The sequence below is a fragment of the Salvelinus namaycush genome, chromosome 3, assembly GCF_016432855.1.
Source record: "Salvelinus namaycush isolate Seneca chromosome 3, SaNama_1.0, whole genome shotgun sequence".
NCBI classification, from domain to species: domain Eukaryota; kingdom Metazoa; phylum Chordata; class Actinopteri; order Salmoniformes; family Salmonidae; genus Salvelinus; species Salvelinus namaycush.
This window is the reverse complement of record NC_052309.1, coordinates 49015606-49159784: the sequence shown is the minus strand read 5'-3', so window position 1 is coordinate 49159784 and position 144179 is coordinate 49015606. Positions and strand designations below refer to the sequence as shown.

At 43.1% G+C, this 144179-nt stretch overlaps 1 protein-coding gene and 1 long non-coding RNA gene across 2 annotated transcripts; one reads left to right on the top strand and one right to left on the bottom strand.

Annotated features, from left to right (window-relative positions):
* The first annotated feature begins 56668 nt into the window (after window positions 1-56668).
* On the top strand, window positions 56669-143518 carry LOC120032074 (SH3 and PX domain-containing protein 2B-like). Its single transcript, XM_038978023.1, has 14 exons — window positions 56669-57071; window positions 65113-65193; window positions 81455-81530; window positions 104437-104513; window positions 112668-112759; window positions 115593-115618; window positions 117627-117662; window positions 120113-120244; window positions 120671-120772; window positions 129809-129926; window positions 130098-130312; window positions 138326-138372; window positions 138534-138659; window positions 138847-143518. The coding sequence occupies exons 1-14, from the start codon at window positions 57000-57002 to the stop codon at window positions 140503-140505; spliced, it is 2859 nt and encodes a 952-aa protein (XP_038833951.1). The 5' UTR covers window positions 56669-56999; the 3' UTR covers window positions 140506-143518.
* LOC120032085 lies at window positions 61775-63492 on the bottom strand. The gene is made up of 2 exons (XR_005473785.1): window positions 63151-63492; window positions 61775-62165 (listed from the first exon to the last, which is right to left on the bottom strand). It is a non-coding gene; the product is annotated as an uncharacterized LOC120032085 (long non-coding RNA).
* Window positions 143519-144179: the final 661 nt, after the last annotated feature.

The following is a 144179-nucleotide window of genomic DNA, read 5'->3' as shown; positions in this document are numbered from 1 at the left end:
CCGGGCATGATGACTCCTTGCTGTCCCCAGTCCGCCTGGCCTTGCTGCTATTCCAGTTTCAACTGTTCTGCCTGCGGTTATGGAACCGCCACCTGTCCCAGACCTGTTGTTTTTCAACTCTTAATGATCGGCTATGAAAAGCCAACTGAAAATTATTCATGATTATTATTTGACCATGCTTGTCACTTATGAACATTTTTGAACATCTTGGCATAGTTCTGTTATAATCTCCACCCGGCACAGCCAGAAGAGGACTGGCCACCCCTCATAGCCTGGTTCCTCTCTAGGTTTCTTCCTAGGTTTTGGCCTTTCTAGGGAGTTTTTCCTAGCCACCGTGCTTCTACACCTGCATTGCTTGCTGTTTGGGGTTTTAGGCTGGGTTTCTGTACAGCACTTCGAGATATTAGCTGATGTACGAAGGGCTATATAAAATAAACTTGATTGATTGATTGAATTATGCTGTGGTTAGAGCGTTGGACTAGTAACCGGAAGGTTGTAAGATCGAATCCCCGAGCTGACAAGGTAAAAAATCTGTCGTTCTGCCCCTGAACAAGGTAGGTAACCCACTGTTCCTAGGCTGTCATTTGAAAATAAGAATTTGTTCTTAACTCACTTGCCTAGTTAAAGGTAAAATAAAAAGATTAAAAATCTTGACCATTCCCAGCTTGAAAGCCTGTGTAATCAGAATGCCATTTCACATTTCTAGTTACAGCCTAACGTTAGATAGCTAACTAGCTAACATTGAACTTATTTGGTTAACTTTAGCTAGCTTTGACAATCGGTTTGGGTTGACAGTACTCTATGGATTGGGCTTATGGTTCACTATTTAGCTATCTACACGTCTAAACAAAAGACCCCAAGTTAATGCTTGCTGTTAGCTAGATAAGGTTAGCTGAAGTTAGATGGCTGGCTAGCGAGCTAACATTACGTGTATGAACTGTGTGTAGTGGCTAGCAAGCTAACATTACGTGTATGAACTGTGTGTAGTGATATCTCAGAATTCCATTTCTCATCTATTGTATCATAACGCAAAAAGATTTGTATCGGGAACTTGTCTATCAGCATCAGTAGAACATGCCTGAGTCTCCTCCACCAGTCATACAAGGAGAATGTTCTAATGCCTCCCATTAAAAAGAGTGCTTGCTTGGGCCAGCTCAGGTTACACTTGAAGCATGAGGACTTGCAGCGAGTGGTGAACTTCATCAACAACTACGCAGAGGATAATGCAACAGTATTACCTGGATGCCACCCAGGACACAAACACTTTGGTGAAAGCTGATGCCATCCCATGTGGCAAAAGCAGCAGTGTGGCATCTCTACAAGGAATCGATGACAACACTTGGTATGTAAAGCATAAACACGTTTTGATTATTTAATTGACCTCCAACGTTATTGGCACTTTTTATTGATCTCGCATTATTTCTGTCTCTGGGGGCCTGTACTGAACCAGCAAACAGTCTGGACCTTCATTTCCTGATCACAGGCCACACCAAGTTTGCCCCCGACTGGTGCTTCGGCCTCATCAAGCAATGCTTCAGAAAGACCAGAGTGAACACTTTGTCAGAGATTGCTGGTGTTTTGAAGGACAGCACTGTGACAGGGATCAACATCCCACAGCTGGTTGGACTGGAGGATGGTACGGTGCTGGTGGAAAGCTATGGCTAGCAACAACACCTGACTCAGTACTTCAGGCCGCTGCCACAGATCAAGCAGTACCAGCACTTCAGGTGAAAATCATTTTCATTGCATTGTATGAGGTTATTCTTCTTATCTAAACTTGGGAGGTGAATTGATGTTGTGCAAGGTTGTAATATCTTCTGATTTTTTTGTTGTTGTTATTCCCTGTTTAAACAGATTCAATGCTCTGTAGCCTGGGGTTGTTGTCGCCAAAGAGCGTTCGGACTGTCAGGAACAGGTTTCAGCTGCTGTGCAACGCTGACATCCTTCCTCCCATAGATGGTCTGCCTGAACAAGCACCACCTGGACTGGACACAGCTATACAAACGTATCGTTTTGAGAAGATCAGGGAGCTTTGTGACAAAGAGGCTATGGACATCACATGCCCTGCACCAAAGTCAAGGGCAGGACAGAAACAGGCTCTCTGAATATAGATTCCCTTGTTCATGTGTGGTTCGGACGGACCAGTCATCAGCACTATCTGCAGTGCCTCATTTTAAATGACTCCCTCCTAACACACACGCCACTATGCTACAATTTTTTTTATCCTGCTGCTCAGCCACTTTACCCTTGATTGTATGCATTTAACTACCTCGTCTGTCACTGATATCATTATTGATATTGTTCTTGTACATACTGTATATTATTTTATTTATATTGACATTATTTCTGATATTGTTACTATGCAAGTAACCATTTGGCTGTACCGTTTACACCTTCTGTAGAGACCATCCACTTAGCAAGACTTAGCAAAATATTGATATGTAAAATGAATATTGATATGTGTGGTCATAACATGTTTTTGTGACATACCACAACAATATAAAGTGACTATCGAGTGTCCACCACATAAATATATGGTGCATGCATCTGTTTATGTACTGTACTTGTGCACCTCACTCAGGTTTCAAGGCCTTAACTTATGTATGGAATACTATGTGATAAGTGCGTGTGTAACGGTATATAAAGTATGCTAATGTCCTGGTGTGAAGTCATTTGGGCAGTGGGGTAAAGTACCTCAGTAAAAATACTTTAAAGTACAAAAGTTTTTTGTGGGGTGGGGTGTATCTGTACATTACTTTACTATTTATATTTTTGTCAACTTTTACTTCACTACGTTCAGAAAGAAAATAATGTACTTTTTACTCCATACATTTTCCCTGACACCCAAAAAGTACTCGTTACATTTTGACAGGAAAATTGTCCAATTCACACATTTATCAAGAGAACATCCCTGGTCAGCCCTACTGCATCGGATCTTGCAGACTCACTAAACACAAATGCTTTGTTTGTAAATGATGTCTGAGTGTTGGAGTGTGCCCCTGGCTATCTTCAATAAAAAAATACAAAAATAGCAATTGTGCCATCTGGTTTAATATAAGGAATTTTTTATTATATTATACTTTTACTCAAGTATGACAATTTAGTACTTTTTCCACCACTGGATGTGGCTGGGGATTATAGCATTTATTTCACATGACCCATCAATTTAGACAACTGTGTCTGGGTAAGCGTCATCCAATATTTATAAAATATTTATTTCTGGACACTTTGTTTACCTGGAATTGTTCCTTATTCTAGGCTACTACCACTTTCAGTCTGAATCTTTACTACACTACTCACTGTTTAGCACATGACCTCACATGTGAATCTTTAAAGAGATGGGTGGGGCTGGATTAAGAGGGTGTGAACAATGCTGATTGGGTGCAGACAAAGGAGATCTCTCCAGTAGGTACCAAAACATTTAAAGGCCCTTTTCTCAAAAGTGAGTTTACAAGTTTATCAACTTTCAAAGCAGAATTACGTTCCCATTGTTCCTCAAAAATGCAGTGTGTGATATACCATTTTGTAGCTCTGAGTCTCTACTTTTATCCAATGTTTTACCCAACAAAAAATGTTGCTACATAAGACCGATTTTGAGCCGGTCAGTCACATATGGTTTGCCTTTTTGGTGCCTGTTGTTAATCTTATTGTGATTGTCTTGTATATATTAGGGATTTATTGTTTTATATATTACGGGTATGTGAGACAAGGGAGATGTACCTGTCCATAGTTGTGTATTAGGAAAGGGAATTGTACAAATGATCTCATGTTATGAAACAAACAATTTTGTCTGTCATTGACTGTTGCCACTACAATTGCCGCCCAACCTTGTTGCATTCCCCATTCCCCCTTCCCTCTTCAAAAGGACCACAATGGAAATCAGCTTTTAAGCTATATTGTGTTATCCTTGATGATTTTCTTAAATTGTATGTGGAGGTGTCACCGGCTAGACGGCCTTATATATGTATTTTTTTTTAATTGTCGAAAAAATTCAATCAATCAATCAAGGGAGATGACAAGTGCCTGAATTAGGACCTGCTCCGCTTCCTGTGTGAGGAAAGGTATTATTCTACGGATGTTGTAGAGCATGAACCTGCAGGAGCGACTCACTGCTTTGATGTTTGCAGAGAACGACAAGGTGTTGTATCCAGGATTACGCCAAGATTCTTTGCACTCGAGGTGGGGGACACCGTGGAGTTCTCAACTGTGATGGAGAGGTTTTGGAGCGGGCAGGCCTTTCCCGGGAGGAAGACCAGTTCCGTTTTGTAAAGGTTGAGCTTGAGGTGGTGAGACTACATCCAAGCCGAGATGTCTGCCAGACACGCAGAGACGACTGTTGCCACCTGGGTGTCAGAAGGGGGAAAGGAGAAGAGTAGGAGACACAGACACATGCATACACACACACACACACACACACACGATAGCATACGCACTATACACACATGTATAGTTGAAGTGAGAAGTTTACATACACTTAAGTCGGAGTCATTAAAACTCGTTTTTCAACCCCTCACACATTTCTAGTTAACAAACTATAGTTTTGGCAAGTCGGTTAGGACATCTACTGTGTGCATGAGACAAGTAATTTTTCCAACAATTGTTTACAGACAGATTATTTCACTTATAACTCACTATCACAATTCCAGTGGGTCAGAAGTTTACATACACTAAATTGAATGTGCCTTTTAACAGCTTGGAAAATTACCGAAAATGATGTCATGGCTTTAGAAGCTTCTGATAGACTAATAGACATAATTTGAGTCAATTGGAGGTGTATCTGTGGATGTATTTCAAGGCCTACCTTCAAACTCAGTGCCTCTTTGCTTGACATCATGGGAAAATCAAAAGAAATCAGCCAAGAAAAAAATTGTAGACCACCACAAGTCTGATTCATCCTTGGGAGCAATTTCCAAATGCCTGAAGGTACCACGTTCATCTGTACAAACAATAGTACGCAAGTATAAACACCATGGGACCACGCAGCCGTCATACCGCTCAGGAAGGAGACGCGTTCTGTCTCCTAGAGATGAACGTACTTTGGTGCGAAAAGCGCAAATCAATCCCAGAACAGCAAAGGACCTTGTGAAGATGCTGGAGGAAACAGGTACAAAAGTATCTATATCCACAGTAAAACGAGTCCTATATCAACATAACCTGATAGGCCGCTCAGCAAAGACGAAGCCACTGCTCCAAAACCGCCATAGAAAAGCCAGACTACAGTTTGCAAATGCACATGGGGACAAAGATCGTACTTTTTGGAGAAATGTCCTCTGGTCTGCTGAAACAAAAATAGAACTGTTTGGCCATAATGACCATAGTTATGTTTGGAGGAAAAAGGGGGATGCTTACAAGCCGAAAAACACCATCCCAACCGTGAAGCACAGGGGTGGCAGCATCATATTGTGGGGGTGCTTTGCTGCAGGAGGGACTGGTGCACTTCACAAAATAGATGGCATCATGAGGTAGGAAAATTATGTGGATATATTGAAGCAACATCTCAAGACATCAGTCAGGAAGTTAAAGCTTGATTGCAAATGGGTCTTCCAAATGGACATTGACCCCAAGCATTCTTCCAAAGTTGTGGCAAAATGGCTTAAGGACAACAAAGTGAAGGTATTGGAGTGGCCATCACAAAGCCCTGAACTCAATCCTATAGAAAGTGTGTGGGCAGATCTGAAAAAAAGTGTTAGAGCAAGGAGGCCTACAAACCTGACTCAGTTACACCAGCTCTGTCAGGATGAATGGGCCAAAATTCACCCAATTTATTGTGGGAAGGTTGTGGAAGGCTACCCAAAACGTTTGACCCAAGTTAAACGATGTAAAGGCAATGCTAGCAAATATTAATTGAGTGTATGTAAACTTCTGACCCACTGGGAATGTGATGAAAGAAATAAAAGCTGAAATAAATCATTCTCTCTGCTATTATTCTGATATTTCACATTCTTAAAATAAAGTGGTGATCCTAACTGACCGGGAATTTCTACTAGGATTAATTGTCAGGAATTGTGAAAAACTGAGTTTAAATGTATTTGGCTAAGGTGTATGTAAACTTCAGACTTCAACTGTACACATGGATGTTGTACTGTATATGTGTGGTAGTGGTGGAGTAGGGGCCTGAGGGCAAACAGTCAGTGAATGTATTGTCATGTTTTAAAACGGTATAAAATGCCTTAATTTTGCTGGACCCCAGGAAGAGTAGCTGCCTTGGCAGCAGCTAATACGTATACACAATAAATACAATTACAAATAGTTGAGTGTCAACGGCATAGCAATGATAGGAGAGACCATGTGAGGATATGACAGTAAAGAGAAAAGAGGAGAAGGCCTTGAACTGAGCCCTGGGGACACCAGTAGTGAGAGCCTGTGATGCAGACAGAGATCCTCTCCACACCATCTGGTTAGAGGACCAGCCAGGTAGGATGCAATCCAGGAGTGTGCAGAGCCTGAGATGCCCAGCCCTGAGAGGGTGGAGAGGAAGATCGGATGGTTCACGGTGTCAAAGGCAGTAGATAGATCCAGAAGGATAAGAAGGTCAGCTCTGGCAGAGCAGAGCACCTCTGCGACACAGAGGAGAGCGGTCTCAGTTGAGTGAGCCGCCTTGAAGCCTGACTGGTTAGGGTCAAGAAGATTGTTCTGAGAGAGATAGCGAGAGAGTTGGTCAGGGACAGCACGCTCAATTGTTTTGGAAAGAAAAGAAAGATAGGATACTGGTCTGTAGTTTTGGCCATCAGAGTGTTGTTGATTTCTTGAGGAGGGGAGCGAATCTGGCCATCTTGAAGTCAGAGGGGATGCAGCCAGTGGTGAGTTGATGAGGGAAGGGAAAAATATGAGTAGGTCTCCAGAAGGGAAGAGGGGATGGGTTCGAATGGGCAGGTTGTCAGGCGGCCAGACATCACTAGCCACAGGATTTATTCTGGAGTGAGAGGGGAGAAAGAGATCAAGGCATAGGGTCAGTTGCAATTGTAATCATGTAAATCTTGGTGGGCCAAAAAAAAATAAAAAATGTAGATGCATATCAGCAAAGCCACTACACTATACAACATTAAACAATACATTAATTGCACTATAATGGTGACAAACAGTGCCCAAAACTGTTAGGGCCTACATAAAGATGTCCCAACACCTTACCACTGCTACACCTGGCTATCAGCAGAGCCTTGTCCAGCAGCGAAACAGTTAATTCAGCCTCATTTACTGCCTTTAAAAAAACATAGCTGATATATCTGACTTGCTTAATTAAACAAATGTGGTTTCTACTGACAAGTGAGATGTACAAACTATTGCAGAAGGGAACGACGAGCGGATGAGAGGCGATCCGTAATTTCGATTAAGACATTAATGAGCGAGCTAGGACGGACGTAGTAAATATAACTATTTGTTCAGCACTTTTACGCTATTCTCCCTGTACACCAAGTCAGAACCGTAGGATAAATAAAGGGGGCACATAAGCAGACAGTGAAAGCTCTAACAATATTACAGAATTATATTATCCTAAAACAGGCTATAGGCTACATGTGCACCACCAGTCAGAACAGTACGCAGAATTAAGAGGGGGGAAAGGGACCAAATTATTGGGGTGAAGCACATGGGCTACTAACAGCTTACTACACAACATTCACTAAGTATTACTTTCTTAGCTACAGTATACATATCTCCCTGGCATATTACATCATTTATACAGCCGCATACAAGACATTGTTGGACTCACCTTGTTGTGCTGTGCTCACTTGAACAGGAAGCTGTTGCAGCGGTCCTTCTTTGGCAAATTTTGTCATCAAAGTTTGTAATTCTTTGGATTTATGGTGCTTTCAAGACAACTGGGAACAAGGTTGAATTATGATAACGTCACTGATCTTCCGATCGGAGCTCTAGAAAGAGGCCTGAGTTCCCAAGAGTGTCTCAATACCGTGTGTACAGCTGTAGAAGCACTGAGCGTATCCCTGCCTCAGCAGACACTGGTACACATCCCTTGTGATGTGTGACAGCTGTCTCTCTTTGTGTTCCTCTGCCAGGTTATGGGTTACTTGTCCTATCAAATCAGTGCTCTACCTCATCATCCTGCCTCATTCTTCTGGGTGTGTTCTGTGCAGCCAATGGACTCCTCCAGATGGAGCACAGGTGTTTTAGAGAATTCACATGGGAGGGTTTTCGCCTGCCTGGATTTGAGATCAAAATGAATGAGTAGGGGAGAATGGGGTGAGATGAACCATTTTTTACATTCAGCGTCACTACATCGAGAAATATAGTATTATTTATTTCAAAGATTTCTACATACAGTACCATTTAACAGTTTGGAAACACCTACTCATTCCAGTGTTTTTCTTTATTTTTACTATTTTATACATTGTAGAATAATAGTGAGTACATCAAAACTGTGAAATAACACATATTGAATCTTGTAGTAACCAAAAAAGTGTTAAGCAAAAAATATATATATTTGAGATTCTTCAAATAGCCACCCTTTGCCGTGATGAAAGCTTTGCACACTCTTGGCATTATCTCAACCAGCTTCATGAGGTAATCATGATGACTACAGGAAAAGGGGGACCGAGCACGCCCCCATTCTCATCAACGGGGCTGTTGTGGAGCAGGTTGAGAGTTTCAAGTTCCTTGGTGTTCACATCACCAACAGCTAACATGGTCCAAGCACACCAACACAGTCTTGAAGAGGGCACGACAAAACCTATTCCCCCTCAGGAGACTGAAAAGATTTGGCATGGGTCCTCTACAGCTACACCATAGAGAGCATCCTGACTGGTTGCATCACTGCCTGGTATGGCAGCTGCTCGGGCTCCGACCACAAGGCACTACAGAGGGTAGTGCGTACGGCCCAGTACATCACTGGGGCCAAGCCTCCTGCCATCCAGGACCTCTATACCAGGCGGTGTCAGAGGAAGGCCCTAAAAATTGTCAAAGACTCCAGCCACCCCAGTCATAGACTGTTCTCTCTGCTACCGCATGACAAGCGGTACAGGAGCGCCAAATCTAGGTCCAAGAGGCTTCTAAACAGCTTCTACCCCCACGCCATAAGACTCCTGAACATCTAATCAAATGGCTACCCAGACTATTTGCATTGCCCCCCTCCCTTTTACACTGCTGCTACTCTCTGTTTATTATCTGTGCATAGTCACTTTTATAACTCTACCTACATGTACATATTACCTCAATTACCTCGACTAACCGGTACCCCCACACATTGACTCTGTACCTGTACCCCTTGTATATAGCCTCACTATTGTTATTTTACTGCTGCTCTTTAATTATTTGTTACTTTTATTTCTTTTTTTTAGGTATTTTTCTTAACTGCATTGTTGGATAAGGGCTTGTAATTTCACTATGTGATGTCATATTCGGCGCATGTGACAAATTGTAACGGCAGTCTAGCTCTTCCTCCTCCTCGGACGAGGAGAGGAGAGAAGGATCGGAGGACCAATGTGCAGCGTGGTAAGTTTCCATGATGTAATATACACGAAGACAAGACACTATACAAAATAACAAACGTACTAACCGTCACAGTCCCGTGTGGCACAAACACTGACACAGGAAACAACCACCCACAAATCCCCAACACAAAACAAGCCACCTATATATGATTCTCAATCAGGGACAACGATTGACAGCTGCCTCTGATTGAGAACCATATTAGGCTGAACACAGAAACAGACAAACTAGACACACAACATAGAATGCCCACCCAGCTCACGTCCTGACCAACACTAAAACAAGCAAAACACATAAGCACTATGGTCAGGACGTGACACAAATTCGATTTGATTTGATCACCTGGAATGCATTTCAATTAACAGATGTGCTGTCTTAAAAGTTAATTTGTGGAATTTCTTTCCTTCTTAATGTGTTTGAGCCAATCAGTTGTGTTGTGACAAGGTATCTAGAAGATAGCCCTATTTGGTAAAAGACCAAGTCCATATTATGGCAAGAACAGCTCAAATAAACAAAGAGAAATGACAGTAAATCATTACTTTAAGACATGAAGGTCAGTCAATACGGAACATTTCAAGAACTTTGAAAGTTTCTTCAAGTGCAGTCGCAAAAACCATCGAGCGCTATGACGAAACTGGCTCTCAAGAGGACCGCCACAGGAATGGAAGAGCCAGAGTTACCTCTCTTGCAGAGGATAAGTTCATTCGAGTTACTAGTCCAAATAAATGCTTCACAGAGTTCAAGTAACAGACACATCTCAACATCAACTGTCCGGAGGAGACTGCGTGAATTAGTCCTTCATGGTCCAATTGCTGCAAAGAAACCATTACTCAAGGACACCAATAAGAAGTAGAGACTTGCTTTGGCCAAGAAACACGAGCAATGGACATTAGAACGGTTGAAATGTGTCCTTTTGTTTGGAGTCAAAATTTGATATGTTTGGTTACAACCACCATGTCTTTGTGAGATGCGGTGTGGGTGAACGGATTCTCTTGGGAAGTAAAACGGTCTGCATTTTATTTTTAGGTTTTCTTGGTTGGGTGAACAAAAGGACTTGAGTTTCTGTACGTTATTGGAAAGGTGGAACCCTATGATGGTGCCACTTTGAAAATCACTGACTTCTTCAGTAAGGTCATTCTACTGGCAATGTTTGTCTATGGAGATTGCATGGCTGTGTGCTCGATGTCATACACCTGTCAACAACGGGTGTGGCTGAAATAGCCAATTCCAGTCATTTGAAGGGGTGTCCACATACTTTTGTACATAGTATATGAGAGGTAGTGGAAATGTGTACATAATTCATGCTCAAGGGGTAATCCTATAGATTCCTATCTTTCAATGAGACTAATTTTAATTAGATCCGATAAGTGTGTTGTAACTGTTGCCAAATAATGACATTAACATGTATTGCTAGGAATGTGACAGTAGGGTGACTCCCCTAGCAGGTCTCGATCCCAGGCCACCAGCACCAATGATGAATTCCCTAACCAATGTCCCAATAAGGGATATCTCTAGGGCATGTGCTTATTGGGCCAGTATAGTTAGGCCCTGCCCATAAGAATCCCTAACCCCTCCTCCCTAGGCACTTGTGTAGATCTGAAACAGCTTGATAGGTGTAAGCAATACAGTAAATACACTTTGAAGTAAATCTCAGCCTTGTTAAAGTGCACTCAAGAAAATATTTTATTGACCATAGTGATTCAGGAGTATCAATAAAACAGGTTAATATGCCCCCCCCCCTCCCACACACATTAGACAACTATACAGAAAACCCTTAAATTGCTGAAATAAGTTTTAAAAAATCAATGATGAGAGAATAGTCAGATTAACTGATACCTTATATGGACATGTTGGCGTAAGAGGAAGAGTACCGTGAAACAAGAAGTTGAGTTCAAATCCCAGGGGAGGACACGTTGAATAATAAGTACTGATTCATTGAACATGCACAATGTAATCATGTATGTCAAAGTGCGTCAAATATGTAAATTGAAAATGTTGTATCTTAAATGTACTCTGTGTGTGAGTATCCTTAACCTTACCAACAGACAAAAAGCTTTGAATGGATCAGTGGTTCACCAATCAGGGCTCTCATTGGCTCGGAAACAATAACAAGACGTGGTATTTTATGAATTTGACAAATGTTTTTGCAACGTTCCAATGAAACCTGTCTAGAACATTAATATTTTACTTTCTGAGAACATGGCAAGCATGTTCTGTGTATGTTCGGTGGGACATTGATGGAATATTCCCATAACCCTCAGAAAATTGTACACATTAATGTTCTTGCAAAGTTCTCATGAAATGTTTCTAGAACGTTAATATCTTATATTCTGAGAACATGGCAACCATATTTTGTGTATGTTTGGTGGGACGTTTATCGAATATTCTCCTAACCCTCAGAAAACTGGACACATGAATGTTCTTGCAACGTTCCCATGAAACATGTCGAGAACATTCATATCCACGTTCTGGGTAAGTTCTATTTGATCTCTTGGAAACATTGCTTGCAACATCAAAGGAATATTCCTATGAAAACATTAGTTAATGACCTAATGGGTCTGAAGGGAACGTTCTCTAAAGTTATGGGAACATTTGTTATTAGTCTTGGGCAATGACAGAGTTGTGGGTTCAGGACTCTTCTTCAATTTCTTTTCAAGTGGATTTAGAGTGGAGGGGGGAGATAAAGGCAGTGAGTCTCAGGTGATGTCATTGGCGCCAGCCAGGGACAAACTCTATCCCCCGAAAAAGTGTTTCTATTAGCTTAAACGTTCCTCACCTGATGCCTCACTCACCCACTCCCCCCTCCCTCAGCTCACTGCCTATTATTTCACATGATGGCCCCAGAACCCATAAATATACTCCTTTATTTATACGCTCAGTTTACCTTGAAAATGTTTCTCCCTCTCTCCCCTTGAAAAACAACTTTATCTCCGCGCTGAGGTGGCCATTACCATACAGACGAGCACCTGAATTCCACAAAAAAATGGAATGCTGAGAGAGAGAAAGTTTGGAGTTGCAGAGACCGAGATACAGATTCTCCGGCCAGAGAAACGTAAAATGCCACTAAGTATGGTTAATCATGGGGCTGATTGAGAATCGTGTGATCCCATTGAAGCCACTTGTATGTTCGATTTTTTTCCTCACTGATTGTGCCACTCTTCCTGCACTCTGTGACTTTGCTATTTTGCTTCTTTTCCAAACACATTTCTACTGGAAAAGGAGGTCAGCCCAACCCTTTGCATCTGGTAAAAGTCGTTTCGGAGTTAGGGATTTGAGTTGACCTGAAACTTCAGCTGGGATACATGTTTTGAATTTACATACAATCCTCTCCTTGATACTGTAGTCTTGCGATGGAGAGGATTGCAACATTGGCCTTGTGACAGGGATCTCTTCCCCTGATGCCTCTTCCCCTTTTGCCACACTCATGACATGACATCACTGTCATGGCTGTACACAGCGTATTATAGAGTCAGAGGAAGGCCCAAAAAATTGTCAAAGACTCCAGTCACCCAAGTCATAGATTGTTCTCTCTGCTACCGCACGGCAACGGAGTGCCAAGTCCAGGTCCAAAAGGCTCCATAACAGATTCTACCCCCAAGCCATAAAACTGCTGAACAATTAATCAAATGGCCCCCCCAGTCCATTTACATTTACCCCCCCCCCCCCCCCCCCCGTGCATAGTCACTTTACCCTTACAGTACATACATGTACAAATTACCTCGACTAACCTGTAGCCTCATTATTGTTATTTTATTGTGTTACTTCTTATAAAAACATTTACTTTAGTGTATTTAGTAAATATTTTCTTGACTCTATTTCTTGAACTGCATTGTTGGTTAAGGGCTTGTAAGTAAGCATTTCCCGGTAAGTTGTTCGGGACATGTAACAAATAACATTTGATTTGATTTGAGTCTCTCCATGGACTTAAAGTGACGAGAAACACGACCTCCCAACCACCAGCACCAGCCCACCTAGCTGTGGAGAGAGGAGAGGTACATGGAGTTTCCATGTTCCAGCACATGCTGTGTATTTACCCAGCCTTGTTTTTCACTCTTTAACATCCTTGCTAATGTCTGCAGGCAGGACACAGGGATGAATTACAGGGCTGCTGGAGATGGATGCATTATGAGTGCTCAGCGTTGCGTTGACAGAACTGGTTCATATGGAGATCCTACACCAGGCAACCTACGTCAGATGCTGCATGTTTGATGAGAGAGATCTTCGCTGGAAGCTCTTATTTCTTTCTACTTCTTCCCTCCGAACACAACTCCACCACACACCCCTTCCTCCTGCCGGCCCACCTCCTGGAGTCACAAATCAAATCAAATCAAATGTATTTATATAGCCCTTCGTACATCAGCTGATATCTCAAAGTGCTGTACAGAAACCCAGCCTAAAACCCCAAACAGCAAGCAATGCAGGTGTAGAAGCACGGTGGCTAGGAAAAACTCCCTAGAAAGGCCAAAACCTAGGAAGAAACCTAGAGAGGAACCAGGCTATGAGGGGTGGCCAGTCCTCTTCTGGCTGTGCCGGGTGGAGATTATAACAGAACATGGCCAAGATGTTCATAAATGACCAGCATGGTCAAATAATAATAATCACAGTAGTTGTTGAGGGTGCAGCAAGTCAGCACCTCAGGAGTAAATGTCAGTTGGCTTTTCATAGCCGATCATTAAGAGTATCTCTACCGCTCCTGCGGTCTCTATAGAGTTGAAAACAGCAGGTCTGGGACAGGTAGCACGTCCGGTGAACAGGTCAGGGTTCCATAGCCGCAGGCAGAACAGTTGAAACTGGAGCAGCAGCACGGCCAGGTGGACTGGGGACAGCAAGGAGTCATCATGCCAGGTCGTCCTGAGGCATGGTCCTAGAGCTCAGGTCCTCCGAGAGAGAGAAAGAAAGAGAGAATTAGAGAGAGCATACTTAAATTCACACAGGACACCAGATAAGACAGGAGAAATACTCCAGATATAACAAACTGACCCTAGCCCCCTGACACATAAACTACTGCAGCATAAATACTGGAGGCTGAGACAGGAGGGGTCAGGAGACACTGTGGCCCCATCCGATGACACCCCCGGACAGGGCCAAACAGGAAGGATATAACCCCACCCACTTTTCCAAAGCACAGCCCCCACACCACTAGAGGGATATCTTCTAGAGTGATAACACCACTAGAGGGATATCTTCTAGAGTGATAACACCACTAGAGGGATATCTTCTAGAGTGATAACACCACTAGAGGGATATCTTCTAGAGTGATAACACCACTAGAGGGATATCCACTAGAGCGACAACACTCGCTTAATGCAACTGGGTTATTCTGATCTGGAGGACCTTGCATTGGATTGACGGAGCTGAGTAAACAGACAATGAGATGCAATGGACAAATCACAGAGCAGTGTTCTGACTCAGTTTTTGAAGTGTATACATATTGTCCTACACAATTTCCCAACCAATGGTAAATGCTTTATACTGTACAAAAAGAAAGATGGCACTGACAGATAGGGCAGACAGGCTTTTTTATTTATTTTTATTCTAAAAACCTGTTTTCACTATGTCATTATGGGGTATGACGTGAACATTTTTTAAAATATATTTTAGAATTAGGCTGTAACGTAAAAACATGTGGAAAAAGGGAAGGGGTCTGAATACTTTCCCGAATGCACTGTAATTCAATATGGAAATACATGGTTAAACATTCACACTGATATAGTGGCTAGGCCTACCGTAAATTGCAGTCTGGACATGAACATGCCAAATGTAGTCAATAAGCAAGATTACATTTACTAGGCTATTGATGAGGCCAAAAAGACGATGCATAATTCTAATATAAACCAAACAACAACTTGTTTTAAATGGGCTTTGTCTGAATACAGTTACAGGCAACATAATTGCTATAATATAATAATTGCTATAATTCAGACAGAGCCACTTAGAATATGGAGAGTTTTACACACATCCAAACTTTTCACAGGAACTGAATATCGATTCAATATGAAGAGACTGGGGGAATGTCCACTCAGCGTTATACTGCTCGCAAATGTAATGTTTTATAAACATCACAGAACCATCTTACAGATCATATTTCCACTTCTCCAGAAATAGCAGACAAAATTGCATTGCATTCGAGCCATGTACAGTACGCTCTCACTGTAAACCCATGGACGGTGAATCTTTCTAATTAGTTTGGATTTTAATTAAATGAAACAAAAAACAATCAATCTGTTTTTTAAACCTATTTCTTTCTTTGAATTTTTACCCCCTTTTCTCCCCAATTTTCGTGGTATCCAATTACTAGTAATTACTATCTTGTCTCATCCCTACAACTCCCGTACGGGCTCGGGAGAGACGAAGGTCGAAAGACATGCGTCCTCCGAAACACAACCCAACCAAGCCGCACTGCTTCTTAACACAGCGCGCCTCCAACCCGGAAGCCAGCCGCACCAATGTGTCGGAGGAAACACCGTGCACCCGGCTCCCTTGGTTAGCGCGCACTGCGCCCGGCCCGCCACAGGAGTCGCTGGTGCGCGATGAGACAAGGATATCCCTACTGGCCAAACCCTCCCTAACCCCGAATCCAGAGTCTCTGGTGGCGCAGATAGCGCTGCGATGCAGTGCCCTAGACCACTGCGCCACCCGGGAGGCCCTTTTTAAACCTATTTCTAATATAGGATCAGGTCACAAGCATGACATAATATATTACTTCTCTCGTTCCATGGCACTGTGTGCACACTTTGACCTAAATGTCTTTACTCATAACATTCACACGTCTATACATAAATACTAGGCTCCTGTCAATTGTATCATTGCCTATGTGCGAGGCAGATTGTCCCAAAAAATCTGTGTTTATACTGAACTGAATAGCTTGGAGGTGCATGTCTTTGGTAATCGGACGAGGGGCCTGAACCTGGTGTTGGGGCTGGAAAAGGCCAGTGCGGCAGTTTTTACATGACAAAATTGCTAACTAACGTGCGTTTGACACCTGCGCCTCCTTAGCGCCAGCTGAAAATAGAGCCCCATGTCTTTGATATTTTTGGGGGAATATGTTCTACACACTTTTCCCCAAACAGAAGGGACCAATATTGGGACCAATTCTCACAAAATCCTTAAAAAGTGTTTGCGTGTAGTCTGTGAGGGTGAGAGAGAAGGAGCAAAGGAGAAAGAGTGTTGTACTAGGTGACAATCCCCTGAGAAGTCCCAGCCAGTTGATAGATATGTTAAGTCTCAGAGTGTGAGGGTGTGAGTGGCCAGAGACACCTCTCTGAGACCAAGGGGATCTGCTGTGTGGAACATGTGTTAATGTGTCTGAGAGGATGATGACATCTGTCTTCAGATGTATGTTTGTTGGTCTCATACCCTTGGCAGTTTAGAACAACTCAGACAGTATCAACTTTTTACGAGTGGCATTGAGTTGTTATAAGAGACATTCGTGCAAGCTCAATGAGGGTTTTAGAGTGCAATAACAGAGTCACCTTTTGATTTTCTCCTTCCAAGAGTTGGCATTGGGCGGAACATTTTTCCGCTGTGTTGCCATCTGATTAAGGGCAGCTGAATCAGTGTTTGCTAGATTTACATTACTACTCCTCTCTCCTCTAGATGAATCAGATTTGTCCAGTTTGGTCCTGAATAGTTCTGAATAAAATAACAATGCCTACTGTTTAAGGAGACACGTGACAATTATAATGCTTGTTGGTTTTCTCTTGCTGGGGAGTGGGGACGGTACAACCATTTTTGTGTGTGGACCTCAAAATGACATTTTATTTAACCAGTGGATATAGTTACTATTAAAAGTTATCAGAACTCAGAATAAGACCCAGATGCAGACAGCTACAGGTGTTTATTGACCCAAACCGAGGGCAGGCAAAAGACAGGTCAAAGGCAGGCAGAGGTCCGTAATCCAGGGCAGAGTCAATAAGGTACAGAACAGCAGGCAGTCTTGGGGTCAGGACAGGCAGAGGTGCGTAAACGGGTCAGAGTCAGGCAGGTACAGAATGGCAGGTCGGCTAGGGGTCAGGGCAGGCAGAATGGTCAGAAACGGGGAAACTAGGAAACAACATGAGAAAGCAGGGAGACAGGAAACACGCTGGTAAGACCTGACAAGACGAACTGGCAACAGACAAACAGAGAACACAGGTATATATACACTGGGGATAATGAGGAAGATGAGTGACACCTGGATGGGGTGGAGACAAGCACAAAGACAGCTGAAACAGATCAGGGTGTGAGAGTTATGACAGAATTATTGACAGTGAGAATTAATTGTGCTAGTCAAGGAACAATTGAGTGCTGGACAAATATACTTGACTCTGTAAAGAACAATCTCATCTAAAGCCCCACACATACAAACCAATTATATATTTTGATTTAGACTTCAGATACTTTCTTCGCTTTCAGGCCCAAGGGGAAGGGGTGGTAGGGGGGGACTGATAAGCAACATTGGTTGCTGGGTGGGATGGAAAGGAGTGGAAAGCAAGCTTTCTTCAGGTCTGGGAGATGGAAGGATATGGGCTGGTGGGGACTGAGGGGGGAATGGGTTTGGGTTATCATTAAATGCATTTCTTTGATTATGTTTTGTCCCTATAACCCCTATCTGAATAAAATACACAACTAAATATATTTTTTTATTATATCTATGTGTCCACCAGATTGTCCATAAAATATCACTGATTTGCAGATGTTACATAATTTGTATTTTTTTCTACTCATGTATGAAGACGAACTATCAGAGAACATTATATGCTCAGACTTGTCTTTCTTCTTGTTCTTTTTCCCCATTTTTCTCAGTTGTTCTCCAGCATTGATAAGAATAAGAGAGTTTAATCATTTATCAGTGTCTTAAGGCTTATATCCCTCAGCTTTTCAAACAAGGATCTTTCTGTGCTTCTTAATTATTTTTCTGTGAGTGGGGGGGTTGTACAGTCGTGGCCAAAAGTTTTGAGAATGACACAAATATTAATTTCCACAAAGTTTGCTGCTTCAGTGTCTTTAGATATTTTTGTCAGATGTTACTATGGAATACTGAAGTATAATTACAAGCATTTCATGAGTGTCAAAGGCTTTTATTGACAATTGCATGAAGTTGATGCAAAGAGTCAATATTTGCAGTGTTGACCTTTCTTTTTCAAGACCTCTGCAATCCGCCCTGGCATGCTGTCAATTAACTTCTGGGCAACATCCGGACTGAGGGCAGCCCATTCTTGCATAATCAATGCTTGGAGTTTGTCAGAATTTGTGGGTTTTTGTTTGTCCACCCGCCTCTTGAGGATTGACCACAAGTTCTCAATGGGATTAAGGTCTGGGGAGTTTCCTGGCCATGGACCCAAAATATCGATGTTTTGATCCCCGAGCCACTTAGTTATCACTTTTGCCTTATGGCAAGGTGCTCCATCATGCTGGAAAAGGCATTGTTCTTCACCAAACTGTTACTGGATGATTGGGAGAAGTTGCTCTCTGAGGATGTGTTGGTTCCATTCGTTATTCATGGCTGTGTTCTTAGGCAAAATTGTGAGTGAGCCCACTCCCTTGGCTGAGAAGCAACCCCACACATGAATGGTCTCAGGATGCTTTACTGTTGGCATGACACAGGACTGATGGTAGCCCCAAACAATCGGAAAGGGGATTCATCAACGAAAATGACTTTACCCCAGTCCTCAGCAGTCCAATCCCTGTACCTTTTGCAGAATATCAGTCTGTCCCTGATGTTTTTCCTGGAGAGAAGTGGCTTCTTTGCTGCCATTCTTGACAGCAGGCCATCCTCCAAAAGTCTTCACCTCACTGTGCTTGCAGATGCACTCACACCTGCCTGCTGCCACTCCTGAGCAAGATCTGTACTAGTGGTGCCCCGATCCCGCAGCTGAATCAACTTTAGGAGACGGTCCTGGAGCTTGCTGGACTTTCTTGGGCGCCATGAAGCCTTCTTCACAACAACTGAACCGCTCTCCTTGAAGTTCTTGATGATCCGATAAATGTTTGATTTTGGTGCAATCTTACTGGCAGCAATATCCTTGCCTGTGAAGCCCTTTTTGTGCAATGCAATGATGACGGCACGTGTTTCCTTGCAGGTAACCATGGTTGACAGAGGAAGAACAATGATTCCAAGCACCGCCCTCCTTTTGAAGCTTCCAGTCTGTTATTCGAACTCAATCAGCATGACAGAGTGATTTCCAGCCTTGTCCTGTTTTTTCCAGCCTTGTCCTGGAAATGTTTTTGGGGGATTCAGTTCATTTGCATGGCAAAGAGGGACTTTGCACTTAATTGCAATTCATCCGATCACTCTTCATAACATTCTTGAGTATATGCAAATTGCCATCATACAAACTGAGGCAGCAGACTTTGTGAAAATGTGTAATTCTCAAAACGTTTGGCCACGACTGTACATTATTGATTGTGGTTGGCGTTGATGTTTGGACTATGTAGTACTACTACTTGTTTCTACTGCCAGACAAACATGCTCTCCTCCCTTGAGACATGGCATATAAACCAGCTAAGACAACACTAACAGATGTTCAAACGGCCCAATCACAGTCACTACAGCACTCCTGCCTTTTAAATAGGCCGCCAAAGTTGTTTTGTAATATTACACTAGCCTTTTGTCTCAAAATGGCTGCCTCAAGTGCACCCAGTGTGATGTAGTGATTTACCTCAATGTTTTGTTCATAGTTGAGGATTGACATAAGTCGATCTGAGGTGTGCCCTCCTCTCCATAACTGATGTGACGATGACGCGTGCAGTAATTTTTTCTACCTTGATACATTTAGATTTCCACACACATTTCCACATCTCTATGGATCCAGAGTAAATGAGGACTGGGAGTAATCAGATTGCTAAACATTTCTATTAAATGATGAGGACATTTGCAGGCAGACTGCATGTTTAGTGACCCCTGTGACAAAACATTTGTACTGGGAAACAAGGTCAGCCCATCCATTTGCGTCTGGTAAAGGTCAAAACTGACTTAAGGATTTAAGTTGAACTGAAACTTCAGCTTGGATAAATGTTTTATGAATTTACATACAGGCCTCTCCCTGATACTGTAGTCTTGCCATGGAGAGGATTACACCATTGGCTTTGTGACAGGGAACGTTTCCCCTGACGCCTCTTCCCCTTCTGCCACACTCATGAAGTGACCTCACTGTCATGGCTGTACACAGCTTTTTACAGAGTTTCTCCATGGACTTACAGCGAAGAGAAACACTACCTCCAATCCACCAGCACCAGCCCACCTAGCTGTGGAGAGAGGAGAGGTACATGGAGTTTACATGTTCCAGCACATGCTGTGTATTTACCCAGCCTTGTTTTTCACTCTTTAACATCCTTGCTAATGTCTGGAGGCAGGACACAGGGATGAATTATCGGGCCGCTGGAGATGGATGCATTCCTCCTGCCAGCCCACCTCCCGTAGTTACAGCACTCGCTTAATGCAACTGGTCTGGGGGAGGTGTATATTCTGATCTGGGGGAGGTGTATACATATTGTCCTACACAATTTCCCAACCACTGGTAAAGGGGCATTGCCATGCTTTATACTGTAAGAAACGAAAGATGGCACTGACAGATAGGGCAGCCGTGCTTCTAGCTCCTTAGCAACTTTGCAGTATTTCGTTTTTTTTATGTGTTATTTCTTATATTATTAGCCCAGAAATTTTTTGTTGGTATTACACCCAGCCGGAAATAACTTTTGGATATCAGAGAGGTGATAACTCACCAGCATTACCAGCATTACGACCAGGAATACAACTTTCCCGAATTGTATCCTTTCTTTGTACCCCCCAGGGCAATTTAATTGATTCCAGAGGCTGATCCAAAACTCCGCTGGCGGAGAAGAGGTATTCGGAGTGGACTTCTAGTCCAACTCAGGAGGCCCGCACACCATCCACCGCTTCCGAGTATATTACTCGCTAATGTTCAGTCTCTAGATAATAAAGTTGACAAGCTCAGGGCGAGGATCTCCTTCCAGAGAAACATCAGGGATTGTAACATACTCTGTGTCACAGAAAAATGGCTCTCTCAGGATATACTGTCTGTACACCCAGTTGGGTTCTCAGTTCATCACACAGACAGAAATAAAGATCTCTCCGGGAAGAAGAAGGGCGTGGGTGTATGTTTCATGATTAATTACTCATGATGTGATTGTGATAACATACAGAAGCTCAAGTCCTTTTGTTCACACAACCTAGAACACCTCACAATCAAATGCCGACCGTATTACCTCCCAAGAGAATTCTCTTCGGTTATAGTCACAGCCTTGTACATTCCCCCTCAAGCCGATACTACGACAGCCCTCAAAGAACTACACTGGACTTTATGCAAACTGGAAACCACATATCCTGACGGCGCATTTATTGTTGCCGGGGATTTTAACAAAGCTAATCTGAGGAAAACGAGAGAGCACTCGCTCTGAGAAAACATTGGACCACTGCTACTCAGCTTTTTGAAATGCCTATAAGGCCCTACCCCGCCCTCCATTCGGCAAATCTGATCACAACTCCATTTTGCTCCTCCCTTCCTATAGGCAGTAACTCAAACAGGAAGTACCCGTGCTACGGACTATTCAACGCGGATCTTACCAATCGTAATCAAATGCTTCAAGATTGTTTTGATCACGCGGACTGGGACATGTTCCAGGTAGCCTCTGAGAATAACAACGATGAATACACGGATACTGTGACTGAGTTTATCAGGAAATGTGTAGGAGATGTTTTACCCACTGTGACTACTAAAACCTACCCAAACCAGAAACCGTGGATAGGTAACTGGAAATATGGCCAAATAGAAACAGTGTAGTTATTCCCTCCGTAAGGAAATGAAACGGGCAAAACATCAGTACAGAAAGAAAGCGGTGTCGCAATTCAATGGCTCAGACACGAGACACAGGTGGCAGGGTATACAGACAATCATGGACTACAAAGGGAAAACCAGACACGTCGCAGACACCAAAGTCTTGCTTTAGAATAAGCTAAACACCTTTTTCGGCCGCTTTGAGGATAACACAGTGCCACCGACGCGGCCAGCTACCAAGGACTGTGGGCTCTCATTCTCCATGGCCGACGTGAGTAAGACATTTAAGCGTGTTAATCCTGGTAAGGCTGCCGGCCCAGACGGTATCCCTAGCCGAGTCCTTAGAGCATGCGCAGACCAGCTGGCTGGAGTGTTTACGGACATATTCAATCTCTTCCTATCCCAGTCTGCTGTACCCACATGCTTCAAGATGTCCACAATTGTTCCTGTACCCAAGAAAGCAAAGGTAACTGAAGTAAATGACTACTTCCGTAACACGGAAGTTACGGAAGTAGCTTCGTAACACTAATTTCTGAAATCATGAAGTGCTTTGAGAGACTAGCCAAGGATCATATCATCTCTACCTTACCTGACACCCTAGACCCACTTCAATTTGCTTACCGCCCCCAATAAATCAACACACTGCACACTGCCATATTCCATCTGGACAAGATGAAATCCTACACTACCGTTCAAAAGTTTAGAAAAGCTAAACATTTTGTCCACTAAAATAACATAACATTTTTCAGAAATACAGTGTAGACATTGTTAATGTTGTAAATGACTATTGTAGCTGGAAACGGCAGATTTTTTAATGAAATGTCAACGTAGGCGTACAGAGGCCCATTATCAGCAACCATTACTCCTGTGTTCCAATGGCACGTTGTATTAGCTAATCCAAGTTTATAATTTTAAAAGGCTAATTGATCATTAGAAAACCATTTTGCAATTATGTTAGCACAGCTGAAAACTGTTGTCCTGATTAAAGAAGTAATAAAACTGGCCTTGAGACTAGTTGAGTATCTGGAGCATCAACATTAAATAGTACCCGCAAAACACCAGTCTCAACGTCAACAGTGTAGAGCGACTCTGGGATGCTGGCCTTCTTCAGCCTCAGGAGGCTGAATAAATTTGGTTTGGCACCTAAAACCCGCACAAGCTTATACACTATTCACTTTAAAAATGTTTACATATTGTGCATTACTCATCTCATTTGTATATAGCGTATTCTATTATATTCTACTGTATCTGAGTCTATGCTGCTCCGACATTGCTCGTCCAAATATTTCTATATTCTTAATTCCATTATTTTACTTTAGATTTGTGTATATTGTGTGTATTGCTGTGAAATTGTTAGATATTACTTGTTAGAATATTACTGCACTGTTGGAGCTAGAAACACAAGCATTTCGCTACACCCGCAATAACATCTGCTAAACATGTGTATGTGACCAGTTACAATTGATTTGATATGCATTGTAGCCGACACTCTCAACATCACATATTGGGCTCTAGTTTAACAAACTTAAATATTAGTGCTGACGGTAGTGTTATAGGTTCGGGGGTGTGTCAGAAATATTTTAGCTATTTCCATCATGGGCGCAGTCGCTGGCGGTGGCGCGAAAAGGCTGGGGTTTGATGAATAAACAAATTGTAGGTGTGTCGAGGCTTGGCCCCTCACTGGCCAGGAAATGAAGCATATGTCACATGTCACTACTTCACAGGAGAGGCGTTGAACGTAAACATTTATTTTTGATCAAAATGCCTTTTTGGGCAGAAATGTTTTCGGGAACTTTCCTCTGCCTTAATAACAAACTAGTATGCTCTCTGTAAATATGAATACAGTTGGTAAATTACGAGCCTAGTTGGTGTAGCCACGGAAAAAGTCAGGAACCTTCCCTCTAGCCATGATTGACTGAGATAATGGATGGGCTGAACAAGGTCCCCCAGTGACAAAACAAACCACTCAATCAAATTGCTCAATGTTACATCATTCCTATTTAAAACTCAGGCTGCAGATGAGAAACTGACACGTTTGAAAAACTTAAACCAAAGTTATACTTTCTCTCAATAGTTTTTATGAGAAGAAATTACAAGATTCCTCATTTCTCCTCAACACAAAGACTTTTTGTGGCACATTCCAAATTCACATCATTGTTCTAAATATAACGGTTGTGTGGACAACCTGAGGGCATGTATATTCAGAAACACTTAGGGCAAACTGTCTGCAGCCTCCTGCTGATTTCAGTCTGTTCTGCACACCAATTAAGGATTCCTAATGTTATTCTTAAAAATAACCCAAGTTACCCCTTTGCCTATTTATAGCTAACACCCTGAGCGGCTTTCGGCTAGTGGAGAGAGCCTGTGGTCAGCAGCTGGCCAGGGGACTGACTGGTTCTAGAAGAGGTCAGGGACCTGGTTACCATGTCAACCTTAATCACATATCTCATTAGCATTTGGCGGCGCAGAATCGATCGCATCCACATTCCCTCAGCATGTTTAACCCTTTGTTCAATCACACTTGTCTGATCCAAATCAGATCTAATTTATTTGTCTTGAAAGTGGTACCAACGCCATACCCGACTCAACTTAATCTCAGCGGAGACAGAATGGTATCGATCTCGCGTTCTTCTCATCTTAGTTTGTCCAAAGTAAGAGAGGCACACTGATGAAGCTAGCTGCTATGGTGATCACTCCATGTCGTTAATAAATCCTCCTGACGTCGTTGTAATCTGCTACAAATAAAGTCTTATAAGGGGAGCTATGCAGGCACATGGTCATTACACATTAAATACAACCGCTTTTAAAAGATGTCAGATAATACTGATTTGAATGATCTATTCTATTCAATGACCTGCTTGGTATCGATCCACCATGAGATTTGTTGTTGACATTGGGTCAGATATCTATGCAAGGGTCACCAGTCGATAATGTTTACAGACCGAAGACAGAATACGTTTTGCATATCTCAGACCAAGCAGCTGAGGTGTATTGTAATGACTTCCCACCTTCCCCTGTCCTTCCTATGTGTTCTTGTTATTCTACAATGCAGCTCTAAAGCACCCAGGCCCTCAGATCTCATATGAATGTCGTACCATTTTTGTCTCAGTTCAGCACCATGTTTCAGTCCACAACTGTACATCTGAATTTTGGAGTTGTCAACCTGAAAGGAAAAGTATGACACGCTTTACAATTTGTTCATGTAACTTTCAAGATGTACTGTACATTGAACATTACCTGTACATAATCTGTATTTTGTTCTGACAGCATAAGTACAGTGTTTATCACTCGTGCCACTCAACTTGCAGGTAGGCAATCTGTTATAAGTTCTAGTTGTGGGCGAAATTGTATACTGTAAAAGCTGATATTTCTTTTCATTTCTTGTGAAGGGACATGAACATTCACGAAATCCAGTGTAATATTTTTATGCAATGTTTCTATAGTATACTTCACAATGTCTCCTCTCAAAATGTTGCATTATTTTGGAACCCCAATTGGCCTCTGTTTTGCAGTTACAGCATACAGCCAGACAAGGGACCTAACAGCTTAGCCAAAAAGTTTCCAGCCAACCAAATGACACTTTAACACCATCCATTTTCTTTGTTTGGGAGATTGGTATAATTCAAAGTCAACATGCAAAGTCAACTGCCATCCTTGAGTACTGTGATCCCTACACACCTGACGGATGGAGCCTGTGATTCCCCCCATAGAGGTACAGTTAGGAGAGGGCCTCGGGTGTGCTCCCAGCAATACGTCAGCCTGGCAGGCCCTATTGGTACAGTAGGAGAACAGGGAGGGCCACACTGCACTCTTCATGTGCAGCATAAAACACTTGTCTTGAGTGCTGTCTGTACTGTACTTTTGGATTCATTGCCAGTGAAGATAATGTTAACAGAGTCACCAAATAGAGTATTTTCAAGCGGTTATTCATGGGGATTCCTTACGTCCTTGTGCAGTATTTCTCTCTCTAGTCTGAGGGGTTTCATAACAGGAATTTGATGCCCTTTGATTACACTTACTCAAGTTCTACTTTAAATAATACACAGTGCATTCGGAAAGTTTTCAGACCCCTTCCCCTTTTCAATGTTTTGTTACTTTACAGCCTTATTCTAAAATTGATTTGTTTAAATGTCCTTCATCAATCTACACACAATTCCCCATAATGACAAAGAAAAAACAGCTTTTTAGACATTTTTAAATATCTTATTTACAGAAGTATTCAGACCCATTGCTATGAGACTCGAAATTGAGCTCAGCTCCAGTCTATTTCCATTGATCATCCTCGAGATGTTTCTGCAAATTCATTGGAGTCCACTTGTGTTAAATTCAATTGATTGGATATGATTTGTAAAGGCACACAACTGTCTATATAAGGTCCCACAGTTGACAGTGCATGTCAACACAACAAACAAGCCATGAGGTCAACGGAATTGTCCGTAGAGCTCCGAGACAGGATTGTGTCGAGGCACAGATCTGGAGAAGGGTACCAAAACATTTCTGAGGCATTGAAGGTCCCCAAAAACACAGTGGCCTTCATCATTTTAAATGGAAGACGTTTGAAACCACCAAGACTCTTCCTAGAGCTGGCTGCCCGGACAAACTGAGTAATTGGTGGAGAAGGGCATTGGTCAGGAAGGTGACCAAGAACCCGATGGTCACTCTGACAGAGCTCCAGAGTTCCTCTGTGGATATGGGAGAACCTTCCAGAAGGACAACCATCTCTGCAGCATTCCACCAATCAGGCCTTTATGTTAGAGTGGCTAGGCGGAAGCCACTCTTCAGTAAAAGGCACATGACAGCCTGTTTGGAGTTTGCCAAAAGGCACGTAAAGGACTCTCAGACCATGAGAAACCAGATTCTCTGGTCTGATGAATCTAAGAGTGTTCTCCTTGGCCTAAATGCCAAGCGTCACATCTGGAGAAAACCTGGCACCATCCCTACGGTGAAGCATGGTGGTGGCAGCATCATGCTGTGGGGATGTTTTTCAGTGGCAGGGACTGGGAGACTAGTCAGGATCGAGGGAAAGATGAATGGTGCAAAGTACAGAGATCCTTGATGAAAACCTGCTCCAGAGTTCTCAGGACCTCAGACTGGGGTGAAGTTTCACCTTCCAACAGAACAACGACCCTAAGCACACAGCCAAGACAACGCAGGAGTGGCTTCGGGACAAGTCTCTGAATGTCCCTGAGTGGCCCAGCCAGAACCCGGACTTGAACCCGATCCAACATCTCTAGAGAGACCTGAAAATAGCTATGCAGCAACGCATCCCATCCAACCTGACAGAGCTTGAGAGGATCTTCAGAGAACAATGGGAGAAACTCCCCAAACACAGTTGTGCCAAGCTTGTAGCGTCATACCCAAGAAGACTCGAGGCTGTAATCGCTGCCAAAGGTGCTTCAACAAAGTACTGAGTAAAGGGTCTGAATACTTATGTAAATGTGATGTTTATTATTTTTTTGATATATAAATTAGCAAACATTTCTAAAAATCTGTTTTTGCTTTGTCATTATGGGGTATTGTGTGCAGACTGATGGGGGTAAAACAACTATTTAATCAATTTTAGAATAAGGCTCTGACATAACAAAATGTGGAAAAAGTCAAGGGGTCTGAATACTTATTGAATGTACTGTATACTATACTAAATAATGGAAAATATGCCAAGTTCCCCAGGTGTGTAAGACAACAAAAAAAGAGACTTAAAAGAAGACAGCAGGAAGCTCACTATGCAAGTCTCATGTGAGCTAACCATTACACGCATTGTCTAGGCTGCACCTTCTATTGTTTAGGGACACATTTGGTCATCAAACAGCTTTTTGGTGCGCAAACTCCTGGGCTAATACCAAAGCTTATGGATTTCGTGTCAGGCCACAGTATTCTCCACAGAGTTCCGTTGGCTAGTTTTTTTCTGAGCTGTGTGTCTGCATGTTAGCATTCCATTGGCTGGGATATACAGCCCGATAGATAATCTCGCCCAGATGTCACAGCCATTCTCACTAGCGTGGAAGCAAAAACACAAAACCAATCATCCACCTCAGTGAGTGTTCTGAAACACTCAGCTCTGCGTGGTTCCACCATGAGCTTCGAATGATCAGTGTGGATGCTGTGGCACTTTACTTGGAAACTGCCGTGGAGACAAGCTAGCTAGGATTAGGACGTCCTTAACATTCAATCACAGCTTATTGTCTGCGCTCTTTACTGACGGTTTGGGATGTATTAGTACCCAGCAACAATCATGCAAACAGGAAGCGGCGATGGCGTTTTAATTGTATTTATTTATGACATTTTTATGGTCCTACTTATCGCCGCTGACGTCCATGCAGATTCCGTAGTTTGTAATTGCTCCATAATTACTCAGCAGTTGGTTAAGCAATTAAGAGCCAGATGATTAAGTGTGGTATGAGTGTTCCTGCTCACTGGCAGAAACATCATAGAAACCTTTGATGAGCTCCGAAGACACTTTTGTCAATACAATAGTTGACCTGTTTTTAGGCTGGCGATGGTTTCTACTAGGAAGGATTTGTTGCTAAAATCACTCAAACAGTCCTTTGTGATTTCAATTTCTGCATTCAAAGCACTGCCCTACTTCTTTCATACATTTCAAAGTTCTACAGACTTAGTTGCCATGGTTCCATTGCTTTTCAGAACATATCTATGTCGGTGGGGGAAATTCAATGCAATGTGCCTTTTTATTTCAATCCCATCTCAGTGTACTTTCATCACATTGAAGTGAATATGGCAATATTCTCCAACACCTGGATGCTGTTAGTCTGTTGTACTCAACCTTGTGGGACTGGGACCTGTCATCAGAGCCGTGTAGCCTTGGGATCTTTCCATTCACCACAGCCAAAAGACGGTCACAAGGAGAAGGCACTGTGGGGTCGAGGTAACCTGATCCACAAACAGAGAGAGAATACTAGAAACAATGGGCTGACATCCCAATTGCCTGGCTGGAGCGGTGAGTGCATTGTTTACACACAGCAATGTACCCCCCTTTCATGTATATTTTGGAGACTAGAGCGCACTCGGCCGTGGAATGTGAATCACTCTAGCTGTCCTGTACCTTGGTTATAGCGCCGCGAGCATGAGAGATACCGCTAATGTGGATCGATCCCTAATTTCTGCTATTTTGTGACCAGGGGCTGTTACATTGCACACTCAATGTCAGGGCAAATTTTAGTCGAAGCAACAACAATACATTATGGAAGCTTTTCAAAAACGTCCAATATTCCCTGTGTTGAGAGCTAATATCTGCTGCTATTGTGGATATGAAAGACTTCAGGCAATTGCCTTTGAGGCAATATGATTCAAGTTTGTCAAACAGAACATTGCTCTGTTCACTAATCCTACAAATGCATCAACATAGACAAAATAATCAGGTGTTTTAAACCAAATGTGATGCAAAACAATACACAGTGTATTTTCTTGCTCATTCTAGGAATGAGACTTTGTATGATAAAACCACTTGTGAGTAGTCTTATAAATCTTGAGAGGCTAAACTACACTACTTTGGCCTGAAATAATTTCTTGAGCACTGTATGAATGAATGAATTACATTTATTTTCATGTCAAATTGCAAGTTGGCAACCCATCCCCGATGGGAATAATTGACACATACAGTAAACAAACATTACAATAATTCACCATGATATTTCAGTGATAATACTTCTTCCGGTTTCCTCTGCAGTTCGCATTGCATAGAGCGCACGTGGATGAGTAGATTATTAGCTCACATTTGTATTACTGTAAATACAGACTAACACACAGCACCATGGGAGTCTACAATAGATTCACAGAAGCTGGCGCTGCAGATGGCAATATGACTGCACCAGCAATGACAACAAAAGGGTTTTAGGAATCCCATTTCTCCAGGGAAATAGGTTGTCTCAGTCCACGATACAAGGAGAGAAACAGATTGAGAAGACACAGGGTGGATGGTGATGATTTATCTGTAAAACCTTTGTAAGACCACTTCTCAGGGTCTTCTTCCCCTCTTAAATTGTGTTTCTTCCTCAAGTGATGTGAGTGGTAGAACGGTGGCCACGGGTGAACAATAACCAGTTTAAAAGTTAATGGTCTCTGAAATGGTCAGAAAACACTACAGCCATCCCCAAATCCTGGAACAAAATAGTGGAGTTTTTTGGGGGGGGAAATGTAATAGATTTGTCCCACTTAGACCTCTAGGTCCTCTGTGATGAGAGAACTGTCTGCAGAGTTGGAGTAAGAGAGGAGGGTTGGATATGTGTGTGTTTGTCTGTCTCCCCTGGCTCTCAGCTTTAGCATGTATCACAGTTTGATCAGAGACGGTGATGAGAGGCTGTCAGAGGTAAGCTGATCCTCGCTATCCTCTCCTTCACAACTCAAATAGGCCATGAGACTTTTATCAATCAGAACTATTAAGTATTTTGGGGGAAAGGTATGATGGGAAAAAAAACTGTAAATTACATTTTTTTTGATAACTTGTTTTCTTAGGATTATTGAAGGTCATGTTGCTCATAGCAGTTTTTGACTATTAGCCTACCAACTTCCGACCTAATTTCCACAAAAAAAACAACTAGACCAACTTTAGTTTTACATTTTTGAACTATATTTCCCTTGTATTTTCAGTTACTTACAAATGACTAATTCTTGGAAACATGCTTTTTATAATTTCGAATTATAAAGGTTTCTGTGTGGTCTTTACAACGGGTACACCAGTGGTGGTCAGTGCCGTTTCAGATGAGGGAGGATGATTTTCTTTCATGAGCACGGCCTTATTTCTATTACAGCATATTGGATGACTGTCATTCATATTCCATCACCCAGTTCAATGTAACAGTGATAGGTTTAGGCTACTACATGATACTAAAAATGTCTCTACACCCAACGTAGGTGGGTGTACATTCAATACCACCTTGCACACTCTTGCCTGCATCTAGCTGATAGTGGGTGTAATCATTAGTCCAACAGTTGCAAACAAGAGTTTCTATGGGCCAAATTCAGGTATGTTTATCCCTGTTTGCTTCTGTTTAATAAATGTTTTCCAACAGAATCAGTGGAATTAATACACCCCTGATCAGGCGTAAACACAGTTCATAGTTTCATAGCAGCCACGTTGTATTCCTTCTCGCATCTACGTTATGCGCTCTCCTCCTTTCACCTCTTCCCTTCGCTTGTGGACTTCAATGCACAACACATCAGCTGTATGTCACCAGGAGGAAAAAAAACGTTTCCAAGCCAAACCGCTACACACAGTCTACATCGTTGTCACCATATTAGCTAAATTAATGGATTTGTATTGAAGTCAATGTAGTCAATGTACAGGAGGATGGAAGCTAGCTGTCCTCCGGCTACACCATGATGCTACCCCTACAGAGTGCTGTTGAGGCTTCTGTAGACCTTCTTTGCAAAACAGTGTGATTTAATCAATTATTTGGTGATGTGATTATATTTAGTATTGTTTTATCTAAAAAGGATGACTTTTTAAATTTTTATGAAATTCACTGAGGATGGTCCTCCTCTTTCTCATCTGAGGAGCCTCCACTGGTGTACACTGGTGCTGTTGACTGAAGCAGTTTAGTTATATGTAAATGACTTGAAATGGTCCACAGTGAAGCAGAGTGATATGTGTTCCAGCCGCTGTGAGATGATGGAGGGTCTGGGAAGGCCCTATCTTCCTCCACACTGTCTCCACAGCATCGCTACTCACAGTAAGCAGCAGACCAGAAAATCACCCTAAACACAGCCTAGTGGGAGTCTTGTATGCGAGAGGGAGAGACTTTATTTGGATAGTCCATCTTTACAGACTATCTACTAACCCTAGCCCTCACCCTAACATTAACCCTCATCTTAACCCTAACCTTAACCCTTACCCTAACCCTTATTCTAAACCTAACCCTAACCTTAGCAAGCAGTTGCTTATCAACAGATTGCTTGTTGATAGTATGACCATCTGTAGAGCATCTACAATGTAGATGGACTATCCGGAATATCCACATAAAGTGTGACCGAAAAGAGAAGAGAAAAACCGAGACGAGAGAGAGAAAGAAATGGGTAAAAGTACGGGAGCAGAAATACACAATACTCACACAGAGGAAGAAAATAACAGAGTTGGAGTGCTACAGAAATAGAGAAGGAAAGAGAGTCCAAGAGAGAGAAAGAGACTCCAGGTGGCGAGTCACGATTATGTGACAACCAATATCTGTTCTTCCAAAATCGGGTCACCTATTCCAGCACTTCTCCCCTGTTCCCAAGAGCAGTCAGTTAGCTTACAGTGTTCCTAGGGTCTTTGTCATCGTCACAAGTGCTGAATGCAATCTGTCTTTGACTATCCGCGATGACAGCCACTCTTGTCTGACGCGAAGAATGTTCCCGGAGAACCTGAACGTGTGTGTATCGGCACTAACAGACAATGAGAGGAGGTGAGGAGAGAAAGAAGAATTCTATGCCAGTGGGGTCCAGCCAGCCATGACATTTTCACTGTGTTTGACTGGAATTTCTGCTGCAACCACAGCTGAGCTGGGGACACATGGTGAGTCACTGACCTCTCCGTTAGGCTATCGACTCCTCATTGGATGCTTGACTGGGAGGTAAGGGATGTCAATAGGGACACCTGTATGGATCCACTGCCATAAACTCAATGCAAGAGAAGGTCACAAACATGTTCACAGACCGTCACAAACAATACAGCCAGCCCTTTTCAGGGAACGATAGATTATAAGGACAGAAAGTATGAATTGAAGCAATATGGCAGAGTTGAGACTGTGGGATGTCGAGCGACAGAGAGTGATGGCTGCCAGAACCCTCTGGATGTCGTCCTCTGTGAGTGATGAAATAATTTCAGTTTACAGCACTGATGACATCTCCCCATTCCCAATCTCATCACACTATGCCAGCTCCTCATCAGCCGGTACCGTGATAGTGTGTGTGTGTGTGTGTGTGTGTGTGTGTGTGTGTGTGTGTGTGTGTGTGTGTGTGTGTGTGTGTGTGTGTGTGTGTGTGTGTGTGTGTGTGTGTGTGTTTGTTATTCTATCCTTGTGGGGACCTAAAATCCAAAGTCCCCACAAAGATAGTAAAACAAGGAAAATTCTCCCTCATGGGGAAATGTCCAACTTCCCCATGAGGACAAAGGGTTTGTTAAGCTTAGGGGTTAGGGTTACAATTAGGGTTAGGGTAAGGGTTAAGGTTAGGTTTAGGGTTATGGTTAGGGTGAAGTTTTGGGTTTATGGTTAGGGTTAGGGGTTAAGGAAAATATGACTTTGAATGGAAATGAATGTAATGTCCCCACGAGTGTGTGCGTGCTTGTGTTTGCTTGTGGGTTTGTATTTCTCTTGCAGGATGTGCAAATCAACTTGCCATGTTCCAGTCAGGCCCAGTAAGGAAGTCAAGGCAAGGGGCTACCGTGTGTCTCCGTCCCCTCTGACCTGTCTGGGTATGGAACATTTCCTGTTCTCACTTTCTCCTCTCATCACTGCACACACACCACTGGGGCACAGGGATACAGGGAACAGTCACACGGGCGGGCGGGGGGGGGGGGGGGGGGGGGGGGTGGTGCTGCTGATGGCAGCCTGACAGATGTTAACCCTTCCTTGACATGTGGGGAGAGCCCACACTCAGGACACACATACATTTGCTCTCATCACAACCATTTCGCTACACCCGCAATAAGATCTGCTAAACATGTGTATGTGACAAATCAAATTTAATCTGATGTTCAGGTGCGCTCGCTCACACACAAACACGCAAAGAAAAACAGACACACACACACAGACAGGTTATAGACATTGACACACACTGGGTCATCCCAGAGAGAGGACAGCATGGTCAGAGGCCCCAGCGTCTATAGAAGGGTCAGAGTTGGCGTATCCGTTCAGACTGTTCAGACTGCGCTGGTACTGTTAGTTGGTGTTTATTGTGTTCCTGCTCCCAGTTAACCAGTCTCATCCTGTTTCTGAGGCGGACTAGTGCACATGTCCACCGTGGATGACTTTGTGGAGGAGAGAGAGTGCCCTTGCCTAATTACAAAAATCAGTTGCTCGGTCACCCTGGCAGAGCTGATTCTCCCCGCCAGTTATTGTTGTGTTCATTATTCTGAATGCTCTTTTTCCTCTCACCTCCCCACCCACGGCTCTACAGTTAAGCAGTAAGGCACGGGGGTGTGGTATATGGCCAACATGCCACGGCTAAGGGCTGTTCTTAAGCACGGCGCAATGCGGAGTGCCTGGATGCAGCCCTTAGCCGTGGTATATTGGCCATAAATCACAAACCACCGAGGTGCCTTATTGCTATAATAAACTGGTTACCAATGTCATTAAAGCAGTATAAAGAAATGTTTTGTCATACCCATGGTATTCGGTCTGATATACCACGGATGTCAGCAAATCAGCATTCAGGGCTAGAACCACCCAGTTTATAATATGTGTTAGTGCACACCCAGAATGAAGTGCAAGCAGCTGCTCTATACAGTGAGTCTGTAGTGTTATCCAGTGGAACAGCTGCCAGTAGGCATTGCATGTATGATTTCCCCAGCACCTGGACCATGTCAGAGCACCCTACCGCTCAGAGCAGAGCAGACCACCGCTCCTGTTTTGCAGAACACAGGGTTCTGAGCAGAGCTTTTGTGTTTTTTTTTCCCCAAAAACATTCTTTGACAAGCCAGAGAGGCATGTGTGCCCATGCGGAAGGGGATACATTGGAGACAGGCAGGGAGGCAAGGAGGGAGAGAGGGAAGTATGTTGATGGGCAGGGATGCAGGAAGGCGGGGAGGGAGGCTCTAGCTTGCCAACCCCAAAAAAGTCCAGTCAGACACAAAAGCCTGGATGTGTCACATAATGTTAGGGGCCTGCCTTGGGTGACCGGGGTCAGTCTCTTTCCATCCCATGACTGACAAACTGAACCTGACTCTGTCCCCAGGAACATGCATTTAGAGACAAATCCAGTGTTCCCTACTATTCAGATTCACTACGATTTGATTGTCCTCAGCAAAGTCATGGCTGAATGATTGTATTCCTGTACGATAGTTGTATTCCTGGAATTGGGAGAGTATTGAATACAATTCTTTATTTATGCAGTACCTGGCTCAGAAAATGACTTGTGTGGCAGTAAACATGATTTCTTTTGCAGCAGGTATCAATCTAGTGAATTATTTCTAATGGATACAGACGTATACCTTTTAGAGCATGGCACCTGATTTGACCCCTACATGAGCCAGGATTTTTCTGGGCAGAATAATTCCCTGTTAACATTTCAGGACGTTAGGGTCACGGGTTAAAAAGCCTGGTAAACACTTTCTTCCCCAGTAACAATTTACCTGAGGAAGGACAAGTTGCATGAGGCTAACCTTTGATACTGCAGCTCTCTAGAGGATCCCAGAGAAAATATGCTTTTTGATTTTACAGCAAGGCAACAAATATTTAACAAATGAATACCACCTCCCTTGCTCTTTTTTGAACACACACACACAGGCATGCATTCCCACACACACGTGCACACATACACTCTCCCTCTGTCCCGCCCCGCCTCTCCAAACATACAAATGAGAGGCTTCTGCCTATCAAAAAGCTGCTTTCCCCATGGCAACTGATAGATCTTGACTGGACAATATTTCTATTCGAATTTAAGAAAAGACACAGACTGTATATAGTCACAACTTGTCAGAACAAATTTTCCTTTGGCCATTCAACAAATTCTGTAGAGTTAGTTACAGTATAGCTGCTATTTGTTGTTTGCTGTCAGAGTTATCCGTCCTCCTCCTCTGTCCCTCTCCACTCTTGTCAAATCTGCTGTTTTTAGATGATCTGCGTGTCGAACTGTTGTGGCAGTCAGGGGTTCCTGGCTTCGACATGTTTTGGGTTCTCATTAGCCCTGACCAGCTAACTCTACCCAGCCCTCCTGTCTTTACACCTCCACCCTGTGTAGTGTGTCTGGAACGTGGTGATAGGATGGGTGTGTGAATTAGAGACACCTGTCTGAAGGTGGATCTGACCAAACAGGTTGAAGTTCCATAGAAGAGAACTGGAACACAGAGATACAAAACGAAGTCATGGGGCGGCAGGGTGGCCTAGTGGTTAGAGCGTTGGGCTAGTAACCGAAAGGTTGCAAGTTCAAATCCCCGAGCTGACAAGGTACAAATCTGTCGTTCTGCCCCTGAACAAGGCAGTTAACCCACTGTTCCTAGGCCGTCATTGAAAATAAGAGTTTTTTCTTAACTGACTTGCCTAGTTAAAAAAAAAAAAAAAAAAGGTTAAAAATGTAAGTCGCTCTGGATAAGAGCGTCTGCTAAATGACTTAAATGTAAATGTAATAGTCAGGTGTTACATTTCAATGTGTACTCTGCCTGTGATAATGTTTGCCCTTTGCTTATAAGACTAAAATTAGTAGCGCCCTTGATAAAGATAAGCAAAAAGACTGTATAAAATAATAATACAATAACTGAGCTATGCTGTTCTATTTGAAAATTCGTATTAAATGTTTTTTAAACTCCCTTGTCCTTGCCAATGACAAGCATACCCATAACATGATGCAGCCACCACCATACTTGAAAATATAAAGAGTGGCACTCAGTGATGTGTTGTCTTGGATTTGCCCCAAACATAACACTTTGTTTTCAGGACAAAAAGTAAATTTCTTTCCCACATTTTGCTCAAAGGGATATTCAATGACAGCTTTTTTTGACTATCTACCAATAGTTGCCCTTTTTTGCGAACCATTGGAAAACCTCCCTGATCTTTGTGCTTGAATCTCTGCTTGAAATTCACTGCTTAACTTTACAGATAATTGTATGTGTGGGGAACAGTGGTGGAGTAGTCACTTAAAAATCATGTTAAATACTATTATTGCAGTCCATGCAACTTGCAGTATTATGTGACTTTTTAAGCACATTTTTACTCCTGAACATATTTAGGCTTGCCATAACAAAGGGGTTGAATACTTTTTGACCCAAGACAGCTTTTCTTTTCGTATTAATTTGTAAACATTTATAAAACCTTAATTCCACTTTGACGTTATGGGGTATTGTGTGTAGATCAGTGAAAACAAAAAAACACACATTTAATCTATTTTAAATTCAGGCTGTAACACAATGAAATGTGGAAAAAGTTAACGGGTGTGAATACCTTCTGAAGGCACTGAATATTTTGAACCAAGCAAACTTGAACCAAGCTAAATTTTGAACCAAGCAAGCATGGACAAAGTCCCATGCTAAATGAAGGGAAATTACTAAGATAAAGTTATTATTCACAACAGTGAGAACAGCTATGGATATAAGAAAGTACAAGTTTTTTAACTTAAGTTTAAGTTTCCATGGTGATGAAAACTGGAGGTGAGACACAGTTGGCTGTGCAGAGAGCTGATGATAATCCATACATGACTCCACTGAGGGGCCTTGCTGTCTGGGCCGTCTACTGATAGGCGCTACATATTGCAGTGTGATTCCACAGTCATATATCTGGGTGTGTTTGAGACACCAGATAAGAAGGGATTTATGACGCCAGTCCTGCCAAGTCAAGGTGAGCTGCCAAGATATGTGGCATGTGTGAGGAGCGTGAGTGAGCTCCACCGCAGATGTGTGATAATGCGACCGTCTCCCGCCATTAAAACTAAAACACACCTCACCATTATCATACCAGCCATGCAGGCCAGTGGGGGCTGGGATAGGTGCAGTATATTGTAGAGACAGTGTATCCTGGTCTCATTCACCCTCTACATATCCTCAGACCCATGCAGCAGTTATGCTCACACGTTCATACACACACTACCTGTCCCTTCCCTGTGGTAGTTGGATTGGTGTGTGTGTGTGTGTGTGTGTGTGTGTGTGTGTGTGTGTGTGTGTGTGTGTGTGTGTGTGTGTGTGTGTGTGTGTGTGTGTGTGTGTGTGTGTGTGTGTGTGTGTGTGCGTGCCAGTGTCTGCATCTGTGTGTGTCTCAGGTTAATTGAAACCATCCTCAGAGAGGTAAATATGTTGAACTCTCCTGGAGGCAGCTCCTCTGGTCCAACTCACAGGTGAAGCCAACCGAGGGAGAGGGGTGGATGTAAGGGAGGAGAGGGTCCACGTCAGTCCCTCCTGGACATGGCTGCCTCCCTGTCCTGTCTGTCTGCTGGCCGCCGCGTGGCTGATGAAGATCATAAAGCTCCAGCAATGCTGTTCCTGCCCCCTCTCTCTCTCTCTCTCTCTGTTCCTGCCCTCTCTCTCTCTCTCTCCTTGCCCCCTCTCTCTCTCTCTCTCTCTGTTCCTGCCCTCTCTCTCTCTCTCCCTGCTCTCTCTCTATCTCTCTGTTCCTGCCCTCTTTCTCTCTCTATCTCTGTTCCTGCGCTCTCTCTCTCTCTCTCTCTCTCTCTCGCTCTCGCTCTCGCTCTCTCTCTCTCTCTCTCTCTCTCTCTCTCTCTCTCTCTCTCTCTCTCTGTGTGTGTGTGTTCCTGCCCTCCCTCTCTCTCTCTGTTCCTGTGGAGTGAATGTGATTCAACTGCAGGGAGTCACTCGCTGTGTGAGGCTCTTTCTCCATGAACACCTCAGAATATGCTGCAAACAAATCTGCTCTCACTAGGGTAGGACTGACTGCAGTCACATGCATCTCTCTATTTGCCCAAAATAAGACTCTAAGACAATAATAAGACATTGCATTTGTTGTGACATGATCACACAGTTTCTATGAAGAAATGTCAGTCTTTGCTGTATATGTGGCCTATTGCGACATACATGGCTATATGTGTGGCACAGTTGGCCAGTGGCAGCTTAATTGGGGAGGACCGGAACAGAATTAATGGAATGGTGTCAAACACATCCAACACATGGTTTCCGTGTGTTTGATACCATTCCTTTCACTCCATTCCAGCCATTATTATGAGCCATCCTCCCCTCAGCAGCCTCCTGTGATGTGTGGCATGTGGCCTTACATGCAAGAGGATCAGTAAGGTCTCCTGCCAGGTTGTATTGACCACAGAGCAGAGCTTCTCTCACAGCTATTTAACTCCTAGTATTAATGAGCTCTCCTAGGAGTGGTTGGATCTCTTCTGACTGCTGCGCTATTGAACACAGTGGGTTCTATGCATGTGTACATTGCTGAACACCCATCTAATTAGCTGGTATGAATTTGTACTCATTTCTCTCCATTCCTGCGTAGATAGATGCACATGTACATGTTTTTATCCTCGCCGCCATCTCCCAGCATCTGTGGCTAAATGTATTGGCCACTTGAGTGCATTATTTACTGAGGCTGTATCCTCCCCGTGGCGCTCTGTTGGCTGTAGTAACGTATCTAAATGTTAGATCTGTCGGATAGCAGGACGAGTGAGGAGGAGACGAGGTAGCTAGGCAGCTCCAGGAGATCATCGTCAAACTTGCTCTTCTGCCAAGCCTTGTTTGTCACAGCCGCAACACACCGTTTTGTGAATTTCAATACAGTTTCAATACAGAATCAAATGAAAATGGGAGAAACTATGATAGCACGGATTATTAATAAGCAAACAGATTTTTTTTTCTCTTCAGTTGTTTGAATGATCACGTTTCCTGGCATGAGAAGTCGCTCTGATTAACCTCTGTGTTCCATACTGCAGCAACGTGCTTCTCTCTCTCTCTTTCTCTCTTACTCTCTCTCTCTCATCAGCAAGCCAGCCTTCACCCGTAAGATCTTTCTGCCATCTAGAGGCCAATCTAATACCATGTGCTGCACTGTCATCCCAGTAGCAAAACAAAGAGCCAGTATCAAACCTCACTCTTCATTTCAATCACTTATTTTACAGAGGCACCTTTTTTTTGTTTTGTTGAAATGATGACACCTTTTAAAGATACTTTCATTATATGTGATATCTATTGTTTTTTGCTGATATTTTGATGCCCAGTACACACCAACGATCTGACTAGCGAACCAACAGGCAATCTTCCAAATAAGGATATGGGTACATTCTCTCTAGTCCATCTGTGTTGAAGATATGTTGTTGTTCTGGTCTGTTCTTTCTTTTCTCATCTCTCTGTTTCACATTGTGTCTCACCATTTGCATGTGAGAATTTCACCCAGAGTGTTACATAACTTGTATTCCCTTACAAGGATTTGTTTTTCTGTAAAAAAAAAAACATTTTGCTCAGAGCGTCTGACGGGCGTGTGAGCATCACTTAGGTTTTAATTATGTGTGCTATCGGTGTTCACAAAGTGTAATTATACATAAAGTCTGCGCGGAATAACTTTGTCAGCCAAGTGGGATGTAGAAATACAGTAATTATAGATGATGTGGGTGTAATTAGGAGCTTCTTAATGAACGGACTTTTAAATTGGATGTTGCGTGGATGATGGAGTCAGACTTGGGTAGATGTGCCATCTTGTGTAGCCTATATCCAAAGAGCACATTTACAGGGAAACGTTGGAAGCAACACTGCGTCATAACTTTAGCAGTCCACTGTTCTTAGAAGTGAGGTAACAGAAGTTACTTTGCAGTCTAAATGAATTCATAATCAAATGTTCTTTTAGTAGCTTCTTCAACGTAAATGCGGTTGAATTTGCCACTGTTAAAGGGGCAGCTGGTTGGGTGAATAGCAGCTGGTTGGGTGAATAGCTAACTGTTGCTGCAGGCTTCATGAACAGGGCAGACATTTAATTTGTTCCCCTGAATGTGTGAGCAGTAGTTTAAATGCTCTTTCGAGTCCCCTGCTGTCATCAAGTTGTAATCAGGGTGACAAACTGACCGAGATGCGTTGCATATGCTTCTGTACGGAGCACTGCTCCTCCTTCTCATCTCGCCGCTCGCTGCTCCACCATGACTCTTCATCCTCTTCCTCATCAAAGCTCGGGGATGTGGCTTGGCTCTCCTGCTGGGATTTCATATTCTCTCCATCATCGCCGATCCGTCATGATCTGCCCCTCTCCACTTTGATCAATATCTGATTGACCGTGTGACATTCACCTTGCCTGCCATGTCAAACAACTCCCTCTCTTGCTCCTACAAAGCCCCTTTGAAGACATGTTTTACCCATGCAATTCTCCTGAGAGTTAGAGGTGTGGCCGTGTTGACCGCAGTGGTCACCTTTCTAGTCAAAGACTGGAGAGACACGTGGCATTCATGTTCATTAAGTGCTCAAAAGAAAATGACTTGTCATGTGCTCGGTTCAATTCTCTTTGTGCCGACGTTACAGCAAAATCAAAGTAAAATGTCATAAAGGCCACCTGAGCATAACTCTAAAATGGCACCATTTATCCTTCATGTTATACAAAAGCAGTAAAATATACAGCAGTAATGCACATCACTCAAAATGGAAGGTCTACCTGTTGCTATAGTGAACCATATATTTCTGACTGTGACCCAGTATCCAGAGTAAAATGTGACTCATGGAGTATCCAATATTTGTAATTTCTCAGACATGTTTTCCTACTCCCCTGCCCTGGCATCTTCATTATAAAAGTGGAAACAATAGCCAGAGTTTACAAGGACATATTTCATCTCCTTCCTGATTTAATTTCACCATGACTAGGAGTCAATCAAACCAGTTAATTTACTGACATAAACAACATTGCTGACGTCGAGATTTTCTTTATTAGATGGGTTTAAATCTAGCCATATATAGAGGTGAAGTGTGGGAGGCTTTGGATCCAGTCTATTACACTGTTTTATGAATCAGGCCTTTAACACGGTCCACAGGAGTTGTCACGATCGTCTTGATATGAGAGATTGGACCAAGGCGCAGCATGATATGAATACATCTTCTTTTTATTTATACGAAGACGGAACACGAAACACTTATTCAAACTAACAAAAACAACAAACGACCGTGAAACTACAAACGCAAGTGCACACACAAACTACTTACGTTCCACATAGACTATGCATATACAATGACCCACAACAGCTAAAGCCTATGGCTGCCTTAAATATGGCTCCCAATCAGAGACAACCATAACCAGCTGTCTCTAATTGAGAACCCATTCAGGCAACCATAGACTTTCCTAGACACCTACACACAACACTAAACCATCTATTCTCCTTAACCCTCTAAACCATACAACCCCCTAGACAATACAAAAACACATACTTCACCATGTCACACCCTGACCTAACTAAAATAATAATGAAAACAAAGAATACTAAGGCCAGGGTGTGACATAACCCCCCCCTTAAGGTGCGAACTCCGGGCGCACCAGCATAAAGTCTAGGGGAGGGTCTGGGTGGGCGTCTGTCCACGGTGGCGGCTCTGGCACTGGTCGTGGTCCCCACCCCACCATAGTCACTACCCGCTTTCTTAACCCCACTGGAATAAGGGGCAGCACCGGACTAAGTGGCAGCACCGGACTAAGGGGCAGCACCTTACTAAGGGGCAGTACCAGGATAAGTGGCAGTACCAGGATAAGGGGCAGCACCAGGATAAGGGGCAGCACCAGGATAAGGGGCAGCTCCGGACTGAGGGACGGCAGCTCCGGACTGAGGGACAGCACCGGACTGAAGGGCGGATCCTGGCTGGCTGGCTCTGGCGGATCCTGGCTGGCTGGCGGATCCTGGCTGGCTGGCTCTGGCGGATCCTGGCTGGACGGCTCTGGCGGATCCTGGCTGGACGGCTCTGGCGGATCCTGGCTGGACGGCTCTGGCGGATCCTGGCTGGACGGCTCTGGCGGATCCTGGCTGGACGGCTCTGGCGGATCCTGGCTGGACGGCTCATGGCTGTCTGACGGATCTGGCTGCTCATGGCTGGCTGACGGATCTGGCTGCTCATGGCTGGCTGACGGATCTGGCTGCTCATGGCTGGCTGACGGATCTGGCTGCTCATGGCTGGCTGACGGATCTGGCTGCTCATGGCTGGCTGACGGATCTGGACGCTCATGGCTGGCTGACGGATCTGGACGCTCATGGCTGGCTGACGGATCTGGACGCTCATGGCTGGCTGACGGCTCTGGACGATCCTGTCTGGTTGGCGGCTCTGGCAGATCCTGTCTGGTTGGCGGCTCTGGCAGATCCTGTCTGGTTGGCGGCTCTGGCAGATCCTGTCTGGTTGGCGGCTCTGGCAGGTCCTGTCTGGTTGGCGGCTCTGGCAGATCCTGTCTGGTTGACGGCTCTGGCAGATCCTGTCTGACGAATGGCTCTAGCGGCTCCTGACTGACTAACGGCTCTGACGGCTCAGGACAGACGGGCGGCTCTAATGGCTCGGGACAGACGGATGGCTCAGATGGCACTGGGCAGACGGATGGCTCAGATGGCGCTGGGGAGACGGATGGCTCAGATGGCGCTGGGGAGACGGATGGCTCAGATGGCGCTGGGGAGACGGATGGCTCAGATGGCGCTGGGGAGACGGATGGCTCAGATGGCGCTGGGGAGACGGATGGCTCAGATGGCGCTGGGGAGACGGATGGCTCAGATGGCGCTGGGGAGACGGATGGCTCAGATGGCGCTGGGCAGACGGATGGCTCAGATGGCACTGGGCAGACGGATGGCTCTGGCCGGATGAGACGCACTGTAGGCCTAGTGCGTGGTGCCGGAACTGGTGGTACCGGACTGGGGACACGCATCTCAGGCCTAGTGCGGGGAGCAGCAACAGGACGCACAGGACTCTGGGGACACACAGGAGGCTTGGTGCGTGGTTTAGGCACTGGTGGTAAAGGGCTGGAGACACGCACCATAGGGCTAGTGCGTGGAGGAGGCACTGGTGGTACTGGACTGGGGCGGGGAGGTGGCGCCGGAAATACCGGACCGTGCAGGCGTACTGGTTCCCTTGAACACCGAGCCTGCCCAACCTTACCTGGTTGAATGCTCCCCGTCGCCCGACCAGTGCGGGGAGGTGGAATAACCCGCACCGGGCTATGTAGGCGAACCGGGGACACCATGCGTAAGGCTGGTGCCATGTATGCCGGCCCGAGGAGACGCACTGGAGACCAGACGCGTTGAGCCGGCATCATGGCACCTGGCTCAATGCCCAATCTAGCCCTACCAGTGCGGGGAGGTGGGATAACCCGCACCGGGCTATGAACACGTACAGGAGACACCGTGCGCTCTATTGCGTAACACGGTGTCCGCCCGTACTCCCGCTCTCCACGGTTAGCCTGGGAAGTGGGCGCAGGTCTCCTACCTGCCCTCGGCCCACTACCTCTTAGCCCCCCCCCCCAAGAAATTTTTGGGTAGTACTCGCGGGCTTCCAGCCTTGCCTCCGTGCTGCCTCCTCATATCGCCTCCTCTCGGCTTTCGCTGCCTCCAGCTCTTCACGAGGGAGGCGATATTCTCCCGGTTGTGCCCAAGGTCCCTTTCCATCTAATATCTCCTCCCATGTCCATGAATCCTTGATCCTGTTGCCGCTTGTCATGCTGCTTGATCCGGGTTTGGTGGGTCATTCTGTCACGATCGTCTTGATATGAGAGATTGGACCAAGGCGCAGCATGATATGAATACATCTTCTTTTTATTTATACGAAGACGGAACACGAAACACTTATTCAAACTAACAAAAACAACAAACGACCGTGAAACTACAAACGCAAGTGCACACACAAACTACTTACGTTCCACATAGACTATGCATATACAATGACCCACAACAGCTAAAGCCTATGGCTGCCTTAAATATGGCTCCCAATCAGAGACAACCATAACCAGCTGTCTCTAATTGAGAACCCATTCAGGCAACCATAGACTTTCCTAGACACCTACACACAACACTAAACCATCTATTCTCCTTAACCCTCTAAACCATACAACCCCCTAGACAATACAAAAACACATACTTCACCATGTCACACCCTGACCTAACTAAAATAATAATGAAAACAAAGAATACTAAGGCCAGGGTGTGACAGGAGTTCAGGAATGCTGAAGGGCATTTGCGAGATGTGCTGTCTGCGTTTTGAGAGACGATCAGTTTTCCTGCAGGTGTCGAGAGCTAGACATGTAACTAGACTTCAGTAGCCTTACATTCCCTCTCCGTGTGGTGTACTGTACACGGAAACCATGTAAGTGGAACACATTAGCCGTGTTACAGCGTCCCCTGTCGGACACACCTGGGAAAAATACTCCTCCCGCCGAACTCCTCTCTTCCCTGAGGCAGTCTGCCTGAGCCCCCTCCCCAAGTCCCTCAGATATGTTTACAGATCGACTCGGCCAAGTGGTCATGACTTGGAGCTGGGTTGAGATAGCTGGTTTGCACAAAGCAGAGCTCCAATCCATCATGTGCTTCAGCATTTTGTGAGACAGCTCTTTTCCCCAGCTTTGAGAGAAAGCAGGCTTTGCCAAGTAGCTGCATAGCTTCTAAAGCGGTGAAATATCACAGTGGTCCTTCTTCATTTTGTCTGCCAGTGGTTTGTGACTCCTACGAAATTGCTTGACCTCAACCTGTACAGGGGATTGTCCCTCTGTGTGCCTTTTCCTTAAAGATTGTTAGGCTTGAATGTCATTTTATGTTGCCCTCCATTTTGTGAAAGGGAGCGGGGAGTCAAGAGAATTAGAATGTATTTCAGGTTCTGGAGCAAGTGGTGCATTGCTGCAACTCGGGGAAGGAGGGAGTGTGGGGTAGAGAAGGAAGGGGGAATGCTGCGGACACACTGTTGCTAGGAAACACTTGTGGCTTCTCCTCCTCTCGCTCTGTCTCCTTGAAGAAGCCAGAACAAAGTGACTGAAAGAAGCAGCCAGAGTGAAATGTCACTCGTATCCTCCGAGGAGTTTTAGGGAATGTGGCGCATGTACCCAAAAGGCACTCTGAGCCAACATACCCCCGTCTCTGCCCAAGGCGAAGTGTTGGTTTACATTGCTGGCTGAGATTTAGCTACGGCTCCATTCACTCCCCTCTCTTTTTCACATCTCTCTTTCTAATTCCTTGCCATATGTCTATCAGCAGAGTCCCCCGAACAGATATTTGATTATCAAAGCCGCCCGGCTGAAAAGGCTCAACTCTCTCTGCCACCAAAACCCCTTTTCTCCCACCACATTAAGATTCCGAGTGTGTCGACACACCACCAGTGGCCTGGTCCTATAACTCCCCCAGGGGAGGGAGGGAGGGACTATAACCCCAGCTGTACTAGACATAACAGCCTGACTGGTGCTGTGCTGTTGGGCACACTGGTCATCAAAGAGGCTCCATACAGATTGCCCATCATGTGCTATGTCCACGTGGCAGCATTTGAATGGCCAAATTAGAGTGGAGTGAATACATTTCATTGATTGAATGTAGTTGCATTGTGTGCCTGCCTAAAGCTAATTATCTCGTGAACTCGAGAATATTTTTTTTTTATCTTGTTAACTAAAGCTCTGACAGGGGGGCATGCTGCGGTGAGATGTACTCACGAGACTCACAGGCTTCCATTCATACTAATGCTGACGTGGCACGGTCACATGCACAACCGTATTATTGCGGGATAAAACATGTGTTTTTGGAAGAATATGATTACACTGGTGTGGTGCTGAAGGAGAAAAGGACTGTTTCGGTTCTGAAGGAGAGTTGAAGATGCTGAGTACGGTGCTGACGCCGATGAAGGTTACAATGAATAAAAGTCATAGCGGCAATGGATGCATGTATCTGGTAAGGTTAGCCTGGCTATAGCAGTTTCTTTAGGAGCGGAAACACAGTGAATAATCGGTCCCTTCAGGAGAGAGAGCGAGAGACTGGGCAGTGGATATGTTTTTTTAAATGCCAATATCAATATTGACTGTGGTGGAATGTCCTGTGGCCAGGAGGGATGCATACTCAAGACTGGGCTGACCTGGTTTCACACAGTCTTCTCTTTGTGTTACCCTCACTACACCCACACAACTCCTCCACAGGACTGGTAAGCACTGCATACACTTTACTATCAAAACCTGGCTTTACATTTTTGCCTATAATAAAGTCGCTATCTATTTGAGAATGTATTCAATCTTCTATTTTGAATAAAACTAAAACGAAGGCTTGCCGAACGTTACGTAACAAATTGGTTTCTGTTCCTATTCTTAATTTGTAGGTTTTGGAGTGCCAGTCCAAACTGCCAGAATGTTGTTAAGAATCTCCATGATCTCAGCTCTTCTTGCATACTGTGAGTACATTGTCCAGTAGTAAATGCCGGCTACTTTACCAGCCTGTTAGAGCATGCACCATGGAAGAGGAGTTGCATTTAAAAGTGGATTTCAGTCAAAACAATAAACACACTCAGTGCCTAGCACCCCCACAACAACAGTGCATGGAGAGAACCATATTAAGTGGCTGTAAATTAATGTAAACAGAATCCTCGGGGGTTGCATCAGCTTATTGGTGGAATGACTGTCATTTACAACATGATGGAGTGTTTCGTGCCACATTGCATCTAACCCAGGGTGCTAGGTGCTAGCTATCAGAGTGGCTTTGAAGGACTAGTGAGCAACAGGCAGCATCCCTCTTTTGTATTATATTTAATTTCACCTTTATTTAACCAGGTAGGCTAGTTGAGAACAAGTACTCATTTGCAACTGCGACCTGGCCAAGATAAAGCAAAGCAGTTCGACACAAACGACAACACAGAGTTACACATGGAATAAACGAACATACAATCAATAATACAGTAAAACAATCTATATACAGCATGTGCAAATGAGGTAGGATAAGAGAGGTAAGGGCAATAAATAGGCCACGGTGGCAAAGTAATTACAAAGTAGCAATTAAACAAAATAACACTCGTATTAAGGCAATGAAACTATTCAACTGTCTGTCATAGTAAAATAAGACAGTCTACCATGTAAATAGATGTGTTGTCTAAGTATCTGTAAACAGGGCTCCGCCTGGTTGTATAAAAACTACCAGTGAGTGCTATTTAACCTAACAACAAGTCCATGTGGACCAGCATGTGCAGTTAGTTGTGTTTGAGATGTGTGTTCATATCAGGGGCTGCCTGGGTAATCAATTAGTATTGATTCATCTAGAAAATCCAACCCCACTGCATTTCCTCGAGGTTACAATGTGTGCCAGAGAAAATTGCTTTCCGTAAGGCCTGACTATGCCTTAGTGATAAGTAGCTCATTTCAATTACAAGGGCCGGCCTGTGTGTTCAGGCACCATGACTGATTGGAAATTCATTGTGCAGTTGAGAGTAATAGAGTTAATGAAGATCCAACACTAGTGTTGACGACTGGGTGGGAGCAATGGATGCCGGTCAGAATAACTGCAACCTGCCCATTAACCTCTAAGCTTAGAAGTTAGCGCCTTGTTACGGTCTTACCTGTGGAGGCCCCTGCATGCTTTTTACAGCGTTGTTGCAATACAAGTTAATTCATTGAGCGTGATTGAGAACTGCCCCCCTCTCTCTCTCTCTCTCTCCTACATCCAAGTCCTGCTGTTTGGTTTTGCTCTTGAACGTGAAAAGCAAAGGGATGGAGGGGTGGAGAAGGTTAAGGAGAAGAAGGTCGGAGATGTCATTGAAGTACAAAAGGATTTGAAGGTGGGAAAAGACAATAAAGGAAAGAAGAAGAAGGTCGAAGGTGTTGTTGAGGTCAAAAGGGATCCAAAAGTGGGACACAACAAGAAAGGACAGAAGCTGACCCGGAACGAAAAGTTCAAAGGCAAGGAGACAGGAAGTCCAAAAAGTGACAAGGAGCCAAGGAACGACACTCTCTGCTCCAGCATCGGTGGCATCTGCCAACGCAGTTCCTACGTCTGTCAGGGGAGGTACCTGAAGGACAAGTGTGCTGCACCTAAGACACACCAGTGCTGTATGCCAGGTGACACACTACTCTATAACTCTCTGCTTGGTAGTTCACATTAGGAGTCTTTTGGCTTTCTGCTATGTTCAGTGGTAACACAGTCTCATGTCTTGTCCCTACAGCCGGGGCTTGGAGCGTCCTGTGTGCCGGTCACCATAACAACAGAGTGAGGGGTTGTGACTTGTTTGGCTGTGGGGGCTTCAACTCTAGAAGGTCTCTGACATGGGAGGGGGCCTATTTTATTCTCTTTTTGGGACATTTCACAGAGCTTATCATACCTCTCTGAGCTTGACACTGCTCATGTTTAAACCACAGAAAGATGGGTTACGTTACATTATTGACAATATAGGTTGAAATGTACGTCTAAGGCGGCGAGTAGCCTAGCGGTTAAGTTTAAGAATATTGGGTCAGTAACCGAAAGGTTGCTAGTTTGAATCTCTTAAGCCAACTAGGCAAAAAAATCTGTCAATGTGCCCTTGAGCAAGGCACTTAACCCTAATTGCTCCTGTAAGTCGCTCTGGAGAAGAGCGTCTGCTATATGACTAACATGTAAATAGGCATGTCTAAATATGCATTTGCATCAAAGGATAAATATGTTTTGTATGTTTTCTCTCACAGAGATGGTGACAGCCTCCACAAGGCAGTAGATGTGGTGTGTGACGATTACAGCATTGTCAACGCCCCCTTCTCAGGTACCCTGAGGGGGCCAGTGGTCGGTATCCAGTACGATGGCGTTAAACTTACCAACTCCGGTGAGCACTTCATACTGTACAGTATACACTTGTAGCTTCATTGCCGTAGATTTCACATTCAGCAAAAAAAAACACACAAGAGACTGGTAACTCAAGGATGCTCCTATACCATGACTGTGAGAGCGGATCCTTGAACAGCACTAACTAATTATTATAACCTTTCTAGACGATCTAGTAGCGTGTAATGGGGCATTAGGTAGGCCTGTGTTCTGTCCAGGCCAGAGGCTGATGTCTCGTTACGGAGGAAGTAACGAGGGATTTGGAGGGATTAGCCATGCTAGTGGAGGAGGGCTGAGATCCCACTGAACTCCCCTTTTGCCTTTGACACTTGGACCTGGCTTCTTTTGAATTCCCATCAAAGGCAGCTAATGCATAATGATCTCCAGTAATGGCCGTCGTTAAGGCCGCAGCCATGCGTCCGCATTAGCCGTGTGCATCCTGGCCTGATAAGCAGCAGCGCAGGAAACGGGTAAACAACATTATTCTGGTCCTCGCTACCTCTAATTGAACCGCAGTATGGGAGGAACACATGTTCTGTCAGACTCTTTCATCTTTGTGCAAACTGTAGCATGATTAGGCCTCGCAGGGAACAAATGAACGATCATCTGATTGCAGTGCAGTGTTGAAGAATGAGGGAATAAGCAGTTTGCCACGGCTTCCTAATGCGTGTTAGTGCCAGTCTGTTTTCGCTATCATGGCAAGAAGATCTGGGACTAAATGGGTATTGTTCATATTACTATTGTTTCACGCTTTATCATAACCAGGGTCTGATGTGCATCACAAGATGGTATTGTCCCACTGAGCTAAAGCCTGGGGAAGTCTTCAGGTCTTCAGGCAAGGTTGCTCATCACGCAAGGGTCGTTCACCGAGTCCTCTCCCTTATATTAACAGTCTTTTCTTAAATTGTATGACAGAGTACTGTGTGAAGATCTTCAACATCCGTCCGTACCGCTACGTGGGGCCCATCTCTCAGGGGGAGGCCCTGGGTTACCTGCTGCCCCTACAGGAGCGCTTCTCTGGCATCACTTCACACATGGAGTTACAGATGTGTGACCGCTCCGACCCATCACCGTACATCTGAACACTCCTGGGCCACATGTGACAGGCCTCTATAGACTGAGGCTGGGGACGCAGATACTTTTCTGAAACCCAAATACTGATTTCCCTAATATGTGATGGGAAAAAAACCTCTCTCCACCCATTCACTTTGACCACATCCCTAGTAATATAGATAAACTACAACCATATTTCTCTTGGTATTCGTCTCTATGGTCCTCCCATGTGAGTGAATAGGCCAGGTACAACTGCAATTCTCCTTTACACCATCAGAGGGCATTAAACAAAATGTTCCTAGATGCAGTATTCATAATGTACCACAAGATGATGCTACACCTCAACACAAACCTCTGTGTTGAACTGAAAATGTATCACAAAGATAGTTAATCCTTGCCAACTTCAATTAAAGTGTGTGTAGGGCCTACTATTTGGATGGCACTCTTAAGTTAACAAAAAAAGAAGGCAAACACAGTGGACAAGCAGTACTCCAACCCCCTTAATTGTGTCTTTTTCAGCTAATTTTATCATTTGTGTCTTTCTAAATGTATTTGTGTTTTTCCATATATGAATGTAGTGCATGTTCAATAAAAAAGGCAAAACCAACACTTTATAACACACTCTTTCTGTGCATCTAATAAATGCTCAACTGAAATGGAAAGACAGAGCGACCAAGTAGGCTCTACCACATCAGTCATTCCATGTGCAACAGAGAAGGATTGCATCAAATATATTTATTTGTTTATACTGCTTTAAATACTTCAGTAACCAGTTCATAATAGCAATAAGGCCCAAGGGGGTGTGATATATGGCCAATATACCACAGCTAATGGCTGTATCCAGGCACTCAGTGATGTGTCGTGCGTAAGAACAGCCCTTAGCCGTGGTATATTGGCCATATACCACACCCCCTCGGGCCTTATTGCTATTATAAACTGGTTACTGAAGTAATTAAAGCAGTAAAAACAAATGTTTTGTCATACCCCATGGTATACAGTCTCATATACCACGGCTGTCAGCCAGTCAGCATTCAGGGCTGGAACCACCCAGTTTATATTTGCCAGTATAGAGTTCCCTTCAAACAAGTGGATTCACATCAATAACAGAGCTCTGTTTGACAGATGCTGATCTTCTTTTGCTTGAGATGGGAAAAAGTGAGATATAGTCCATGTTCTCCTTACAACAAAGGACCCATTCATTGTCAATCCAGACAAAAACAGAAATAAATGTGCTCTACTTTCCTAGTGAGCTAATTTCAATGTTGGTAGACAGATGGTAGAGACAACATCATTTCACATTAAGAGCATATTATTCATGGCACCACTCAGATTCAAGGCAAATTATAGAAGTGTTTATGTCAGATTTATCTTGTGGGAAAACGTGCCAAAAGCCATTTGGTCTGTATCACCTGATCTACCTCCTCACGGTAGATATCTGAAATGGGACTTTTGAAAGGATTCCAAAACAGAATCTCTATCACTGAGGACGCCAAATCATCAACATCTGTATCCATTGTATTACCTTCTACAGTTTCATATTTTACTCAATGCTCTTATCCAGAGCAATTTAAAGGCACAATTAGGATTGATTTGATTTGATTTGACGTGCCTTGCTCAAGGGCACATCGTCAGACTTTTGAACCTAGCCGGCCCGGGATTCAAGCCGGCAACCTTTAGGTTACTGCCCCACCACTTTTAACCACTAGGCTACCTGCCGCCCAGAGCCGACCCATTATACCTGTATTGTTTTTATGCTTGGCTCAGAGTTATACAGTATATGTACAGAGTGAAGGAGGTTATGTACATACACCACCCCCCTGTCGGTGACATCCATGGGCAACAGCTCAGCTGCAACTTGAGTGAGTAGCAGCAGCTTGTGTGAATTTTGGCTCACCACCACCACAACCTTCAGGGATGGCTCATCCTCATCAATTGATGTTTCAACTATATTTAATGATGAAAGAGACAAGAAGATCAGGCACTGATGTTGAGTAACAGATAAGAGCATTGGGTTTCTACACCCTGTCGTTGGTCTAGAATTATTGTGGGCATGAGGGAAACTTGCCAGGCATATGTGTGGCATTCTTGAAGTTGTGCTTTGGTATAAAGTCTTTGGTTGATTCTTAAGGATATTTATTGATCTTGTTTTACAGTAGATATTATGTTTACATTATAAAATCATATCAAATAATACAGGATACACTGAGTGTACAAAACATTAGGGACATCTGCTCTTTCCATGACATAGACTGACCAGGTGAATACAGGTGTAAGCTCTGATCCCTTATTGATGTCACTTGCTAAATCCACGTCAATCAGTATAGATGAAGGGGAGGAGAAAGGTTAAAAAAAGATTTTTAAGCCTTGAGACAATTGAGACATGGATTGTGTATGTGTGTCATTCAGAGGGTGAATGGGCAAGACAAAATATTTAAGTGCACCAGTTTGTGCCAAGAACTGCAACGCTGCTGGGATTTTCACACTCAACAGTTTCCTGTGTGTATAAAGAACAGTCCACCACCCGAAGGACATCCAGCCAACATGGCACAACTGTGGGAAGCAATGTACTCAACATGGGCATGAAAAACCGAGCAGCGTTGCAGTTCTTGACACACTCAAACCAACAACCACAATCCGTTCAAAGCCACTTAAATATTTTGTCTTGCCCATTCGCCCTCTGAATGGCACATGATGTACACAATCCATGTCTCGATTGTCTCAAGGGTTAATAATAATTTTTAACATGTCTCCTCCCCTTCATCTACACTGATTTGAAGTGGATTTAACAGGTGACATCAATAAGGGTTCAGACATTTCACCTGGATTCACCTGGGGAGTCCATGTCATGTTTTGTTCACAGTATATTATAGGCTAATCACACAATAACCAGAATGTAAATGAGTTATAATAACTGTATAGATGGGTTTTAATAGTAAAAGCTGTAAATCAGTTCAAATCGGTCTCCTTCTCCACAGCTTTGAGATTCCTTCCACTTCATAAAGAAGTGTATAAAAAATAAAAATTTCCCAAAAGAATTTCACCCAGTGAACTTCAATATGAGATTTGAACATGCCTATATCCTGGATAATAGCCTTTGAAGTACTGTATCTCCTCTTGGTTGCTGACTGTGGGACAGTACAGTGCTCCTTTCGCTTTAAAGAGGCAGGTTAGCATTTTTCATCATGAATCTTGTTCTGGTGGCAGCTCTGCAGAGTGGTCACTAGCTGGCACAGCCACAAAGTCATAAAATCTTAATTTAAACATAACCATAACCCTAACATTAACCACACTGCTAACCTTAATGCCTAACCCTCACCTTAAAGTAAGACCAATATGCTCATTTTAGTTTTAATGAATTATTACGATATAGCCAATTTTGACTTTGGCCCATCTAGAGAGAAGGGTGTAAATGCGACCTGCAATTTGGGGCGTCCTCTTTATACATCTATTGGTAAAAAAATGTAAACTAGGAGGCGGGGCACTGCTTTCCCGCAGTTCTGTTAACAACGGCGAGGGCAGGTGTTTGGCAGGCTGGAGCGAAGGACACTGTGTGATAGCTAGGACTCCGGTACACAGCAGGAGAGTACTGGGATAGATAGCTAGAGAACTAGGACACCGGTAGACAGTGTCCTTCGCCTATCGAGCACCGACCCTATCTTGCACTGACCCTACGCACACTCACTAGACTATATATACACACCATGTACACACTCACTCACACACTAATTGATACTCCCAAACAAAACCCAAACACGTTCACATACACTACATACAGTACCAGTCAAAAGTTTGGACACACCAACTCATTCAAGGTTTTTTCTTTATATTTAATATTTTCTACATTGTAGAATAATAGTGAAGACATCAAAACTATGATAGAACACATATGGAATCATGTAGTAACCAAAAAAAGTGTTAAACAAATCAAAACATATTTAATATTTTAGATTCTTCAAAGTAGCTACCCTTTGCCTTGATGACAGCTTTGCGCACTCTTGGCATTCTCTCAACTAGCTTCATGAGGAATGCTTTTCCAACAGTCTTGAAGGAGTTCCCACATGTGCTGATCACTTGTTGGCTGCTTTTCCTTCACTCTGCGGTCCAACTCATCCCAATCCATCTCAATTGGGTTGAGGTCGGGTGATTGTGGAGGCCAGGTCATCTGATGCAGCACTCCAACACTCTCCTCAAATAGCCCATACGTAGCCTGGAGGTGTGTTGGGACATTGTCCTGTTGAAAAACAAATGATAGTCCCACTAAGCGCAAACCAGATGGGACGGCGTATTGCTGCAGAATGCTGTGGTAGCCATGCTGGTTAAGTGTGCCTTGAATTCTAAATAAATCACTGACAGTGTCACCAGCAAAGCACCCCCACACCATCACACCTCCTCTATGCTTCATGGTGGGAACCACACGAGGATCTGTTCACCTACTTTGCTTCTCACAAAGACACGGCGGTTGGAAACCAAAAAATCCACCGATCTAATGTCCATTGCTCATGTTTCTTGGCCCAAGCAAGTCTCTTCTTCTTATTAGTAGTGGTTTCTTTGCAGCAAATCGACCATGAAGGCCTGATTCACGCAGTCTCCTCTGAACAGTTGACGTTGAGATGTGTCTGTTACTTGAACTCTGTGAGGTGTTTATTTGGGTTACAATTTCTGATGTTGGTAAATCGAATGAACTTATCCTCTGCAGCAGTCCTCATGAGAGCCAGTTTCATCATAGTACTTGATGATTTTTGCGACTGCACTTGAAGAAACTTTCAAAGTTCTTGAAATGTTCTGCGTCGACTGACCTTCTGGTCTTAAAGTAATGATGGTCTGTCATTTCTCTTTACTTATTTGAGCTGTTCTTGCCATAATATGGACTTGGTCTTTTACCAAATAGGGCTATCTTCTGTATACCACCCCTACCTTGTCACAACACAACTGATTGGCTCAAACGCATTAAGGAAAGAAATTCAACAAATTAACTTTAAACAAGGCACACCTGTTAAATTAAATGCATTCCAGGTGACGACCTCATGAAGCTAGTTGAGAGAATGCCAAGAGTGTGGAAAGCTGTCATCAAGGCAAAGGGTGGCTACTTTGAAGAATCTAAAATATTAAATCCATTTTGATTTGTTTAACACTTTTTGGTGACTACATGATTCCATATGCGTTATTTCATAGTTTTAATGTCTTCATTATTATTCTACAATGTAGAAAACAGTACAAATAAATAAAAACCCTTGAATGAGTAAGTGTGTCCAAACTTTTGACTGGTACTGTATGAACTCATACACATGACACACACACACGCATACTGACACAACACACACACACACACACACACACACACACACACACACACACACACACACACACACACACACACACACACACACACACACACACACACACCCTTTTACACTCATTATTTGCTGTTGCTATTCGGTTCTTTATTTTACTCTTATTATTATGTATCCTGCCTGCATGTACATATCTACCTCAAATGCCTTGTACCTCTGTAAATTGATCTGGTACTAGTACTCCCTGTATATAGCTCCATCCTTGTGTATTTTATTTTATTCCTCTTGTTACTATTTTTTGTAATATTTTTTTTAAACTCTGCATCGTTGGGAAGGGCTCGTAAGCAAGCATTGCATGGTAAAGTCTACACCTGTTGTATATGTGACAAATAATATTCTATGCAATTTTTCCTGCAGTTCTGTTAAGGATGGCGAGGGCAGGTGTTCGGTAGGCGTTAGGGAAGAACACTGTGTGCTAGGTAGCAAGCTAGCTAGGACACCGGTAGACAGTGTCCTTTGCCCCCGAAAAACTCTGATAATTCATTTATTTCAGAGGAAATCCAGAATACCAAAAGGGTCACACAAGCATGAAGATAGCATGCTCCAGGGGTGCCTTAATGCAGGAACAAATGGGATGCTCGAGGGGGGGGGCGTTTCTACAGATGCAGCATTGCCCACATGCAGGAACGCCCTGAATTGCTGGCCGCAATCACACACTATTGGATCAAGCAGAAATCGCTCAGTTCTGCCTCCAGGACAAGACTCATCCCAATAAACGTCAACCTGATTTAAAGTGTCGCAGGCAGGGCTGGTCTGTGGTGGAGGCTTTCCAGTTATCAAATTAGAGTCGGTGAGCTGGGATAGGCTGGGAGTTTGGTTCAGAGAAGTTCGGACATAGCCTACTGCGGAACGGGGCAAGAAGAGTAGCGACTGAATGTGGTACAGGAAATCTGACGTGGACCATCTACGAGAAAAAATCGCATTTGTTGCATCCAGCAATCAAGGATCTCACCCGCGTGAATGACAAAGGTTGGGTGGGTAAACTTTGTCATTCGGGTCTGATCGTTCTAAAACCAGGTTGTTGTTTTTAGTGGAAGCGCTGAAAGAGAACATCATGCCAAGGCGGACCGTGCACGAAGTAACAGTTCAAGATGTCCAGAAGAGGAGAAATCCGAACAAACACTATGTGAGTCAACAAGTCATTTTTTTCTACGCTAGAGGACCGACCACATCTGTATATTGTAGGAAAGTACACGCCACAAAACCCTTATTTTCTTTGATTAAAGTTCAGTTATAATATTTTTCGTTCGCTGGCTGCTCTAGTCAGGAAAGGTAAAAACAAAGGGAGTATCAAATTACATTTTACCAAAACAGCTGCAAAAAAAGAATACAGTGCGACTTTGTTGCATTCATCTAAAGAAAATTAGAATGAAGGATATATATATATTTCTAGATTAATTTTTTCTTAGACCTGAACACTTGTCAACATCTGGAAATAACGGGGCATCATGCATGCACTTTCCAGATGCTGGGTGTTATTTTACATAAGCATTCAAATACCTTTTAGGCCTATATTAGGCTACTAGTGAAATAATGATAATATAGTCTTTTGAACAAGAATGTTCACCTGATTATGACTTTATTTTATTTAACCTTTATTTAACTAGGCAAGTCAGTTTAAGAACAAATTCTTATTTACAATGACGGCCTAGGAACAGTAGGTTAACTGCCTTGTTCAGGGGTAGAACAACAGATTTTTACCTTGTCAGCATGGGGATTCGATCCAGCAACCTTTCGGTTACTGGTCCAACACTCTAACCACTAATGTACCTGCCGCCCGAACTTTAATAAACATACAAATCACAAAACAAATATGAATAAGTGTGTTTTCCAAAACTGCTGTAACTTGGATGTTATATGACTATTACAGTAAAGTAGAGTAAAATTCTATGCACCCGAGAAAGAACAATGAGGTCAACATAGCGGTTTTGAAAGTAGTGGAGGGCATGATAGGTGTCTGTGTTTAGAAAACCTGACAGACTTTTCCAAACATCTCGAGGACATTGGTCTAATGTCTATTTCAGAATGGTTGCGAGACAACCAGATTTATTTCCTGAAGTGGAGAATCTGTGCATTACAGTATGATTATGTGGGTAGCCCTACCTACCAGGCCTTCATGCTCTCCTATAGAGGCCTTGCAGTTGAGTCACAAATGTATGTATATTATTTATTGAACCTTTATTTAACTAGGCAAGTCAGTTTTAAGAACAAATTCTTATTTACAATGACGGCCTACCCCGGACGACGCTGGGCCAAATGTGCGCCGCCCTGTTGGACTCCTAATCACGGCCGTTTGTGATACAGCCTGGAATCGAACCAGGGCCTGTAGTGGCGCCTCTAGCGCTGAGATGCAGCGCCACTCGGGAGCCCAAATCACCTAGCAACCGCATCAGGCGCCATGTTGGAAGAGCAGAGTCAGTCTGGTGGAAGTCCTCCTCATCGTCCACATGACTGGCTGTGTTTAACTTCTGGAAGGTTGCCCATTATTTCGTTTTTCTAAGGACCCAGAAAACGGAGGCAGTGGGAGAACCTATTTAAGTAGGTAAATATATTTGTAACATGATAGCTACAGGAACTTTGTGTGCAGGCTAACTCAAATGAGCTGCTAACATAATGTTCGCTAGCTAGCCAAGTGAATTAAATATCACCAGCTAGCTAACTTCATATTAGCTAGTTACCGAGACATCTTGATTTATTTATTGTTGTAACTTGAAATGCATTTGTAGCTATGTATGTTAGCTAGCTAACAGCTGTGGAAGAGGGTGAAATGACTACTAGCAGTTCCAGCTGTCAGAGAAGAGAGCGTAGTTTACTTTGGATAAGGCAGGTACTGTACCTTTTGTGGGAGGATATTATGAAAATATTCTCCAGTTCCAGTCCCTAGTGAGGAAAACTGAGGATAGAGAGCTATAGCAACATAATATTCAGTGCTGTCTAATTTGAGTATAATGTAGCCTGTTTCTTTGTGATGTTTTCTGTCCTCAGATAACCTGTCTGCAGATGAGGTCCCAATGACTGTACCAAGAGAACAAGGGTACATCCTTGTATACCATGGATTATATGTGTACCTATGTTAGCAAATGTTGTCAATAAAAATACAGTTGAAGTCACACACAATGTATAAACCTATTACAGCTCGAGCAGGCCAACCCTGCTGGGTGTGCAGGCTTCTGTTCAAGCCCAGCACTAACACACCTGATTCAATTTATCAAACCTAATTAGTTGAAAATCAAGTGTGCTATTGCTGGTCTGGAGCAGAAGTCTGTTCACCCAGTAGATCGGGGATCAGTGGAGGGAGGTTGGCCACCTCGGGTATTTCCTTTTTTGTTCACCTGAAATTGTGCTTTAGTAATAATAGCCTACTTGTTACTAAGATGTCTAACCTTTACATATGAGTTAGCTTACTTGTATACTTTGAAATGATATGAAAGTGTTTCATTGAAGTGAAGTGTTTAACTTGTTTTAATTGTTAACTTAAAACTATTATTCAATGTTGATTTAATCACAGATCACAATCCTGCAATAAAGATGTGAAGGGAATCTCATGTCTGGTTCTGTGTTTTATTCTTGACTGAACCTTTTTGGTTCAGTCATAAGCTCTCCAATTAGTTTTATTTGATTGTCACTCTTTTTTCAGGATATATGTGAATCCATTTCGCAGCTGATAATGACATGCAATGCCAATGCAGCCATAGGCCTACACTACTACAGTATGATGGCATTAGCCTTCTGGGCATGTGCAATGCACCCCTTGACATTTGCAATGCACCCCTTGACATTTGCAATGCACCCCTTGACATTGTGTGTCTGAAGCAGATAATAGCTGAACTCACACATTGTTTACATATTGTTCAGCTATATAGTTGAAGTCAGAAGTTTACATATACCTTAGCCAAATACATTTAAACTCAGTTTTTCACAATTTCTGACATTTAGTCCTAGTAAAAATAATTCCCCGTCTTAGGTCAGTTAGGATCACCACTTTATTTTAAGAATGTGAAATGCCAGAATAAAAGTAGAGAATGATTTATTTCAGCTTTTATTTCTTTCATCACATTCCCAGTGAGTCAGAAGTTTACATACACTCAATTAGTATTTGGTAGCATTGCCTTTTTAAATGATTTAACTTGGGTCAAACGTTTCGGGTAGCCTTCCACAAGCTTCCCACACTAAGTTGGGTGAATTTTTGCCCATTCCTCCTGACAGAGCTGGTGTAACGGAGTCAGGTTTGTAAGGCCTCCTTGCTCGCACAGGCTTTTTCAGTTCTGCCCACAAATGTTCTATAAGATTGAGGTCAGGGCTTTGATGGCCACTCCAATACCTTGACTTTGTTGTCCTTAAGCCATTTTGCCACAACTTTGGAAGTATGCTTGGGGTCATTGTCCATTTGGAAGACCCATTTGCGACCAAGCTTTAACTTCCTGACTGATGTCTTGAGATGTTGCTTCAATATATCAACATAATTTTCCTCCCTGATGATGCCATCTATTTTGTGAAGTGCACTAGTCCCTCCTGCAGCAAAGCACCCACACAACATGATGCGGCCACCCCTGTGCTTCACGGTTGGGATGGTGTTCTTCGGCTTGCAAGCCTCCCACTTATTCCTCCAAACATAACGATGGTCATTATGGCCAAACAGTTCTATTTTTGTTTCATCAGACCAGAGGACATTTCTCCAAAAAGTACGATCTTTGTCCCCATGTGCAGTTGCAAACCATAGTCTGCTTTTTTATTGGCGGTTTTGGAGCAGTGGCTTCTTCCTTGCTGAGCGGCCTTTCAGGTTGTCGATATAGGACTCGTTTTACTGTGGATATAGATACTTTTGTACCGGTTTTCCTTCAGCATCTTCACAAGGTCCTTTGCTGTTGTTCTGGGATTGATTTGCTCTTTTCGCACCAAAGTACGTTCATCTCTAGGAGACAGAACTCGTCTCCTTCCTGAGCGGTATGATGGCTACGTGGTCCCATGGTGTTTATACTTGCGTACTATTGTTTTTACAGATGAACGTGGTACCGTTTGGAAATTGCTCCCAAGGATGAACCAGACTTGTGGAGGTCTACATTTTTTGTGAGGTCTTGGCTGATTTCTTTTGATTTTCCCATGATGTCAAGCAAAGAGGCAGTGAGTTTGAAGGTAGCCCTTGAAATACATCCACAGGTACACCTCCAATTGACTCAAATGATGTCAATTAGCCTATCACGAACTTCTAAAGCCATGACATAATTTTCTGGAATTTCCCAGGCTGTTTAAAGGCACAGTCAACTTAGTGTATGTAAACTTCTGACCCACTGGAATTGTGATAGAGTGAAATAATCTGTCTGTAAACAATTGTTGGAAAAATTACTATTGTCATGCACAAAGTAGATGTCCTAACCGACTTGACAAAACTATAGTTTGTAAAACAAGAAATTTGTGGAGTGGTTGAAAAACGAGTTTTAATGACTCCAACATAAGTCTATGTCAACTTCCGACGTCAACTGTATGTTTTCAATTTAAAAAACGACACCAGTAGACAATGTTTGAGGCTAATCATTGTACTATGTTTTATACATGCCTTGTGCTGACATGAAATTATTTAGTGAAAATCCCTTGTAATCTACATGGTGAAATGTCTGGAAGCAGGAGATTATTTGATCCTTAGCTTAAAGCATACACACAACTACTACTACTACTACTACTACCAAGTTCAATGCCCGATACTTTTCTCCCAGAAGGTCTGACTGGCACTTGGAGGTGCCACTGTGATAATGTAGATTGTTTGGCTAAGACTACCACAACAATAACATTGTCAATGCTAAATGTGTTTTTAAATTGTAAAAGAAAAATAAGTTAGTCTATTAGAAATACATTTTATTCAAATGAGGCAAGGCAAAGCAGAGATCACACACAATACTTTTCATTGCACCATTATTCATGTCCAGTATGTTTACAATATCATAAACAATCGTCTTTTACATGTTGTACCAAATTACATTTTATAAATTCATACGGTTTAAGGGAGCATTTTTTTGGCATGACGACAAGGTGACGGTGCTCTCTACTTAAATGGCACAACAGAATCATTCAGATTGACCAAAGCACAGCATATGACAACCACGTTGTATAACTAAGGGAAAGGAAAGGGACAAAGTAGTAGAAACTCATGCTGCTGCAGGGTTGCTTGTCTTCGCAGTGGGAATCCAGTCGACATGGGTGTCCTGTTAGAGGTCAGCTGGTGAACCTACGGTACATAAACAAATGAGAAGCACACCTGATGTTAGAATATCACTTCTTCAGGTCACCTGTACCACCAGGGCTCTTAATTGTTTTGTTGTGTTTAATTCAGTCAGGGGTTTTTGTGTCATATAAAGATCAAATCTAATGTTGGGCTGGAACAACCAATAGTCAACACAGCAGGTTGTCCTATCCCATTGAGGCCTTTGTCCTATGCTGTAATGTCCATACATTTTCCCTCGTATGAATAAAGTTCTCAACAAATTATCATTGGGTCAGTGCCACTGGAGTTTTTTGGAACAATAATGTTTATCTCCGGGCTATATGGACGTCATATTGTACAATTTGTGTCTCCCTTTTTCGTGGTCAGGAGAATTTACGCAGCAGGTTAGGAGAATTAACGTAGCAGGTTAGGATAATTACGTTAAGGTTAGGAAAAGGGTTAGCTAAAATTAAAAACATTTACTTTTGACGTTAATTTGACAATAGCTCGATCCCTTCTAGCTATGATCCCTTTTCATAGGCCTAGATTACATGGTTTTGTTTTTATTGATCTGTTGTCAGTGTCAGCAGAGTAGGCATAGGCTACCATCAAATTAAAAAAAGATTATGCTAATGTCTCCAGTTATATGAAGTGTAGTAGAATAAAATGCATAAAATGTTTATCAAAGGGCACATTTTTCCTGTGCAAAGTAAAAAAACATCTCTGATATAGCCTAAATTATGACTATCCAATCTACTCATCACATCAGGGATAGGCTAATAGGCTTACGTTAGTCTGCAAATGCGATGAGAGACGCATGCAATCCTTTGCTATATTAGGTGCATTTTTATGGTGAAAAAGTAGCTTCCCCAAAACTTGAATCTCATTGACACATGCTAATAGCTAGACTACACGCTATTAGCTAGCTATATACTGTTGGCTAATTTAATCTTGCTGTAACACCTGGTTGGCAAACAGCTGAACTAAATTATAAATCGATCAGACTTACCTGTGATGAAATGATCGGAGCAGATCCTGTACTGACTTGGTGCAGGTCTGAACGGGCAAAAAGGTTTCTTCGGTTTTCTGTCTTATCTCCTTGGTGTTTCATGATTGCGTGTTATCTGTAAAAAAAATGTCTTTCCTACCTTCTTTCCTACCACAGAAATTGACTGTGGTGATGAATCATCTTGTTTTAGGCACTGTTATCATGCAGCTAGGGTTAGCCACTCATCAGTTGTTATCGAAAGAATTGATACATGGCCGCCAAAGTAAAAGTCAACTGGCAACGCTCTATAGGCTACAAACACTGGGGTAGAAAACCATGGCCTTGGGCATGGGTATTTGTTAACCAGGAAGCATACTACTCACTCGTCTATTCCGAAGGTCATTGTCAGCTCAGAGTACACAAGGCATTGATGGAATGTTTGAACAAGGGAGGCGCTTCTGCACACTTCTGTCTGGGATAGAGAGCAGAAGCAGAATATGTCGCTTGAGACTGTCTGGCCCATTTGTGTTTAGTCCTGACTACAACTTTTTGTGGTGCAAGCTTAACTTCTACAAATGGGTGGTAGGCCTACTACGAAGTGCCTGAGCCATCAGAGAGATATTGAGGATACCTTGTGTGCACATTGCACAACGTGACGAAGCATGCCTTCACGATACAGTATTCTACTTTCTGATGGTGCTGTGATCAGTGCATCACAACACTGTTTCCATCGCTGTATCCAAGCCACCTCAGCTTTTCTGTTTTGAATTATCTCTCATGCACAGGGAAAGGGTTAGGAGCTGAGCGTGGGCTGAGGCAGATGGAGGAATGTTTTTCCTATTTAAAAAAAACACTCCTCAGTCCTCCTAGGAGATATGGGGTGTGAGTATTGGATGTACGGTGATAATGATGACTAGTTACATAATACTAACATGCCAATACGCAGTGAGCATCGTGAGGTGCAGGATATAAAGTTCTTGAGCTCCTGTGTCTGCTCCATCTGCTGTGTTTACTGGTTCACTGGTCGTGTGCCATGCGTTGAGTCCTGCATTGAGCTTCGTCCACAGCCTTGGTCTCCTACAGGGAAGGCAGGGGAAAAGGGACAGGCCGAGCTGGCCCATCCTGGGACAGAGGCCAACAGAAGCACTCAGCCAGACACAATCACTGGAGAGTTCACGTCCGATCACCTCCCCAGCCTCTCTTTCGCTCTTCCTTTTAAAAAAAAAGGAAAGTGTTTGTTGTGTGTATGTCAGCCAGCACCAGCAGGCCATTATTGCATGACGAGAGTCGACAAGATGTTTTATTTTGTATTCACGGTTTAGTTAGTACTTTGATCTTTTCATTGATGTCACAAGCGGAATACCTAAGCCTCTAGTATTTCATTGCACTCCTAAAGGGAAGATATAGATGAAAATAAAGAAAACTATTGATAGAAACATCAGCAGACTGGATCGGTCAGTTTGGCTGTTTTTGACTATGAAAACTTCCGGTATTTAGCAATGTAATACAATGTTCTGCTGTCTCACAGTGGTGGTATGTCATATGTCCATGCATCCTTTGTAAGACTAGACTTCAATAGTGTTAGCCCAATATGCGTGAGTAGTAGGCATGATCATTTCCTATTTCATTGGAAATGATGATCTTAAGGTGTGGGAAGTGAGTTCATATGAAAGGATATCCCTTCTGTGTCTGTGGAAATGAGACATCACACTAAATTACCACACAATGAACCAACTCTATTTCCTTGAATGACATCTTCCCTGGAAACCACGTCATTGTGGACTATTGTGTGACCATGAATCAGAAAATAAATCTTGGGATTTTACCAATTCCTTACAGAGATTATTACACTGTTATTGTTGTTACTATAACAAGAGCATAAATGCATGCCAATTGGTATGGATCCTGGTCGTCACACCTACCTGGTATGGCTCTGTAGGGGAAAAAAAGGTTTAAAGATAACACCTTTTTTTTTATTTTTAGGTTTACATCATCAAAGTGTCCTGGTCTGATGGCAGCACTGAGATCATCTTCAGGCGCTACAGCAAGTTCTTCGACCTGCAGGTGAGCTGGGAACTGTTATGGGAAAACCACTGTGCACACCTTGCAGTACAATCGTAGTTTCACACTATATGGCTGTGTCTCAAATGGCACCCTATTCCCTGTAGTCCACTACTTTCTACCAGGGACTACAGATGAAAATGAGCTATCTAGCTAAATCTGGTGCAATGGCATGTTGTACATTGTCCCTGACAAATAACAACATTTATAAATAATGGCCCTAAGGGCTAAAATGCCATTGTACTATGCCATCGTACAGGTGTACCAATAGGAATACAGTGTTAGTGTCTGGGTCATTGAACCATGTGACTTGGTTTGGTAATTTATATGAGTCGATTCGGAAAATGAGCTAATTCAATGGAGCCTGGAGAAGCTAAATGTGGATTACAACAGATAACCACAAAAATATTTATTTCAGACGAGAATGTCACACAGGCCGTTTATTGCATGTGGAGGGAATTTCATCAGTTCCAGTTCCTTTTTCTGTGGCCATCTGTGTAAAATAGATCATCCAATACTGACAAATGCTATTTCTTCTCATAACAAATTCATTATTATGTCACTATTAACTACTTACAAATAATATAATGTATAAAAGCATGAGATATAATGTTTTGGTAAGGCTATGAATATAAGACTATAAACAGTTAGGGCAGAAAGATGACAGAAAACTCTTTCAGAATCTACACTGTACAAAATATCCTGTTGTTTTTACAGTAACTTTACAGTGCCATTTAGGATGTGAACTTTACGGTGCCATTTAGGATGTGAACTTGCACAGTGAAGGAGTGATGAGTCATTTAATCTGGCTGTTGCTGCTCCTCTGCAGCAGCAGCCAAATGCACTGACCCACCTGGATGCATCTCTCTGAGAGCCTGCCAAGGCTGGTGTCAGTAGGGACATAAAACCAATGAGATGGCCCAAGCTGGAAGAGTGTTTCCCGCTGTGGAACACATCACCTGGCTGCTTCACTACTGGACAATTCTCTGGTATTGTAAAGCATCAATGGAAAAATATGCTCTCTGGGTTCACAATAAGGCAGCCATGTTTTTGGAAACTATTATCCCCCCCTCCACCCCACCCACACACACCCTGTTCCTCTCTTCCTTCCACTGTCTTTCGCTGGGTCATGATCCCTCACTCTTCTGATGTCACTGCTGCCTACCCTGCTGTCCATCCGGGAGACAACCATTGTTGAATATGAAAGGTTGAGATGAACAGATCGGCTGGCAAAAAAATGAACGATGACATGGTCATACAGGCTGTCTCATGCATCACATCCCATCAATAGTGGCAAATGCTGTGTGAACCAGACCTCAGCAGAAAATAGTTGTATTTTGTAGTTTATTTGAAAATACCAACTTTTCAAATACTTGAGGTAGTCGAATAGAGGTTATATAGAGTTAACTAAAAGGCAACTATTTTCTTTGATATTCAAATGCGGGTATTAAAAAAACAGATCATATTTGAAGGTATATGAATATATGCCAGTTATTTGAAAACAAAAACATTTATTTGATGAAGAACCAAAAACTATAACAGTTAGTTGAATTCGTCTAAATATACACTGAGTATACAAAACATTAGGAAGACCTGCTCTTTCCATGACAGACTGACCAGGTGAAAGCTATGATCCCTTATTAATGTCACCTGTTAAATCAACTTCAATCAGTGTAGATGAAGGGGAGGAGAAAGGTTAAAGAATTATTATTTTTTTCTCACAAAATTATAGTTATTTTAGTTCATGTTCCTAAACAGGCGTCCTGACACTTCTCATTCAATGGGCATCGCACATAATGCGTCCTAATTTTTCACAGAAGCTGGACAAAAATAATGTCCAATACAAATAAAAAAGGAGAATGTCTGTTGATGTTTTTGCTGCTCGTGATATTTTAATACAACATTGGTGATTTACATAAGGTTACTGTGTCCGCTTCCGCTGGCAAAATCAATGCCATTACCTTTTGGTCGGTCTTAAATATCCCTATTTGTGCTGACTGAAATTGTCATATTGGCACACATTTTGAAGGACACACCTCAAATATTTCCACCCCTCCCACCTCAGCGCAAGCGAGCTGATGTTAGACAGGTAAATTGCCGAACCTGGCGTAAGGGGTGGAAAATGCCAGTGTGCCACTTTTTACATGACGAAATTAATGTGCTTTTGACTCTTGCACCTCCTTAGCGCCAGCCGAAAATAGAGCCCTGAGACATTGAGGGAAGACAAAGACAGACTGGTCTTGATGTCCCCTCACATTCCATCTCCATCTAACAGTAGGGGTGAGCTACAGTACCTAGCCTAGGGCTGGGTGGTATACCATATTTTACTATATACTGGTATTGATGCAAGCACCGGTTTGGGTTTTTACTTTATCTTGTATAACGGTATTTTAATGTTTGGTTTGTTTAGTGTGTTACACCACTCTGCCTTGTGTAATGTGGTTTTTTATAGTTTACTCCGTTTGCTACTGGGGTCCTCTCTCTCCATATACACACACCAAGCCCCGCCCCCTGTCACTCAAGGAGAGCAGTTTTCTCTCTACTATGAGTCACAGCCACTTGCTGTTCACTGGCAGGGACAGTCTGCATGGTCAATGCTGCAGATGCAACAAGATGTTGGTGACCAGAATGCTGATTTCCTTGCTTCTTAATATGAATCTGCAATTGTTCTATATTACACCATCAGTTTTTGTATCTTACTGTCTGCAAACACTTAGTTTGTGTTTTCTTAGCAAGTTGTGGACAAAATATATTGTGTTAACTGCCAATGCTAATCGCTAGTTAGCTGGATAGCTAGCTAAATGTACTTAGTCAGAGCAAAGGTAGCTAGCTAATACACCCTGATACTAGTGCTCGTGTAAAGTAGGCCTACATCAGTAGGTTGTTTGTGCAATGGTATATTCTAAATCAGAGAGGAATAGGCGAAGCATTAATATTTTAGCTACATCAAAGCTAGCTACATCAGGTAAGAGAAAACGAGCTCTGCATGTTGTTCAGTTTACTCCTCTCTAATTACTAATGCAGAGTTTGTCTTTAGATTCCTTGACTTGAAGCCAGAACCGTTGTGTAGGCCAGTGTTTCCCAACTCCAGTCCTCGAGTACCCCCAACAGCACACATTTTTTGTTGTAGCCCCAGACAAGCACACCTGATTTAACTTGTCAACTAATCATCAAGCCCTCTAAACTCTAAAACCATTGTCGAATACAAACTCCCATTCCTATGCATCGGTGTGATGTATAGCTGATACTTTGCTACTTTCTCCCAGAATCTCACAGCTGTCACATATTTTCCACATGCGGTAATGGAGCAACAAAACCCTTTAAAAGTGGAAACAGCACAGTCCTCTGTTGAGATCATGGGGCTGCCTGTTGTGAGCAGCATTTTGCACAAAAGCTAAACATGCCTCTACTCTCTGGCACACTAAGATGCTGGACTCTGCAATAAATTGCATCCCATGCTATTCTTTTTAATCTGGAAACAATTAGATATAACATATGCCTAGACTTAAAAATGCTGAACGGAAGATATCTGGGTCTGTAAATACAGTACATAGCAGTACTGTGCACTATGGAAATTAAACATTTTAAATGTAAGTGTAAATTCAGCAGTTGTGGATTGAGTGGTTTTTAATTCTGGAATGCTTTGGAAAGGGGAAAAAATCCATGTGGAAGACTTAATAAGTTAGCATAATAATATATACATTTTTAAAGCACTTCAAATGTTATATTTTTTGTTATGATATAAAAGACAATACGTAAGAAATTCAATAGCGCAGGGATGATCAACTCTATTCAGCCATGGGAAGATTTTTTTCTTGAGCGGATGGTCGGGGGGCTGGAACTTAAATAATTACAAATAATTTCTAGACAAAGAATTGACTGCAAGAAGCCCAAAATGATATATTTGACTAAAACAATAATTACAAACCTTGGAAACAGATTTCCAATTGAAAATCACTTGGAGCTGATTTCCTGGTTGAAAAACACCAGGAAATCAGCTCCAAGTGATTTTCAATTGGAAATCTTTTACAGTCTTATCTCCAGCAATGAAAATACAATAAGAAAAAAAAATTGTTCAGAAGACTTGGTGGGCAAATAAAACCACCCACGGGGCAGAGGTGGGTAGAGTACCACAAATCTGTACTTAAATAAAAGTAGGCCTATTAAGAAACTACTCAAATAAGAGTAAAAAAGTATCTGGTCAGAAAACTACTTAAAGTGCTCGTTACAAATTTTGTTTTGAATTTAATACCTTATAGCAAACAAAAAGAACAACTTAGTGCAATTGACATTCATTTATTATTTAAGCCTGCCAGCATCATCTTGCAGATGTCCTCCAGCACAAGTAGTCTCCAATGAAGACTAACATATAACAAAGTCCGTAGGCTGTACAGTTTCAATTACGGTCTTATTCAAAGTTGACAAAATATCTATCAATGTGCTCTTTCACAAAAAGGTAAATGGCACTCAAGACATTGGAATAATTGACCAATTTCAGTAGCATTAATGAAAATGTATTTCACAATATCATTTAAAGTACATGAATCCATACTAAAAAGATTTACACCAAGTGTGAGTTGTCATTTTTTTACTCAGAATGAAATGGAAAGGAGGTCAGGTAAGTTTTAACTGTCAAACAGCAATCAATATCGAAATGTCACTGTCAATCATGTTACTAGTATGCAAATCAGACACATTTCTGCATGGAATGAAACATCAAGGTGGGTATTCAGGTAAGAAACATGTAAGTAATACAAATAATCAAACAGTGCAGATATCAATCTTTTTCCTGCCAAGGTAGGATTTACCCTGCATCCTCCTTCTCTTCCGAACATCTCTTTTCCACTTTGAAGGGTCTTTTCTTGGTTGGCCCATTCTCCCCCTCGGTTGACTTGATTTCTAGTAGCTACAGTATATGGGCCAAAAAGCTTACTGAGATGATGTACTGTATGACAGATGTGCTTATTGGTCTTGTCATAAAAACAGAATTACATTTTAGACGCACACAGTGAGAGACAGCAATGGAGTGGGAGGATCGGTTGATCTAGGAAACATTAGCTAACTACATGGTTGACACCCCAGCTAGCTAGCCTAGCCAGTTTATCTAGTGGCAACCTAATGTGTTAGCTATTGCCACACACATCTAATTAATCTGTTCACTCTTTATGCCAATGACAAGGTGGCTAGTTAGCTAACAAGCAGAGATCATATGGGGAGCTAAAAACAGGAGATTAAACATTCTGTCAGATTCTGGGTTAGCTACCTAGCCATTTAATTTGCACTCGCCCTGAAAACAATTTCAACAGCAGAATTATATCCGATAAATACATATCTTACTCCAGAAATATATAATATTACAAAGGCAGAAGCTAATTAAGGTGCAATTTACCTCTGATCGCGTGTGGCTAAGAACCCACAAACAAAAATCTCCTTAGGAGTGAAGACGTGCGCATCACTTCAAGAGCTGTTGTGGAGATACAGGAATGATGGACAACTTTGAGAGCCAATGGACTTGGAAGAGTTTTGATGACAAGCTATTTTGAATACATTTCATTGGTCAAGGGGTCGGGAAACATTCTTACAGATGTAAAGGGGAACCAACAGACAAAATGGTACCAACAGAGAGTGCTGCCTCACTTCTAGTCCTTAGGAAACTTTGCAGTATTTGTGTTTTTTTTCTTACATTGTTAGCCCAGAAAATCTTTAGTGTTATTACATACAGCCGGGAAGAACTATTACATATCAGAGCGGCGTCAACTTACCAGCACTGCAACCAGGAATACGACTTTCCCGAAGCAGATCCTTTGTCCGAACTACCCATGGCATTTGAGCTGATTCCAGAGGCTGACCCAAAACAACGCTGCCAGAGAAGAGGTCTTCTGGTCAGACTTCAAAGGCGCGCACATCACCCACCACTTCTGAGTATATTACTCGCTAATGTCCAGTCTCTAGATAACAAGGTAGACAAAATTAGGGCACGGGTTGCTTTCCAGAGAGACATCAGGGATTGTAACATACTCTGTTTCACGGAAACATGGCTCTCTCAGGATATGCTGTCGGAGTCGCTACAGCCACGTGGATTCTGTGTACGTCTCGCCGACAGGAATAAACATCTCTCAGGGAAGAAGAAGGGCGGGGGTGTATGTTTCATGATTAAATTCTCATGGTGTAATTGTAACAACATACAGGAACTCAAGTCCTTTTGTTCACCTGACGTAGAATTCCTCAAAATCAAATGCCGACCGTATTATGTCTCAAGAGAATTCTCCTCGGTTATTGTCACAACTATGTATAACCCCCCTCAAGCCAATACTACGACGGCCCTCAAGGAACTTCACTGGACTTTATGGAAACTAGAAACCATATATCCTGAGGCTGCATTTATTGTAGATAGGGATTTTAACAAAGCAAATTTGAGAACAAGGCTACCTAAATTCTATCAACATATCGACTGTGGTTCACGTGCTGGCAAAACTCTGGATCACTGCTACTCTTACTTCCGTGATGCATACAAGGCCCTCCCCCGCCCTCCTTTTGGCAAATCTGACCAAGACTCCATTTTGCTCCTCCCTTCCTATAGGCTATAACTCAAACAGGATGTACCCGTGTTAAGAACTATTCAAACCTGGTCTGACCAATCGGGAAATCCACGCTTCAAGATTTTTTTGATTATGCGAACTGGGACATGTTCCGGGTAGCCTCAGATAATAATATTGACGTATGATTCGGTGAGTGAGTTTATAAGGAAGTGCATAGGAGATGTTGTACCCACCATGACTATTAAAACCTACCCTAACCAGAAATTGTGGATAGATGGCGGCATTTGCACAAAAATGAATGCGCTGAATACTGAAACCACCGTATTTAACCATTGAAAGGTGACTGGGATTATGGCCGAATACAAACATTGTAGTTATTCCCTCCGTAAGGCAATTAAACAGGCAAAACGTCAGTACAGAGACAAAGTGGAGTCGCAATTCAACGGCTCAGACATGAGACGTATTTGGCAGGGTCTACAGACAATCAAGGACTACAAAAAGAAAACCAGCCACGTCAGACACAGACGTCTTGCTTCCAGACAAACTAAACACCTTCTTTGCCCGCTTTGAGAATAATACAGTGCCTCCAACGTGGCCCGCTACCAAGGACTGTGGGCTCTCTTTCTCCATGGCCGACGTGAGTAAGACATTTAAAAATGTTAACCCTCGCAAGGCTGTCGGCCCAGATGGCATCCCTAGCCGCGTCCTCAGAGCATGCGCAGACCAACTGGCTGGTGTGTTTACGGACATTTTCAATTGCTCCCTATCCCAGTCTGCTGTCACCACATGCTTCAAGTTGGCCACCCTTATTCCTGTACCCAAGAAGGCAAAAATAACTGAACTAAATGACTATCGCTCCGTAGCACTCACTTCTAGTCAAAGACCATATCACCTCCACCTTACCTGTCACCCTAGACCCACTTCAATTTGCTTACCACCCCAATAGGTCCACAGACGAAGCAATGGCCATAACACTGCACAATGCCCTATCCCATCTGGACGAGAGGAATACCTATTTAAGAATGCTGTTTATTGACTATAGCTCAGCATTCAAACCCATAGTACCCTCCAAGCTCATCATTAAGCTAGAGGCCTTAGGGGTCCTGGACTTCCTGACAGGCCGCCCCCAGATGGTGAAGGTTGGAAACAACATCTCCACTTTGCTGATCTTCAACACTGGGGCCCCACAAGGGTGCATGCTCAGCCCCCTCCTGTACTCCCTGTTCACCCATGACTGCGTGGCATGCCTCCAACTCAATCATCAAGTTTGTAGACGACACAACAGTAGTAGGCTTGATTACCAACAACGATGAGACAGCTTACAGGAAGGAGGTGAGGGCACTCTTGAGTGTGGTGTGAGCAAAACAACCTCTCACTCAAAGTCAACAAAACAAAGGAGATGATCGTGGACTTCAGGAAACAGCAGAGGGAGCACCCCCTATCCACATCGACGGGACAGCGGTGGAGAAGGTGGAAAGTTCCTGGGCGTACACATCAAACTGAAATGGTCCACCCACACAGGCAGTGTGATGAAGCAGACGCAACAGCGCCTCCTTCAACCTCAGGAGGCTTAAGAAATTTGGCTTGTCACCTAAAACCCTCACAAACTTAAACAGATGCACAGGTAACTCACCAGGGGCAAACTACATTCACTCCAGGACACCTACAGCACCCGGTGTTACAGGAAGGCCAAAAAGAGCATAAAGGACAACAACCACCCGAGCCACTACTTGTTCACCCTGCTACCATCCAGAAGGCGAGGTCAGTACAGGTGCATCAACGCTGGGACCAAGAGACTGATAAACAGCTTCTATCTCAAGGCCATCAGACTGTTAAACAGCCATCACTAACACAGAGAGGCTGCTGCCTACATACAGGCTTGAAATCATTGGCCACTTTGGCCATCATTGGCCACTCATCTCATATGTATATACAGTTGAAGTCAGAAGTGTACATACACTTAGGTTGGAGTCATTAAAACTTGTTTTTCAACCACTCCACACATTTCTTGTTAACAAACTATAGTTTTGTCAAGTCGGTTAGGACATCTACTTTGTGCATGATAAAAGTAATTTTTCCAAAAATTGTTTACAGACAGATTATTTCACTGTATCACAATTCCAGTGGGTCAGAAGTTTACATGCACTAAATTGACTATGCCTTTAAACAGCTTGGAGAATTCCAGGAAATTGTCATGGCTTTAGAAGCTTCTGATGGGCTAATTGACATCATTTGAGACAATTGGAGGTGTACCTGTGGATGTATTTCAAGGCCTACCTTCAAACTCAGTTCCTCTTTGCTTGACATCATGGGAAAATCAAAAGAAATCAGCCAAGACCTCAGAAAAAAATTTGTAGACCTCCACAAGTCTGGTTCATCCTTGGGAGCAATTTCCAAACACCTGAAGGTACCACGTTCATCTTTACAAACAATAGTACTCAAGTATAAACACCATGGGACCACGCAGCCATCATACCGCTCAGGAAGGAGACGAGTTCTGTCTCCTAGAGATGAACGTACTTTGGTGCGAAAAGTGCAAATCAATCCCAGAACAGCAAAGGACCTTGTGAAGATGCTGGAGGAAACAGGTGCAAAGTATCTCCATCCACAGTAAAACGAGTCCTATATCGACATAACCTGAAAGGCCGCTCAGCAAGGAAGAAGCCACTGCTCCACAATCGCCATAAAAAAGCCAGACTACGGTTTGCAACTGCACATGGGAACAAAGATCCTACTTTTTGGAGAAATGTCCTCTGGTCTGATGAAACAAACATAGAACTGTTTGGCCATAATGACCATCGTTATGTTTGGAGGAACAGGGGGAGGCTTGCAAGCCGAAGAACACCATACCAACCGTAAAGCACGGGGGTGGCAGCATCATGTTGTGTGGGTGTTTTGCTGCAGGAGGGACTAGTGCACTTCACAAAATAGATGGCATCATGAGGTAGGAAAATTACGTGGATATATTCAAGCAACATCTCAAGACATCAGTCAGGAAGTTAAAGCTTGGTCGCAAATGGGTCTTCCAAATGGACATTGACCCCAAGCATACTTCCAAAGTTGTGGCAAAATGGCTTAAGGACAACAAAGTCAAGGTATTGGAGTGGCCATCACAAAGCCCTGACCTCAATCCCATAGAAAATGTGTGGGCAGAACTGAAAAAGCCTGTGCGAGCATGGAGGCCTATAAACCTGACTCAGTTACACCAGCTCTGTCAGGAGGAATGGGCCAAAATTCACCCAACTTATTGCGGGAAGCTTGTGGAAGGCTACCTGAAACGTTTGACCCAAGTTTAACAATTTAATGGCAATGCTACCAAATACCAATTTAGTGTATGTAAACGTCTGACCCACTAGGAATGTGATGAAAGACATAAAAGCTGAACTAAATCATTCTCTCTACTATTATTCTGACATTTCACATTCTTAAAATAAAGTGGTGATCCTAACTGACTTAAGACAGGGCATTTTTACTAGTATTAAATGTCAGGAATTGTGAAACTGAGTTTCAGCGTATTTGGCTGAGGTGTATGTAAACTTCAGACTTCAACTGTACTGTATTTTATACCATCTATTGCATCTTCCCTATGCCACTCTGTCATTGCTCATCCATATATTTATGTGTATATATTATTATTCCATTCATTTACTTAGATTTGTGTGCATTAGGTAGTTGTTATGGAACTGTTAGATTACATGTTAGATATTGCTGCACTGTCAGAACTAGAAGCACAAGCAACTCACTACACTCTCAATAACATCTGATAACCATGTGTATATGACCAATAATATTTGATTTGATTTGATAGTATCGATTCATGTATATAAAAAAAAATACACAACATTTGGAGTTACGAGGTTTTCATTTGACAGCGACAATATAATATCAATCTAGCTGAATAACAGAATTGATTTGGTAAAGTGTAACAGAGTAAAAAGTAAGTTATTTCCTTTAGAAATTGCTTGAGTAAGAATGCAAGTACAGCCCACAGAGAGTAACTACAAAAGTACTAATTCATCATTGGACATGGAATGTGTTACAACCCACCTCTGCCCGCGGGCCGCCAGTTAGGAAATCCTGCAATAGGGTATTCTATTCTTCTTGACATAGAAATTGTGGTCCATTACTTCATTTTGTATGTATGTATTCATGTTTGATGACAATTATTATGTATAAATTGTGGTCTATTGTCTGTCTCAGTGAAGCTGATCTATCATCCATAGACAGACTAAACCTTGAGGAATTTTGACTTCAGCAGGACAAATGAGATGGGAGTGGTATCTTTGCTTTGCTCCACTTTTTCCCCCCAAGCTAGCTTACTGGTGTCTCCTGCCTTTGTTTATGACCGTCGGAAGTGGTTTCTAGTGTTCGTCCAGGCGTCACTATGCCAGACTTGAAATGTGAGAGTAGTTTGCTGCTCAGTTCTTTCCCTTTTGAATTTGATTTTCTCCCTTTAAAAAAAATCTGCAGTTTGGAAACCATGTGGTGAGCCAGCACATTGCTTACAGGGCTGACCGATGCAGTGGCAGGAAATGCATGTCTAAACCAAGTTTCCTTGCCTCGCTGTCTGTTGACGTTTCTCAACAGCTAGGGGGGAGTGTTTTCAACAACCCTTATTGAAAACACATGTTGGTCTTTTTCGTATGATTCACTCCTTTTTAAACAACATTTTTTCCAGAACCCTTGCAAGGCACAAAAAAAGTTTGAAAATGAAGCTAGTGAGTTTGGTGTTTCCTGCTGTTGTCAAAGACAAGACATATTCCCATCGGTAGAACAACATTGGTTGTGGAGATGGAAGCATCCCTTTATGATCTTGATTGAAAGAAGCCTTGCGGAGCCAGTCTTCTCTGATCAGCTAAAGGCTGATGACATCAACTTCTCTGCTATGCTTCTCTGGCAACTTCTGGGTCTCTTGTGTCCTACCTCCCTGCTCAGCATTGGTATGTGTCACACTAAAGTAGCCGTCTCAATGAGAGATATAGTCCACATCAGAGAGTTTTAGCATGAAGATATGAGGAGGGGTGGGTGAGTGATGGCGGGAGCTTGTAAGGAGGGGTGGTGTGTGGGGAGGGGTAGAGGGAGTTTGTAGTCTACTGTTGAGCCGGTTTAAAATTCTAGAAAGAGATGTGGTTGTCAGAGGAGGCCTTGAACACACTCATTCATGTCCCACTCATTCATGTCCCACTCTCAGATGAAGAGCAGAAGGCTATGATGAGACTGAGTGATGTCACAGAGGAGGATATGAACCAGACGAATGATAGCCGGCCGCCGCAAATGATCTTACTCTCTGACCAAACAAGATTCTGTCCAATTAGTACATGTATTTGAAGTTGGACAGTTAAGCCTGTATTCTGTTAGGTATAGTAATATAACCCACAAAGGAATGCCTGTTATACTCCCCTGGCTGTGATGTCATACCTCCCAGCATACATCACACATGGGGCCACATTCGCTGTGGTATCCTTGTTTACTCCTTAACAGTCATTAACAGCCCTCTTTTTCATCAGAATTAGTTAGTTTGCCCTCAAAGTTAGTTCTCATGTTATTACCATTACACATGGTAATGTAGGCATTTATACATTCATTCAGAGTAAAAAACCTCCTGAGATCTAACTTAGTTTTTCTCAATTCTTCAGTCTGCACCGTATTCCGTAAAATATGTAGTACTGTTTTGTTTTGACTGAAATGAACAGTACCAATGCCTAGAAAACTCCCCTTGTCAAATGAAGTCAGTCTTTACCATTTTGTTGCTTGAACCCTTAAACCTATCCTCAAGTCATTCATGTGAGTGACGTGTACATGATGTAACTGGCTGTCTGCAGCAGCAGAGACTACAATATACAGACCCCTTTTTACACATTTTGTTACGTTAGTTTTATTCTAAAATGGATTTTAAAAATATATATACATATATCATCAATCGACACATAATACCCCATAATGACAAAGAGAAAACAAGTTTACAATTTCTGCACATTTCTATTAAAAAAAAAACTGAAATACCTTATTTACATAAGTATTCAGACCCTTTTCTATGAGATTCGGTGCATCCTGTTTCCATTGACCATCTTGAGATGTTTCTACAACTTGATTGGAGTCCACCTGTGGTAAATTCAATTTATTGGACATGATTTGGAAAGGCACACACCTGTCTATATAAGGTCCCACAGTTGACAGTGCATGTCAGAGTATAAACCAAGCCATGAGGTCGAAGGAATTGTCCGTAGAGCTCCGAGACAGGATTGTGTCGAGGCACAGATCTGGAGAAGGGTACCAAAGTACAGAGATATCCTTGATGAAAACCTGCTCAAGACCTCAGACTGGCGCGACGGTTCACCTTCCAACAGGACAACAACCCTAAGCACACAGCCAAGACAATGCAGGAGTGGCTTCAGGACAAGTCTCAATGTCATTGAGTGGCACAGCCAGAGCCCGGACTTGAACCCGATCAAACATCTCTGGAGAGACCTAAAAATAGCTGTGCAGCAACGCTCCCCATCCAACCTGACAGAGCTTGAGAGGATCTGCAGAGAAGAAGGGGAGAAACTCCCCAAATACAGGTGTGCCAATCTTGTAGCGTCATACCCAAGAAGACTGTAATCACAGCCAAAGGTGCATAAACAAAGTGCTGAGTAAAGGGTTTGAATACTTATGTGAATGTGATATTTCAAACCTGTTTTAGCTTGGTCATTATGAGGTATTGTGTGTAGATTGAGGGGGGGAAAACAATTTAGTCAAATTTAGAATAAGGCTGTAATGTAACTAAATGTGGCAAAAGTCAAGGGGTCTGAATACTTTCCGAATGCTCTGTATTCCCTTCAGTCAGATGGTTTTTCTCATCTGAGACAGCAGCTCTGATTACAGGCCACAGACAGGGTGTTGGAGCGATGGTAAAGAGAGACAGAGTCAGTCAGGGTGTGGCTCCCCGCTAGACGCATGGGAACAATTACAGCGTGTGGGGTATTATTTTCTCTCTCCCTAAGGAGGATCTGTGAAATGAGGCATCTGCCTCTATCCAGACAGATAGTCGTCATGTGTATTTACTCCAAAGTATTTTTTCTCTGCTTTCTCTTTGTTCCACAGAAGAAGGTGTGCTGTGGTTGGAAGTATGATTTACCAAGCGCTTCCCTAATTGCCATTTACAGGACTGGTGTCCTTGGCTCCTTGCTGATCTTGTCTTTTTCTCCTGTTTCTGCACCAGTCAGTTCTTCTCATAATGTAGCTTTTGTTGGGTCTCATTAGTAGAAACAGCTCAGTACATGTTCATTTCATGGGGTGGGTATTATTGGGTCTATCTATCGGGATATGGATGATTTAGTTCAAACTAAATTAAGATGTACATTACATAGGGATTTGTATGTGAAGAGCTTTAATAGATGATTAACTTAACAAACATGTTTAAATGTTGTTTATTGGGAAATATATAGCACATGGTGTGATTTGAATAGTCCTTGGAATATTAGGTGGAGCATTAGTTTCTGGAGAGATGAAGGGTTGCAGATGATAGGAAAGCATACAGGAGAATTATGGATATTGAATAGGGAGGTGCAGGAAGTAACAAGGTTGATAGTAAATAGGAGTATATGACTTCCAAGCAGGTAGGGTTTAATATGATGGTAAAGTGGATAGTCATTAATGTAATTAGTATGGTCAGTAGGCTGTTGATTAACCATGGTTGCAATAATGAGAGGAAGATGGGCACAAGAGAGTTGTGGATATGACATTACAGTACTTTAAGATAAGATCAGTGACAATAATTAACAAGGTATAGAAGGTGCTTTTTACTCTGCGAATGAAATGTTCTTTACCTCCTTGATATCCATCATATGTCTTTGCCAAACATCCCTTTGGATCCACAGCATTGGAGCACAACCATAACCTTTCTCTCACCTCAAACCTCTTCACTGCTCACTCTTCTCTGTTTGCTTTGGCTTCACACACCAACAGACTTATGGTTTCTTTCACAGACAGCCATTTGCAGTGTGACTATAGCTTTGCATTGAGTTAATTTATACAGCTGCGTGTAGACTGTGTATTCCCAAGAACTCTGCTGTTACTGGTCCAAAACCATAGTGCTGACTGTCATAGCAACATTATTGCACGAGTCTTGCAAGGGATTACAAGGGATACGGAGAAATCTTTACAGCTAACTTTACTGGCATTTTTTATTATTTTATATATTTTTTACCCGTTTTTCTCCCCAATTTCGTGGTATCCAATTGGTTGTTAGTCTTGTCCCATCGCTGAAACTCCCGTACGGACTCAAGATAGGTGAAGGTCGAAAGCCGTGCGTCCTCCGAAACACAACTCAGCCAAGCCACTGCTTCTTGACACAATGCCCACTTAACCCGGATGCCACCCGCACCAATGTGTCGAAGGAAACACCGTACACCTGACGACCGTGTCAGCGTGCATTGCGCCCGGCCTGCCACAGGAGTTGCTAGTGCGCAATGGGACAAGAGCATTCCTGCCCGCCAAACCCTCCCCTAACCCGGATGATGCTGGGCCAATTGTGCATCGCCCCATGGGTCTCCCGGTCACGGCCTGCTGAGACAGAGCCTGGACTCGAACCAGGATCTCTAGTGGCACAGCTAGGCGAAGGTCCACTTAGAACACTGCACCACTCGGGAGGCCCCAACTTTACTGGCTTTTAATTTGTAGTAAGACCACTAGTAAGACAGGTTTGAGAGAAAAGGCCCCTTCTCTCTGCGAGTCAAATACAGGCCCTTCTAAACAAGCCCATCTATAAATCCGAACTGTACTTTGGAGAAGACGCCAGCAGTGTTTCCTATTGCATGGGCCTTGTGATGTGATGGTCCAGTAGTAATTTTCCACCAGTGCAGGAAGTGGGATGCTCCAAACAGACAGTGTCTTCATCACCAGCCCCACTAGCCATTCAGATCACTGCTTGCTGCCCACATCATAAACCTAGTTGATTCTAACTCTGGTCTGTCTCTGTGTAGAAGACAAAACAGAAATCTAGTATTTGTGAGGTCTGTCTATTCTCCAAAACAAAGTGAAGAAATCCCCCCCCCCCATCTATTCTCCAAAACAAAGTGAAGAAATCCCCCCTGTCTATTCTCCAAAACAAAGTGAAGAAATCCTCCCCCCCTCATCTATTCTCCAAAACAAAGTGAAGAAATCCCCTCCCCATCTATTCTCCAAAACAAAGTGAAGAAATCCCCCCCGTCTATTCTCCAAAACAAAGTGAAGAAATCCTCCCCCCCTCATCTATTCTCCAAAACAAAGTGAAGAAATCTCCACCCTCATCTATTCTCCAAAACAAAGTGAAGAAATCCTCCCCACCCTCATCTATTCTCCAAAACAAAGTGAAGAAATCCTCCCCCCCCCCCTCATCTATTCTCCAAAACAAAGTGAAGAAATCCTCCCCCCCTCATCTATTCTCCAAAACAAAGTGAAGAAATCCCCCCCAGTTCTGACACTGACAATCCACTCTAGGCTCGTAAATTTAATGTAATAGGAAATGAACATTCCTATTTAATCTAGGAGCACTGTTGTTCTCTTTGACTCCAGGACACGTAGCATATGTAGCCTAGCTACCCCATCGAGAAATACCATCTGCTGAGTGTATTTCTAATAATTGGTAAAGCCAGTCCTTTTAGGAATTGCTGAATTGTACAAAATGTACAACCCCCCCTGCAGTGATGTTGTTTTGTATGATAGCATGTGTTTAACTCCCCGCGTTGTTGACACACTGTTTTCAGATGGAGCTTCTGGATAAGTTCCCAGTGGAAGGAGGGCAGAAAGACCCCAAGCGCAGAATCATCCCTTTTCTACCAGGTAAGAGTTAAAACACACTGCTACTGGCTGACACTCCCAGCTCATTTGATGCTGTAAGGATGGATGGATGGTAGGCCCCTTACTTGCCCTGGATGGTTGGAGCTGTCTGGCTAATGTTGGTGAGCAAGGAAAGGCAGGAAGCACAAGATCCAGTGCAAGGTTTTTATTTTAAGGCTCGGAGGCTTGGAGCAGGTGTAGATATTTAGAAAATATACAAATCATCCAACAATATGCCAGGCTCAAAGTAAATAAATGGATAAAAAAGCAAGTCAAATGAATTTAAACGACTGAAGATCAGTCTGACTAGCCCCTAGAGCTCAGAAAACCCCTAACTAACCCGTGCAGAGACTGGCTGCCATCTTCCTCCCCCATAAAGCTCTACACCTGAGCATTTATAACCTGACAGAGACCAGGTGACAAGAAACACTTGTAATTGAATGCATTTTCTCAACCTAAGCCAATAAATACTTAGCAAAGTAGCAACTCTACAGTTTAGATACTATAACCTTTACGATACAGAAATATATAGAATACTTGTAAAGAGCTCGACTAGAGAGGAAACCCCCCAATTAGTAATGGAGTGTCTTCTTAATAAGCAGACCATGGTCACCTGCACACTTGGTGGCCACACCCATCCACATGCTGCAAGACAGATCTCACACAAATGTTTGTAAGTACTGCTTTAGACTAGAAACATAATTAATACACTTTCTGATTTACTTCTCATGTCTTCTATAATTTAGATTTAAGGTTTAGAAATGTAGACTAGATCAAACAGGTAACACACTCAACCAAAATGTATTGATTTGGTGATGTGCCCAAGCAATTATATCACCATGTATACTGTGAAATGGGACTTGTAAGGAAGCACAGAGTTCACTTTCTAACAGGTGCCATTATGCCTAAGCATCCAAATCAACAAAGCAGCAGAGTTAAGAGAATTAAGAAAGTACGAGCTGCTACATTGCACTCTGTGCAATACACCAATGGAATCCACACCCCTCATGAGCACACTATTTCCTTTACCAGAGCACAGTTTTGTTTTTGTCTATAAACTGATTAGCAAAGTAAATTGCTACTCATTTTAGTTTCTCCAATACTGTCCATCAAACACTTTAAGCACAAGGTGACAGATTGAATTAACACTTGGCGCACTTATTAGCAACTCTTGAAACAAAGCCTTTAGTGTCTCATGTGAGTAATCCATGTGAGGTTTAGGTGTGAAAGACCTACCACTGGCCCCTCCCCTGCTGGGTTTGGTAAGGGGGTGTGTGTGGAGGGTAGCAAGGTACTAGGTGAGCTGCCGGTCTGGAACTCATTGAGGGATCGCACACAGGGTCCAGGGACTTCAGGTGCTCAGCTGTGTTTGTTTAATGAACTCTGGAAGGAGAGAGACAGAACGAGAAAGGATAACGGCGTAAGAGGGAACGACACAGACCTGGGATACTAGACCATATTACTCCCACGTTGATTCATATACTGTTATAAATGTATGCTCATACATCTGTGAAGAAAGATGAATTCCCGAGCACTCTTAACCATGTTTAGTTTCTTTCTCTGTAATAAACTCCCACTAGTTCCAGTCACACAGAGTACATCTGTGGCGACCTGGGAAAACCGGTCACATGGTGGATAGATTTTTTTCCAACTTCTCATTGTTCTGAAAACTACAAAATTGTCCCCAATCCAGAGCTGTTTAAATCACTGAGATACAGTATATTTACATTGGAAACCAAGTTGAGCTTTTAAAGTGAGAAAATCATTCAAAGATTATTTCATTCTAATTCCATTGAGGCATGAGAGAAACACCAACACTCAAGCTTGATTGTCACTATTTATTTTTTAAACAGCAACTGCTGCTGAAAATGTGCATTACAGTGCCTTCAGGAAGTATGCATACCCCTCAACTTGTAACACTTTGTTGTGTTACAGCCTGAATTCAAAATTGATTAATCATACAGTTGGTTGGAAGTTTACATACACCTTAGCCAAATACATTTAAACTCAGTTCTTCACAATTCCTGACATTTAATCCAAGTAAAAATTCCCTGTTTTAGGTCAGTTAGGATCACCACTTCATTTTAAGAATGTGAACTGTCAGGATAATAATAGAGAGAATGATTTATTTCAGCTTTTATTTCTTTCATCACATTCCCAATGGGTCAGAAGTTCACATACACTCAATTATTATTTGGTAGCATTGCCTTTAAATTGTTTAACTTGGGTCAAACATTTCGGGTAGCCTTCCACAAGACGTTGGGAGAACTTTGGCCCATTCCTCCTGACAGAGCTGGTGTAACTGAGTCAGGTTTGTAATGCCTCCTTGCTTGCACAAGACTTTTTCAGTTCTCCCCACAAATTTTCTGTAGGATTGAGGTCAGGGCTTTGTGATGGCCACTCCAATACCTTGACTTTGTTGTCCTTAAGCCATTTTGCCACAACTTTGGAAGTATGCTTGGGGTCAATGTCCATTTGGAAGACCCATTTTTGACCAAGCTTTAACTTCCTGACTGATGTCTTGAGATGTTGCTTCAATATATCCACATAATTTTCCTACCTCATGATGCCATCTATTTTGTGAAGTGCACTAGTCCCTCCTGCAGCAAAGCACCCCCACAACATGATGCTGCCACCCCTGTGCTTCACGGTTGGGATGGTGTTCTTCGGCAAAAACATAAACCCAAAAGTATTGACAGCAAAACAATGTAGCAAGGAAATAATTTTAAATGTGAATGCAAATGATTTTTAAATCAATGCTGAAAACATTATATTATACCACTTCTGGTTTACCGGCACAGTTCCGGTAAAAAGCTGAGGGATGGGGCTGGAGAAAGGCAACCACTCAAATCCAGAGACTACACTATGGCTGAAAGAACTGACCATCCATTATCTAAATTGTAGTTTTTACCATGTTTTTAGGCTATACACTGTGGGTTTACTCCAATGTCAGTAAACAAGGCAAATGTTAAGTTCTTACAAGTGAAACTGCAAATTTGTTTCTCCACATGTGAACTTGCAATTACACATCTGAAAGTGTGATTTTCACATGGTGAAACTGCATATCCGATTCTCACGTGAAAGTAAACATGTGGCAGCAAATTTCACATGTGAAGCTGCAAGTCATGCGAGGTGAAAACGTGTTATTCTCCTCACACGTGAAAAGGTGGTGTTAGCATGTGAAATCTACATTTAATACATGTGAAAATATTGTTTGACATGTGGAATTTAAGACCAACATGTGAAAACAGCCATTTCACAAAATGGACATATTTTTTTGTAAGGGAGAGGGAGTGTCTGTGACACACACCTTGCAGAGTTAGGGTACACCGGTTGTTTTACGAAGCATGTGACATAACGTCTTGATTCTATTTGAGTGCTCCATGGTGAAGACCACCTTAGATCCGGTGCTGGCCACCAGATCCATGAATATGCACACTTCACCATCTTACCCTAAGGGACAAAACATGTTTTTAGTTTTTAGTCTTATTTATTTGGGTACACAAGTAAATTGGTCATGGAGACCCAAATGTTTTTTTTAAAACATACATTTTTATTAAAAGAGCACATAAAGAACACATATCATACATATACACAACTTGTCTTTACTAAGGAGCGTAGTTACATTCACATGTTAAGGGTACATTTCGGCTGTATAGAGCAAATATTTCAAGAGTCTGAATAAGTATAGAATTTGGATTAAGTCACACAAAAACAACAAACAAACAAAAAGCCCATAAATTACACAATAAGACCCATACGATATGACAGGAACTCTGACCAGACACCTTCATACCTATGCTGTCAATGTAGCAAGATTGATGTAATTCTCTCCATGTCAGCAAGTTCCCCGCATAGACCTAACCACATATCTTTGGAAGGTGCATGTTCATTTTCCCAGCATTTTGTTACACATTTCCTTGCTGCTGCTAAAAGATGATATATCAATTTAAGTGGAGAGGATCGGAGTGTATCCACAGGAACAATACCTATTTGTCCACACTGCCTCGAGACCCAAATGTTTTAACACACACAGGGACTTTCTCCCTCTTCACACGTGTGTGTGTGTGTGTGTGTGTGTGTGTGTGTGTGTGTGTGTGTGTGTGTGTGTGTGTGTGTGTGTGTGTGTGTGTGTGTGTGTGTGTGTGTGTGTGTGTGTGTGTGTGTGTGTGTGTGTGTGTGTGTGTGTGCACATGTGTGTCTAAGTAATCTCTCTAAATCAATTAACACAATCTTGTTAGCTAATTTGTTTTATGGGACACAGCAGGAATGAAAAATACCATGGCTGGTGAGATAACCTAGTCAGTGAAACATTTAGGCGAGCTAGGAGCTTTTCTTCAAACTGCAAGCCTGTCACTCCCACAACACTAGCATTGACCTATCTTGAACAAATAGAAAGTAGATGCAGGAAGTCTGATCGTTATAAAGTCTGGCTAACTAATGCAGTTGTGTACTTAGCTAGCTTACCTTAATTCTGTTTGAAGATGATCTCTCCATGACGAGGTGATATAATTGGATTCCTCACTTTGTTGACCATCTTTGGGACCGCTCATAAAATAATAATAGATTGCCGGTAATTCAGAGTGTATTAGCTAGCTAAATCAAACATTGCTATTTGTATGAGAAGTCAGTATATATCAGCTTCAAAGATGATTGTTGACTGAGAAAGCAGGAACTGGAAGACTGCATGCACTAGGCTACTATTGGATGACATGGGCTACTATTGGATGACATGAGCCCAATCTGAATTCTCACCCCCTCAACGATTTAAAAGCAGTGGATTGGTGTAAGTATAGGGAGACATTTCATCTAATACTATTACGTCTTTGAGGTGAATGAAGGCAAATGGAAAAGCCATAGCAAGAAATGGAATGCGGCTCAAAAAAGGACTAAAGATGACCAAAGCTGCCTCGCTTCCAACAAGTTTACAATGATATCGATTGCTTGCTACTTAAAATCTAAATAACCAGCCTGATTTCATTGATCCGTAGCATGTTATCTTGAGTGGGCCAAGTCAGCTGCAACAATCACAAGGGGAAGTTTGAACTAGTGTTTTCGCATTGGATTGGTCGTGCTAGCTAACATGTCAACCTTGGAAATTAACCATTTCCCTGTAGTAATCATAAAATATTTTGTTACGGAACAGAAATATAAAACGTAACATGTAAAGTTTTGGTCCAATGTTTCATGAGCTGAAAAGGGCCCAGACATGTTCTATACGCACAGAAAGCTTATTTCTCTCAAAAAATGTGCTTACATCCTTGTTAGTAAGCATTTCTCCTTCACCAAGATAATCCATCCACGGGACATGTGTGGCATATAAAGAAGCTGATTAAACAGCATGATCATTACACAGGTGCACCTTGTGCTGGGGATAATAAAAGCCCACAAAATGTGCAGTTGTGTCACAACACAATGCCACAGATGTCTCAAGTTGAAGGAGTGTGTAATTGGCACGCTGACTGCAGGAATGTCCACCAGAGCTGTTGACAGATAATTTAATGTTAAATTCTCTACCATAAGCCGCATCCAACGTAGTTTTAGAGAACTTAGTGGTATGTCCAATCGGCATCACAACCACATGTAACCACACCAGCCCAGGACCTCCACATCCAGCTTCTTCACCTTCGGGATGGTTTGAGACCAGCCACTCGGACAGCTGATGAAACTGGGTTTGCACAAACTGTCAGAAACCACACGAGGGAAGCTCATCTGCATGCTCGTCGTCCTCTCCAGGGTCTTGACCTGACTACAGTCCAGCGTTATAAGCAACTTCAGTGGGCAAATGCTCACATTCTATGGCCACTGGCACACTGGAGAAGTGTGTTCATCACAGATGACTCCCAGTTCCAACTGTGCCGGGCAGATGGCGTGTAAGGCATTGTGTGGGCGAGCGGTTTGTTGACGTTGTGAACGGAGTGCCCCATGGTGGCAGGTATGGTATGGGCAGGCATAAGCTACGGACAGTGAACAGAATTGCATTTATCAATGGCAATTTGAATGCACACAGATACCATGACGAGATCCTGAGGCCCATTGTTGTGCCATTCATCTGCCGCCATCACCTCATGTTTCAGCATGATAATGCACGGCCCCATGTCTCAAGGATCTGTACACAATTCCTGGAAGCTGAAAATGTCCCAGTTCTTCATTGGCCTGCATGCTCACTAGACAGGTCACCCATTGAGCATGTTTGGGATGCTCTGGATCAACGTGTATGACAGCATGTTCCAGTTCCCGCCAATATCCAGCAATTCCGCAGCCATTGAAGAGTGGGACAACATTCCACAATCAACAGCCTGATGAACTCTGTGAAGGAGATGTGTCGCACTGCATTCGGCAAATGGTGGTCACACCAGACACTGACTGGTTTTCTGAATCACTCCCCTACTTTTTTTTCTAAAGACATCTGCGACCAGATACATATCTTCATTACCAGTGATGTGAAATCTATGGATTAGGGCGTATTGAATTTATTTAAATGACTGATTTCCATATATGAACTGTAAGTCAGTAAAATCTTTGAAATTGTTGAATTTATATTTTTGTTCAGTGTACATTAATAAACGGTTTGAAGCAGGGTTCCCCAACTGGCATCCTACGGGTTGAATTTGGTCCCCCAAGTGCTAAGCAAAACATAAAACAATTTTGTTGTTGGAGATGAGACTAATAACACCAGCATGATTTTAATTTAGGAAATCTGTTCCAAAGTATACCCACACATATCTACAGTATGTGACTGTATACAAATGTAAGCAAGGTTTGAAATAGTTTTAGTCAAATATATCAGTTTGGGCTTCTTGTGGTCAATTTGCAGTCTACAAATGATATGTAATTGCAGTGCTTGACTTTTTCCAAATGTTGTTACATTAAAGCCTAATTCTAAAATGTATTAAATAAATCAATTTCCTCATCAATCTACACACAATATCCCATAATGACAAAGCGAAAACTAGTTTTTGGACATTTTTGCAAATCAAATCAAAGTTTATTTGTCACGTGCGCCGAATACAACAGACCTTACAGTGAAATGCTTACTTACAGGCTCTAACCAATAGTGCGGGGAAAAAAAGGTATGTGTGTCTGTAGGTAAGTAAAGAAATAAAACAGTAAAAAGACATTTGAAAATAACAGTAGCAAGGCTATATACAGACACCGGTTAGTCAGGCTTATTGAGGTAGTATGTACATGTAGGTATGGTTAAAGTGACTATGCATATATGATGAACAGAGAGTAGCAGCAGCGTAAAAGAGGGGTTGGGGAGCACACAATGCAAGTAGTCTGGGTAACCATTTGGTTACCTGTTCAGGAGTCTTATGGCTTGGGGGTAAAAACTGTTGAGAAGCCTTATTGTCCTAGACTTGGCACTCCGGTACCGCTTGCCATGCGGTAGTAGAGAGAACAGTCTATGACTGGGGTGGCTGGGATCTTTGACAATTTTTAGGGCCTTCCTCTGACACCGCCTGGTGTAGAGGTCCTGGATGGCAGGCAGTTTTACCCCAGTGATGTACTGGGCTGTACGCACTACCCTCTGAAGTGCCTTGCGGTCGGAGGCCGAGCAATTGCCGTACCAGGCAGTGATGCAACCGGTCAGGATGCTCTCGATGTTGCAGCTGTAGAACCTTTTGAGGATCTCAGGACCAATGCTAAATCTTTTTAGTTTCCTGAGCGGGAATAGGCTTTGTTGCGCCCTCTTCACGACTGCCATGGTGTGTTTGGACCATTCTAGTTTGTTGTTGATGTGGACACCAAGGAACTTGAAGCTCTCAACCTGCTCCACTACAGCCCCGTCGATGAGAATGGGGGCGTGTTCGGTGCTCCTTTTCCTGTAGTCCACAATCATCTCCTTAGTCTTGGTTACGTTGAGGGATAGGTTGTTATTCTGGCACCACCCGGCCAGGTCTCTGACCTCCTCCCTATAGGCTGTCTCGTCGTTGTCGATGATCAAGCCTACCACTGTTGTGTCGTCTGCAAACTTAATGATGGTGTTGGAGTCGTGCCTGGCTATGCAGTCGTGGGTGAACAGGGAGTATAGGAGGGGACTGAGCACGCACCCCTGGGGAGTTCCAGTGTTGAGGATCAGCGTGGCAGAATTTGCTACCTACCCTCACCACCTGGGTGCAGGATGTCCAGGATCCAGTTGCAGAGGGAGGTGTTTAGTCCCAGGTTCCTTAGCTTAGTGATGAGCTTTGAGGGTACTATGGTGTTGAACACTGAGCTGTAGTCAATGAATAGCATTCTCACATAGGTGTTCCTTTTGTCCAGGTGGGAAAGGGCAGTGTGGAGTGCAATAGAGATTCCATCATCTGTGGATCTGTTTGGGTGGTATGCAAATTGGAGTGGGTCTAGGGTTTCTGGGATAATGGTGTTGATGTAAGCCATTACCAGCCTTTCAAAGCACTTCATGGCTACGGACCTGAGTGCTACGGGTCTGTAGTCATTTAGGCAGGTTGTCTTTGTGTTCTTGGGCACAGGGACTATGGTGGTCTGCTTGAAACATGTTGAAATGTTAAAAGATCCGGCCCCCTGACCATCCGCTCAAGAACATATCTGCCAGTGGCTGAATCTAGTTGAGGATTCCTGGTTTAAAGTATCCAAAAATAATTTCTTATTTTTCCCAACAATGAACGGTTATCGTATGCCGCATCACCTCAAAATCTAGGCCTGCTGTTTTGAGTTGTTGGTCTCCCTTGAATGAAATGTCATTGAAGTGAGTAGCTCAAAATTATTTCAGGTGGTTCCCATTTGAACTCCTACGTCTAAATACTCCCTTCTCTGCCCACTCGTCTTTCAGAATGGGACCGGAAAGACATTCTGTTAGTATTTGACATCCTGCTATGTCAAAGACACCATGTGGTCTGGCAGGGTCTAGTAGCCTCTGTTTAACTTCTGCTGCTCTTTGAGAACTGTGGCATGGCCCGATTTTGCACAGCAAATTTCGGTCTGCACTCACGACCACATGGTCAGGGAAACAGTTGCAGACCAACTGGCAAATCTGGTCGACTCAGACCAAACCAACAAGACACGGAAGTGGTTTTCCTGTCAGGACTTAGTTTGTACTTCAAGGCCTCATTTTGTTTTCACTTCTTTGGCCTCTTAGGATCAGAAAAGTCATTCTGTCTGCTTGGTGTTTCCCCCCACTCACCGTGGTTATGATTCAGCATACGAGTCAGCAGTCAACTCTTCAATGTTGTGAATGAGATCAATTGAATCAATGTTGACAGAGGGTTTAATGATGAATGTTTGTATATCCAGGCTGTCTGACGACCTCAGTGACTGTCACAGCACGGAGCTATGTCAGCTTCCACACAGCTTAATTTATTCATATCAGGAGCCAAGGCAAATTTGCTCTTAACTTCAAAATAGCAGCTACACAAATGGCGCCATGGAACTGAATAATTCCATGGAACTGCATAAATTGTCTCTATTAAGAACCTATATTTATGTAACACTTGTGTAGCCTATGTCATTTGGTCATGCCTCCCCTAAAGAGAATAACAAAGTCTTTTGTACTTAAGTGCTGTGTACCGGTAAACAAAGCAGGCCATTCTACAGCAACATGGGAAGTGGCTGTATCAGTCAGCATCTGGAACCCCTGTAATTACTTAACACACATACCGTCTACCCTCTCCACAGACATGCCTCTTTCCAGCACTCAGCCCAAAACGCAATTCATTAGCCCAGGGGTTCACAGGCTTTTTTGGACTCGGGACCCCTTTTGTGATAGCAAATTCATCAGGAACCCAGCAAATTCATCAGGAACCCACTTAAAATCATAACACAACTCTGACTTGAGTGCGGTAAAAATAGCATACAAAGGAGTTACACTATGACTGTTGCAGCGCATGGCCGGACTAACCAAGTCTCAGGCCTTTGGAAAGAACATTAAAAGAAAAGTCCTAGTCTTCGTGTCAGACAATTTTGCAGTTCATGGTAATATCCCAATTCTACACATTTTGCCATGGGACAGCAAGACAATTTAGCAGTTAAAGCTTAAATTAGTGCAACATTTTTGGGGGGGAGATACAAGAAGTATTGACTTGAGAACGGAATCATTTATGGAGGACTGTGGATCCCTGTGAGCCTCCCAAGCCCTGTTGTGCATCTAAGGGTAGCCTCTTTTGTAGATTAACAATATTACATTGTATTGTACCCTCTAAACTAGTTCTACAGACCCCTTGGCCAAATTCATATAATCTGTTGTTGCCAACAACACATTTTTAAAAGACACTATTTCACATGACAGTTTCCTGTGGCTGCCCTGGGTAGGTATTGTGTTGAGTAGCGGACTTGAGATAAGTCGCTCTCTGGGCAATAAAAGCTGTTTTATACACCGCTGGCCGTCACAGATTTGCCATGAATTCTGCCTATCTGGCCCAACCTTGACTCTGAACTGTAACAGCCATTTTATATTCCCCTAAAAAATAGACCTTTCATCAAATGCACCCGTGATCATGTGGAATATACAAAGAGGGCAGTGTTGAGTCGATTTTCCCCTTGACCCCAGAGAACTTGGAAAAGTGTCAAGAAAGCTTTCTATTTGAGGACTGAGAGTGAGAATAGTGGTCAAATTTCAAGTCTCCTGACTCCGTTTTAATAAACTGTTCTGGGAATGTGTCTGGACTATCAGCAAGCCAAGGTAGAGGAACTATAATTCACACCTTTAAGAGGAGAGAAGGCTTGTCTAATGGGGGGGTGCGTGTGGCTGATGTCAATGGAGTGCTATCAGCCACATGGAAACCACATCTTTTTGTGTTTGATACCATTCCAATTACTCCATTCCAGCCATTATTATGAGCCGTCATCTCTATTTTATACACTCGTAAGCAACGGATGTGGCTGAAATAACCAAAACCACTAATTAGAAGTGATGCCCACATACGTACGGTACGCGTGTGCACGCGGGCGCGCACATGTATGTACAGTGCATTCGGAAAGTATTCAGACCCCTTCACTTTTTCCACTGTTATGTGAAATTATTTTTTCCCCCTCATGTACGCACAATACCCCATAGTGAAAACAGGTTTAGAAAGTTTTTCAAATGTATTAAAAATAAAAACCTTATTTACGTAAATATTTATACCATTTGCTATGAGACTCAATTGAGCTTAGGTGCATCCTGTTTCCATTGATCATCCTTGAGATATATTTCTACAACTTGGAGTAAATTTAATATATTTGGAAAGGCAAACACCTGTCTATATAAAGGTCCCACAGTTGACAGTGCATGTCAGAGCAAAAACCAAGCCATTAGGTCAAAATAATTGTCCGTAGGGCTCTGAGACAGGATTGTGTGGAAGCACATATCTGGGGAAGGGTACCAAAACATTTCTGCAGCATTGAAGGTTCCCCAAGAACACAGTGGCTTCCATCATTCTTAAATGGAAGAAGTTTGGATCGACCAAGACTCTTCCTAGAGCTGGTCGCCCAGCCAAACTTAGCAATCGGGGGAGAAGGGCCTTGGTCAAGGAGCAGACCAAGAACCCGATGGTCACTCTGACAGAGCTCCAGAGTTCCACTTTGGAGATGGAAGGACAACCATCTCTGCAGCACTGCACCAATCAGGTATTTATGGTACAGTGGCCAGACCAAAACCACTCCTCAGTAAAAGGCACATGACAGCCCACTTGGAGTTTGCCAAAAGGCACCTAAATGACTCAGGCCATGAGAAACAAGATTCTCTGGTCTGATGAAACTACATGAGATTTTTGGTTCCAACCGCCATGTCTTTGTGAGACGCAGAGTAGGTGAACGGATGATCTCCGTATGTGTGGTTCCCACCGTGAAGAATTGAAGTGGTGGTGTGATGGTGTGGGGGTGCTTTGCTGGTGACACTGTCAGTGATTTCTTTAGAATTCAAGGCACACTTAACCAGCATGGCTACCACAGCATTCTGCAGCGATACACCATCCCATCTGGTTTGTGCTTAGTGGGACTATCATTTGTTTTTCCAACAGGACAATGACCCAAAACACACCTCCAGGCTATGTAAGGGCTATTTGACCAAGAAGGAGAGTGATGGAGTGCTGCATCAGATGACCTGGCCTCCACAATCACTCGACCTCATCCCAATTGAGATGGTTTGGGATGAGTTGGACCACAAAGTGAAGGAAAAGCAGCCAACAGGTGCTCAGCATATGTGGGAACTCCTTCAAGACTGTTGGAAAAGCATTCCAGGTGAAGCTGGCTGAGAGAATGCCAAGCGTGTGCAAAGCTGTCATCAAGGCAAAGGGTGGCTACTTTGAAGAATCTAAAATATATTTTGATTTGTTTAACACTTTTTTGGTTACTACATAATTCCATATGTGTTGATATCTTCACTATTATTCTACAATGTAGAAAATAGTGCAATAAAGAAAAACCCTGGAATGAGTAGGTGTGTCCAAACTTTTGACTGGTACTGTGTGTATATATAGTAATCTGTGGACTGAATGTCACCCAGGCGGTTTATGCCACCAGTCATGTTATGTACTGACCAGGATGTGACAATTCCTAAAGGAAGGGCAGAAAGTGTATCAGCGAATGAAACATTGTCAGCAGTGGCGGAGCTGTGGTGAACACAGTCGGTTCATTGCTCTTGCCTCATGAACTGCACCCCACCCTGTGAGTGAGTCTGTCGTCACCACCTCGCTCGAAGACACTAACCCTAGGGGGAAGTGCCTGAAGCAAAGATCGAGAGGGTCTTCCAGTGACGGAGAGCCGAGAGACAGTCTGTGGTCAACTTAAATCTTTTGAGTGTGGTGCAGACGTGGACACAGGCAATGGAGCAGTTACCCAACGCTCAGTAGTCCTAGTGGTAGTACCAAGATGGACGCCATCAACCCCAGCACTAGGTGACCACGTTTTGAGCGTGACCGAGCGCCCCCTGTTGAGAACAGGGAGAGGCACTGTCGGAATGACGTGATAAGGCCTTCCGAGAGTGTGGCCCAACGAGAGAGAGAATCCATCTTGACCCCCTAGGTATTCTATTCTCTGTGATATTACCAAACAACTCTTTCTGGTTGATCTTGAACCCTAGCTCGTTGAGGTGGGTTACTAGAGAAGCCGTGTCTCGTACCACCTGCTCCTGTGTCGGGGAGCAAAGCATGTAATCGTCTATGTAAGCAGATACTCCCTTGATTCTCGGGGGTGCTAGAGCTGCCACTACACACTTGCTGAACATTTGGGTAGCGTATGTTAGCCCCAAGGGGACAGCGAGGTATTCGTAGGCTTTTCCTTGAAAGGCAAACCTGAGAACTCCTGCGTGTCGGCAGAGTACTTTGTACCCTCTACTTTTCCCACTAAGTTACAGCCCGAATTAAAAATGGATTACATTGAGATTTGTCACTTCCCTACACACAATACCCCATGTTAAAGTGGAATTATGTTTAGATTTTCTTTTACAAATGCATTTTTAAAAATGAAAAGCTTTAGTATTCAGCCCCTTTGTTATGGCAAGCCTAAATAAGTTCAGGAGTACTAATGTGCTTAGCAAATCACAAATTGCATGGACTCAATGTGTGCTGTAGCTAGAGTTTTTAAATAACTACCTCATCTCTGTACCCCACACATAATGATCTGTATACTCCTGCAGTTGAGCAGTTCATTTCAAAACAGATTCAGCCGCAAAGACCAGGGATGTTTTCCAATGCCTCGCAAAGGGCACCTATTGGTTTGCAACAAGGCACTAAAGTAAAACTTCAAAGAAATGTAGCAAAGCAATTTGGTTTTAGTCCTGAACACCAAGTGTTATGTTTGGGGCAAATTACCAAGTACCATGCTACATATTTCCAAGCATAGTGGTGGCTGCATCATGTTATGGGTATGCTTGTAATTGTTAAGGACTGTGGAGTTTCAGGATAAAAACTAAAATAAACTGATTGGAACTAAGCTCTGGCAAAATTGTAGAGGTTCACCTGGTTGTCTGCTTTCCACCAGACACTGGGAGATGAATTCACCTTTCAGCAGGACAATAACCTAAAACAAAGCCAAAGTTACACTGGAGTTGCTTACCAAAAAGGCAGTGAATGTTCTTGAGTGGCCAATTTAGAGTTGACTTAAATCTGCTTGAAAATCTATGGCAAGACCTGAAAATGGTTGTCTAGCAATGATCAACAAACATAGAGCTTGAAGAATTTTGAAAATAATAAAGGACAAATGTTGTACAATCCAGGTGTGCAAAGCTCTTAGAGACTTACCCAGAAAGATTCACAGCTGTAATCGCTGCCAGGGGGGTTGAATAGTTATCTAATCAAGATAGTGGAAGAAAAATGCTAACATTTGTAAAAACAAAAATAAGAATGCAGTTGTGTCAAAAAGGACAATTAAATTCATTATAATCCCACTTTAACAAAATGTGGAAAACGTCAAGGGGTCTGAATACTTAAGGGACTGTATATGAAAATAAGCGTTGTGCAGGTCGACTGAAGTGAACCAGTCGCTTTGACAAATAGAGCGAGCATAGCAAACTGTACCCCTTTGTGACTGTTGACAAGACCCAGGGGTGGACTGCACATGTGTGCAAATTCCCTTCTCTTGCAGCGAGTTGCCCACTAGTCAGATGACTCTCGCTCACCAGTGGTGCCAGAGAACTCTTTTGTTGTATTTTTGCTCTGTTCCCTCGGCAAGATGCTTTAATGTGACAGAGACTTTTATTACAAAGGGCAGCGTTATAACACTGGGATTTGGGGATAGTTCATAATAGCGACAGAGCATTTGTCTTCCTGCCTCAGCTGCTGTGAAAGTAGCACTGGGGGCACTTGGGTGTCGAGTTGACCATTGACCAGAACAAATGTGACCAACCTGATAAGAGCATATACAGTGGGGAGAACAAGTATTTGATACACTGCCGATTTTGCAGGTTTTCCTACTTACAAAGCATGTAGAGGTCTGTAATTTTTATCATAGGTACACTTCAACTGTGAGAGACGGAAAAAATCGAGAAAATCACATTGTATGATTTTGAAGTAATTAATTTGCATTTTATTGCATGACATAAGTATTTGACCACCTACCAACCAGTAAGAATTCTGGCTCTCACAGACCTGTTAGTTTTTCTTTAAGAAGCCCTCCTGTTCTCCACTCATTACCTGTATTAACTGCACCTGTTTGAACTCGTTACCTGTATAAAAGACACCTGTCCACACACTCAATCAAACAGACTCCAACCTCTCCACAATGGCCAAGACCAGAGAGCTGTGTAAGGACATCATGGATAGAATTGTAGACCTGCACAAGGCTGGGATGGGCTACGGGACAACTTCACAGTTGAAGTGTACCTATGATAAAAAATTACAGACCTCTACATGCTTTGTAAGTAGGAAAACCTGCAAAATCGGCAGTGTATCAAATACTTGTTCTCCCCACTGTATATGCTCCTATCTATCCCTGTTTCTAATAAAATAAAATAAAGCCCTACAAATCTCACTACTCCCATTACCCCCACCCAAAATACCACCCAAACCCCATCCCCATCCAACCTTTCTGACCCTGTCAAACAAACTCGCCCTTTCTACATCATCCAATTCTGAGGAGAGCGTCAGGAGTATTAGAGAACTCTTCACAAGGAAGAGAGGTGAGAATGACCAGAGGTGGTGTGTGCCCGCTCTGTCTCCAACAGACGCTGTGATTGGTACTTCAGTTAGAGAATCCGCTAGAGCGAATCCCCATGAAATATCTAGAAGATATATTTGAAATGGAACTCAATACTTTTTCGGAGGCCTATTTGTTGTTATTGTTGGTGACCTCAAACCCAGACCAGCCGGTGGCCATATCTGTGGCTGCGTGATAAGGACCATATATTTTAGATGTCATCCACTATATTTGATCATGAATTCATGACAAGACACAAGAAGGATAAACTATTCACAGTGCACTTAACAACTTTCATTGTACTTTCAGAGTTGGGTTACTCATGAGGCCAGCCACTGTATTAGCCTGCTAGTAGGTCTCCATTCTAAAGGAATGGACTACATTCGTGGCCAAAAGTTTTGAGAATGACACAAATATACATTTTTACAAAGTCTGCTGCCTCAGTTTGTATGATGCCAATTTGCATATACTCCAGAATGTTATGAAGAGTGATCAGATGAATTGCAATGAATTGCGAAGTCCCTCTTTGCCATGCAAATTAACTGAATCCCCCCAAAACATTTCCACTGCATTTCAGCCCTGCCACAAAAGGACCAGCTGACATAATGTCAGTGATTCTCTCGTTAACACAGGTGTGAGTGTTGACGAGGACAAGGCTGGAGATCACTCTGTCATGCTGATTGAGTTCGAATAAGACTGGAAGGTTCAAAAGGAGGGTGCTGCTTGGAATCATTGTTCTTCCTCTGTCAACCATGGTTACCTGCACTGAAACACGTGCCGTCATCATTGCTTTGCACAAAAAGGGCTTCACAGGAAAGGATATTGCTGCCAGTAAGATTGCACCTAAATCAACCATTTATCGGATCATCAACAACTTCAAGGAGAGAGGTTCAATTGTTTTGAAGAAAGCTTCAGGGCGCCCAAGAAAGTCCAGCAAGCGCGAGGACCATCTCCTAAAGTTGATTCAGCTGCGGGATCGGGGCACCACCAGTACAGAGCTTGCTCAGGAATGGCAGCAGGCAGGTGTGAGTGCATCCGCATGCACAGTGAGGCGAAGACTTTTGGAGGATGGCCTGGTGTCAAGAAGGGCAGCAAAGAAGCCACTTCTCTCCAGGAAAAACATCAGAGACAGACTGATATTCTGCAAAAGGTACAGGGATTGGACTGCTGAGGACTGGGGTAAAGTCATGTTCTCTGATGAATCCCCTTTCCGATTGTTTGGGGCATCCGGAAAAAAGCTTGTCCGGAGAAGACAAGGTGAGTGCTAACATCAGTCCTGTGTCATGCCAACAGTAAAGCATCCTGAGACCATTCATGTGTGGGGTTGCTTCTCAGCCAAGGGAGTGGGCTCACTCACAATTTTGCCTAAGAACACAGTCATGAACAAAGAATGGTACCAACACATCCTCCGAGAGCAACTTCTCCCAAACATCCAGGAACAGTTTGGTGATGAACAATGCCTTTCCAGCATGATGGAGCACCTTGCCATAAGGCAAAAGTGATAACTAAGTGGCTCGGGGAACAAAACATCGATATTTTGAGTCCATGGCCAGGAAACTCCCCAGACCTTAATCCCATTGAGAACTTGTGGTCAATCAAAAACCCACAAATTCTGACAAACTCCAAGCATTGATTATGCAAGAATGGGCTGCCATCAGTCAGGATGTGGCCCAGAAGTTAGTTGACAGCATGCCAGGGTGGATTGCAGAGGTCTTGAAAAAGAACGGTCAACACTGCAAATATTGACTCTCTGCATCAACTTCATGTAATTGTCAATAAAAGCCTTTGACACTAATGAAATGCTTGTAATTATACTTCAGTATTCCATAGTAACATCTGACAAAAATATCTAAAGACACTGAAGCAGCAAACTTTGTGAAAATTTATATTTGTGTCATTCTCAAAACTTTTGGCCACGACTGTACAGTCTCTACACAAGCCCACTGTATGTATGCCTACTCTTACCATTCCGAATATGCCATGAGATCATTTGTTGTGAGAAAATGTAATCAGTCTCTATTAGTATTTGTTTATACGTGTCTACACAAGCCCACTCAATATAGCCTAGCCTACTCATTGTTCTTCATAATTGTAACATACGTTATGTAGGCCTGCTGTTACCATTCTAAATGCACCATGAGATCATGTGTTGTTTAAGTGATAATGCCCTCGAAGCTGTTGTTTGGAGGATATATTGTATTGGCACGGGTGTTGTTGTTGGCAAACCGTGCCAACATCAAATCAAAATCAATTAAAATGTTATTGATCATATACACATTTAGCAGATGTTATTGAGGGTGTAGCGAAATGCTTGTGTTTTAGCTCCAACAGTGCAGTAGTATCTAAAAATTCACAACAAAACACACGAATCTAAAATTTAAGAATGTAATTAAGAAATATATAAATATTAGGTCGAGCAATGTTTGAGTGCCATTGATTAAAATACAATAGAGTAGAATAGAATACAGTGTATACGTGAAATTAGTAAAGCAGTATGTAAACATTATTAAAGTGACCAGTGATTCCCTGTCTATGTATATAGGGCAGCAGCCTCTAAGGTGCAGGGTTGAGTAACCGGGTGGTAGCTGGCTAGTGATGGCTATTTAACAGTCTGATGGCCTTGAGATAAGAGCTGTTTTTCAGTATCTCGGTCCCAGCTTTGATGCACCTGTACTGACCTCGCCTTCTGGATGGTAGCGGGGTGAACAGGCCGTGGCTCGGGTGGTTGATGTCCTTGATTATCTTTTTGGCCTTCCTGTGACATCGGGTCCTCTAGGTATCCTGGAAGGCAGGCAGTGTGGCTCGGGTGGTTGATGTGTTGGGCAGACCACACCACCCTCTGGAGAGCCCTGCGGTTGTGGGCGGTGCAGTTGCCATACCAGGCGGTGATACAGCCTGACAGGATGCTCTCATTTGTGCATCTGTAAAAGTTTGTGAGGGTCCTAGGGGCCAAGATAAATGTCTATTGCTGTTGTGCCTTCTTCAGCACACTGTCTGTGTGGGTGGAACATTTCAGATTGTCAGTGATGTGTATGACACTGTGGTCCCGTCAAAGTGGATAGGGGCGTGCTCCCTCTGCTGTTTCCTGAAGTCCACGATCAGCTCCTTCGTTTTGTTGACGTTGAGGGAGAGGCTATTTTCTTGGCACCACTCCGCCAGGGCCCTCACCTCCTCCCAGTAGGCTGTCTCATCATTGCTGGTAACCAGGCCTACCACTGGTGTGTCCTCTGCAAATTTGATGATTGAGTTGGAGGTGTGCATGGCCACGCAGTCATGGGTGAACAGGGAGTACAGGAGGGGGCTGAGCACACACCCTTGTGGGGCACCTGTGTTGAGGATCAGCGAAGTTGAGGTGTTGTTTCCAACCTTCACCACCTGGGCCCGTCAGGAAGTCCAGGACCCAGTGGCACAGGGCAGGGTTCAGACCCAGGGCCCCGAGCTTAATGATGAGCTTGGAGGGTGCTATGGTGTTGAATGCTGAGCTGTAGTCAGTGAACAGCATTCTTAGATAGGTATTCATCTTGTCCAGATGGGATACGGCAGTGTGCATCGTCTGTGGATCTATTGGGGCAGTATGCAAATTTAAGTGGGTCTAGGATGTCAGGTAAGGTAGAGGTGATATGATCCTTAAATAGTCTCTCAAAGCACTTCATGATGACGGAAGTGAGTGCTACGGGGCGATAGTCATTTAGTACCTTTGCTTTCTTGGGTACAGGAACAGTGGTGGACATATTTAAGCAAGTGGGGACAGCAGACTGGGATAGGGAGAGATTGAATATGTCCGTAAAAACTCCAGCCAGCTGGTCTGCACATGCTCTGAGGACGCGGCTAGGGATGCCGTCTGGGCCGGCAGCCTTGCGAGGGTTAACATGCTTAAATTGTCTTACGTCGGCCACGGAGAACAAAAGCCCACTGTCCTTGGGAGTGGGCCGCGTCGGTGGCACTGTGTCATCCTCAAAGCGAGCGAAGAAGGTGTTTAGCTTGTCCGGGAGCAAGATGTCGGTGTCCCCAAAGTGGCTGGTTTCCCCTTTGTAATCCGTGATTGTCTGTAGACCCTGCACACACTTCTTGTGTCTGAGCCATTGAATTGCGATTCCTCTTTGTCTCTGTACTGACGTTTTGCCTGTTTGATTGCCTCATAATGTTTGTATTCAACCATATTCCCAGTCACCTTGCCATGGTTAAATCTGGTGGTTCACGCTTTCAGTTTTGTGCGAATGCTGTCATCTATCCACGGTTTCTGGTTTGGGTAGGTTTTAATAGTCACAGTGGGAACAACATCCCCTATACATTTCCTGATGCACTCAGTCATCGTGTCCGTGTATACGTCAATGTTATTGTCAGAGGCTACCCGGAACATATCCCAGATCAAAACAATCTTGAGACATGGATTCCAATTGGTCAGACCAGCGTTGAATAGACCTTAGCACGGGTACTTCCTGTTTGAGTTGCTGCCTATCATTTTCTCTAGGAAATCTCAGTAGTCCCAGACCACATAGACAAGTCCCAGAGATGCCTATAGACAGCTGTCGGTGGAGTTTCTTTGAACAGCCCTTACCCATCACAGCTGTTACCCTCTCAAACTTGTCAATGGCTTCTCCTGTCAGTGCTCACTATCTGTAGATCGACGGGTGGTGGTGGACTGAACCCCTAGATAACGTTATAGATCAAACTCAGCTCACACAGAACTGGTTGGGGTATTCTTTCAGACACACACCTATTTCACATCACACAGAATCCCTATATAACGTTATAAATCTTAGGTTTTCACATCCACAACCTGGTGCTATTACTAGTATTTTTTATTAAACGTTTATTTAACTAGGCAAGTCAGTTAACTTCTCTAGGGTACGTGAGACGGTAGCGTCCCACCTCTTCAACAGCCAGTGAAACTGCTGGGCGCCAAATTCAAATACAGAAATACTCATTATAAAAATTCAGAAAACAAAACATATTTTACATAGGTTTAAAGATTAACTTCTTGTGAATCCAACAACGGTGTCAGATTTTTTAAAAAAGGCTTTACGGCGAAAGCATACCTTACGATTATTTGAGAACATAGCCCAGCAGACAAATCATTACAAACAGTAACCAGCCAAGTCGAAGAGTTACACAAGTCAGAAATAGAGATAAAACTAATCCCTTACCTTTGATGATCTTCATATGGTTGCACTCAGCAGACATTCATTTACTCAATAAATGTTCCTTTTGTTCGATAGTCTCTTTATATCCAAAAACCTCAGTTTTGTTTTCAGTAATCCACAGGCTCAAACGCAGTCAAACAATCCAAATTCTATCCGTAAAGTTCATAGAAACATGTCAAACGATGTTTATATTCAATCCTCAGGTTGTTTTTAGCCTAAATAATCGATAATATTTCAACCGGAAAAGGCCTTTCAGGTCTGACAGAATGACTGGTGGTGATGCAGGGAGGGACACATGCATCAACAAGTCCCATCACAATAACGTCGTCAATATAAAAGGTAAACAAGAAAGGCACTCTGTCGGTTGCGCGCATGAAAAAGCTCTGTGACACTTTAGGGTCCACTCATTCAGACTGCTCTTACTTCCTCATTTTTCAGAATACAAGCCTGAAACAATTTCTAAAGACTGTTGACATCTAGTGGAAGGCATAGGAACTGCAATTTGAGTCCTAAGTCAATGGATACTGTAATGGCATTGAATAGAAAACTACAAAACCAAAAAAGAAACTACTTCCTGAATGGATTTTTCTCAGGTTTTCGCCTGCCAAATCAGTTCTGTTATACTCACAGACACTATTTTAACAGTTTCAGAAACTTTAGAGTGTTTTCTATCCAAATCTACCAGTTATATGCATATCATATCTTCTGGGCCCGAGTAGCAGGCAGTTTAATTTGGGCATGCTTTTCATCCAAAAATCCCAATGCTGCCCCCTACCCTAGAGAAGTTAAGAACAAATTATTATTTACAATGACGGCCTACCCCGGTTAAACCCTAACCCCGGACGACGCTGAGCCAATTGTGAGCCGCACTATGGGACTCTCAATCACGGCCGGTTGTGATACAGCCTAGAATCGAACCAGGGTCTGTAGTTACGCCTCTAGAACTGTGATGCAGTGCCTTAGACTGCTACGCCACTCGGGAGCCCAGAGTAGTACTAGTAGTCCCAGACTACGATTGGCGGTTGTGGAATGAACCCCTAGCTAACGTTATATATCGTAACTTATTATCCAAACACACTCAGTAGTCCCAGACCACAGTGGTCCCAGACCACATAGACAATTCCTAGAAATGCCTATAGACAGCTGTCGTTGGGGCTTACCCATCTCAGCCCTTACCCATCTCAGTAGTCCCAGACTGCTTTAACCTCCCAGAGACTATGATACCTTTCTAGTAGTCCCAGACTACAGTGGTCCCAGACCAAAGAGACGTCATTTCATTTTTATGTTTAGTTTAATTTATTTTGTAATAATTTTCATACAAATTCATTTAAATTGACATACTGAAATCAGTTGCCGTGTCCCTCAATTGTTCGTGGATTATGTGTCTCCTCCTGGGCAGCTCACAGTAAGGGTCTGGTCTGGGCGGGCCTCGTCGTCTTTTGCTCAGATGGGAATTTCCCTCATGCTACATAAAATGGGCCACCGGTTTTCCTCGCAGACCCTCACTGGAAAGCTCCACAGGCACCAAAATGTTGTGGAAATTACCACCAGGGACACCTGGAGTCAATATTAAATTAATCATTCTTTATTATCAGCATGCTGAAGAAGGTTCCAACAAACCATAGTACACGTCGGTTGGGAGCTCTGCCGGGGCAGTCCCGTTAGTTATCTTATATACTGTTTACACAGACAAGTTAGAATTTCATTATTCATCATCATTAACATGTGGTTCCTACCGACCAATACCTCAAGAGGCTTCTTCTCTCTAAGCTGAGACCTTGAAACTGAGACACCCCTTTTGGTTCTCAATGCAATATTCTGGGTGTACTGCCAAATTGCTTATACTGATAGTGAGGATTCCTCCCAGGCACGATCAATCAGTCACTTGCATGAACCAAGTCTAATCGGTTATTAGAAAAGCACAAACATAACATTTTCCCTCACAAGTGAATACAGTAATCTGTAAAAAGTGACTATTGCAGTTATGGATTATTTACAATTGTTTGTCTGCTTGTATAATTGCTAATGTGAATCCACACCATTCAAATACTGATTTTTCATACAGTTTGAGTATGTACTATATATAATGTGAGACCATGGTTGAGGACTAGGATAAGAGGGGAGGCTAGAGGGCTTCGTATCTTTGTAAGACATGTACATTAGATCCTAAAGACTGTTGTTTTTCTTCCTTCCAGGGAAGATCCTGTTCAGGAGAAGCCATATCAGGGATGTGGCCATGAAGCGCCTGAGGCCTATCAACGAGTACTGCAGGGTGAGTAGGCTCTGACTGAGACCACTGCTCAGCTGGCGGGGCAATTCAGGGGTATTACATCTTCCACACTCACTCGTTATGGAAGACACATCAGTATGACCCAAACTTGAACCCCTAAAACCTCCCATGGGGATGTAGCCTGGAGAGGAACCTAAATCTCAGGTATTAGGACATAAGCACTGTGGTAGATAGAGCTTCAGACGAGAGCGAGGGGTTTGCATTCATGATCCTGCTGACCGGTTTACCTCACTGATAGCATGGCAGTCAGCGTGAGACTGTTTTGGATTCCATACACCCTCACATCTAGTTCCACTGACCTGTTATAGCCATTCTGTTTCTCTATACAAAGACCAATGCACTAGCAATGTTAAAAACATGCATATCTTATATGTTTGTCATTACCTACTGGGAAATATACGATAACAAAATCAGTCATCCTCGAAAATATGATATTTTCTTCAGGAATTAGACATTGCGGGAACTGAAGGCAGTCTGGAACATGGCTGACAGAGAAAATAATTCCATCTGGAAAACAAAGCAGCATAGTTGCAGAGTCTGTGTTTAGCTCTTTAGTGGAAAAGCAAGAAGAGAAGTGGGGAATCCATCTCTGTCGCAGGCGGTTGGGATGCTGTGGTATCTCTGTGCTATGTCTCCATCGGGGCAGTGGTTTGAGGAGTCCTGAGCTAGCCCCTGTCAGCTACATCACCAGGCCCTCCCACTAAATCAAATCAAATCAAACATTATTTGTCACATGCGCCGAATAAAACAAGTGTAGGCCTTAGCGTGAAATGCTTACTTACAAGCCCTTAACCACTAGGCACACACCGGTTGAATCAGCATTGTTTCCACATCATATTAATGAAATTATGTTGAACCAACGTGGAATAGACGTTGAATTGACGTCGGTGCCCAGTGGGCCGTGTTAACTTTTAAAGGGCTTCCCAATAAACCAGAACTGCCTTTTTATGTTGCATGGGGAATTTTTGAAAGGTGGTTCCATCTCAGTCATGCACTTAAAAACCAACTTATTCCCTGGCATGTTGCCAGAGAACCTTTGTTTATGAAGCCAGGTCACTGGTGAGAGAGATGGGGTACACATGGGAGGGGAGGCCTAGGGGTTAGGATACCTCAGGGGGTCGTTTTGGGATACGGGTGCAACAAAGGTCACAGCTTTAAGTACTGTAAAACAAGGGGGGAAACTAAGGTCCTAGAGTTGATGTGTTGTGGGTGTGTTTAGGTTTATGTGAATTGTTTTAGACTAAGTTTGCACCACTTCTATGGGATTACATAGAACTTCCTCAGTCTGGTATGCAGTCACGTTTGTTGTTGTTGTGAGTTCCACAGAGGACTTTGATATACTGATTTAGTAGCATTCTCAATACAAATGAACACATTGAAGACACAGAAAAAGTTCAATACAACTGCTCTCCTCTTTGTCAGAGAGGGCTTAACAAAGTCATCTGGTTACAGCGTTGAATAATTCAATGTTTAGATCTACGGCCACCTATGATAGATAGTCTCTTTGTTGACTGTGTTGGTGGCTTGCCCTGAAAGACCCAATGCAGCTGTTTTTATCACAATATCAAAACATTTTGGGGTAACAATTAATTACCTTACAGTTCTTATTTCCATAAAGAATTGTCAAAAATAAACAAAAATAGCTCCTTAGCAAAGAGCGCAGACGCACGTGCCAACGAGCGTCTGCGCTGCCAAGCGCTAAAATAGAAGTCAGTTCTATTTGTGACGCTGAACGCGGTGCAAGTCCTGCCTCTCCCATCCCCGCGTTGGTTTATAGAAGCAGATACGCACGTGCCATGTCCTCATTGGTTATACCCACGTGGGTGATTGAAAGATGAACAGAGGTCGGTCGGTTGTCGTGGTAATACTATAAAAAGTTATATGCCAATCGCCATATAAAGTCTAAAGAAGAAAAAGCCTGGAAGGAGGAGAGATGACTAGAAACGATTCGGTTGACCGTTTTATGTGTGGATTAATTGTCGGTGTAGAGGATCATTTCCAGTAAAATAACAACTCAACATTTATATCCCAGGACAAATTAGCTAGCAACAGAAAGTTAGCTAAATCGGACAAATTAACTAGCAACTGCAAGCTAGCTAGCTAAATTTCCATAAATATTTAATGCTTTTGGACCTGTCCCCAAATTAATATAATTGGTTCAGAGTTTGTTTTGATATTTCAACCTGCGAGTCATGATCGCGTTTGGTGTGGGGGGACAAAATCTATTTGCGCATGATGGCGCACGTCCGGTCTGGGCATGGTGTGAGGGCCCTAATTGGACTAACCTAATGGGAGGAATATGTAACCTGAAAAATAGCTGTTATTAGCAGCGATGTTTGAAACTTACTTTGTTATTGTTCTATTAACTTACAGTAAATTAATATATAGTATTCATTCTTTATATCTGTGTCCATGTTGTCCATGAGTTTATAGTAGATAGACCATATGTTTCAAGGGAAAATAGCCTAATACATTTGTTTAAAGCATCTAATCAGCAATGGCATTATTTTCAATTAACTCTGCAACTCTTTCAACTATTGACTTTTTTCAGAACTGACACCAGTTTGAGGTCAAAACATTGACAACAAATCCATATTGACATAGTAAAATAAATAAATGTGTGTAAAAAATGTAAAGGATATTTCATGCTGAAACCTTCATATTAAACACCAATGGTATTCACTGTTTTTTAATTTAAAATTTTTATTTCACCTTTATTTAACCAGATAAGCTAGTTGAGAACAAGTTCTCATTTACAACTGCGACCTGGCCAAGATAAAACAACAACACAGAGTTACACATGGAATAAACAAGCGTACAGTCAATAACACAATAGAAAAAAAAGAAAGTCTATATACAGTGAATGTTGATTGTTTATATTTAGGATGTTTTTACAGCTTTGTCTTTCTATTATTCATTTTGAAATCATCTTATTTAATATATTTTACATGTGATAAGGCCACGGAGAAGGCCAGAGATAGTTACAGACACCTGTAATAACCTGAGGTTCCCAAATGGGCCACTAGATATCTTGTGATAGATTACATAAAATACCAACATTCTGGTAGTTTACTGGTAAAGTTTGAAAGTTTCCAGTACCCCGTCTTTGCAACCCTACCACTGGGTGAGTGGCTTTAATGGGGGAAGGGGGGGTCGGATCAAAGGTCTGTGGTTCTGTCCAGTCTGGCTGGCTGGTTTGGACAGAGGGGGGTTGGAGGGGCTCCCCTTTGTCTTGGTCCTGGTCAGGCTGACAGAATGAAAAATGGAACTTACTTTATATACTGAACAAAATGTAAAGTGTTGGGTCCATGTTTCATGAGCTGAAATAAAAGATGCCAGAAATTTTCCAAACCCGCAAGACCCTTATTTCTCTCAAATGTTGTGCTCAAATATTGTGCACAAACAGGTGTGGCATATCAAGAAGCTGATTAAACAACATGATCATTACACAGGTGCACCTTGTGCTGGGGACAATAAAAGGCCACTCTAAAATGTGCAATTTAGTCACAGAACACAATGCCATAGATATCTCACGTTTTGAGGGAGTGTGCAATTGGCATGCTGACAGCAGAAATTACCACCAGAGCTGTTACCAAAGAATGTAATGTTTATTTCTCTACCATAAGCCACCTCCAATGTTGTTTTAGAGAATTTGGCAGTACATCCAACCAACCTCACAACTGCAGACCATGTGTAACCACGCTATCCCAGGACCTCCACATCTGGCTTCTTCACCTGCGGGATCTTCTGAGACCAGCTACCCGGACAGTTGTTGAAACTGTGGGTTTGCACAACTGAGGAATTTTTGCACAAACTGTCAGAAACCTTTTCAGGGAAGCTCACCTGCATGCTCATCGTCCTCACCAGGGTCTTGATCTGACAGCAGTTCTGCGTTGTAACCGACTTCAGTGTGCAAAAGCTCACCTTCGATGGCCACTGGCACGCTGAAGTGTGCTCTTCACGGATTAATTCTGGGTTCAAATGTACCGGGCAGATTGCAGACAGCGTGTCTAGGCGAGCGGTTTGCGGATGTCAACATTGAGAATAAAGTGCCTCATTGTGGCGGTGGAGTTATGGTATGGGAAGGCATAAGCTACGGACAACGAACACAATTGCATTTTATCAATGGCAATTTGAATTAATAGAGATGCTGTGACGAGATCCTGAGGCTCATTGTCGTGCCATTCATCTTCCGCCATCATCTCATGTTTCAGCATAATAATACACGGCCCCATGTCACAAGGATCTGTAGACAATTCCTGGAAGCTGAAACTGCCCAAACCTTTCCATGGCCTGCATACTCACCAGACATATCCCCCATTGAGCATGTTTGGGATGCTCTGGATCTTCATGTATGAACGCATGTTCCAGTTCCCACCAATATCCAGCAACTTCACACAGCATTGAAGAGTGGGACAACATTCCACAGGCCACAATCAACAGCCTGATCAACTCTATGTGAAGGAGATGTGTCACGCTACGTGAGGCAAACGCTGATCCACGCCCCTACCTTTTTTAAGGTACCTGTGACCAACAGATGCATATCTGTATACCCAGTCATGTGAAATCCATAGATTAGGGCCTAATGAATTTTCAATTGACTGATTTCCTTATTGACTGTAACTCAGCAAAACCTTTGAAATTGTTGCATGATGCATTTATGTTTTTGTTCAGTGTAGTTGCTTTCATGTTTGGCTCAGAGGATCACCATTTCCACCTTTCTGTCAAAATGCTGAGTGAGTCCTAAACCTGAACTTGACTCGCATGGAATGACCTTTGCTGGAGTTTCTGCTATTGGAGAGGAGACGTTGATTCTTGGAGGATATAGGTTTTCACTCCAGTTTTGCCCTTTTACCATTGTTTCTCAATCTTCAGAATTGCCATTGTTTGGAAAGGGTGGGCTATAGAATGCTGGTGTATGCTGTTTAAGAAAGGGTAAAGGGGATACCTAGTCAGTTGTACAACTGAATGCTTTCAACTGAAATGTGTCTTCCGCATTTAACCCAACCCCTCTGAATCAGAGAGGCTGCCTTAAATCGACATCCACGTCTCGGCGCCTGGGGAACAGTGGGTTAACTGGCTTGCTCAGGGGCAGAACGACATATTTTTATCTTGTCAGCTCGGGGATTTGATCCAGCAACCTTTCAGTTACTGGCCAAATGCTCTAAACACTAGGCTACCTGCCACCCCTTTAATCTACTTGTATATACAGTACATGTAATGTATGTGTATTCTCTCCTCACCTTCACTGTTTTCTGTTTGACTTGAACACATGCACTCAACGCCACACACACACACACACACTTACGCGCACACACACACAATTAGGTTAATGCTGCCTGCTGTAAAGAGCACCAAGAAAGTCAATTTGCTGTAATGTGCCTTCCGGCTCCCAGTCTCTGGGGAGAATACTAATGACCTGCCAGGTCACAGGCAGAGTGAAGGGGTGAGAAATACAGGGGGAGTATGTTCTTCCTAACCCCAGACACAGTGTACCAGATTCAGTCACCAGGACCATGGGATGGGGGGGCTCCTCTGGAGGTCAACACTTAAAACATTTATCATCTGACTCTTAGATGACTCCAGAGAATCATTTTGATTTTTCTCCCATAAAAAAGGCATTTTAATCTTTGTAATTGACCACTGGACAGTCACACATGTGCGTATGCACGCGCACACACGCACGCCCTCTTACCCCGACGCTAATGGAGAACAGGGTTTCAGCTAAGCCTATGGCAATCCTCCCACACTTTTAGCATGGGCAGTCTGTTGGCACGGCTTCCCATACGGTGAGTCCAAAAGGGCTAGGTGCCACACTGGACAAGGGCACCTTGAACTCTGGCTAGCCTGTATTTTATGATACGGGCCAGCCATATCATAATTCAGGCTGTGGTGGAGCGAGAGAGAGCTGCCCCTCTCTGGGTGGACAGTACTGAGGCACTTAGCCTTATTAAATGCAGACGTACGCTGGGTCTGAGGCTGAGATGGATAGCTTTGAGGAATGCCTCATGGCAGCGAGGAGTGTGCTGCATGCTTGCCTCTCTGCACACAGTGATAATAAGGGCTGTTTTGTTGGAGAGACCCACCAGCTGGTTCTAGGTGTTGGAGCACTGAGGTGCTGAGGCATTTGAGGCTGAGAAAGAGAGAGAGATATCTCAGGCCAGTTAGCCTTTCATCTCCTGAGGAATTGCCCTGTTGGCCCTGTCAGCCTGCATGTCTCCCCCACCACGAGATTATCCACAGAGCCGTGGTCAGACCCACAGCCCTGCGGGCCCCCACAGGGAGAAAGGATCAATGATGTTAGATTAGAAACAGGAAATATAATAGAGTGGACTAGGCTCCATTTAGGTACAGTAGATGCTTTTTCTATGTTGGTGTGGTTGGGTAGTAATGCCTGCTGTATGTTGTTTTGCCTACGCAAGAGGACATGGTATGTGAATGTAGCACCTGTACTATAGCTGTCATTCACTTTGCTGTGTCATTATTTGTCGTATAGTAGTTCCCCTGGGAAACAGGCTACGTATTTCCTAGTGAACACCACTACTCCCAATACCAATACCACTGCCACTGATATAAATACAATAGCAGCATTTGAGTTTATTTCCAAAATGCTATATCCACAAATATTTCATCAGAAATGATTGCTTATGGGTAAGTTCATGTGTGTGTAAAATATTACTGTGCTCAAATGTTTAAATCATATATGAAAATGTGATTTTTTTTTGCACAACGCTATATCCATTGTTTAGCTGGAATGGAATGTTCGTATCCTGTATATTTCACTGTGATATGTGGTTGTGTCACCCGGCTATCTTAAGATGAATGCACTTATGTATTTCTCCCTTGTAGTGAATATTCAGGGAGAAAAAGTTGTAGATTCACACGCAGAGCACAGCAGATGTTTAGTAAGCCTTCGCAGAAGGCAGGAATCATGGTCACAGGCAGACAATACCGCACAAACAGAAAGAACTGAACTAAATAGGGAGCGATGAGACCAGGTGAGAAACGAACAAAAATGAAAGACAGGGCTACATTCAAGAACAAGGTTGGCTAAGAAAAGAAAAGCAGAACCTTACAGCCCTGGATAAGAGCATCTGGTAAATGTCAAATGTAAGTTCAGATGTCATTAAAACTTGTTTTTCAACCACTCCACAAATGTCTTGTTATAGTATTGGCAAGTCGGTTAGGACATCTACTTTCTGCATGACACAAGTAATTTTTCCAACAATTGTTTAGACAGATTATTTCACTTACAACTCACTGTAACACAATTCCAGTGGGTCAGAAGTGTACATACACTAAGTTGACTGTGCCTTTAAACAGCCTGGAAAATTCCAGAAAATTATGTCATGGCTTTAGAAGCTTCTGATAGGCTAACTGACATCATTTGAGTCAATTGGAGGTGTACCTGTGGATGTATTTCAAGGCCTACCTTCAAAATCAGTACATCTGCTTGACATGGGAAAAGCAAAATAAATCAGCCAAGACCTCAGAAAAAAAAATGGTAGACCTCCACAAGTCTGGTTCATCCTTGGGAGCAATTTCTAAATGCCTGAATGTACCACGTTCATCTGTACAAACAATAGTATGTAAGTATAAACACCATGGGACCACGCAGCCGCCATACCGCTCAGGAAGGAGACGCGTTCTGTCTCCTAGAGATGAACGTACTTTGGTGCAAAAAGTGCAAATGAATCCCAGAACAGCAGCAAAGGACCCTGTGAAGATGCTGGAGGAAATGGGTACAAAAGTATCCATATCCACAGTAAAACGAGTCCTATATCGACATAACCTGAAAGGGTGCTCAGCAAGGAAGAAACCACTGCTTCAAAACCGCCATAAAAAAAAACAGACTACGGTTTGCAGTGAGGAGGATATGTAGCGTTTAGCAAAAAAACATAAACATGAAATAAAACCAAGTGATAGATTTTAAACAAATACATGTCTGTCATTGAACAACCCCATGCCATGATTAGATAGTGAAAAAACATACAATTTCTTATTTTCTTTAATCAATAAAAGCAAATTTACCAACAATTCGGAAAATGGATATACTGCAGAGCGTTTTGCAATGAAACTCTTCATTTGGTTCTGATTAACATTTGAACCTTTGTGTGTTTCTGTGTTTATGCGCAGGCTCTGATTCAGCTGCCCGTGTACATATCCCAGTGTGAGGAGGTTCGTGTGTTCTTCGAGACTCGTCCTGAAGACCTCAACCCACCTAAAGAGTAAGCTACACATCACACCATTCGTCACCTTCTTGTCAAAGGAACACACTGTCACACAGTCTGACAAGCAGCATAAATACATATAAGTGATGCACATTCAAACATTCACGCCTGTACTGGGCCAACAACAAACACTACAAATAAAGAAAGAGAAGCATAATGCTGTGTGCAGGCTTTGTTTCATGAAGTAGCAGAAAGGACCTCCTCCTGAACACCATGTCATTTTATGTTGAAACAAGCCAACCCATCAGTAATAGGTTATAATAGAGTGTAATGACTATGATGTCATGCTCCCTCTGGTATTGCTGTGGTGGTGGGGGGAGCGGCTGGTTTGCCCTGAGTGAGAGCTACATAACATGTAGCCTAGCGGAGCAGTGTATGAGAGAACTGCTGAGGCGGCAGGAACTCTTGTAAATCTCACTCGACACATTAGTGTCATAGTCCGCCTGACAGTTACAACGTGCCAACACAAGTCATAAAGTCACCGCGCCATTTCCCCCCATCACGTATGTGTTGTTGAGCTACTAGACGCCTGGAGGGCAGGAGGGGTTACTAGTAGTTACAGGTGACTGCTTTTGACTGCACTGGGCTTTTAAGCTATTGCTTGCCCAGTGATGGCTGGTGAATTGTATCAAACCTGATGCTTTTCAGATTATATTTTTCTTCCTTCACTATTTGAAAAGTCCCCACATTTTTCTTATGAGTTTTTCTGCTATAGCAAACAGCTTCCCATCTTTGTGTATTTCAACCCGGATTTGACATGCTCCGCTACAGGCACCTAGCCACATAGCTAGGTCTATGTGTTCTATTTATTTATGCAGAGAGGTGTTCGACTCACACATCCCAAAACTACTTCAGGGTGTATGGGAGTAATGTTACAATTTTATCTAGGCTGTCCAATCTTAACCAGACACTTTTCTGCGCTAGTTTGTCGATTAGCTTTTTTTTTTTGCTGTGCGCCGTTTGACGCACAAGTCAATAGAATGACTGAACATCAACAATATAATTCTGCACCGTCAATCAGTGATTTTGCACAAGGATGCTTATCATTCCTCAGAGTTTGTTGGCCATCGCCATTATTGCAGTCATGAGTACCTTGGTCGAAATCCAAGATGGCTGCCTGGTACCTGATACAATATGCATGGTGTGTTCAGTAACTGCGGAGGAGATGAATCTCTGTGGAAGGAGAAGAATACAAGGCCTGTCACTGTTCTGGCCACTATGAATGGCTGCTGTCAGGTCACCTCCTTAGACAGACAGATGGAGGAGAGCTAGTTCCCTCTGGCCGTTGCCAAGGACACATACCTTATTAGCTACCTCTCAGACAGACAAACCCTAAGCATCTGCTACTAGGGACGGGGGAGGGGAGGATGGAGGGTCGGAGGGAGAGGCAGATGAATATAGAAAAGACCTTGGTTTGTCTTTATTAAAATCGGATTACAGCTCTCTAATGCAGACTGTGTTCAGCTGGGCTGACATCGCGTCACCAGCCCCTCTCTCTTGGGTCGCTATACAGCCCTCTATAAATCTACCAGAGTAAGGAGGGATGTCACTGTCTGTCCATTGGCGAGATTGAAGTAGCAGGCATGAGAGAGTAGTGGAGAGAGGGAGCGGTAGAGGAGGGGAGATATAAAAGACAGGCAAGGAGAGGAAAGGAGAGGTAGAAGGGAGGAGAGGAGTAGAGAGGTATAAGGAAGATGTAGAAGAGAAGAGAGGATGAGCCCCCGTATTGCTAGCTCGTCTTTGGTTAGGACCTCTTGTGGTCTGGCACCTGGTAGTGGAATGGGCTTGCTCTAGGTTATAATGCTCCATATTGAACACAGTCCTCCCATCGCCCCACTGATGTATTGGTCCCCCTATTCAATGTATCCTTGACCATGATTGACTCATCCATGGTCCAATGCAACCTCATTTAGCGTGAGGGGGAGGGCTGATTTGATCTTATGGAAAACTCTTGTAATGTACTTACAGAATACTGGACAGTGCGTTGCCTTTCTGACCCTGTTCTGACTCCAGTCTGCCACTAGCTGTCTGCTTCCCTTTGATAAGTCAGGCTAGTGGTGGACCTGTGGCTGTCTTGGCTGGAGACTCTTTTGACAGTACGCTAATAGTCAAACTAATGGCTGGAGATGTATTACATTTAAGTAGTGTAGCAGATGCTCTGTGGCTAGCACAATAACAGAGTTGCCAGGCGAACATTGCATTATGTGATTGAGAGTGAATTTTATTCAGGAGGAAAATAGGATGGACAGTTGTGTGTGTGAGAGAGAGTATAGAAAGAACAGATAGTCAGGTTGAATTAGCCACCTCAGTCTCCCTGGGCATCTGGACATTGAATCGGCTACCGCATATGAGAATGGATAGAGGATTGCAGTCCAAATGGATAAAGCAGATACAGTATCATGTTCTCAGTCAGCCCAGTATCAGAAACTCACTATCAACCATATCCCTTCTCATCTGGAGCAAAGGTCAACACATCTGTAGATATGTAACGGATCTTAGAGAGTTTAGTTTCACTCATCTAGACTAGAGCCTGCATGACTAGCAGAACAAATGTATAACGGCGATTTGAATGTGATTGAATCGTGATCAAATGATTTGTGAGTCCCAAAACATGCCTGAATGAAATAAATATAATCAGTGTGGTTATTCACAGGGTTAACATTTTATATTTTTAGAGTTTTCAGAAACATATATCCGTTGTTACGTAGGTGGAAATATTTTCAAAGTGTTTCTAAGTAATAAAACGTTCCAAATTCCTTTACTGACTCACTCTGTCCAAGTTATATATTTCCTCTTACTTGATTCTAATGATTTTTTTCTCTCTTTACAGGGAACCCATTGGAAAGAAGAAGCCAGGTAAGGAAGTTTTGTATAAGTTATTATTGTTTGTGGTATACGTTTATGTGGGCAATATCATCTGGATGAGCACTGAAGTGAAATAGATTAGGATTAACATATTCTGCACCAGTATTTAAGAGTCCAGCCATAGTACAGTCATGGCCAAAAGTTTTGAGAATGACACAAATATTAATTTTCACAAAGTCTGCTGCCTCAGTGTCTTTAGATATTTTTGTCAGATGTTACTATGGAATACTGAAGTATAATTACAAGCATTCCATAAGTGTCAAAGGCTTTTATTGACAATTACATGAAGTTGATGCAAAGAGTCAATATTTGCAGTGTTGACCCTTCTTTTTCAAGACCTCTGCAATCTGCCCTGGCATGCTGTCAATTAACTTCTGGGCCACATCCTGACTGATGGCAGCCCATTCTTGCATAATCAATGCTTGGAGTTTGTCAGAATTTGTGGGGTTTTGTTTGTCCACCTGCCTCTTGAGGATTGACCACAAGTTCTCAATGGGATTAAGGTCTGGGGAGTTTCCTGGCCATGGACCCAAAATATCAATGTTTAGTTACCCGAGCCACTTAGTTACCTTATGGCAAGGTGCTCCATCATGCTGGAAAAGGCATTGTTCATCACCAAATTGTTCCTGGATGGTTGGGAGAAGTTGCTCTCGGAGGATGTGTTGGTACCATTCTTCATTCATGGCTGTGTTCTTAGGCAAAATTGTGAGTGAGCACACTCCCTTGGCTGAGAAGCAACCCCACACATGAATGGTCTCAGGATGCTTTACTGTTGGCATGACACAGGACTGATGTTAGCGCTCACCTTGTCTTCTCCGGACAAGCTTTTTTCCGGATGCCCCAAACAGTCGGAAATGGGATTCATCAGAGAAAATGACTTTACCCCAGTCCTCAGCAGTTCAATCCCTGTACCTTTTGCAGAATATCAGTCTGTCCCTGATGTTTTTCCTGAAGAGAAGTGGCTTCTTTGCTGCCCTTCCACCAGGTCATCTTCCAAATGTCTTCTCCTCACTGTGTGTGCAGATGCACTCACACCTGCCTGCTGCCATTCCTGAGCAAGCTCTGTACTGGTGGTGCCCCGATCCCGCAGCTGAATCAACTTTAAGAGACGGTCCTGGCGATTGCTGGACTTTCTTGGGCGCCCTGAAGCCTTCTTCACAACAATTGAACCGCTCTCCTTGAAATTCTTGATGATCCGATAAATGATTGATTTAGGTGCAATCTTACTGGCAGCAATATCCTTGCCAGTGAAGCCCTTTTTGTGCAAAGCAATGATGATGGCACGTGTTTCCTTGCAAGTAAACATTGTTGACAGAGGAAGAACAATGATTCCAAGCACCACCCTCCTTTTGAAGCTTCCAGTCTGTTATTCGAACTCAATCAGCATGACAGAGTGATCTCCAGCCTTGTCCTCGTCAACATTCACACCTGTGTTAACGAGAGAATCACTGACATGTCAGCTGGTCCTTTTGTGGCAGGGCTGAAATGCAGTGGAAATGTTTTGGGGGGATTTAGTTCATTTGCATGGCAAAGAGGGACTTTGCACTTAATTGCAATTCATCTGATCACTCTTCAAAACATTCTGGAGTATATGCAAATTGCCATCATACAAACTGAGGCAGCAGACTTTGTGAAAATTAGTATTTGTTTCATTCTCAAAAGTTTTGGCCACGACTGTATAACTCAGAGGTCCTATTGCCTTTGGCAGAGAAAAACCCTGTGTGGTGTTTGCATCCATCTGACTACATTTCTCAATGGGGATTTGAGCGCCCTCTAGCTGTATTGTTGCATACTCTCCATTATTTTCACTCTAGATTGCTATATAAAAGATGTAAGACTGTAAGTCTATCATTATATTACATTTATTTGAAGTTAGATACACACCACTACTTCTACATAGTGTTTTGTTTCAGAGTTTTGCCTCTTCTTTTTTCATCTAACCAACCCATATATTTTCCATCCATGTTCAATTTCAATTTCCTTCATTTTCCTCCATCAGGGATTGTGGAGAGAGCGACTACTTTCCTAAAGAGAGGTAGTAACAGACTCATGCTTGGCCATACTTTGTGTGTGACACGTGGGTTGCTAGCCCTCCGTTAGGGGCCCTTGGCTGTCTGGCCTTTTAGCTGGGACGTGGCTCTGAGGTGAGCCTAGGCAGTGCGGGGTAGAGCGGGGGAAGGGATAGCCTTGTATGTGATTCAGCCAACGCATCGGTCTCTATATCAAGCTAAAGCAAATACAGGTCTGGGACCAGGCTAGGGACAGGTGGGGTCGAGAGGGCAGGGTGGGGAAAGCTTGGTGCTCACTCTGTGTGATGTGCATGGCGGTGTGTTATGTCAAGAGGGCACCAGATGGTGTGTGTCTGACCGTACACCCCGCCCAACTCCCTTGCTCCTGTGCTGAAATCAACCCTGTCTTGGTTGTGGGAAATAATCGTCACCTTGATAGATGTGCATGCTGTGCCACAACAACAACACCATCCTCATTCTGTGTCGTTGGCTCTTGGGGTATCAGACGTGACAGTTTTCATAATCTATAATATCTCGTTTAAGAGACTTGATGCAGGATGGTATAAATACAAGGCTCCATCTCTGGACAATTATGCATTTAGAGGATATTATGAGTGCATCACACTCTGCATCCCCGGAGGTAGCTCTGGTTGTCATCCCATCAAGGGCACATTACAGAGCAGGCCCTCTTGTTGTTCTAACCTACAGCATTGTGGTAGTCTAGGTGTTGGGGTGTCCTGGTGGCGGGTCGTCTCTGTATCTCTGTGGCAGCCACGCGGTTGATTAGCATAACCCTCCTTCCTATCCTGTTGTCTCTCATAACATCTCCCTCTCCCTCCCTCTGCTCTCTGACCACCATTTTCTTCTTCCGTGTCGAAAACCATGCCTGCTTCCTCTTCATCTGCTCTCTGCGGTGTGGTGTGGCTGGTAGAGAGGTCAGATCTACAGTACCAGTCAAAAGTTTGGACACACCTACTGATTCCAGGGTTTTTCTTTATTTTGACTATTTTCTTCATTGTAGAATAATAGTAAAGACATCAAAACTATGAAATAACACATATGGAATCATGTAGTAACCAAACAAGTGTTAAACAAATCAATATATTTTATATTATTCAAAATAGCCACCATTTGCCTTGATGACAAGTTTGCACACTCTTGGCATTCTTTCAACCAGCTTCATGATGTAGTCACCTGGAATGCATTTCAATAAACAGGTGTGCCTCATTAAAAGTTAATTTGTGCATTTCTTTCCTTAACGTGTTGAGCCAATCAGTTGTGTTGTGACAAGGTAGGGGTGATATACAGAAGATGGCTCTATTTGGTAAAAGACCAAGTCCATATTATGGCAAGAACAGCTCAAATAAGCAAAGAGAAACAACAGTCCATCATTACTTTAAGACATGAAGGTCAGTCAATCCAAGAACTTTGAAAGTTTCTTCAAGTGCAGTCACAAAAACCATCAAGCGCTATGATGAAACTGCCACAGGAAAGGAAGACCCAGAGTTACCTCTGCTGCAGAGGATACGTTCATTAGATTTAACTACACCTCAGATTGCAGCCCAAATAATTGCTTCACAGAGTTCAAGTAATAGACATCTCAACATCGACTGTGTGAATCAGGCCTTCATGGTCGAATTGCTGCAAAGAAACTACTGCTAAAGGACACCAATAAGAAGAAGAGCCTTGCTTGGGCCAAGAAACACGAGCAATGGACATTAGACCAGTGGAAATTTGTCCTTTGATCTGATGAGTCAAAATTTTTGATTTTTGGTTCCAACCGCCATGTCTTTGTGAGATGCAGAGTAGGTGAACGGATGAACTCCGCATGTGTGGTTCCCACCGTGAAGCATGGAGGAGGAGGTGTGATGGTGTGGGGGTGCTTTGCTGGTGACACTGTCAGTGATTTCTTTACAATTCAAGGCACACTTAACCAGCATGGCTACCACAACATTCTGCAGCAATACACCATCCCATCTGGTTTGTGCTTAGTGGGACTATCATTTGTTTTTCAGCAGGACAATGACCCAAAACACACCTCCAGGCTGTGTAAGGGCTATTTGACCAAGAAGGAGAGTGATGGAGTGCTGCATCAGATGCATCAGCCTCCACAATCACCCGACCTCAACCCAATTGGGATGAGTTGGACCGCAGAGTGAAGGAAAAGCAGCCAACAAGTGCTCAGCATATGTGGGAACTCCTCATTCCTCATGAAGCTGGTTGAGAGAATGCCAAGAGTGTGCAAAGCTGTCAAGGCAAAGGGTGGCTACTTTGAAGAGTATAAAATACATTTTGATTTGTTTAATACTTTGTTACTACATGGTTCCATTTGTGTTATTTCATAGTTTAGATGTCTTCACTATTATTCTACGATGTAGAAATTGTAAAAATAAAGAGAAATCCTTGGATGAGTAGGTGTGTCCAAACTATTGACTGGTACTGTACATGTATGTGTGCTCTGTGTCCCTCCCTGCAGGAGACTCCACCTCAGCTGACCCTCTGCTCCTAGACCAGTATGTGGCCGTCACTGACTATGAGAAACAGGAGAGCTCTGAGATCAGCCTGCACGTGGGACAGACGGTGGAGGTCATCGAGAAGAATGAGTCTGGTACGAGACCTGGATCAGATGGCGACAGACTTTAGCTAAATGACTGCTGCGTCCCAAATGACACTTGTTTATATAGTGTTGGCCCTATTGGCCCTGGTCAATAGTAGTCCACTATAAGGGCAATAGGGTGCCATTTGGGACAACCTGAGTCCTGGCGGCCTTAACGTGTTTTATAAAGCAACCACACTGTCTCAAACTGTCCCCCCCCCCCCCCCCCCCCAATCAACTGAACGAATGTTATCATACTTGAATGAACCTGAGATACAGGTACTTTAATGTGTACCAAGACAACTGACAAATAACAGCAGCATAATGCTATCACGTTGTCCTCAGAACCTTCCAAATAGACATGGCCAATAGAAGACCTAGAGAGAGCCTCTGCTGTGTGACGGACTCTTCTGTGTTTGTTTTGCTCTCTGTGTGCAGGTTGGTGGTTTGTTAGTTCAGACGAGGCCCAAGGCTGGGTCCCTGCCACCTGCCTGGAGGCTCAGGATGACCCTGACGACTTCTCCCTGCCCGGCGAGGAAGGTAACTCGCTCCGTCTGTCGCACTGCCCTAGGCCACATTCAGAGTCAAAACATAGGCCTACTGTAACTACTGATCACATTGGCAGCCATAAGGAGCAGCTCACAGTCAAAACTCAAGGTTTGCTGCCAAGTCATTATGACACAAAACAGTGTGTCCTCATTGATTAAGAATGTAGGAGAAATGTGGAATTGTAATGAATTAATCTTGGAAGCAGGATGTCTTGAAATCGCTACATTACGTACTGTATGTGGGAAAATGACCTCTGACTGTCTATCACCTTCACCTGTCTCTGCCCGTCGATGATGCTGCGTTCATAACCAAGTGGGAAGGTGGTAAATACCAGTTGTGAAGTTGGATGCTATCACGCGCTTTGAACTTGTTGAGAAATGCCAATTGGCTAATGGCCAACAAGCTGCATCAACCATAAACAAAAAAAGAGTTTTTTTATAAATAATGTTTTGTTTTAACTGCCGAAAATGCTGTTATCAAGGTAATTTCCTTAGTAGGTGACGTCAGAATGTGGGAGAAGTCGGAGCTTAGGGAAGATACATGTGTTTCCCACTAGTAATTGCGAGTTCCCAATCGTATGTAGTAAATTCCACCTTTGGTTATGAACGCAGTGTTACAACCAACCATAGAGATAAATAGAGGACTCTAGTGCCAAAATGCCCTTTTTAGCATGGGGAGTGCCATTGAGGACTTTCACCCTTCTGAAGAAGTCAACTGGGTGGGACTTCCTATGGGTTAAGGAAGGAACACACATTTCCATCTGGGTCAACAGGAGGGATCAGCCAATTAATTATGCTTGTGAGCAAACATTCCATAACTGCAGGTGGCAGTTAAATCGCCAACCTTGGCTTTATACTGTACCTGTTCAAACAACACACTCCAGGTGGCAGTATTCACCCGTTCAGTTTGTTTACCAACTCATAGAAGTAGAAGAAAAAGAAAATGTAATACTTAAAAATGGAGAAGCCACTCACAGACGCCATAAAAGGGCAGATACAATGAAGAGTCCTCTATAATTTTCTATGGAACTAGCAAACACAAAGCCAGAGTATTTACTTCCTGTTTACTTATTTCCTGCTGCCCACTGTGCTCTGCTGTCAGTGTCCCGGAGATACTGGTCACTGCCGAGCCATGTGGGCCGCCGGCGAACGTTAGGGGATCTGTTCAGCACAGGCTTTGGGCAAGGCACGACTCTTTTCTCCCTTTTCTCTATCTGTGTGTAAAATGTAATGTTTAGCATGAAAAACTCATGCATGACCAACCCAAGCCTAAAAGTGAGGCAAGACATGCATGTGTGGCATGGATTGTAATGGATACTACCTTTATGTTGGTATGATTTGTTCTCTCGGTGGCATGCAGTGGAGAAAAACAGTTTCTCACTTTTACTGTTCTTTCAGTGAAATATGACATTTTAGATTGTTTGTTCTTTCTAAATAGAATATTTGTGTAACAATCACTTTAATTCAGTAGACCTAAAATGGACCCGTTATGGATTAGTTATAAAAACATAATCTGTTACAAGTAGGTGCTAGTGAAGGGCATTTCCATGTAAAAGGACCCATGAGCACCAACATGTGAAGTTCATAGGAGCATGTCAAATGGAAGCTAAGAGTCTATATTTTTGGGAAACGAAGGCATAGATACATTTTAACCTTTTTCCATCTTAAAAATTTGGTATAATTAAAGGCTTTGATTTCTGAATAAACGGATGGAAAAGGGATCTTAGAAAACATCTACCAGAAAAATTATTAAAAGGAATCAGAAATACATCAAAACACAATAATGTTGACATACAGACCCCTGCCAACTAATAAACACTTTTATATTTAGCTTTGGAGAAATTGTTTACCTTTTGTAAGTAAAAAAAAATATTGCGTAGTGCCTTGTAATTATTTTACCAAAGACCACATACACTACATGACCAGAAATGTGGACACCTGCTCGTTGAACATCTTATTCCAAAATCATGGGCATTAATATGTAGTTGGTCCCCCCTTTTGCTACTGTAACAGCCTCCACTCTTCTGGGAAGGCTTTTCACTAGATGCTGGAACATTGATGCGGGGACTTGCTTCCATTCAGCCACAAGAGTATTAGTGAGGTCGGCCACTGATGTTGGGTGATTAGGCCTGGCTCGCAGTCGGGTTTCCAATTCATCCCACAGTTGTTTGATGGGGTTGAGGTCAGGGCTCTTTGCAGGCCAGTCAAGTTATTCTACACCGATCTCGACAAACCTTTACTATATGGACCTCGCTTTCTGCACGGGGGCATTGTCATGCTGAAACAGGAAAGGTCGTTCCCAAAACTGTTGCCACAAAGTTGGAAGCACAGAATTGTCTAGAACGTCATATGCTGTTGCGTTAAGATTTCCCTTCACTGGAACTAAGGGGCCTAGCCCGAACCATGAAAAACAACCCCAGACCATTATTCCTCCACGACCAAACTTTACAGTTGGAACTATGCATTGGGCAGGTAGCGTTCTCCTGGCATACGCCAAACCCAGATTTTTCCGTCGGACTGCCAGATGGTGAAGCTTGATTCATAATTTCCACTGCTCCAGAGTCCAATGGCAGCAAGCTTTACACCACGCCAGCGGACTCTTGGCATTGCGCAGGGTGATCTTAGGCTTGTGTGCTGCTGCTTAGCCATGGAAACCCATTTCATGAAGCTCCTGACGAACATTTCTTGTGCTGACGTTGCTTCCAGAGGCAGTTTGGAACTCGGTAGTGAGTGTTTCAACCGAGTACAGACGATTTGAACGCGCTACGCTCTTCAGCACTCGGCGGTCCCATTTTGTGAGCTTGTGTGGCCTACAACTTTGCAGCTGAGCCATTGTTGATCCTAGACATTTCCACTTCACAGAATGGGACATCACTTACAGTGAGGGGGGGCTGCTCTAGCAGGGCAGACATTTGACAAACTGACTTGTTGGAAAGGTGGGATCCTATGATGGTGCCACGTTGAAAGTCACTGAGCACTTCAGTAAGGCCATTCTACTGCCAATGTTTGTCTATGGAGATTGCATGGCTGTGTGCTCAATTCCATACACCTGTTAGCAACGGGTGTGGCTGAAATTGCCAAATTCACTAATTTGAAGGGGTGTCCACATACACTGTATATACAAAGGTATCTTTAATATATTTTCAATTTTCTCTCGTGAGGTAGGATAATGAAAGTTCACAGAAGTAACAAGTAATGGTAGACCTACCAATTAATTATAATGATTTTACTGATGCAAATTCTGTTTATGAATTATGAAGTGATTAAAATTAAACGGAATTACTGCACCTGCATTGGCTACAATGGGAAATCATAATAGTCACAAACCACAGTTGGGTCACCTGCTACTGTCCTCCCTTCCACTGGCATACTGCTGTGTCCAGCTCATAACTGTTTTCTTTGACTTTCTGTTGTTTGGTGGTCAAACCAAGTGTTAAAACTGAGTCTGGAAAACCTCTCCCTCTCTCTCTTCAATTAATATCACCTCTCCCAACTCTTACTGACACCTACCCATGTAACCCCTCTCTTTCCGTTTACTATAACCAGTTTCCTCACCCTCTGAGCACCGACTGACACCGGACGTCCATGGACGTTGAAATTTGGTCAGTCTACTCTGGCCTTGATATTAACGTCCACAGATAGGTTCAGATTTGGTCCAGTCCGGCCCATCATAGACGCATGTTTCACAAGTTTGGATAGCATAGTACAGTACAGTGCTGTTACTACACTGCTCAAAACAATAAAGGGAACACTTAAACAACACAAATGTGCATGTGTCAGCATATGGTCTCACAAGGGGTCTGAGGATCTCATCTCGGTACCTAATGGCAGTCAGGCTACCTCTGGCAAGCACATGGAGGGCTGTGCGGCCCCACAAAGAAATGCCACCCCACACCATGACTGACCCACCGCCAAACCGGTCATGCTGGAGGATGTTGCAGGCAGCCGAACGTTCTCCACGGCGTCTCCAGACTCTGTCACGTCTGTCACATGTGCTCAGTGTGAACCTGCTTTCATCTGTGAAGAGCACAGGGCGCCAGTGGCGAATTTGCCAATCTTGGTGTTCTCTGGAAAATGCCAAACGTCCTGCACGGTGTTGGGCTGTAAGCACAACCCCCACCTGTGGACGTCGGGCCCTCATACCACCCTCATGGAGTCGGTTTCTGACCGTTTGAGCAGACACATGCACATTTGTGGCCTGCTGGAGGTCATTTTGCAGGGCTCTGGCAGTGCTCCTCCTTGCACAAAGGCGGAGGTAGCGGTCCTGCTGCTGGGTTGTTGCCATCCTACGGCCTCCTCCACGTCTCCTTATGTACTGGCCTGTCTCCTGGTAGCTCCTCCATGCTCGGGACACTACGCTGACAGACACAGCAAACCTTCTTGCCACAGCTCGCATTGATGTGCCATCCTGGATGAGCTGCACTACCTGAGCCACTTGTGTGGGTTGTAGACTCCGTCTCATGCTACCACTAGAGTGAAAGCACCGCCAGCATTCAAAAGTGACCAAAACATCAGCCAGGAAGCATAGGAACTGAGAAGTGGTCTGTGGTCACCACCTGCAGAACCACTCCTTTATTGGGGGTGTCTTGCTAATTGCCTATAATTTCCACCTTTTGTCTATTCCATTTGCACAACAGCATGTGAAATTTATTGTCAATCAGTGTTGCTTCCTAAGTGGACAGTTTGATTTCACAGAAGTGTGATTGACTTGGAGTTACATTGTGTTGTTTAAGTGTTCCCTGTATTTTTTTGAGCAGTGTATATTGAACTAAAGGTGCCATCTCGTAGCTTACACCCCATTCTTTCTGCAGACATCTTTGAATCGTAATTTGGAGCAGAAATGTAAGAAAACCTGAGGGAGATTTTACCGTAATCTGTTACCAAAGTTTGCACATGCACAGTTCTTCCACAGAATTAGTTTTTTTGTTAAAAAAAAATTATCGAAATTGTTAAGTAGTCCGTGTGGATATAGTTCTATTGTTAAACTTTTATATCAATGTTTTTTTGTTTGGCATACATTTTAAAGTGAAAAGACAGAGTCAAAGCACAAATATGTTACCGTGCAATTGTCCTGAAGTCCTAATGCTAGCGCAGTTGTAATTCTGTCTCGTTGATGTTTTGTGTTGCATGATGTGTGTTGCATGTTTTCTCACTCTACAAGATAGATCCCGCCCAGGCTCTGTCTACAAGGAAACACTCGCTGAAAGCGTTCAACTGATTACTAGTTTATGATCTGGGGATGGTCTACTAGGGGCTAATACATTACATCCACTAGCAGATAGTGGGAGACTAGGTTCAGAAATTTCATCCGAGAAATGTAAAGAAAGTTGCAGCTTATTTACTGAATTTCTATACAATTGTAAAACTATCAAACGCAATTTGGAGAACAGCCCAAAAACAAACAAAAATGACAACACATTGGTTGCTGCAGCTTCACCTCAGTCGATCTACAAACACGTAGCCTATTAGCTATACAATTAGCCGCTACCCATTAACTCATTAACTCAGCACCGGGATTAAAAACAATAATTTCATACATAGAGGGATCTGTTAGCAGAAAAAGTATTTTATTAACAAACGGTAAACCAATACATTTGCTTTACAGATTTTTATTTTATACAGCTAATTTCCTGCAATTCTACACATATGCAATGTTAATATGATATCTCAGCGAGAGTGACTAACAAAATCAATGGGGGCCCCCTGGAGGTCAGGGCCCCTGGGCACATGGTCGGTAATTCGGCACTGATTACTATGAGTTTAGATAACTGGCTAGACTAATTTACCAATCAAACATTTTTTTACTGTTTTCCATCCAAAATATGCACATTTTCTCACTAGTGGTGTATTCATACAAAACTGACGTGTTGCAAATAAAAATCAGTGCGTGATGTAGTGCACACACAATCAACTTCAGCTTAAGTTTTCATGTACCTAATAAAAGGCCCAATGTGTTTCCATCGCATTTAACTCTACCGATAGTTTTGTCACAAAAACTGTTGCGTTAAATATCAAAAGTACCTATTCGGGTCTTGGTACCTGCACTCTAGCGAACAGCTTGCAGATACAGTACCGGTAGGCTGTGCGGATAGGATAGTCTACATGATGAGATTATTATGGATAAGATCGAGAATGTTTTGATTTGTCAAGACGGTAGTCAAGCATCTATCCTCATGTCACCAAAATAAGACCCTGGACATTTATTGGAAAGGAGCATCAAACTCATACCATGCACTTTCACCACCCTGTGTTCATCATTTATTTAATCTGTAGCCTATAAACAGCATGGTTTCCCGAGGCGTAGTGGGAGGACCACACACCATGTCATTGCGTGACTCCTTATTTACTTCGATGTGATGTTTATTATATCAATATTTGCTCATAAAGGCGTTTCCACCGCCACTTCTCGCATAATTCATTTTACCAACACAAAAATATCCTACCATGTCAAACTAACAAATGTGTCAGCATTTATCAAATTATACTGAGATTTCCTGTTTCATCACAACTGTTTCTTTCGTTGCAAAAAAAAACTGTGGACGAAAACGTGGTTACTGAGTGACATTTATATGAGGTGTACTGTATTTACATATACTTGCACTGTCTAGACTGCCTCATTAGCTACTGTTGTCATCACGTTCAGTTGCATAATTCAACAATTGTGTCATTAGCGGGATACTCTCAAATTTAAAATCTACACGTTTGGCATTAGATTACTGCTTTACATTGTTTGCGAGATCAGACATAGGGCGGTGCCAGAGCGCAGAATAACTGACGAATTTAAACGTAGTAAACGTTGGCAAATAAGCGTCATTAAATTGTTGCCAGCAGCAGTTAGTCACCAACACTCCGGAGAGTATACACCATTAACACACCATTAACACAGCCATATACACCATTAACACAGTCATATACACCATTAACACAATCATTAACACAGCCATATACACCATTAACACAGCCATATACACAACCATTAACACAGCCATATACACAACCATTAACACCATTAACACAGCCTAACCAGCTCTGCTAGGGCGAGTAAAATTATCAGAATGAGGTGTTCTCTCATTTGTGTCTGGAAGTAGCAACAAGCTAGCCAACGTTAGCCAGTTAGCTTGGGTGCTTGACTGTCATTGTGATCAACCCTACTCCTCGGACAGAGCGTCCAGTGTTTTTCCTGTATTAAATTGTAAATTAAACTTAAATTATTCCTTTTTAAATTCCACCAAAAATGAACACCCATCAAAATAAAAGTAATTTTTTTGTAATGTGTCGAGACGATGCGTTATATCCCCGATGTAGCTTTAGCGTTCTTATAAACTCAGCAAAAAAAGAAACGTCCTCACTGTCAACTGCATTTATTTTCAGTAAACTTAACATGTGTAAATATTTGTATGAACATAAGGTTTCACAGACATGTGACTAACAGAAATTAAATAATGTGTCCCTGAACAAAGGGGGGGTCAAAATCAAAAGTAACAGTCAATTTCTGGGGTGGCCACCAGCCGCATTAAATTCTGCAGTGCATCTCCTCTTCATGGACTGCACCATATTTGCCAGTTCTTGCTGTGAGATGTTACCCCACTCTTCCGCCAAGGCACCTGCAACTTCCCGGACATTTCTGGTGGGAATGGCCCTAGCCCTCACCCTCCGATCCAACAGGTCCCAGACGTGCTCAATGGACCCTCCAAATTGATCCCGCTCCAGAGTACAAGCCTCGGTGTAACTCTCATTTTTTCGATGGTAAACGCGAATCTGACCATCGCCCCTGGTGAGACAAAACCGTGACTCGTCAGTGAAGAGCACTTTTTGCCAGTCCTGTCTGGTCCAGCAACGGTGGGTTTGTGCCCATAGGCGACGTTGTTGCCGGTGATGTCTGGTGATGACCTACCTTACAACAGGCCTACAAGCCCTCAGTCCAGGCTCTCTCAGCCTATTGTGGACAGTCTGAGCACAGATGGAGGTATTGTGCGTTCCTGGTGTAACTCGGGCAGTTGTTGCCATCCTGTACCTGTCCCGCAGGTGTGATGTTCGGATGTACCGATCCTGTGCAGATGTTGTTGCACGTGGTCTGCCACTGCGAGGATGATCAGCTGTCCGTCCTGTCTCCCTGTAGCGCTGTCTTAGGCGTTTCACAGTATGGACATGCAATTTATTGCCCTGGCCACATCTGCAGTCCTCATGCCTCATTGCAGCATGCCTAAGGCTTGTTCACGCAGATGAGCAGGGACCCCGGGCATCTTTTTTTTGGTGTTTTTCAGAGTCAGTCGAAAGGCCTCTTTAGTGTCCTAAGTTTTCAGAACTGTGACCTTAATTGCCTACCGTCTGTAAGCTGTTAGTGTCTTAATGACCGTTCCACAGGTGCATGTTCATTAATTGTTTATGGTTCATTGAACAAGCACGGGAAACAGTGTTTAAACCCTTTACAATGAAGATCTGTGAAGTTATTTGGATTTTTACGAATTATCTTTGAAAGCCACGGCCCTGAAAAAGGGACGTTTCTTTTTTTGCTGAGTTTAAATGCAACGGAAAGACAATGGATTCCATTGAGACAATTTCAGCCATTACCTAGGTGTGTTTCTACACCTGCATTACTAGCTGTTTGGGGTTTTAGGCTGGGTTTCTGTACAGCACTTCGAGATATTAGCTGATGTACGAAGGGCTATATAAAATAAACTTGATTGATTGATTGTTTGACAGCTCGTTACAAATATTTCCAGTCATAATATTAAACGGATGAAAAAACGACAGGCACAAGCAAGTGTATGAAAGAGTCGCATGAGTAAAATGAAAGCAATTAATCCAGCAAGATTTAAGTGACAAGTGGATTATTCACCCCTCAAACACAGGAAATACATGGCTGAAAAAGACCGATCATCAGGTAGGCGGGGCATGTGCGTTGCTACATAATGTGCTGTCCCTGCCAAGTTGTTGACGCCATCTGCTTGATTGACGTTCTTTTAAAAGTTAGTATGCAAGATGAAAAAGACATCACCTAATGTCATGTGTTCTTTGCCATTTCCAGAGGAGAAGTACACAGTGATCTACCCTTACGCAGCGCGAGACCAAGACGAGATCGACCTAGAAAGTGGCATGACGGTGGAGGTCATGCAGAAGAACCTTGAGGGCTGGTGGAAGATCAGGTAAAACACAATACCCCAGAAGTGTGTCTGTACACAGTGAATGCATGTTATTTCATTGAGTGTATGAATGTGTGGATCAGAGTTGGTTGCTCGTTTGTACTAAAAAAGGACTTTGTTGTTATCGTTTCTCTCGATTGAAACTGTGAACGTGACCTCTGCTGCCCTCTACAGGTACCAGGGACAGGAGGGCTGGGCCCCGGCGTCCTACTTGAAGAAGGCCGACATCCTGAGCCAGAAGCTGGTGGCAGGGGCAGCGGGCCACTCCAGCACTAACGACCTGGACGGATTCTCCAAGCAGCAGAGTCAACAGAACCAAGCCAAGGAGAGCCGAGGAGACAACAAGGATCAGAAAGACAAGGGCTTCTCCCCCTTTGCCAAGCAGCACAGTGAGTAGGAACTAGGAAATGTAAACTACTAACTAGTTTAACAACTAACAAACAGCTGTAACGCTCTACTTAATGCCTGCAGGTAGGCATTATTAAAATGCATTATAAATCCTATAAGATATAATAAAGCATTATACATGCAGACTTAAGTAAAGTGTTACCAAGACTTCCCATCTGTATGAGGGATGCTTCCTCAGTCTCCTTCCTCAGAGTGGTTTCTCTGCGAGGCTCTCTAAATCAATGCCTGAGTAATGTAAAACATCCCCCTTTTATTCCTACAGTGTGTAAGTAATTGAGGAGCTGAAGGCTTTCCACAACTACACCTCCATTAGTGAGGATGCATTACACATCGAGTTAGAGCCGAAATCCCCAGTCTCCAGATTGAATTAGTCTACGTCGAACACAGTGCTCTCTCTCTCTCCTCCTTTCTCTCTCTCGCTCGCTCTCCTTTCTCGCTCCTTCTTTCTCTCCCTCACTCTCTTTATGGTCTCTCTCGCTCTACTCACTAATCTCTCTCTCGCTCTCTACCAACTGGGCACCAACTGGTTGAACCAATGTTGTTTCAAAGTAAATTGTCAACGTATTGTGACGTGGCTCTGTTGAATTTGCAAAAAGTCCTCAACTGTTGTTTTGAGGGTGACATTTTAAGCACAGGATTATGTCATGGTAACCATTTTTCAACAGACAAACCTTGTAGAAAATATGTGAAATGTTTTCCTTTGAAACAACGTCAGATTTTCAACATTATATCCACTATAATAATAAAACAATTGTCTGGGCGGCACCTCCTACTGGAGAGTTAATCTACAGCTATCCCTTTGGTCTCTCGTCCAGGGATTTAACTGTCACGCTGGTATGAAGAGTCGGGAGACAGACGCAGGAATGCGTAATAAGGTTTTTTATTAAGCCCCAAATTACGGCGTGCCGTGTAAAGGCACGGGGACGAAGACCAAACAAACACGTAACAAAACACAGGGTTGAAACCCAAACAAAAGAGTGAGGAGTACCCTCGAATAAATAACACAAGCGCAGAATGATTTTCACACGGCACGAAAGCCCAAAACACACAGCACAGGTACTCGCACGCACCAACGGACATAGTAACAATAATGGACATCCCCCAATGGAAACCAAATTTCATGACAATAATGACTTTAAAACAATTGGAGTTTAATGGCTGTGATAGGAGAAAAGTGAGGCTGGATCAACAACATTACTCCACAATACTAACCTAAATGACAGAGTGAAAAGAAGCCTGTACAGAATAAAAATATTCCAAAACATGCATCCATTTTGCAATAAGGCACTAAAGTAAAACTGCAAAAAATGGGGCAAAGCAATTCACTTTATGTCCTGAATATAATGTGTTATGTTTTGGGCAAATCCAAAACACAACACTGAGTACCACTCTTTTCAAGCATGGTGGTGGCTGCATCATGTTATAGGTATGCTTGTCATCGGCAAGGACTAGGGAAAGACATGGAATAGAGCTAAGCACAGGCATAATCCTCGCGGAAAACCTGGTTCAGTCTGCTTTCTAACAGACACTGGGAGACAAATTCAACTTTCAGCAGGACAATAACCTAAAACACAAAGCCAAATATACACTGGAGTTGCTTACCAAGACGAAATGGAATGTTACTGAGTGGCCTAATTACAGTTTTGACTTACAGTAAATCGGCTTGAAAATCTTTGGCAAGAAAATGGCTGTCCAGCAATGATCAACAATTTTTTTAATAATAATGTACAAATATTGTAAAATCCAGGTTTGCAAAGCTCTTAGACTTAACCAGAAAGGCTGACAGCTGTAATCACTGCCAAAGGGGATTCTAACAAGTATTCACACCCCTGTCAATACATATGTAAATTAGATATTTCTGTATTTCATTTTTCAATACATTTGCAAACGTTTCTAAAAACATGTTTTCATTATGGGGTATTTTGTGTAGATGGGTAACCCAAAAATATATTATATGTACAGTGCATTCGGAACGTGTTCAGACCCCTTGACTTTTTCCACACTGTTAGACTTATTCTAAAATGGATTAAAACACTTTTTCCCCTCATAAATCTTCAAAATACCCCATAATGACATTGTGTGAATTATTTGCAAATTTACTAAAAATAAAATACTGATATGACATTTACATAAGTATTCAGACCCTTTACTCAGTACTTTGTTGAAGCACCTTTGGCAGCAATTAAAGCCGAGTCTTCTTTGGTACACCTGTATTTGGGGAGTTTCTCCCATTCTTCTCTGCAGATCCTCTCAAGGTCTGTCAGGTTGGATGGGGAGCGTCGCTGCACATCTCCAGAGATGTTCAATCGGGTTTAAATCCGGGCTCTGGCTGGGCCACTCAAGGACATTGAGACTTGTCCCGAAGCCACTCCTGCATTGTCTTGGCTGTGTGCTTAGGGTTATTGTTCTGTTGGAAGGTGAACCTTCACCCCAGTCTAAGATCCTGAGAACTCTGGAGCAGGTTTTCATCAAGGATCTCTGCACTTTGCACCGTTCAGCTTTCCCTCGATCCTGACTAGTCTCCCAGTCCCTGCCACTGAAAAACATCCCCACAGTATGATACTGCCACCACGCTTCACCGTAGGGATTGTGCCAGGTTTCCTCCAGATGTGACACTTGGCATTCAGGCCAATGAGTTCAATCTTGGTTTCATCAGACCAGAGAATCTTGTTTCTCATGGCCTGAGAGTCCTTTAGGTGCCTTTTGGCACACTCCAAGCGGGCCGTTGTGCCTTTTACTGAGGAGTTGCTTCCGTCTGGCCACTCTACCATAAAGGCCTGATTTGTGGAGTACTGTAGAGATGGTTGTCCTTCTGGAAGGTTCTCCCATCTCCACAGAGGAACTCTGGAGCTCTGTCAGAGTGACCATCGGGTTGTTGGTCACCTCCCTGACCAAGGCCTTTCTCCCCCGATTGCTCAGTTTGGCCGGGCGGCCAGCTATAGGAAGTGTCTTGGTGGTTCTAGGAAGTGTCTTGGTGGTTCCAAACTTCTTTCATTTAAGAATGATGGAGGCCACTGTGTTCTTGGGGACCTTCAATGCTGAGAATTTTTTTTTTACCCTTCCCCAGAACCCTTCCCCTCGTCACAATCCTGGCTCGGAGCTCTACGGACAATTCCTTCGATCTCATGGCTTGGGTTTTTGCTCTGATATGCACTGTCAACTGTGGGACCTTATATAGATAGGTGTATGCCTTTCCAAATCATGTCCAATAAATTGAATTTACCACAGGTGGACTCCAATCAAGTTGTAGAAACATCTCAAGGATGATCAATGGAAACAGGATGCACCTGAGCTCAATTTCGAGTCTCATTGCAAAGGATCTGAATACTTATGTAAATAAGGTATTGCAGTTTTTTTATACAAATATTTCTAAAAACCTGTTTTCGCTTTGTCATTATGGGGTTTGGGTGTGTAGATTTTTTTAAATCAATTTTTGATTAAGGTTGTAATGTAACAAGTGGAAAAAGGGAAGGGGTCTGAATACTTTCCGAATGCACTATATTTATACTGAACAAACATATAAATGCACCATGTAAAATGTTGGTCCCATGTTTCATGAGCTGAAATAAAAGATCCCAGAAATGTTCCATACGCACAAAAAGCTTATTTCTCTAAGAATGTTGTGCACAATTTGTTTTACATCCCTGTTGGTGAGCATTTCTCCTTTGCCAAGATAATCCATCCACCTGACCGGTGTGGCACATCAAGAAGCTGATTAAATAGCATGACCATTACCCAGGTGCACCTTGTGCTAGGGACAATAAAAGGCCACTCTAAAATGTGCAGTTGTCACACAACACAATGCGACGGATGTCTCAAGTTGAGGGAACATGCAATTGGCATGCTGACTGCAGGAATGTCCACCAGAGCTGTTGGCAGACAATTGAATGTTGATTTCTCTACCATAAACCGCATCCAACATCTTTTTAGAGAATTTGGCACTACATCCAACCGGCCTCACAACCGCCGACCACGTGTATAGCGTCGTGTGGGCGAGCAGTTTGCTGATGTCAACGTTATGAACAGAGTTCCCCATGGTGGCGGTGGGGTTATGGTATTGGCAGGCATAAGCTACAAACAACAAACACGAATTGCATTTTATTGATGGCAATTTGAATGCACAGAGATACTGTGACAAGATCCTGAGGCCCAATGACGTGCCATTCATTCGCCGCCATCACCTCACGTTTCAGAATGATAATGCACGGCCCCATATCGCAAGGACCTGTACACAGTTCCTGGAGGCTGAAAATGTCCCTGTTCTCCCATGGCCTGCATACTCACCGGACGTGTCACCCTTTGATCATGTTGTTTGGGATTCTTTAGATCAACGTGTTCCAGTTCCCGCCAATATCCAGCAACTTCGCACAGCCATTGAAGAGGAGTGGGACAACATTCCACAGACCACAATCAACAGCCTGATCAACTCTATGCGAAGGAGATGTGTTGCTCTGCATGAGGCAAATGGTGGTCACACTGGATACCGACTGGTTTTCTGATCTACGCCCCTACCTTTTTTTGAAGGTATCTGTGACTAACAGATGCATACATCAATTTCCAGTCATGTAAAATCCATAGATTAGGGCCTAAAAGTAATTTCAATTGACTGATTTCGTTATGAACTGTAATTCAGTAAAATCTTTGAAATTGTTGTATGTTGCATTTATATATTTTTTCAGTATAAAATTCAAGCTGTAACACAACTAAACGTGGAATAAGTTAAGAAGTATGACTACTTTAAGGCACTGTAGGCCTAGGGTTTCAAGCTTTGGTTCAATTCAAATTTAAATCTACAAGTTATTATGTTGGATTCACTCCATTTTAACCAAAAGTTAAGGTTAAAGAAAAGGACTAAATCAAATCAAACTTTCTGTAAAGTGCATTTAAAGTTTGATTTGACTTGATTAACTCAATTTTTCGTTGAGATGGAGACGTTAATCCAACATATCAATTATTAATTTGTAGACAAACTGGATATTGAAGGAGATGTATCTTCTGCTTTAATTTCAGTTTGCCTACAAATTAATAATTGATATGTTGGATTCACTTCTTCATCTTCAAAAATCTAAGTTAAAGAGTTGAACTAAATCAAATAAAGTTTGACTGTCTGAAAACGTAATAACAAATTTGACAACTAAACCAAAAAAATCAAATTGTTTTTCCGTTGGAATTTGGTTGTGCTTTACATCTCCTTTAAACGTTGATATTTGGTTTTGTCGTCAACCATACACTATTTTTAGGCTATTAACTGTATCTGAAATGAATGTGACAGTATGTATTCAATGTTAAAATGAGTAACACACCCATGGCCACATTGAGGTTACTGTAACTATAGATATCTTTATGTAATCATAGGAGATCTTCACAATTGCTGTAATAATCTGTGCAGGATCTCGAACCGCATTGATCACTTGCACTATGTACTTTTAATGTAATCTCAACTGCAATCCAGATCATGTGGTTGTGCTATTAAATTAAGCACAGTGATAACACATTAAGTTGTTGTATAAATAAACAAAATCTGACATTGTATTCCTATTTGAACTGTGTTGTGCTTGTAAATGGTTGAAAAAGCAGTGATAACTAGGGATGACACAATTACCAGTTATGGATGAAGACAGCCATAAAATAAGTCATAGGGAACGAACAGCTGACTGAATACAGGAAAGCCAGGCATTCGTGCGTTTCTGCAATGACATGGACTTTTAACAACGTAATGAAACTTTGTTGCCCCTTGCTGAAACAAGCACGGTGTTGTAGCAAACGATGAATAGAATGGGCTTGGAACCTCTAACCCTGGCAATATGACTGGTAAACCCATGGGTATACACACAATGACTGTCTGGTATTGTGATGCGATAAACTCCATGGTAATGTAGAATGTTCATTCAAATTATCTTAATTAAATGTAGCTCATGCAATGGAATCTTTTTTTGTAATGTCAGTTGAGTTGAATCAACAAATCACAGCACATATTGATGCGTACACTTCCTGCTCTGCGCCTATGGGCAGAGACGAAGAGTCAAAGCAAGAAGTTTTACTCAGCCCAAAATCTGTAAACAAAAATGTGTTTTTTTTGTACGGAGGTCAATGAGAAGGGTTCAAATTTGGTTAACAAATCATTTAATTGCCAATTAGCTACGTGACGCTTATTCGATCGAATGGTTAGGTTGCACTGATATAAAGTGACGCACGTGGCATTTCGGCAACTTAGAAAAAAACGACTTTATATCGCCGTTGTGCCATGTTTTTGCATTGCCATCAGATACTTTCAACATTTTAAAGTAGTCAACTGCTGGGGATTCCTATTTTTATGAACCTTTATTTAACTAGGCAAGTCAATTAAGAACAAATTCTTATTTACAACGAAGACCTAGGAACAGTGGGTAGAACTGCCTTGTTCAGGGGTAGAACAACAGATTTTTACCTTGTCAGCTCGGGGATTCGATCTAGCAACCTTTTGGTTACTGGCCCAACGCTCTAACCACTAGGCTACCTGCCGCCCAACTGAGCTGAGAGCAAATCAGCCAATGATGAAAAATAAAAAATGTAATACTTTAACGTGGAGATAGCCAGAGTGAGTTTACGAACGCATCCTTTGTGTCAGTGCCATTATGTCTGTGACAGCGCCATTGAGGCTAGCTACTCTGATTTCCGAGCACGATCATCTTAGTGTACCAGAGTGCAGAATAACTCATGAATTTACAAACGTGCAACACCCGTTGAATGTGACCGCTGTCGGGCAAAGAAATTAAATTGTTGCCAGCTGCACAGTTAGTCACTAACACTCTAGATAACATAAAAACAGCCTAAGCAACTCTACTAGGGCAAGTAAAATGGTCAGTGAGGTGTTCTCTCACTTGTTTCTGGAAGTAGCTAACAAGCTAGCCAACTTTAGCCAGTTAAAGTGCTTGACTGGTGTTGATGTCAGAATGCTCATCACAACCCTACTCCTTAGCCAGAGCGTCCAGTGTGCTTTCCCGAGAGCGAATCACTCTGAATTTACGAACAACTCAGAGTGCACTCTGACACAATGGAGGGAATTTACAAACGCACCTAAAAAGACCTCTCTATGGCCTGTTGTTCACACGCTTATCTGACCTCTCATTGGCTAGAACGGTCTCCACCTGATCTTGCCTCCTCCCGTCTGCCTTCCATCTTTGAGGACATGTATTTCCATTGTTAGAGCGGTCACTTGACTATCTTGTCAATATAATAATATACCGTCTTTAATAAGGGTACACTCGAAATGGCCACCAGTCCACCCCTTATGCAATCATTGACTTAAAAATGGGGACACCCGTTCTATTCATTCCATTTCTATGGCAGCACATGCAGTCAGGAAAAGTGTGTCTAATATTGTTTTATATTTTTTGCTATTCAAACGGTTATTATGGAAACCCATGACCATTTGCCATGGGTTTCCGTAATTATCATCATCCAAACTTCTATGACGTCACAGCCCTAGTGATAAGACATTTAGATGACAACTAAACCCCCCCAAAAAATCTGGTATTGTTTTTCATTTCGAATTTGGTTGTGCTTTTACATGGTTGAAAGCATAGTGAAAACACATTCAACAAACTTCTGGCTGTCTTTGAGTTGCTGAATAAAGGTTGAAATGTCATAGAGCAACATCTCAACCAAATATTACCAAAATGTCCACGTTGAAATGACGTGGTGTGCCCAGTGGGTAATCTCGATCTCTTTGGGTCTCTTCAATCTGTATGGCAGAAGTTCACCTTTACAGTGTGGTTGAAATTTAAAGGCAATGTTCCCACTTTAGCAGAGACTGCATTCACGGTAAACGCTGCTAATGTCCGCGCAATCATTACCTTTAAATTTAAGAATCTTTTCAGATTGAATAAAGCCCTTTGATTCCCTCTGTCTGGAACTAATATCTCCTCCTATGAGCAGTTGATGTCAATGCAGGCAGTGTTTTGAGACTGATGAGGTGTGCTGTGATAAGGTTTCATCTGCCTTTTCCTCTACAGAACAAGGGGCTAGACAGAGACCACCTCCACGCAGGGATCTCTCCATCGTAAGTACCCCGCTCCAACCAGTTAACCGCACAATGAGACGCCAACAGCACTCATTAACAAAGACATTTGACTAAATGCGTTTTGCTTTGTTTTGTGTTGACCTGCCACAAGTCAAACCTGATACTGACTAACTCTTTCTTTGCACCCTCCCTCCATTTAGCCGAGGGGGCAGAACCTGCCAAAGCCACCCACCCCTCCCCAGGTGGAGGAGGAGTTCTATACCATCGCAGACTTCCAGACCACCATCCCCGACGGCATCAGCTTCCAGGCTGGGGTCAAAGTGGAGGTGAGACTCGTCACATCTCATCACACATTGGTAGATGGTTATTGCTTGAATGTGAACAGCCTACCAAATCCCACCTAGAGAACCGTTTTTGATTGAATGGAAGGGCATTTTAACTGCTTCCCCTCAAAATGCTGTGTATTGATTCCTGATTCCTTGAATTCTCACTCATCCCGTTTCTGTTTTTCAGGTGATAGAGAAGAACTCCAGTGGCTGGTGGTACATTCAGATTGAAGACAAAGAGGGCTGGGCCCCTATCACCTTCATCGACAAATACAAGAAGACCAGCTTGACACCGCGCCCCAACTTCCTTGTACCTCTGCCCAACGACTTGGTCCAGCTGAATCTGGAGGATGGCACTGCTAGCGGTGCGGGGCAAGAGGACAGCTGGTCCAAACCGCTGCCAGAAGAACCCATGGCGGGGAGCGAGTCCGTAGCCCGGCCCAAGCTCAGGGACTGGAAGTCCAGTGCCAGTAAGGCAGCATCTGCTTTCTCCGGTCCCCTACCCCCAGCTCCGTCTGCCCCACTGGCTGAGGAGAAGCCAGCCCTGCCACCCCGCAGGGAGTCCATCAACAAGAGCACGGACATTGAGATTACTGTGGAGAAACCCAGGCCAGACCTATCCAAACCCTTGCCTCTGAAAACCCCTGCCCCGGGGGTCATCATGCCCCTGCTTACCCCCAAAGCTGCCCCCTTCAAGCCAGACAAGCCCCCCGAGCCCAAAAGAGAGGTCACAAACAAACCTCTGCATTTGAAGAATGAGATGGGTCTGGAGTGTGGCCACAAGGTCTCCGCCAAGGAGGTGAAGAAGTTCAACCTGAAACCCGTGGCTAAGCAACCACCCAAGCCCATGCCTGATCCACCGGAGGAGAAACCAGAGACCATCGGCCCTGCACTGTTCATGAAGCCTAAACCCATAGTCCGGCCCAAACCCGTCCCAGCTGCCAAGCCAGAACCGCCAGCTGAGAACAAGCTGGATATCACCAACCTGAGGAGCAAGCTGAAGCCTTCAAAGCCAACTGAACCAGGCTCTGGATCAGCAGAGCCAAGCCAGCAAAACGGCGCTGCTCCCAACAACGGCCCTTGCAACGCTCTCCCCAAGATGCTGCCGCCCAACCTCCCCCCTAATAATGATTTACCCAAGATGCCTCCTGGTAATGTACCCCCCAAGATGCCCCCTCCTAATAATGTTCTCCAAAACATGCCGCGTCTCAACAGCCCCCCTCTCAATGCACTCCCCAAGATGCCCCCGGCCCCCAATGGCAAGGCCAGCGACGAGCCCAAGTTACCCCCCAAGCAGCAAAACGGCCACGGACAAGTGAGCCAGGATGTCCCCAAACCCGCTGCCCCCCCCCCAAAAGAACCTCCAGGGAGGCCAGCCGTCCTCCCTAGGCGACCCCCTCCACCCAAAAAGACCTCGGAGCCATCCAGCCCCACAGAAACCAAAGCTCCCCTGAAAGAGCTCCCAGACACCAAGCCTGCTCCCCCCCAGCTCAGCAGACCACCTCCCCCTAAACCCAAGGCCTTCATGCTGCCCCCGCCTAAAGACAAGGACAAGGGGGAGCCCAAGGCAAAAGTGCCCGTGGCCCCAAAGCCCCTGGTTAAGATTGAGAAACCAGGCCCTCCGAGGGATAAGCTGCCTCTTCTGATCAAGGATCCCAGTAAAGAGGAGCTGTTCTTGGCCGTGGCGGACTTTGAGGGCGACGATCAGATGGGTGGCTTCAAGGAGGGCACCGTGTTCGAGGTGATGGAGCGGAACAGCAGCGGCTGGTGGTTTTGTAAAAATCTAGGAGAAGGGCCAATGAAAGAGGGCTGGATCCCCTCCAATTACCTGACCAAGAAACCCTAGGTACCAGGTTCCGTTGGCCTTTTTAATAAAAAAAATATTACTTATTGTATTTAATTAGCTTTTTATTTATAGGTACCTTTTTAATTGAAATATTTTTGTTAAATTCCATTTGTTTAGCAAGAATGAACCAGCAATGGTTTTTTTGGGATATTGTTTAGTTCTTTTTATCCTCGTTACAAATTACTAAGCATAAAATCCGTAACAAGCAAATGTTCCTCATGTTGTTCACCTTTTGTGCCATATGTTACTCAACAAGCCTATAATGTAATCTTATGATACAGTAAATGTTATCACAAGCTTTGTAATAGAACAACAGATGAATGTCTTTCCAAGCCTTCTATAATATTGTGCCTCAGTATAGTGCTTTAAGCTTAAATATATGCAATTTAGCTAGTTAGTTTCTCAGTATATCAAAAGATGCTTAAGTCTAATGAGTGGAGTCATAACTGACAGTGCAATGCATTTGGAAAATAAATCAGACCATACACCAGAGGAACCAGGGTCCATATTCACAAAGCATCTCAGACGAGGAGTGCTGATTTAAGATCAGTTTTGCCTTTTAGATCATAAATGAATAAGATTACATGGATAGGGGGTACCTGATTCTAGATCAACACTCCTACTCTGAGATGCTTTGTGAATACTGGCTGAGATGATTCACAAGACAAACAGCCAAAACCAGCCCAAGGCAGAAGGCCATAGATACTCAAGATTCCTCAAAGAACACCCCTCCACTAAGGCTGCAATGGAGGTTACAATAGGAGTTCAAGAGGACATTTTGGCTTTCAAGTACTAAAATATTAACACTTCAAGCAAAGTTTTTGACAAGTGCTAATACTAAACATTTAGACAGATCTTTTCAGGTTTGTGAATGTGTTTACTTTTCTTTCAGAACTGCATAATACTGTTGCGGCTGATTTGTGACATGTGCACTTTTCAGATTATTCAGCCTGTTCAGACAGGTCAGGTTTGCAATCTGGATTACCAAACTGGGGGAGCGAGCCTGTCTTTCAACTCACTCTTGAACGTTGTAATAGAATGCACAAGGTGCAATTTTTAAATTAGGCAGTGCATCATCAGTTTTCCTCGTCAGTCATTGCATACCTTAGAGGCATTTATAACTTCTCAGAAATGTCCAGTGAAAAAGCTTGGGAACCCCTGGCTTAATAGACCGATGTAGAGGAAGTACAGAATATACAATTGAAAGCCATAGCCATGTTTTAAACACTCAAATAAGGTTGCTGCAAGACTTTGGGAGCTGCATTGTATACCAGGGTTGGAGTCCAACTCTTTCAGGATGGACTGAATTGACTTCATTGAAATGAAATGGACCCTTTCCCTGGTGTACACGGTACAATAGGTGGAAAACATCCTATTGATTTCATAAACTGTAGGTCTACCATTATCAATACAGCCCCTAAATGAGAGAGAATTGACCTGTGATTTGTGCAATAATAATAATAATAAATACAGCGTTATTGGATCTCATAAAAAGGTGCTCAAATATAAAGTACATAAAGTGTGATAATTATAAAAAACATTTACATTAGTGTTTGACTGGTTTCAAGCACAGACTTAGCAAGAGTTATTTTTATTGTACTTCCAGAATGAAGTAATGTCAGCTGTCACTTTGTGTGTTTACTTTTCACCTCTTGCCAGGCCTGGTTTGCCGTAGTTGGAACTTAATGATGCATTGTTCCTACAGTCGAAGAAACATGCGTTTCCCAAAACACCACGCAGCGAGAACTTTCAGCAAGTGCGTCGTTGGAGCATGTGTCGATACTATTAGGTTCGAAACAAAGATGGCGGATCCTAGAGAAGCGCTTTCTCCATTCGAATTTGACCTTTAATATAATGTCACAATACTGGACGATGGATCAGCTCCTAGAGATATTGCCTATGGCTGCCAAGATCGAGGTGGCTTATTATTATGGTTACCCGTTAATGCATTACATCACAGATTTGGAACATCATTACATATATAGAGGGAAATAGCCTACAATTAGATTAACATGAAATTGTTTGAAATACATAAGCAAATGTAGTGTAGTCATCTTGGTTTTCATTTGAAGCATATTTTGTTACAATTGCAAAGACATTGCCCACTTTGTAGCCTATTTAAAATTATTGGTGGTCACAGAGAGATGGATAAAAATCCATTGATTGTATGTTTAGCGGAGGTCTTCTGTGTATAAAGTGACGTGGAAGGACAAAAGAAGCATGTAACGATGCACTTGGCTTTTCAAGTGGTGTGAGGCAGTCGGTAAATAGGCCTTACAAAGCATTTAAGTGTGACTAGTAACAATGGCTACTACGAAGCTGGGCCATGGTCATGGAGAAAGAGGGTTGGTCTCCTAGGAGACACACTGACAAGGCTGGGAGTGCCTGTAGCTCAGGTTAATTGGAGAATCTCAGAATATGGTTGATCTGATTCTGCTCCTAGTTGCTCTGATATTATGTTTTTCCCGTCCCCTTCAAATCTCCTCATGTTAAAGTACTAGGTCCAATGCTGTGTCAGGTCCCTAACCAGCATTGAAATCATAAATAACTTGGAGTTTTCCATCTTTGGCAGTGTACATAGTACACATAAGTAATGATATTCATGTCAGATTTGTAATGATCAACACTAGTGTCAACTGATGGAGTAAGACCTGACGGTTAGTGGAATGTGAGTGAAACCTAGATTGGGTTAGGGTATGGGTTGGAAAGACATGCATTCAACAGTTTGGTTACTGAAGCATACAGGGATGTGAACACTACAATAAAAAACAGTATGGATTGTGTTATTGCTTTAAGTAATGCTTTACCCTAAACTGGTCAATTTAATTTGAAAATGAATTTATAAAAGAAACTGCTCGTTCTTTATTTGAGATATGTCAGCGGGAAAGGTGTTTATGCTGCATATTGCGCATATCCCATCTTAGTCCTGTAATGTATTCGTTATACTTGTCTATTTCCCCCCCTCAAGGTTCTCTTTCATATTAAGTCAATAAAATTTTTTTTTTAAATGTTACGTGTTATCTTGGTTTTCCTTGGAAATGTTCTTTTATTTTGAGGAAACGGATGCAACCTAGATCGAGAGTTAACCGCTGATAGCAGACACTCCCGTTGATGTTTTGGCCGTGTAACCTGCATTGGGGCTGTCAAATCGGTTGAGCAGCTGCTCTTCATTGTCATGAAGCCACACCCATCCCACTCGCTTTAGAAGTTCAGAGCAAGAAAGTGTAGGCTATATAGAAATGACGCTCAAATTGAAAATCATCCAACAGAATAATGAGGATTTCTATCAGCCTAATCGATGTGTAATTTACGTATCGCATTCCAGTGTTCGAACTTATAAACAAGGCTGCATGGAATCTCTCTTAATGCAACTCTGTGCAGCCAATGGCAATGTACGCTTTAGGTATAAAGCCGGGGGCCACGTGGATTTGACAGTTTATGCGGGTGTCGGCCATTGCGGCTCTGCTAGAATCTAGCCCTTACTTGAACAAGCTAGACATTAGAACGTTTGCATTTATTAGACTCCATGTACAACAGTGGTTCCTTCTGCTGAACAGTCATTCACTCACACCCCTTACAAAATAAACTTTAAAAAAAGGTAAACAGAGACAGAAAAAGACAGTCATTGCAAATGACAACAGAAGAGAGAAAAACAAACAAATTAAAATACATCT

Coding starts and splice junctions, on each gene's coding strand:
- LOC120032074 (XM_038978023.1), top strand. CDS start 57,000: ATGCCAAGGCGGACCGTGCACGAAGTAACAGTTCAAGATGTCCAGAAG. Junction 65,194..81,454: donor GCAAGTTCTTCGACCTGCAG/GTGAGCTGGGAA, acceptor CACTGTTTTCAG/ATGGAGCTTCTGGATAAGTT. Junction 104,514..112,667: donor CTATCAACGAGTACTGCAGG/GTGAGTAGGCTC, acceptor GTTTATGCGCAG/GCTCTGATTCAGCTGCCCGT.